Raw genomic sequence first — 144179 nt, forward strand, 5'->3', positions numbered from 1 at the left:
GTGGGATAAAAGTTAATTTGGAGTCTAAAATGAGGCCTAGAAATTGATGTTCATGACTAACAGATAGCCGTTCTCTATTAAGATCAATAATGGGCTCCGGTATTACCCCTCTCTTACTGGAGAAAAGAATGCATGTACTTTTTTCAGGGTTTAGTTTAAACCCATTCTCGTCTGCCCACTTAGACAATTTATTCAGGCCAAGCTGCACTTGTCGCTCGCAGATACTAAGATTACATGACTTGTAACCTATTTGGATATCATCCACGTATACAGAATAAAACATTGCACGAGGTATGATAGTATGGAGCGAATTCATTTTTACAAGGAATAAAGTACAGCTCAGCACTCCACCTTGTGGCACACCTGTTCCCTGAGTAAATAGACGAGATAGGACATTACCAACACGAACATGAAATGTGCGCTTGCACAGATAATTTTGAATCACCTTTAGCAAGTTGCCTCGGATGGCCATTCCAGCTAGATCACGAAGAATTCCGAAACGCCACGTAGTATCGTATGCTTTCTCCATGTCTAAAAATACTGATAAGAAAAACTGTTTGTGCACAAAGGCATCCCGGATATTTGTCTCGATACGGACAAGTTGATCTGTTGTGGATCTATGTTCCCTGAAGCCACACTGCAAGGGATCTAGTATCTTGTTACTTTCAAGAAAATGCACCAAGCGACGGTTAGTAATTTTCTCAAAAAACTTACATAGGCAGCTTGTTAGGGCTATAGGCCTATAGCTGCTTGCCAAAGACGGGTCCTTGCCCTCTTTCAGAATAGGGATTATGACTGCTTGCTTCCAGGCTGACGGGATGTAGCTGGCAGAGAATATGACGTTAAAAAGGGAGAGGAGTGTTTTGTGTGCTTCGGGATGCAGGTGTTGAATCATCTCGTAAATTATTCGATCGGTTCCAGGAGCTGATTTATTACAACTATGTAGTGCAGCCTGAAATTCAGCCATATTGAAAGGGCGGTTGTAAAATTCATTTCTCTTTCCTTTTAGGTCCAGAGGCAGTCTCTCAGCATGTTTCTGGTATCTAAGGAATGCATCGGAGTAATGCAATGGGCTAGAAATGTTTTCAAAATGTGCCCCTAGAGAGTCAGCTTGGTCCTGAAGAGTGTTTCCTTGTGTGTTTACTAATGGTAGAGGATGAGTTTGCCGACCTTTGATTTTATTCACTCTGTTCCAGGCTTTTCGTTCGTCAGTATATGAGTTAATGCTAGAAATATATTTCTGCCAGCTTTCCCTTTGGGCACGGCGCCGCGTTCCTCTACCCTCAGACTTTATTTTCTTGAAAATGATCAAATTCTCCGTAGTTGGAGAGTCTCGAAGGTTGTTCCAAGTTTTATTTTGATTTCTATGCACTTTCTTGCAGTCCTCGTTCCACCATGGAACACGTCGTTTACCGGATGATCCATTTGTTACGGGGATACATACTGACGCCGCATCAACTATGAACGCCGTGAGATATGCCACCGCATCTTCGATAGAAAGATTGCTGATATCATTCCAAGTCAAATGTGTCATCTCCCTGTATCGTGTCCAGTCGGCACCATCGACTTACCACCGGGGGACATGTGGAGAGCACTCATCACCTTCTGTTAGTTTTATGACAGTGGGGAAATGATCGCTCCCGTAGCGATTCTTAATTACGTTCCACTCCAGATGCGGCAAGAGTAAACTCGATGCGATGCTTAAATCGATAGATGAGAATGTTTTGTTTGCGACACTGTAAAATGTAGGGTCTTTCCCATTAAGCAAGCAAGCATCTGTAGTGAGGAGGAAGTTTTCAACTAAGCGCCCTCTGGCGTCACAACGACGGCTTCCCCAAAGGGTGTTGTGTGCATTAAAATCTCCAACGACAATGTACGGTTTGGGCAGTTCATAAATAAAGGTGTGAAATTCTGTTTTTGAAAGTTGGTAGTTCGGGGGGATGTATACAGAGGTAATTGTGATCAGTTTATTAAATAGTACCGCACGGACTGCAACTGCCTCTAGAGTTGTTTTAAGCTGTAGTTGCCGGCAAGCAACACCCTTATCTACTATTATTGCCACGCCGCCAGACGAGGTGAGCGCGTCGTTGCGGTCTTTTCGATAAACGGTATACTGCCGGAGAAAGTTCGTGCGTGAAGAATTAAGATGTGTTTCTTGGACACACAGCACCTTTGGACTGTACTTGTGTAAGAGTTCCTTAATGTCGTCTAGGTTGTGGAGTAATCCCCTGACGTTCCATTGTATAATCTGTGTATCCATAATGTATGTGTATTGTGCTGTGTGTCTAAGAAATATGGATTAGATTATCTCACGAGACCTTTCCAGGCCCCGTGAAACGAGATCTCTCTATCTTCCGGGCGCGCTCAAGGGAGCTGCGCCGTTCCTTCGGCGTCTGAGACGCCGGATTTGTATTTGTATCCATCACCTCGTCTGAGGCGGTGGATAGTGCCTGTGCAGCGGGCACGTTCGCAGGGGTGACGGGCCTATCTGCACGCGCAGTGGCCTTGGGTCCAACAGGCCCGAGGGTCTGCTGGTCCTCCTTTGTGGGGGCCGGTACAGTGCTGGCTGTTCCAGCCGGGGGGGCTGATGGCGTGACCGCCGTCACACTCCGTGTGACTGGGGCGGCCGCCGAAGGATGTAGCGCTGCCCCCCGGCGCGCCACGTCGGTGTAGTATGGACTAGATTGATTGATCGAGAAGCGTTTGCGCGCCTCTTGGAAGGATAGGTTCATTTTTACTTTGATTTCGATTATTCGTTTTTCTTTTTTCCAGGATGGACAAGAGCGAGAGTATGCGGGGTGATCTCCTTCACAGTTAGCGCAACGGATGGTGGATTTGCAAGTGTCGGACGAGTGCTCATTTGATGCACATTTTGCACAAGTAGTGCGACCTCGGCAGCTTTGCGAACCGTGCCCGAACCGCTGACACCTGAAGCATCGGCGTGGGTTAGGAATGAATGGCCTTACACGGAGTTTGCAGTATCCTGTTTCTATTGAGTCTGGTAAGTTGCTAGTTCCAAAAGTGATGATTATGTGCCTTGTTGATATTTCTTTGTCATCTCGCCTTATTTTTATCCTTTGTACCTTGACAACGTTCTGCTCTTGCCATCCTTCCAGTAATTCGCTTTCGGTAAGTTCGATAAGGTCATCTTCCGAGATGACCCCGCGCACTGTATTCATCGTCCTGTGTGGTCCCACAGAAACGGGAATGTCCCCAAACGCTACAAGTTTTGAAAGTTTGTCATACTGTGGCTTCTCGCGAACTTCCAGTAGAAGATCGCCACTTCCCATCTTCGTTACTTTGTAACCCGGGCCTATTGCTTCAGTCATAGATTTGGCAACTAGAAATGGTGATATCATTCGGACTGTTTTCGTTTCGTGCTCACTGTGGACAACGTGGTATTTCGGAAAGGACACTTTCGGTTGCATGAAAAAGTTGAATTGTTCATCGGTGCGCCCCCTCTTCAGGGAGCGATCAGGTAATGGGGGAAAAGCTTCTGCCATAACAAATTGGAAAATTCGGCGGCGATGGTGGCCACCCATAACGGAGCCCAACTAGGGGACGCTACAAGATTGGAAGCTTGAGGACGCCAGCTATGCATCGCCACTATAACCTACTATAAAATACCCAAGGTTGGATAATTACACCAGGTTAAGCCTTGCCGCCAGGAACTACGGAAGTAAAAGAAGTGAGGAGAAGACAGGAAAGATGCGAAAGTGGGAGAGAAAGACGAAGATTGGAGAGGAGGACAGGAAAAGGCGACTGCCGATTTCCTCCAAGTGGGTCAGCCTGGAGGTGCCGTCTATGCGAAGCAGAGGCCGAAGAGGTGTGTTGCCTCCGCCGGGGGGCCTTAAAGGTCCAAACACGCAGCATCGGCTCAACCTCCAGGATCCCCCTTTCCCCAGACACAGCTAAGCCGCGCACGGCTACACGCGGGAGGGTCCAACCCTCGTGTGCTCGGGTACGTGGTGTCGCAACACACCAAACGCCTGCTGACGCAGACGCCCCTGCGGGGTGCCTTGTTTTAGAACAGGGATCACAATGGCTTCTTTACATGCGGTCGGAAGGTACCCTGCGTCCCAGATAGTGTTGAAAAGTGTAAGTAGTGTCACTTGCTTGTCATTGTGTAAGTTTTTCAGCATTTCGTACATGATTCTATCAGATCCTGGTGCGGAGCTCTTGCATGCACTCAAGGCAGCTCTCAATTCGGCAATACTGAAAGGACGGTTGTAAGGCTCATTCTCTCGGCTTTTTCTTGTTAAAGGCTTACGTTCTTCTATTTCTTTATATATGAGAAAAGATTGCGAATAATTGTTTGAACTTGACACGCTCTGAAAGTGCTCCGCAAGTGAGTCTGCCTGATCTTGCAGTGTATCGCCTTGTGTATTTACCAGGGGGAGTGAATATGTTTCTCGCCCTCTAATTCTATTTACCCTGTTCCAGACTTTGGCCTCGTCTGTAAACGAGTTAATGCTCGATAAATACTTCTGCCAGCTTTCTCTTCTGGCCAGTCGGCGGGTTCTCCTGCCTTGGAATTTTACTTGCTTAGTGTTGACTAGATTCTCTGCAGTGGGAGAAGCGCGCAGCAACCCCCACGCTTTGTTTTGTTTCTTACGAGCGATCCTGCAGTCTTCGTTCCACCACGGGACTCGCCGTTTACATGCCAAGCCATGTGCTTCTGATATGCATTTAGATGCCATGTCTATAATGAAGCCTGTGAGATACTGGACAGCAGCATGAATTCCTGAACAAGACATGTCATTCCATGAGATATTAGTTAAGTTTCGGAACTTCTCCCAGTCGGCTGTATCGATCCTCCACCTAGGAGCCTGTCGTAGACATTCTTTTTCTTTATGTGTTTTTAGCAGTATGGGGAAGTGGTCGCTTCCGTAAGGATTCTTGGTGACCTCCCATTCGAGTTCAGACAGCATACAAGGGGAAACTACGCTGAGATCAATTGAAGAAAATGTTCTGTTTGCGAGTGAATAATATGTGGGTGTCTTCTTATTCAGCAGACACGCACCGGACGAAAAAAGGAACTGTTCAATGAGGCGACCTCGCGCATCGATACGAGAGTCTGCCCACAGGCTGCTGTGCGCATTGAAATCCCCAAGCACAACGTAAGGTTCTGGCAATTCGTCTATGAAGGACTGAAATTCATGTTTAGTTAATTTGTAATGGTGGGGTATGTAGAGCGAGCAGACAGTGATAAGTTTGTTGAGGAGAACAGCACGAACCGCCACTGCCTCAAGGGGCGTTTGTAGCTGCAAACGTTGACACGCTATGCCTTTCTGAATAACAATGGCGACACCGCCCGATGATGCGAGAGCATCATCGCGATCTCTGCGAAACGTAACATACTATAGCAGGAAATTTGTTTGTTTAGATTTTAAGTGTGTTTCCTGTAAACACAGCACTTTGATTGATTTGATTTGTAGAGTTTATTGGCGCAAGGGCCAGATATGGCCGAGGAGCGCCATGTCGATGATCAGTGCTTGTCAATGATATGTGAGTGTTAATAGTGGGGGGTATATGATACACGGCTGTATAGTGGCCTAAAAATATTCACTAAAATGTGCAAAATATACATATGGTGCAATGTGGCTGTAAGAGGGCCTAAAATTTATTCGCTCTTAAGTGCGTAAAATACAAGTATAAAAAATGGGAGTGATTGATCGTTTCTGTGATGACAATAGATGTTTCTCGGGATGAGGGATGATCAGTAAAATATGTAGTGTTTCTAGCACTAGTGCCTCAGCAAGGCCTTGAAGGCAAGGGCTGGGAGGCACGTGCTCTAATAAGTGTTTTCATTGCAGCTACGACCTCCAAGTGGAATGAATGAATGAATGTGTGGGTTTTATTGGCGCAAGGGCCAGGTATGGCCAAAGAGCGCCATGGAAGTGTTAGTGATTTCGCAGTGGAGTTGTGAATTCTGTGAAGTTGATGTGACGTGGCTGTAAAGGGGCCTAAAACATAGTCGCTGTGAAGTGCGTAAAATGTACGTTTAATAAAATTATGGCGGTGACAAATGACGTGTACTATGAGCATTAAGGTGCATTGTAAAATAATGATACGATATAAAATAATGCATAGGTTTCTAAAGTTAACTAGAGCACCATGGCCTCGTTAGAGCCCTTGAGACACAAGGGCCTGGAGGCACGTGCTAATAAAACAACTATCACAGCGGCATCCTCTGGAGAGAGGATGCGCTACGAATTTATTGGGCTCATAACATGTAGGACAACCTCATTTAAAAAATTGAGGACTGCTTTGGTGTTGAAAAATGGTTCTTTACCAAAAAACATAGCTGGGTGAAGAGGTATGCAATAACGATATGCAAGAGGAAAATGCTTCTTTCTTTCAGGTTCGGCTTTGCGACACTCCAAGAGGACGTGGAGGACTGTCAGCCTCTCACCACATCGACCACAGGACCACAGGTAAGCAGAAAATTGTGTGTACCAAATGTGTGCCCTATTCTGAGGCGGCAGAATAAGACATCTGTTCGCCGTGATTTTGTTGGGGAGGGCCAAAAACCTAGCTGTGGCTTTATAACGTGAAGTTTATTGTTTATTTCTGCGTTCCACATGCGTTGCCAGTATTGTCGCAGTTTCTTACGCAAGAAAGGCTTCAAATCTGTCACCGGGACAGCAGCTGCAGAAAAAGTGTTTAGTGATGTGAGTGATGTGGCCATTTTATCAGCCAGTACATTACCCTCGATACCTCTATGGCCAGGTACCCAGCATATTACTACATGTATATGCGATATATAAATACTGCATAAGAGGGAGTAAAGTTCAATGAATACAGGATTTTTAAGCTTTTGTAATGAAATTAACGCTTTTACGAGACTTAGCGAGTCTGTGTATACAATTGCTCTGTCGAGTTTTAGTTTCTGTATATGTCTTACTGCAGACAGTACTGCATAAGCTTCTGCAGTGAAGATACTTGTTTGCGGGTTCAGTAAGTCAGATATAGAAAGAGAGGGACCAACCGCAGCATAAGATACACCAGCATGCGATTTAGACGCGTCTGTGTAGAATTCGGAGCACCTGTACTTCGATTGAAGTTCGCGGAAATGCATAGCGATTTCGATGTCGGGTGCGTGTTTTGTGACCTCTACAAAGGATACGTCACAGTCTATCACCTGCCACCCCCAGGGCGGTAATAGCTTAGTTGGAGGCATTAGTCGATGTTCAAGAACAGGGACATCCATTTCCGTGCTAAGTTCTCTTGCACGCAGTGAGAAAGGAAGTCTCATGGAGGGTTTATTATTAAAAAGGGTTTGACACGTTAAGTCATTAACAGTCTTGAAACACGGATGTTCTTTATTGGAGCGCACATTGAGAAAATAAATTAAGCTGATGTACGTTCTCTGAAAATGTAGTGACCATTCGTCTGACTCTGCATATAGACTTTCCACCGGGCTTGTTCTAAATGCGCCAGTGGCCAGGCGGATACCCAGATGATGAACGGGGTCTAACATTTTTAGCGCACTCGGTGCAGCAGAGTGATATACTACGGCACCATAATCTAATCGTGATCTAACTAGGCTCCTGTAAAGATTTAGGAGGCACCTCCTGTCGCTACCCCATGTAGTGTGGGATAGAACTTTAAGTAAGTTCATGGTTTTTAGACATTTTTCTTTAAGATATTTTATGTGTGAAATGAAAGTGAGCCTGGAGTCGAGAATAACACCTAGAAATTTGTGCTCTTTCTTGAAGGGAATTTGTTGTCCACCCAGTTCTACACAGGGATCAGGTACCAGGCCTCTCTTTCTTGTGAAGAGAACACAAGAGCTTTTGTGCGGGTTGATTTTAAATCCATTTTGGTCTGCCCACTTGGACACCTTGCTTAGGCCCTGCTGTACCTGTCTTTCACACACAGTAAGGTTGCAAGATTTGAAACCTATCTGTATATCATCTACGTAGACGGAATAAAAAATGGCCGCTGGCAGTGAACGACGAAGTGTGTTCATTTTAACGATAAAGAGAGTGCAACTGAGTACTCCTCCCTGGGGTACACCTGTTTCCTGTATAAAACGTCGCGACAATACGTTGCCGATTTTCACGCGGAAGCTACGATCCGACAAATAACTTTCAATTATGTTCAGCATATTTCCACGGATGCCCATCTCCGACAGGTCTCGCAAGACCCCGTAACGCCATGCCGTGTCATACGCTTTTTCCATGTCAACGAATACCGATAGGAAATACTGCCCATGTACAAATGCATCGCGGATATTTCCTTCAATGCGCACCAGATGATCGGTTGTCGACCGCCCTTCTCTGAATCCACACTGAAAAGGATCGAGCATAATGTTGACCTCAAGGAAATGTATCAGTCTGCGATTTATCATTTTTTCAAAAAGCTTACACAGACAATTAGTTAGAGCTATTGGACGATAACTTGATGCCAAGGAAGGGTCTTTTCCCTGCTTTAGAACAGGAACTACAATCGCTTCTTTCCATGTGGATGGGAGGTATCCTGAAGCCCAAATAGTATTGAAGAGTGTAAGAAGTGTAACTTGTGCGTCAGTATGTATGTTTCTGATCATGTCATACATGACTCTGTCAGGTCGCGGTGCAGTGCTTTTACATGTGTTCAAGGCAGCTCTCAACTCGGCAATACCGAAAGGCCGGTTATACGGTTCATTCTGCCTGGACTTTCGTATGATTGGCTTACGCTCTACTATTTCTTTATGTTTAAGAAAGGATTGGGAATAGTGCGTTGGGCTCGATACTTGCTCAAAGTGCTCCCCAAGTGAGTCTGCCTGATCTTGCAGTGTATCGCCCTGTGTATTTACCAGAGGGAGTGAATATGTTTGTCGCCCTCTAATTCTATTTACCTTGTTCCATACTTTGGCCTCATCTGTATAAGAGTTTATACTCGATAAAAACTTCTCCCAACTTTCTCTTCTAGCCTGTCGCCGGGTTCTCCTGCCTTGGGACTTTATTTTCTTAAAGTTGACAAGGTTTTCTGCAGTGGGGAAAGCGCGTAGCAACCCCCCCGCTTTGTTCTGATTCTTACGTGCGATTCTGCATTCATCGTTCCACCACGGGACATGTCGTTTGCATGCCGAACCACTTACTTCACGTATGCATTTAGATGCGGCATCTATTATGAAGGCTGTGAAGTACTCTACAGCAGCATCGATTTCTAAAGAAGACATGTCATCCCATGATATACTAGTTAAGTTTCGGAATTTCTCCCAGTCTGCTGTGTCGATCTTCCACCTAGGAGCCTGTGGTGGATATTCATTTTCTTTAAGGGTTCTTAATAGTATGGGGAAGTGATCGCTTCCGTAGGGATTGTTCGTAACTTCCCATTCGAGTTCAGGCAGTATGGACGGGGAAACTATGCTCAAATCGATTGAAGAAAAGGTATTGTTTGCAAGACAGTAATAAGTGGGTTCTTTCTTATTTAAAATGCACGCACCAGAAGAGAAAAGGAATTGTTCGACAAGTCGTCCTCGCGCATCTATACGAGAGTCGCCCCACAGGGAGCTGTGCGCATTGAAATCGCCAAGAACAGCATAAGGTTCTGGCAATTGATCTATAAACGATTGGAATTCATGTCTCGATGATGTGTGTGGTTTAGTGGCGCAAGGGCCAGATATGGCCAAAGAGCGCCATGTCCGTGTTAATTTGTTTGCAGTGAAATCATGAGTACTATGAAGTTGGTGTGCCGTGGCTGTAGAGGGGCCTTAAAAATGGTAGCGCTAAAGTGCGTAAAATCTGTATAATAAGATTATGCCGATGACTTATGAAGTGTACTATGAACAATAAGACAATTAAAAAGAATGATATGATGTCTAAAGATATATCAGGTTATATAAGATATGCTAGAGCACTAATGCCTCCTTAGAGCCCTTGAAACACAAGGGCCTGGAGGCATGTGCTATTTAAAACAATTATCGCAGCGGCATCCTCTGGAACGAGGATGCTCTACGAGTTTAATGGGCTTATGACGTGTAGAACTACATCTTTTAAGAAGTCGAGGACTGCCTTGGTGTTAAAAAGTGGTTCATGACCAAGAAACATAGCCGGGTGCAGAGGGATGTAATAACGGTATGCTAGCGGAAAATGTTTCTTTCTATCAGGTTCGGCTTTCCGACACTCCAAGAGGACATGGAGGACGGTCAGCCTCTCACCGCATCTACCACAGGTTGGAGGATCGTTTCCCGTGAGTAAAAAGTTGTGGGTCCCAAATGTGTGTCCTATTCTGAGGCGACAGAATAGGACTTCTGTTCGCCGAGATTTTGTTGGGGAGGGCCAAAAACCTAACCTGGGCTTTATACCGTGCAGTTTGTTATTTGTTTGCGCGTCCCACGTGCACTGCCAGTGACTTCGCAGTTTATTTCGTACGAAAGGCCTCAGGTCTGTGACAGGCACATCAGCGGTAGGGTTAACAGCTTGCGATGTGATTGAAGTGGCCATCTCGTCCGCGAGAACGTTACCTTCGATTCCCCTATGACCAGGGACCCAGCATATTATGATATTCTGGTTAGATGAGTACGCTTTACATAATGCCGAATACAGTTCATTGAATACGGGATTTTTATGTTTGTAGAGTGACTTTAAGGCCTTCACGACGCTTAGAGAGTCTGTATAGATCGCTGCTTTTGAAAGTTTTGATCTTCTTATATGCTTCACGGCAGAGAGTAATGCGTAGGCCTCGGCCGTAAAGGTGCTTGTTTCCGGATGCAGTACATCGGATTCCGAAAAGGATGGGCCGACTGCTGCATAGGATACCCCGGCATTTGACTTTGAAGCGTCTGTGCAGAAATCTGCGCAGGAGTGTTTGTACTGAAGTTCTAGGAAATGCATTCTGATTTCGGCCTCAGGAGCGTGCTTTGTAACTTTTATAAAGGATATGTCACATTGTATCACCTGCCACTCCCAGGGAGGTAAGAGCTTGATTGTGTGCATTAAGCGATGCTCGAGGAGTGGGACATGCATTTCATTGCTAAGCTCCTTCACACGCAGCGAAAAAGGCTGTCTTATGGAGGGACGGTTGCTGAAAAGTGTAGCGCACGTCATATCGGTAACTGTATCAAAACATGGATGTTCAGGATTGGAGCGTACTTTAAGGAAATATGTAAAGCTGATGTATGATCTCTGTAGGCGGAGAGACCATTCATTGGATTCGGCATATAAGCTTTCAATTGGGCTTGTTCTGAAAGCGCCCGTAGCTAAGCGGATACCTAGATGGTGAACAGCGTCTAGCATCTTTAGCGCGCTCGGGGCGGCAGAGTTATATACCACGGCACCATAATCTAATCGTGACCGGATGAGGCTCTTATACAGATTCATTAGGCACTTCCTGTCACTACCCCACGTAGTCTGGGATAGAAGTTTCATTAAGTTCATTGTTTTCAGACACTTTTCTTTGAGTTGTTTAATGTGTGGGACGAAAGAGAGTCTATTGTCAAGTATAACACCTAGAAATTTGTGCTCTTTGTTTACAGGTATCTGTTGTCCACACACTTCTAAGCAGGGATCTGGAACCAGGCCTCTCTTCCTTGTAAACAAAACACAAGAACTCTTATGAGGATTGATTTTGAATCCATTTTTCTCTGCCCACCCTGACACCTTGTTCAAACCATGCTGTACCTGTCTCTCGCAGACTGCGAGGTTACAGGATTTGAAACCTATTTGAATGTCGTCCACATAGACGGAATACAAAATGGCCGGTGGTAAGGAAGCACGAAGTGTTGTCATCTTAACAATAAAGAGTGTGCAACTGAGCACGCCACCCTGGGGTACACCGGTTTCTTGTGCAAAAGGACGTGACAGCACATTGCCTACTTTCACCCGGAAGGTACGATTGGACAAGTAGCTTTTTATTACGTTTAGCATATTACCATGAATGCCCATTTCTGACAAATCTCTCAAGATTCCGAAGCGCCAGGTCGTATCGTACGCCTTCTCCATATCGAGGAATATCGATAAGAAGAACTGTTTGTGTACAAACGCGTCACGAATATGTCCTTCAATACGTACAAGATGGTCGGTTGTGCAGCGCCCTTCTCGGAAGCCACACTGCAAAGGATCAAGCATTTTGTTTTGTTCAAGGAAATGGATGAGTCGCCGATTTATCATTTTTTCAAATACCTTACACATGCAGCTTGTAAGGGCTATCGGTCGGTAACTTGCCACTGAAGAAGGGTCTTTCCCTTGTTTCAAAACAGGGACCACAATGGCTTCTTTCCATGCCGTTGGAAGGTACCCTGCGTCCCAGGTTGTGTTGAAAAGTGTAAGTAGTGTTACTTGCGTGTCATTGTGTAAGTTTTTGAGCATTTCATACATGATTCTATCGGATCCCGGTGCAGAGCTTTTGCATGCGCTCAAGGCAGCTTTCAACTCGGCAGCCCTAAAAGGGCAATTGTACGGTTCATTCTGTCGGCATTTATTGATGAGTGGCTTGCATTCTTCTATTTGTTTATATTTTAGGAAGCATTGCGAATAATGATTTGAGCTTGATACACTCTCAAAGTGCTCCCCAAGTGAGTCGGCCTGGTCTTTCAGTGTATCGCCCTGTGTATTTACTAGAGGGAGTGAATATGTTTGTCGCCCTCTAATCCTATTAATCCTGTTCCAGGCTTTGGCCTCATCTCTAAACGAGTTAATACTGGATAAAAACATGTGCCAGCTTTCTCTTCTGGCCTGCCGGCGGGTTCTCCTACCTTGGGATTTTATTTTTTTAAAGTTGACAAGATTCTCAGCGGTGGGAGAAGCTCGCAGCAACCCCCACGCCCTGTTCTGATTCTTACGGGCGGTCCGACATTCGCTGTTCCACCACGGTACGCGTGGTTTGCATGCCAAACCACTTACTTCGGATATGCATTTTGATGCGGCATCTATTATGAATGCTGTAAGATAATCTACAGCAGCATCAATTTCTAAAGAAGACAGGTCGGCCCATGAGATGCTAGAGAGAGTTCGAAATTTCTGCCAGTCGGCTGTGTCTATCTTCCACCTAGGAGCTTGTGGAGGATATTCGTTTTCTTTAGATGTTTTTATCAGTATGGGGAAGTGGTCGCTCCCGTAAGGATTGTTCATAGCTTCCCATTCGAGTTCAGGCAGTATACACGGGGAAACTAGGCTGAGGTCAATTGATGAAAATGTTCTATTGGCGAGAGAATAATATGTGGGTGCCTTCTTATTCAGTAGGCATGCACCAGAAGAGAAGAGGAACTGTTCAACAAGACGACCTCGCGCATCTATACGAGAGTCGCCCCACAGGCTGTTGTGCGCATTGAAATCCCCAAGTACAACGTAAGGTTCTGGCAATTCATCTATGAAGGACTGAAATTCATGTTTGCTTAGTTTGTAGTGTGGGGGTATATAAATCGAGCAAATAGTGATAAGTTTGTTTAGCAAAACAATTCGAACCGCCACTGCTTCAAGGGCTGTTCGTAGCTGTAAATGTTGACAGGCTATACTTTTATGAGTGAGAATCGCAACACCACCGGATGATGCGACGGCATCATCGCGATCTTTGCGAAGCGTATCATACGTACGGAGAAAGTTTGTGTGTTTGGATTTTAAATGTGTTTCCTGTAAACACAGCACTTTTGGATTATGTTTGTGGATGAGTTCCTGCAAATCATCAAGGTTTCTCAGAAGACCTCTGACATTCCATTGTATGATTTGTGTATCCATATTTAAAGTGAATTTGTGCTGTGTTTACGGAAACGGAAGTGATGTCTTAGATTACAGAGCTCTTGCGAGGCCCTGTAACCGGGGTTCTGCCTTTTTTGGAGCGTTCGAGGGAGCCTCGCCGCTCCTTAGGCGCTTGGAGCGCCGTGGGGATAGGTGTTGTGTCCATTGCCTCATGCGAGGCGCCGGACACGCGCTCTTGAGAGCGAGAAGTTTTTCGAGAGAGTCTCACCTCGGAAGGCGAGACCCCTGCGCCCACCAGCCCGGAGGTCGATGGGGCTCCCTGAGGAATTTGGCTGCGCCGGCTGTTGCCAGCGCTGGAAGGGGCCTGGGAGGTTGGGGCAGCCTCGGCTGCGCCCACCTTCGGGGTGGATGGCCCCGTCTGCTGTGTTGGCGTAGCAGCGTCAGCTGCAGCCGCCGGGGGGGCGGATGGCGTCACTGCCGCCTCACTGGGTGTGGGTCGGACAGCCGCCGGAGACCGTTGTGGCGCTGCCCTCTGACGCGCCACATCGGCAAAGGTGTGCTTTGGCAGGAAGGATACCCGCCTGCGTGCTTCTTTGAAACTGATATTTTCTTTTACTTTGATCGTTACAATCTCTTTCTCTTTTTTCCAAGATGGGCACGACCGCGAGTACGCGGCGTGCTCCCCATCACAGTTCAAACAGTGGAAGAGTGTTTTCACACGATTCAGCGGAGTGCTCATGAGCACTGCATTTTGCACAGGTTTGGCGGCCGCGGCAGTTCGATGAGCTGTGGCCAAATCGCTGGCATTTAAAACATCTCAGAGGGTTTGGGACATATGGTCTGACCCGAAGCTTTACATATCCTGTCTCAATACTCTCAGGGAGCACACTTGTTCCAAAGGTGAGAATTAGATGTTTTGTTTTGATTTCTTTTCCATCGCGCCTTAGCAGAATTCTCTTAACATTGATTACGTTTTGATCACTCCAGCCTTCTAATAGTTCAGCGTCCGTAAGTTCCATCAGGTCATCATCCGAAACTACACCACGGGTGGTGTTCATCGTGCGGTGCGGGGTAACTGTGACTGGGACATCTCCAAATGATAGAAGGTTAGGCAGTTTCTCGTGTTGTTTTTTGTCGCGGGGCTCCAAAAGGAGATCACCGCTAGCCATCTTTGATGCTTTATATCCTGGTCCAAATGCCTGAGTTAGAGTTTTTGAAACAACAAAAGGTGAGATTGTTCGTGCTTGTTTTCCTTGTTTTTCAGAATGGATTACATGGAATCGCGGTAAAGTGTCTTTTTGGCGTCCAAAAAATTCAAAGATATCTTCGGTGCGCCCCCTTTTCAGGGAGCGATCAGATAGTGGAGGGAAAGAACTAGCCATAAGTGGGAGTGTATTTTTCGGCAGTAGCGCCAGCCACCCACCATGGAGCCCAACAAGGGGACGCTGCAGGGCCTGTAAAACAGGGCCTACAAGCGCCAGCTGTACGCTACCGCTATAACCAAATATGATATAACCAAGGTTGGCTACTCACACAAGGTTAACCCTTGCTGCCAGGAAGGTCGGAAGTAATAAAGAAATGAGAAGGAGACAGGAAAGGTGGAAAGCAAGAGAAAGACGAAGGCTGGAGGGAGAGAGAGACAGGAAAAGGCAACTACCGATTTCCCCCGGGTGGGTCAGTCCGGGGGTGCCGTCTATGTGAAGCAGAGGCCAAAGAGTGTGTTGCCTCCGCCGGGGGGCCTTAAAGGTCCGAACACCCAGCATCGGCTCAACCCCCAGGATCCCCTTTTCCCCGGACACGGCTGAGCCGCGCACGGCTACACGCGGGAGGGTCCAACCCTCGTGTGCTCGGGTACGTGGTGTCGCAACACACCAAACGCCTGCTGACGCAGACGCCCCTGCGGGGGGAATTCATGTCTCGTTAATTTTTAGTGTGGGGGTATGTAAAGCGAGCAAATGGTGACGAGTTTATTGAGAAGAACAGCTCGAACCGCCACTGCTTCAAGGGGTGTTTGCAGCTGTAAACGCTGACAGGAAATACTTTTATGAATAAGCATGGCAACACCTCCTGATGATACGACAGCATCATCGCGATCTTTGCGGAACTTGACATACGGTCGGAGAAAGTTTGTGTGTTGTGGTGTTAAGTGTGTTTCCTGTAGACACAGCACTTTTGGATTGTGTTTTTGGATAAGCTCTTGTACGTCATCAAGGTTCCTAAGATAACCTCTGACATTCCATTGAATTATTTGTGTAGCCATATTGGAAGTAAATAAGTGCTGTGTCTATGGAAAGGGAGGTGATGCCTTAGGTTACAGAGCTCTTTCGAGGCCCTGTAACAGGGGTTCTGCCCTTTCTGGAGCGTTCGAGGGAGCCTCGACGCTTAGGCGTTTGGTGCGCCTTGAGGACGGGTGTAGTGTCCATTGCCTCTTGTGAGGCGCCGGACACGTGCTCTTGCGAGCGAGAAGTTACAAGGGAGAGTCCTGCCTTGGGGGCAAGACCCCTGCGCCCACCAGCCCGGAGGTCGATGGGGAATTCTGCGGGATTTGGCTGCGCCTGCTGTTGCCAGCGCTGGAAGGGGCCGGGGTGGTTGGGGCACCCTCGGCTGCGCCCACCTTCGAGGTTGATGGTCCCTCTTGCAGTGTTGACGGAGCAGCGCTAGCTGTAACCGCCGCAGGGGCAGATGGCGTAACAGCCGACTCACTGCTTGTGGGTCGGACAGCCGCCGGAGGCCGTTGTGACGCTGCCCCCGTACGCGCCACATCGGCAAAGCTGCTCTTAGACAGGTATGACACCCGCCTACGTGCCTCTTTGAAAGATATGTTTTCTTTGACTTTGATTGTCACAATCTCTTTTTCTCTTTTCCAGGACGGGCAGGCGCGCGAGTATGCGGCATGCTCGCCATCACAGTTGATACAATGTGGAGTGTTTTGGCACATTTCGGAGGAATGTTCGTTGTCACTACACTTGGCAAAAGTCAGCCGGCCTCGACAGTTCTGTGAACTGTGGCCGAAACGTTGGCACTTAAAGCATCTGAGAGGATTGGGAACGTATGGCCGAACACGAAGTTTGATATAACCAGCCTCGATGGACTCGGGAAGGACACTTGAGCCGAAAGTGAGTATCAGGTGTTTCGTCTTGATCTCTTTTCCATCTCTCCTCATTTTAATTCGTTTAACATTGATAACATTCTGTTCACTGAAGCCCTCCAAGAGTTCACGGGTGGTGTTCATCGTGCGGTGCGGGGTTATAATTATTTGGGTTTCCCCAAATGACACTAGTGTTGACAATTTTTCATATTGTTTTTGATCGCGGAGCTCCAAGAGGAGATCACCGCTTGACATCCTCGATGCCTTATATCCAGGACCAAAGGCTTCAGTCAGCGACTTCGAAACAAGAAAGGGTGAGATAGTTCTTACTGGTTTATCTGGTTTTACAGAGTGGATGACATGGAAACGCGGGAAGGATTCTTTTTGGCGGCCAAAAAATTGGAAGACTTCATCGGTGCGCCCTCTTTTCTGAGGGCGATCAGGTAGTGGAGGGAAAGAGGTAGCCATGAGTGGACGTGCAGTTTTCGGCAGCAACGCCAGCCACCCACCATGGAGTCCAACAAGGGGACGCTGCAGGGCCTGAAAAACAGGGCCTGCAAACGCCAGCTGTACGTTGCCACTATAACCCAGTATGACATAACCAAGGTTGGCTACTCACACAAGGTTAACCCTTGCCGCCAAGAAGAAGGAAGTAAATAGAAGAGAGAAGGAGATAGGAAAGGTGGAAAGTAAGGGAAAGACGAAGGTTGTACGAAGAGGTTGGGGCAGCCTCGACTGTGCCCACCTTCGGGGTCGATGGCCCTGTCTGCTGTGTTGGCGTAGCAGCGTCAGCTGCTACCGCCGGGGGGGCGGATGGCGTCACGGCCGCCTCACTGGGTGTGGGTCGGACAGCCGCCGGAGACCGCTGTGGCGCGGCCCCCTGACGCGCCACATCGGCAAAGCTATTCTTCGGTAAGAAGGATACGCGCCTGCGTGCCTCCTTAAACGAAATGTTCTCTTTGGTTTTGAGTTTTCCTTTTCTTTTTTCCAATGTGGGCAGGACCGCGAGTACGCGGGGTGCTCCCCTTCACAATTTACACAGTGTGGAGTGTTCTGGCATGACTCGGACGGATGTTCATTTTCGCTACATTTGGCGCAGGTTAGTCGGCCACGGCAGTTCTGGGAACTGTGGCCAAACCTTTGACACTTAAAACATCGGAGGGGATTTGGGATGTACGGCCTCACCCTGATCTTCACATAGCCTGCGTCGATTGTTTCGGGCAGGACACTTGAACCAAATGTAAGGATAAGATGCTTTGTCTGAATTTCTTTACCATCGCGCCTCATTTTGATTCGTTTTACAATGATCACATTCTGGTCACTCCAGCCTTCAAGTACTTCAGCCTCTGTCAGGTCAATCAGGTCACTATCTGATACAACACCACGGCTTGTGTTCATGGTGCGATGCTGTGTCACATTCACTGGAATGTCCCCAAAAGAGACAAGATTCGGCAGCTTTTCAAACTGATTTTTATCTCGGAGTTCCAAAAGGAGATCTCCACTTGCAAGTTTGGTTACCTTAAAGCCTTGGCCAAGAATATCGGTTATTGATTTAGACACTAGAAAAGGAGAGATCATTCTCGCTGACTTTGCGGTTTTCTCCGAGTGGATGACATGATATTTGGGGAAGTTTTCATTATGACGACCATAGAACTTAAATACTTCTTCGGTGCGCCCTCGTTTATGAGGGCGATCAGGAAGGGGTGGAAAAGAACTTGCCATAGATATATGCGGAAATTCGACAGCACCGCCAGCCACCTACCATGGAGCCCAACAAGGGGACGCTGCAGGACCGTGAAAAGACACGGCCTGCACACGCCAGCTGTACGACACTACTATAACCAAATCTGTTATAACCAAGGTTGGCTATACCACACAAGGTTAACCCTTGCTGCCTGGGAAAAGTGGAAATAAAAAGGAAGCTAGGAGGAGACAGGAAAGACCGAAAGCAAGAGAAAGACGAAGATTAGAGAGGAGGATAGGAAAAGGCAACTACCGATTTCCCCCGAGTGGGTCAGTCCAGGGTTGCCGTCTACGTGAAGCCGAGGCCAAAGGGGTGTGTTGCCGCTGCCTAGGGGCCGTAAAGGTCCAAACACCCGGCATTGGCTCAACCCCCAGGATCCCCTTTTCCCCGGACACGGCTAAGCCGCGCACGGCTACACGCGGGAGGGTCCAACCCTCGTGTGCTCGGGTACGTGGTGTCGCAACACACCAAACGCCTGCTGACGCAGACGCCCCTGCGGGGTTAGAGTACCGAAGGTGGAAAAAAATGGTCCAAGTGCTGCATACGCAACATCAGTGCATGATTTGGAAGCATCTGTATAAAACTCGGCACAGCAGTACTTCGCTTGGATTTCGAGGAAGTGTGATCGTATGTGTGCCTCAGGTGCATGTTTCGTTATTGCGACAAAAGAGATATCGCACTCCATGGTCTGCCATTCCCAAGGCGGTGGAAGGCGAGTGGGAGGCATTAGTATACTTTCTGGGATATAAATATCTGTTTCTTCTGCCATTGCTTCCAAGCGCAGGCTCAAAGGAGTTCTAATAAATGGGCGGTTACGGTAAAGTGTGGCAGCGGACAGGTCGCTAACGATGGAATGGCATGGATGTTCGGTGTCAGATTTTGCCTTAGTGTAGTATGAGAAACTTAAGAATATTCTTCGTAGATGTAAGGAACATTCGTTGGACTCAACATAGAGACTTTCAACAGGGCTCGTTCTAAAGGCGCCTGTTGCCAGTCGTATACCAAGGTTGTGAACAGGATCTAGAATCTTTAGCGCACTCTCAGTTGCGGAGTGGTACACCACGGCTCCGTAGTCGAGGCGTGATTGTACGAGACTCTTATATAAGCTAAGCAGACACTTCCTGTCACTGCCCCAAGTTGTTCGAGAAAGCAGCTTGAGGAGGCTCATCGTCTTTAGGCACTTTTCTTTAAGATATTTTAAGTGGGGAATGAAGTTGAGTTTTGTGTCCAGGATAACACCTAAGAATTTGTGTTCACGGCTGACGGTTAGTCTTTCTCCCTTAAGGTTAATATCTGGTTCTGGTAGTACACCTCTCTTGTTTGAGAACAGGACACATGTGCTTTTTTGGGGGTTCAGTTTAAAACCATTCTCATCCGCCCACTTTGAGAATCTATTCAAGCCAAGCTGTAGCTGCCTCTCGCCAATGCTAAGGTTACACGACCTGAACCCTATCTGTACATCGTCCACATAGACAGAGTAGAAGAGTGTGCGAGGCAATACGGTATGGAGGGAATTCATTTTAACAATAAATAAAGTACAGCTCAGTACTCCACCCTGCGGTACACCTGTCTCCTGTATAAATGGCCGAGACTGTACGTTGCCAACTCTGACACGAAATGTCCTGTCAGAGAGATAACTTTCAATTATTCTCAGCAGGTTGCCGCGAATGCCCATTGCAGAAAGATCCCGAAGGATCCCGAAGGATCCCGAAGCGCCACGTAGTATCATACGCCTTCTCCATGTCAAGAAACACAGATAACACAAGCTGTTTGTGGACAAATGCTTCCCTGATGTACATTTCCATGCGTACAAGCTGATCTGTCGTCGATCTGCCTTCTCTGAAACCACACTGATATGGGTCTAATTTCTTGTTTATTTCTAGATAGTGGACCAAGCGACTGTTAACCATTTTCTCAAAAACTTTGCATAAGCAGCTCGTCAATGCTATAGGCCTATAACTATTTGCCAAAAAAGGGTCCTTACCCTGTTTCAAAATAGGAATTATGATGGCCTCTTTCCAAGCAGAGGGAATGTGGCCGGACGACCATATAGAATTGTAAAGACAAAGAAGGGTTTTTGTGTTTCAGGCGGCAGGTGTTTTAGCATTTCATAGAAGATGCGGTCAGAACCGGGGGCAGATTTGTTGCAGCTGTTTAGGGCTGCCTGAAGCTCTGCCATGCAAAAAGGTCTATTGTATGCCTCGCATTTTGTGCTTTTCCGGTCTAGTGGTTTTCCTTCTATTTGCCTTTTGTACCTTTGGAATGTTTCAGAGTAGTGCGACGAGCTGGATATCTGTTCGAAATGTGCGCCAAGAAAGTTCGCCTGATCTTCTATGCTGTCGCCTTGAGTATTCACTAAAGGCAGAGAGTAAGACTGTCGACCCTTTATTCTATTAACTCTATTCCAAACCTTTGTTTCGTCAGTGTAAGAGTTAATGCCTGATATATACTTTCTCCAACTCTCTCTTCTAGCTTGTCGCCGCGTTCTCCGACCCTGGGATTTGACCTGCTTGAAATTGACTAGATTTTCTGCTGTCGGAGAATCCCGAAGTAAACCCCGTGCCTTGTTTTGCTTCTTTCGCGCTATTCGACACTCATCGTTCCCCCACGGAAGGCGGCGTTTTGTGGACAATGCACTTGTTACAGGGATACATTTGGAGGAGGTGTCAAGGAGAAAAACAGTAAAATATTCAACCGCAGCGTCTATGCTTAAAGCACACATGTCGTCCCAGGATAAAGAAGCAAGACTTTCGAACTTTTCCCAGTCAGCGGAGTCAGTTCTCCAGCGAGGTAATTGTGGAAGGCATTCATTAGACATTGGTGTGCTTAGAACTACAGGGAAATGGTCGCTCCCGTAAGGGTTTTTAATAACTTTCCATTTAAAGTAAGGTAGAAGAGTAGCAGATGCAAGGCTAAGATCTATTGAGGAGTATGTTTTGTTTGCCAGATTGTAATACGTGGGCTCCTTCTCATTCAAAAGACATGCACCTGAAGAAAAAAGGAACTGTTCAATCAAGCGACCTCTCGCGTCACAGCGCGAGTCGCCCCATAGGTTGCTGTGCGCATTTAAATCTCCAAGCACAAGATATGGCTCAGGCAACTGATCTATTAATGTTTGGAATTCTTCTTTGTGAAGATGAAAATGCGGCGGTATATACAGGGAACAGATGGTTATCAGTTTACTTAGAAGTACAGCTCGAATGGCCACTGCCTCAAGGGGCGTTTGTAGCTGTTAGTGTTGACAGGCTATAGATTTGTCAGCTATGATGGCTACACCACCTGATGATGCGAGAGCATCATCGCGATCCTTCCGAAAAATAACATAGTGACGAAGGAAGTGTTTATGTTTAGAATTCAAGTGAGTCTCTTGGACACACAGCACTTTTGGAGTTAGTTCATTAAGGATTTCTTGGATATCATCGAGGTTGCAAAGCAGGCCTCTGATATTCCACTGAATAATTAGTGTATTCATATTAAAATAAATATTGTGCTATGTGTCGAAGAGAATGTACATCGTTTAGGTTACAGTGCCCTTTTGGGGTCCTGTAATTGGAATTTTGTCTTTCCTGGAGCGGTCGAGAAAATCGCGCCGCTCCTTTGGCGTCAACTGCGCCTTCTGACTGGGTGTTGTGTCCATGGCCTCTTGAGAGGCACTGGACACGTGCTCTTGCGAGCGGTGTGTTTTCCGTGGAGGCCTTGTGTCGGAAGACAAGGCCTTGGAGCCCACCGTGCTGGTGGTTGATGGGCTTGTGCTGACCTCTGAGCTGTGCTGACTAGTGCCAGCACTAGCAGGGGCCTCCGCTGGGGTCAAATTTGGGAGACGTAGGGCAGGCTTCGCTGCTCCCACCGTGGGGACGGGTGGCGTTGCCACACGCTCGCTATGCGTGGCGCTGGCGTCCACCAAGTGCCGTTGTGGTACTGCCCCCCTACGTACCACTTCGGCGAAAGATGTGCTCTGTGCAAATGTTGGTGAGATGCGTTGTCGCGCTTCTCTGAAAGTTATGTTTTCTTTTACCTTTATCGTAATTATTTCTTTTTCTTTTTTCCAGACCGCGCATGATCGAGAATATGCAGGGTGGCCACCGTTGCAATTGCTACAACGGGGCTCAGCCTTGCAGTCATCTGCAGAGTGATCACTGATGCCGCATTTTGCACATGTTAGCCGCCCTCGGCAGCTCTGGGAAGCGTGACCAAACCTCTGGCATTTAAAACAGCGTCGCGGGTTGGGGATGTACGGTCGTACTCTGATTTTGATATATCCAGTTTCTATTGTCTCTGGTAACGTGCTAGAGCCAAAGGTAACTATCAGGTGCTTAGTTGGCAGCTCCTTATTGTCCCGTCTGATCTTTATTCTTTGTACGTTTATTACATTTTCATCCTTCCATCCTTCCAGGAGTTCTTGTTCGGTCAAATCCATCAAGTCAATGTCAGAAATTACGCTTTTGGCCGTATTCATGGTTCGATGTGCTGTTAGGCTGACGGGGATGTCTCCAAGTTGTACAAGGTTCGTTAGCTTGTCGTGTTGTGCTTTGTCTTTCAATTCGAGTAACAAGTCGCCACTGGCCAGCTTGGTGATTTTATAGCCGCCTCCAATGGTCTCTGTGAGATACTTCGCCACAATGAATGGCGAAATCATTCTTGCCTTCTTGTCAGGTTTTTCACTGTGTACAACGTGAAATTTCGGGAAAGTCTGAGAGGGTTTGAGAGAAAACTGAAATGTAGCGTCGGTGCGCCCCCTTTTAGAGGGACGATCGGTTGAAAAAGGGTTGGAAGTTCGCATGAGATATGTTGAGTATTCAGCGACGACGCCAGTCACCCACCACCGAGCCCAACAAGGGGACAAGGCAAGGTATGTGGTGAAACAAGCCCTGCCATGCCAACTGTACGTCGTCGCTATAACCACATATGTTATAACCAAGGTAGGTCATACCACACCAGGTTAACCCTCGCCGCCAGGAATGTTGGAAGTTATCAGAAGAAAAAGAAGACAGGAAAGACTAAAAGGGAGAGGGAAAGACGAAGATGTGCGAAGAGAGAGACAGGAAAAGGCGACTGCCGATTTCCTCCAGGTGGGTCAGTCTGGAGGTGCCGTCTATGTGAAGCCGAGGCCGAAGAGGTGTGTTGCCTCTGCCGGGGGGCCTTAAAGGTCCAGACACCCAGCATCGGCTCAACCCCCAGGATCCCCTTTTCCCCAGACACGGCTAAGCCGCGCACGGCTACACGCGGGAGGGTCCAGCCCTCGTGTGCTCGGGTACGTGGTGTCGCAACACACCAAACGCCTGCTGACGCGGACGCCCCTGCGGGGAAACACAGCACTTTCGGATTGTGTTTGTGGATGAGTTCTTGCACATCATCAAGGTTTCTAAGGAGACCTCTGACGTTCCATTGAGTTATCTGTCTAGCCATGTTGGTAGTAAATAGGTGCTGTGTGTACAGAAACAGTAGTGATTACGGAAATTACAGAGATTAAATTACAGAGCCCTTTCGAGGCCCTGTAACGGGGGTTCGGCCCTTTCTGGAGCGTTCGAGGGAGCCTCGCCGCTCCTTAGGAGCTTGGTGCGCCTTGAGAATAGGTGTAGTGTCCATTGCCTCTTGTGAGGCGCCGGACACATGCTCTTGCGAGCGAGAAGTTTTTGAGGGTCCTGCCTCGGAAGGCAACACCCCTGTGCCCACCAGCCCGGAGGTCGATGGGGCTCCCTGAGGGATCTGGCTGCGCCGGCTGTTGCCAGCGCTGGATGGGGCCGGGGAGGTTGGGGCAGCCTCGGCTGCGCCCACCTTCGGGGTCGATGGCCCCGTCTGCTGTGTTGGCGTAGCAGCGTTAGCTGCAGCCGCCGAGGGGGCGGATGGCGTCACTGCCGCCTCACTGGGTGTGGGTCGGACAGCCGCCGGAGGCCGTTGTGGCGCTGCCCCCTGACGCGCCACATCGGCAAAGCTGTGCTTTGGCAGGAAGGATACCCGCCTGCGTGCCTCTTTGAAACATGTTTTCTTTTACTTTAATTGTAACTATTTCCTTTTCTTTCTTCCACGATGGGCACGACCGCGAGTATGCAGCGTGCTCCCCTTCACAGTTTACACAATGGAGAGAGTTTTCACAAGTTTCAGAGGTGTGCTCATGAGCACTGCATTTCGCGCAGGTTCGGCGGCCTCGACAGCTCTGAACTGTGACCGAAATGCCGGCATTTGAAGCAACGCAGGGGATTTGGAACATATGGGCGAACACGGAGCTTGATATAGCCGGCCTCGATGGACTCGGGATGAACACTTGTGCCAAAAGTAAGTATCAGGTGTTTGGTCTGAATTTCCTTATCACGCCTCATCTTAATTCGCTTAACGTTGATGACGTTCTGCTCGCTGAAGCCCTCCAATAGCTCAGCCTCAGTCAGCTCCAAGAGATCATCATCGGAGACTACGCCACGGCTGGTATTCATAGTACGATGCGGTGTTACTGTTACTTTGGCGTCGCCAAATGACACTAGATTGGGTAGCTTTTCATATTGCTTCAGGTTGCGGAGCTCCAAGAGGAGATCACCGCTTGCCATTCTGGATGCTTTGTAGCCGGTACCAAAAACTTGGGTCAGAGAATTAAACACGAGGAATGGTGAGATTGTTCGAACGGGTTTGTTTGGCGTTTCAGAGTGGACTACATGAAATCGAGGGAAAGTTTCTTTTTGACGGGCAAAAAATTCTAAGACATCATCGGTGCGCCCCCTCTTCAGGGAGCGATCAGGTAGTGGGGGAAAGGAAGTAGCCATATGAGATTGTAATTTCGGCAGTAACGCCAGCCACCCAACGTGGAGTCCTACAAGGGGACGCTGCAGGGCCTGTGAAACACGGCCTGCAAACGCCAGCTGTACATTACTACTATAACCAAATATGAAATAACCTAGGTTGGTTATTCACACAAGGTTAACCCTTGCTGCCTGGAAAAATTGGAAGTAAAGAGAAGCGAGGAGAAGACAGGAAAGATGGAAAGTAAGAGAAAGACGAAGGTTGGAGGGAGAACGAGAGACAGGAAAAGGCAACTACCGATTTCCCCCGAATGGGTCAGTGCGGGGGTGCCGTCTACGTGAAGCAGAGGCCAAAGAGGTGTGTTGCCTCCGCCGGGGGGCCTTAAAGGTCCGAACACCCGGCATCGGCTCAACCCCCAGGATCCCCCTTTCCCCGGACACGGCTAAGCCGCGCACGGTTAGACGCGGGAGGGTCCAACCCTCGTGTGCTCTGGTACGTGGTGTCGCAACACACCAAACGCCTGCTGACGCAGACGCCCCTGCGCGGTTTCTCATATTGTTTCTGATCGCGGAGTTCCAAGAGATCACCGCTTGCCATCCTCGACGCCTTATAACGTGGACGAAAGACTTCAGTCAATGTCTTAGAAACAAGGAATGGTGAGATAGTTCGCACTGGTTTAGCTGGTTTTTCAGAGTGGATCACGTGAAAACGAGGGAAGGATTCTTTTTGCCGACCAAAAAACTGGAATACATCATCGGCGCGCCCTCTTTTCTGAGGGCGATCAGGAAGCGGAGGGAAAGAGGTTGCCATAAAGGGATTGAATTTTCGGCAATAACGCCAGCCACCCACCGGGGAGTCCTACAAGGGGACGCTACAGGGACTGTAAGAACAGGTCCTGCAAACGCCAGCTGTACGTTATCACTATAACCAAATATGAGATAACCTAGGTTGGTTATTCACACAAGGTTAACCCTTGCTGCCTGGAAAATTGGAAGTGAGAGGAAGATAGGAGAAGACAGGAAAGATGGAAAGTAAGAAAAAGACGAAGGTTGGAGGGAGAGCGAGAGACAGCAAAAGGCCACTACCGATTTCCCCCGGGTGGGTCAGTCCGGGGGTGCCGTCTATGTGAAGCAGAGGCCAAAGAGGTGTGTTGCCTCCGCCGGGGGGCCTTAAAGGTCCGAACACCCGGCATCGGCTCAACCTCCAGGATCCCCCTTTCCCCGGACACGGCTAAGCCGCGCCCGGCTACACGCGGGAGGGTCCAACCCTCGTACGCTCGGGTACGTGGTGTCGCAACAAACCAAACGCCTGCTGACGCAGACGCCCCTGCGGGGCTGCTGTATTTGTCTTTCGCACACTGCAAGGTTACAGGATTTAAAACCTATTTGTATGTCATCTACGTAAACAGAATAGAAAATGGCTGGCGGTAATGCAGCGCGGAGCGTGTTCATCTTAATGAGAAAGAGAGTGCAACTGAGTACGCCTCCCTGAGGTACACCAGTTTCCTGTGTGAATGTACGCGACAGTGCATTACCTATTTTCACCCGAAATGTACGGTTTTGTAGGTAGCTTTCGATAATGTTTAACATATTGCCGCGGATGCCCAGCGCCGACAGCTCGCGCAATATTCCGTACCACCAAGTTGTATCGAACGCCTTCTCCATGTCAAGAAATACGGATAGGAAGGATTGTTTATGTACGAAAGCATCGCGAATGTTTGATTCAATGCGCATGAGATGGTCGGTTGTAGATCGCCCTTCCCTGAAGCCACATTGAAGTGGGTCAAGCATATTGGTAGACTCTAGAAAATGTACGAGGCGGCGATTGATCATTTTTTCATGATGATGTGTAGTGTTTTATGGTGCATGGGCCAGGGATGGCCAAAGAGCACCATGACAAAGGTAATGTTAACCGTGCATTGTGAATGATGCAGGCAATGAATTAGACAATGAATTTCTCATGGTGTATGTGACATGGCTGTAAAAAGGCCTAAAATCGGTCGCTGTGGATGGCGTAAAATATATAGTCGCTAAAATAATGACTCTAAGTAAAGCTGTGGGCTATGGTAATGGGGTTTCGTTAAAAGCATGATGCAATAAAACATAGCACTGACACTTAAGATTCAAGAAAGCCTTTGAATACAAGGCTGGTATACGTGAGCTAAAGATGTCCTGGCCAAATGATTTCGAGACTGTCTGTTTCAGCTAAAAACGCTAAAACTAGATTCGGATTAAAAAGCGGTTCATTGCAGAGAAAAAATTTCGGGTGAAGAGGAATATTTTCGCGATATGCAGAAATGAAATACTTTTTCCTCTGTGTTTCTATTGCAGGGCATTGAATAAGAACGTGCAGGACTGTGAGGTTTTAGCCGCACTTACTGCAAGTGGGAGGATCCCCCCCCAGTCAAGAGGTAAGAGTGAGTGCCGTAAGTGTGTCCTATTCTTAATCGGCAAAGGAGGACTTCGTTATATCGTGACATTCTCTCCGATACCCAATATCCTAATTTAGGCTTTATCAAGTGCAGTTTATTTGATATCTCGGCATTCCACTGTTGCTGCCAACAGATTTTGAGCTTGTAACGCAAGTATGCTTTAAGATCTGGGGCTGGGATGGGTATGTTTATGTCCGTGTCACTAAAAGCTACTAAAATAGCTTTCTCGTCAGCAGCTTCGTTGCCTTTTATGCCACAGTGGCCAGTTACCCAGCATAGGATGATCATTTGTTTAGCACTATAAGCTGAGCATAGCAATGTATACAGTTCATTAAAGACAGTGTTTTTATGTTTACGTACATTCATTAAAGCTCGCACTACACTCAGTGAGTCTGTGAACACTATAGCCTTAGGCAGATTGGTTTGCTTGATGTGCTTCACTGCAGAGAGGATTGCATATGCTTCCGCTGTGAAGATACATGTATGTGGGTTCAATGTACCGGATATTAAAAATGCTGGTCCTAGTGCTGCGTAAGCAACACCAGACGAAGACTTAGAGGCATCTGTGTAAAATTCAGCACAAGAATATTTCTCCTGAAGCTCAACAAAATGTGACCGTATGTGTGCTTCAGGTGCTCGTTTTGATATTTCTGCAAACGAGATGTCACATTCGATAGTCTGCAACTCCCACGGCGGTGGAAGCCGCGTAGTTGCCATTATGACATTCTCTAATATCGGCACACCCGTTTCTTCGGACAATGCTTCCAACCGAAGGGACAGAGGAGGTCTAGTGCCTGGGCGGTTACGGAAAAGCCTAGCCGTAGACAGGTCGTAAATAACTGAATGGCATGGATGATGGAAATCTGATTTAACTTTGAGGGCGTATGAGAGACTTAAATATATGCTTTGAAGATGTAGGGACCATTCGTTAGATTCAGCATACAGGCTTTGTACGGGGCTAGTCCTAAAGGCACCTGTAGCAAGGCGGATGCCTAAGTGATGAATAGGATCTAGCATTTTCAAAGCGCTAGGTGCAGCAGAATTATAAACTATTGCTCCATAGTCAAGCCGTGTTAATATTAGACTTTTGTAAAGCTTTAAAAGGCACCGCCTGTCGCTTCCCCAAGATGTGCGCGACAAGAGCTTCAGCAGATTCATAGTCTTGAGGCACTTTGATTTCAGATACTTCAGATGTGGTACAAAAGTCAGCTTGCTGTCTAAACGGATTCCTAGAAATTTGTGTTCACGGCTCACAGATAGCCGTTCTCCATTCAGTTCTACTGCGGGGTCCGGGAGTATGCCTCTCTTGTTAGAAAACAGGACGCATGTACTTTTTTGTGGGTTTAGCTTGAAACCGTTTTGGTCCGCCCACTTAGATAATTTATTTATGCAAAGCTGTACATGTCGCTCGCAGATACTTAGGTTACATGATTTGAAACCTATCTGGATGTCGTCCACATATACAGAATAAAACATAGTATGTGGGATGGCAGACTGGATCGAGTTCATTTTTACAATAAGAAGAGTGCAGCTTAGCACACCACCTTGTGGAACACCAGTCTCTTGCGTAAGTGGACGAGACAGAACGTTACCAACTCTAACCCGGAACGTGCGATTGGAGAGGTAACTCTGAATCACGTTCAGCAAGCTGCCTCCAACTCCCATTTCAAACAGATCACGGAGAATTCTAAAGCGCCAGGTTGTGTCGTATGCCTTTTCCATATCAAAAAATACTGATAGGAAGAACTGTTTGTGGACAAAGGTATCACGGATATTTGTCTCGATGCGGACAAGGTGATCTGTTGTGGATCTACCCTCCCTAAAACCGCACTGAAATGGATCGAGTATCTTGTTGCTTTCAAGAAAATGGATGAGGCGACGGTTAATCATTTTCTCAAATAATTTGCATAGCCAACTAGTCAGAGCTATGGGCCTGTAACTGTTGGGTGACGAAGGGTCCTTGCCCTCTTTGAGAATAGGGATCACGATTGCTTCTTTCCAGACAGAAGGAATGTAGCCGGCAGAGAACATGGAATTGAAGAGTGACAGTAATGTTTTTTTGGGTTTCAGGGTGTAAGTGTCTTATCATCTCATACATTATTCTGTCACTTCCTGGAGCGGACTTGTTGCAACAGTTCAGTGAGGCTTGGAACTCAGCCATACCAAATGGACGATTGTATCCTTCATTGGATGAGCTCTTCCGACCCAAATTCATCTGTTCTGATGATGTGTGGTGTTTTATGGCGCAAGGGCCAGGTTTGGCCAAAGAGCGCCATGACAAATGGTAATGATGACGATGTATTACGGATGGCGCGCACAATGAATTCCTCATGGTATATGTGACATGGCTGTAGAAGGGCCTAAAATCTGTAGCTGTAAATGGCGTAGAATATATAGTTGCTAAAATAATGACGGTGACTAGGCAGTGATGTGGGCTATGGCAATGGGCTTTCGTTAAAACATTATGAAATAAAACATAACACTGACACCAGAGTTTAGAGCAAGCCCTTGAATGCAGGGCTGTTAGTCACGTGCTAAAAATTGCCTGGCCAAATGATTTTCAGGATGTCAGTTTCATCTAAAAACCTAAGACTGCAGTTTGAAAAACGGTTCGTCACTAAGAAAAAATGCAGGGTGGAGAGGTATATTTTCGCGATATGCAGAAGGGAAATACTTTTTCCTCTCTGTTTCTATTGCAGGGCACTGGATAAGAACATGGAGGACAGTCAGGCTATCGCCGCACCTGATGATGATGATATATGGCGTTTTATGGCGCAAGGGCCAGTTATGGCCAAAGAGCGCCATGACAAATGTAATGTTTACAGTGCATTGTGAATGGTGTAGACAATGAATTCCTCATGATATATCTGAGATGGCTGTAAAGAGGCCTAAAATCTGTTGCTGTGGATGGCGTAAAATGTGTTGTTGCTAAAATAATGACACGTAGTAGTGCTGTGGGCTATGGCAATGATTAAAGGCATGATGCGATAAAACATAACATTGACACTTTAGCTTCAAGAATTTCTTTGAGTACAGGGGCTGTTATAGTGCGCAAAAAATTCCCTGGCCAAATTATTTCAAGAGTGTCTGTTTCAGCTAAAAACTCTAAAACTAGTTTCGGATTAAAAAGCGGTTCATTGTTGAGAAAAAATTTCGGGTGAAGAGGAATATTTTCGCGATATGCGGAAATGAAATACTTTTTCCTCTGTGCTTCTATTGCAGGGCATTGAATAAGAACGTGCAGGACTGTGAGATTTTGGCCGCACTTACTACAAGTGGGAGGATACCCCCCAGTCAAGAGGTAAGAGTGAGTGCCGTAAGTGTGTCCTATTCTTAATCGGCAAAGGAGCACTTCGTTATATCGTGATGTTCTCTCTGATACCCAATATCCTAATTTGGGTTTTATCAAGTGCAGTTTATTTGATATCTCAGCATTCCACTGTTGCTGCCAATGGATTTTGAGCTTATGACGCAGGTATGCTTTAAGATCTGTGGCTGGGATGGGTATGTTTATATCCGTGTCAGTAAAAGCTACTGAAGTAGCTTTCTCGTCAGCAGCTTCGTTGCCCTTTATGCCACAGTGGCCAGGTACCCAGAATAGGATGATCGTTTGTTTAGCACTATAAGCTGAGCATAGCAATGTATACAGTTCGTTAAAGACAGTGTTTTTAAGTTTACCTACGTTCATAAGGGCTCGCACTACACTCAATGAGTCTGTGAATACTATAGCCCTAGTAAGATTCGTTTGCCTGATGTGCTTCACTGCAGAGAGTATTCCATATGCTTCCGCTGTAAAGATACATGTATGTGGGATCAATGTACCGGATATTAAGAATGCTGGTCCTAGTGCTGCGTAAGCAACCCCAGAAGAAGACTTAGAGGCATCTGTGTAGAATTCAGCACAAGAATATTTCTCCTGAAGCTCGAGAAAATGTGACCGTATGTGTGCCTCAGGTGCTCGTTTTGATATTTCTGCAAACGACACGTCACACTCGATAGTCTTCCACTCCCAAGGCGGTGGAAGCCGCGTAGTTGCCATTATGACATTCTCTAAAATCCGTGCACCTGTTTCTTCGGACAATGCTTCCAACCGAAGGGACAGAGGAGGTCTAGTGCCTGGGCGGTTACGGAAAAGCCTAGCCGTAGACAGGTCGTAAATAACTGAATGGCATGGATGATGGAAATCTGATTTCACTTTGAGGGCGTATGAGAGACTTAAATATGTTCTTTGAAGATGTAGGGACCATTCGTTAGATTCAGCATACAGGCTTTCTACGGGGCTAGTCCTGAACGCACCAGTAGCGAGACGGATACCCAAGTGGTGAACGGAATCGAGCATCTTCAAAGCACTAGGCGTCGCAGAGTTATACACAATGGCTCCGTAGTCAAGGCGTGACCGTATAAGGCTTTTGTACAAGCTCAAGAGGCATCTTCTGTCACTTCCCCAAGATGTGCGGGACAAGAGCTTCAGTAGATTCATTGTCCTCAAGCATTTCATTTTCAGATATCTTAAGTGTGGGATAAAAGTTAGTTTGGAGCCTAAAATGAGGTCTGGAAAGTTATGTTCATGACTAACAGATAGCCGTTCTCCATTAAGATCAATAACGGGCTCCGGTATTACCCCTCTCTTATTGGAGAAAAGAATGCATGTACTTTTTTCAGGGTTTAGTTTAAAGCCATTCTCGTCTGCCCACTTAGACAACTTATTCACGCCAAGCTGCACTTGTCGCTCGCAGATACTAAGATTACATGACTTGTAACCTATTTGGATATCATCCACGTATACGGAATAAAACATTGTACGTGGTATGATAGTATGGAGCGAATTCATTTTTACAAGGAATAAAGTACAGCTCAGCACTCCACCTTGTGGCACACCTGTTTCTTGAATAAATAGACGAGACAGGACATTACCAACACGAACATGAAATGTGCGGTTGCACAGATAACTTTGAATCACCTTTAGCAAGTTGCCACGGACGCCCATTCCAGCTAGATCACGAAGAATTCCGAAACGCCAAGTTGTATCGTATGCTTCCTCCATGTCTAGAAATACCGATAGGAAAAACTGTTTGTGCACAAAGGCATCCCGGATATTTGTCTCGATACGGACAAGTTGATCTGTTGTGGATCTATGTTCCCTGAAGCCGCACTGCAAGGGATCTAGTATCTTGTTACTTTCAAGAAAATGCACCAAGCGACGGTTAGTAATTTTCTCAAAAAACTTACATAGGCAGCTTGTTAGGGCTATAGGCCTATAGCTGCTGGTCAAAGACGGGTTCTTGCCTTCTTTCAGAATCGGGATTATGAGTGCTTGCTTCCAGGCTGACGGGATGTAGCTGGCAGAGAATATGGCGTTAAAAAGGGAGAGGAGCGTTTTGTGTGCTTCGGGATGCAGATGTTGGATCATCTCGTAAATTATTCGATCGGTGCCAGGAGCTGATTTATTAAAACTATGTAGTGCAGCCTGAAATTCAGCCATATTGAAAGGACGGTTGTACGATTCATTGTTCTTTCCTTTTAGGTCCAGAGGCCGTCTCTCAGCTTGTTTCTGGTATCTAAGGAATGCATCGGAGTAATGGATTGGGCTAGAAATGTTTTCAAAATGTGCCCCAAGAGAGTCAGCTTGGTCCTGAAGGGTATTTCCTTGCGTGTTTACTAATGGTAGAGGATGAGTTTGCCGACCTTTGATTTTATTCACCCTGTTCCACGCTTTTCGTTCGTCAGTATAAGAGTTGATGCTAGAAATATATCTTTGCCAGCTCTCCCTTTTGGCACGGCGCCGCGTTCTTCTACCTTCAGACTCCATTTTCTTGAATATGATCAAATTCTCCGTAGTTGGAGTGTCTCGAAGGTTGTTCCAAGCTTTATTTTGGTTTCTACGCGTTTTCTTGCAGTCATCGTTCCACCATGGAACACGTCGCTTACAGGACAATCCATTTGTTACGGGGATACATACTGACCCTGCATCAACTATGAACGCCGTGAAATATGTCACTGCATCTTCAATAGATAGATTACAGATGTCGTTCCAAGTCAAATGTGTCAGCTCCCTGTATCGTGTCCAATCGGCACAATCGACTTTCCACCGGGAGACATGTGGGGAGCACTCGTCACCTTTTGTTAGTTTTATGACAATGGGGAAATGATCGCTCCCGTAAGGATTCTTAATTACGTTCCACTCCAGATGCGGTAAGAGTAAACTCGATGCGATGCTTAAATCGATAGATGAGAATGTTTTGTTTGCGACACTGTAAAATGTAGGTTCTTTCCCATTAAGCAAGCAAGCATCTGTAGTGAGGAGGAAGTTTTCAACTAAGCGTCCTCTGGCATCACAACGACGGCTTCCCCAAAGGGTGTTGTGTGCATTAAAATCTCCAACGACAATGTAGGGTTCGGGCAGTTCATAGATAAAGGTGTGAAATTCTGTTTTTGAAAGTTGGTAGTTCGGGGGGATGTATACAGAGCTAATTGTGATAAGTTTATTAAACAGTACCGCACGGAGTGCAACTGCCTCTAAAGTTGTCTTAAGCTGTAGTTGCCGGCAAGCAACACCCTTATCTACTATTATTGCCACGCCGCCAGACGAGGTGAGGGCGTCATTGCGGTCTTTTCGATAAATGGTACACTGCCGGAGAAAGTTCGTGCGTGAAGGATTAAGATGTGTTTCTTGGACACACAGTACCTTTGGACTGTACTTATGTAAAAGTTCCTTCATGTCGTCTAGGTTGTGGAGTAAACCCCTGACGTTCCATTGTATTATCTGTGTATCCATAATGTATGCGTTTTGTGCTGTGTGTCTAAGAAATATGGACTAGATTATCTCACGAGATCTTTCCAGGCCCCGTGAAACGAGATCTGTCTATCTTCCGGGCGCGCTCAAGGGAGGTGCGCCGTTCCTTCGGCGGCTGAGACGCCGGATTTGTATTTGAATCCATCACCTCCTCGGAGGCGGTGGATAGTGCCTGCGCAGCGGGCACGTTCACGGGGGTGGTGGGCCTATCTGCACGCGCAGTGGCCTTGGGTCCAACAGGCCCGGGGGTCTGCTGGTCTTCCTTTGTGGGGGCCGGTACAGCGCTGGCTGTTCCAGCCGGGGGGGCTGATGGCGTGATCGCCGTCACACTCCGTGTGACTTGGGCGGCCGCCGAAGGATGTAGCGCTGCCCCCCGGCGCGCCACATCGGTGTAGGATGGACTAGATTGATTGATGGAGAAGCGTTCGCGCGCCTCTTGGAAAGAAAGGTTCATTTTTACTTTGATTTCGATGATTTGTTTTTCTTTTTTCAGGATGGACAAGAACGAGAGTATGCGGGGTGATCCCCTTCACAGTTAGCGCAATGGATGGTGGAATTGCAAGTGTCAGACGAGTGCTCATTTGATGCACATTTTGCACAAGTAGTGCGCCCTCGGCAGCTTTGCGAACCGTGCCCGAACCGCTGACACTTGAAGCATCGGCGTGGGTTAGGAATGTATGGCCTTACACGGAGTTTGCAGTATCCTGTTTCTATTGAGTCTGGTAAGTTGCTAGTTCCAAAAGTGATGATTATATGCCTGGTTGGTATTTCTTTGTTATCGCGCCTTATTTTTATCCTTTGTACCTTGACGACGTTCTGTTCTTGCCATCCTTCCAGCAATTCTTCTTCGGTAAGTTCGATAAGGTCATCTTCCGAGATGACACCACGCACTGTGTTCATTGACCTGTGTGGGCCCACAGAAACGGGAATGTCTCCAAATGCAACAAGTTTCGAGAGTTTGTCGTATTGTGGCTTGTCGCGAACTTCGAGTAGAAGATCACCACTTCCCATCTTCGTTACTTTATAACCTGGGCCTATTGCGTCAGTGATAGATTTGGCTACAAGAAATGGTGATATCATTCTGACTGTCTTTGTTTCGTGCTGACTGTGGACAACGTGGTATTTGGGAAAGGACACTTTCGGTTGCATGAAAAAATTGAACTGTTCATCGGTGCGCCCCCTCTTCAGGGAGCAATCAGGTAATGGGGGAAAAGCTTCTGCCATAAAAAATTGGAAAATTCGGCGGCGATGGTGGCCACCCACCACGGAGCCCAACAAGGGGACGCTACAGGATTGGAAGCCTGAAGACGCCAGCCATGCATCGCCACTATAACCTACTATAAAGTACCCAAGGTTGGATAATTACACCAGGTTAACCCTTGCCGCCAGGAAATACGGAAGTAAAAGAAGTGAAGAGAAGACAGGAAAGATGTAAATGTGGGAGAGAAAGTCGAAGATTGGAGAGGAGGACAGGAAGAGGCGACTACCGATTTCCCCCGGGTGGGTCAGTCCGGGGGTGCCGTCTACGTGAAGCAGAGGCCAAAGAGGTGTGTTGCCTCCGCCGAGGGGCCTTAAAGGTCCGAACACCCGGCATCGGCTCAACCTCCAGGATCCCCCTTTCCCCGAACACGGCTAAGCCGCGCACGGCTACACGCGGGAGGGTCCAACCCTCGTGTGCTCGGGTACGTGGTGTCGCAACACACCAAACGCCTGCTTACGCAGACGCCCCTGCGGGGCTATCGCCGCACCTACTACAGGTAGGAGGATCCCCGCCAGTCAAGAGGTAGGAGTGAGTACTGTAAGTGTGTCCTATTCTTAATCGGCATAGAAAAACTTCCTTGTACCGTGCTGTTCTGTCACTTATCCAATTCCGCAATTTTGGTTTTATAATGTGTAACTTATTCAATGTTTGTGTATCCCACTCTTCTTGCCAATGATTCCTCAATTTACGGCGCAGAAAGGGCTTTAGTTCTGTGGCAGGAATGGGGATATTTCCATCTGTGGTGCTAAAACTCACTGACGTAGCTTTTTCGTCAGCATCTACGTTGCCTTTTATGCCTTTATGGCCAGGTACCCAGCATAGTATAATCGCTTGGCTGCACATATATGCGGAGCATAACAAGCTATACAGCTCATTAAAAACAGAGTTCTTATGCTTTCGTAAGCTAATTAGGGCTCTCACTACACTTAATGAGTCTGTGAAGACAATAGCCTTGGCGATATTTGTGAGCCGTATGTGTTGAATAGCCTTAAGAATGGCGTATGCTTCCGCTGTAAAGATACTGGTGTGTGGGTTTAGTGGTCCTGATGTTGAAAGTGAGGGTCCCAGAGCTGCATAAGCAACACCAGCTGGAGACTTCGAAGCATCTGTATAAAATTCATCACATGAGTACTTCTCCTTGAGTTCCAGAAAATGCGAATATATGTGCGCCTCCGGGGCTCGTTTCGATATTTCTAAGAAAGAGATGTCGTATTGGATAGTCTGCCACTCCCAAGGCGGTGGAAGCCGTGTAGGAGCCATTAGGACATTGTGTAAAAGAGGGACCCGTTTTTTCTGAGAGTGCTTCCAACCGGAGGGACAGAGGAGGCCTAGTGGCTGGGCGGTTACGAAACAGCCTAGCAGTGGACAAGTCGCATATAGTGGAATGACAAGGATGTTCAACATCTGAGTTAACTTTTAGGGCGTAGGAGAAAGTTAAATATGTCCTTTGGTAGTGCAATGACCATTCGTTTGATTCGACGTAGAGGCTTTGCACAGGGCTAGTCCTAAAGGCGCCTGTAGCAAGGCGGATGCCTAAGTGGTGGACAGGATCTAGCATTTTTAGAGTACTAGGTCCTGCAGAATTATAGACTATGGCGCCATAGTCAAGGCGTGTTAATATTAGACTTTTGTACAGCTTTATTAGGCACCTCCTGTCGCTTCCCCAAGCTGTACGTGACAACAGCTTCAGAAGATTCATAGTCTTGAGGCACTTTGCCTTAAGATACTTAAGGTGTGGCACAAAAGTTAGCTTACTGTCTAGAAGGATCCCTAAGAATTTGTGTTCATGGCTCACAGATAACCGTTCTCCATTGAGACTGATTACGGGTTCCGCCAGTATCCCTCTTTTATTAGAGAACAGGACACAAGTACTTTTTCTCGGATTTAGCCTAAAACCATTTTTGTCCGCCCACTTAGACAATTTATTTATGCAAAGCTGTACATGTCGCTCACAGATACTTAGATTACATGATTTAAAACCTATCTGGATATCATCTACATATACAGAATAAAACATACTACGTGGTATGGCAGTCTGGATGGAGTTCATTTTGACAATAAAGAGAGTGCAGCTCAGCACACCTCCTTGTGGAACACCAGCCTCCTGTGTAAATGGACGAGAAAGAACGTTACCGACTCTAACACGGAACGTGCGATTGGAGAGGTAACTCTGAATGATGTGTAGCAAGTTGCCTCGAACTCCCATTTCAGACAGATCGCGGAGGATTCCAAAGCGCCAGGTTGTGTCGTATGCCTTCTCCATATCTAAAAATACGGACAGGAAAAACTGTTTGTGGACGAAGGCATCGTGGATATTTGTTTCGATGCGGACAAGGTGATCTGTCGTGGATCTACCTTCTCTAAAACCGCACTGTAAGGGATCGAGTATCTTGCTGCTTTCAAGAAAATGGATGAGGCGACGGTTAATCATTTTCTCAAATAATTTGCATATACCACTTGTCAGAGCTATGGGCCTATAATTGTTGGGTGAGGAAGGGTCCTTGCCCTCTTTGAGAATAGGGATTACGATTGCTTCTTTCCAAACAGAAGGAATGTAGCCTGCGGAGAACAAGGAATTAAAGAGTGACAGTAGTGTTTTTTGGGTTTCGGGGTGTAAGTGTCTGATCATCTCATACATTATCCTGTCACTTCCTGGAGCGGACTTGTTGCAACAGTTCAGTGAGGCCTGGAACTCAGCCATTCCAAATGGACCATTGTATACTTCGTTGGATGTGCTTTTCCGATCCAAATTCATCTGTTCTGCTAGTCGCTGGTATTTTACGAATGTATCTGTGTAGTGAGATGTACTGGAAATGTGCTCGAAATGTGCTCCTAGACAATCTGCCTGATCCTCCACGGTGTCTCCTTGTGTATTTAAAAAAGGTAAGGGATGAGTTTCGCGGCCTTTTATTTTGTTAACCCTGTTCCAGGCTTTTTGTTCGTCTGTATATGAATTGATGCTGCTTATGTAGTTTTTCCAACTTTCCCGTTTAGCGCGGCGGCGTGTAATTCTCCCTTGCGACTTGATCGCCTTGAAATTGATTAGATTCTCTGTGGTTGGTGAGTTACGGAGGAGATTCCAAGCCTTGTTTTGTTTTTTCCTGGCTTCCCTACACTCCTCATTCCACCATGGAATACGGCGTTTCGTAAGCGCATGTTGTGGCGCTTACGCCTGCTGTATTGTTTTTTCTTGCCCGGCTGCTTCGCGCCGGGACGAGGAGGCTCCACGGGTGGCGGCTGCTTCGCGCCGGGGCGAGGAGGCTCCGCGGGTGGAGGCGGGGCTTCGCTTCGCGTGTCCGTGACGTCATTTGGCGGCGCAAGCGCTGTGGGGCAGCTCTCGGGAGCGTCGCTCGTGGCCGCGTTTGCGCTGGCCTCGGCGAGCGCGACCGCGGGTACCGTGGGCTCATGCGGTGCTCGAGTAAGCACGGCCAACACGGCTTCAGTGCCTCGCTCGGTATCAGCGGGGATGCCGACGCTTTCTCCTTGCGTGCTGGGCGATGGGGAACGGCTTCTAATAGAATCCGTAGCCAGGGTCATCTGGCTTTCTTCGCTGTTGCTCGACGAGTACGAGCAGGAAGGCGGGCAGCTGCTAGAGCGGCGCGAGCTGGCAGTCTCGTCGTCGCTCTCGCTGCCGGTGGTGTCTCCGCCGTCGTCAACGTTGTCCGGGGCAGCACGGCCGCGTCGTCGTAGCTGTGTTGCCGCTGGTGCAATATCCCTGCAGGTTCCGGAACGTAGGAACCTCGGGGATGGGGCAGCACCCTCGGCTGGTAGTGCCTCGTTCGCCGTAGCGGCGCAAAAGGGCTACGCTCGAGAGCGCGGTCGTGGGTGCAGAACACGGGCGGCATGGAGGTTCGTTGAGTTCGATAGACGTTCGAAGGTGTCCGAGGCGCACAAGGAACTCCGTGACCGGTCGCGCGCGCCGCGTTTTTATGGCGGCAGGGTGGTGTTCACGCGACCTCGGAAAGCCGCGCTCGCCATTGGTCCGCGCGGCTTCTCTCCCTTTCCCTCGCGCTTTCCTTTGGGACCGGCGGCGGCGAGAGCGGCGAAGGCGCTACGAGCACGGCTCAAATCGCTCACAGATCGCCACTGTGCAAGTCGTTGCTACTCAGTCTATGCATCAACAGCACCAGCATGTCCGGACGCGGCAAAGGCGGCAAGGCGAAGGGCAAGAGCAAGACGCGTTCCAGCTGTGCGGGTCTCCAGTTCCCCGTGGGCCGTATCCACCGTCTCCTGCGCAAGGGAAACTACGCCGAGCGCGTCGGAGCGGGCGCTCCCGTCTACCTCGCGGCCGTCCTCGAGTACCTGGCTGCCGAAGTGCTCGAGCTCGCTGGCAACGCGGCTCGTGACAACAAGAAGACCAGGATCATCCCCCGCCAACTGCAGCTCGCCATCCGCAACGACGAGGAGCTGAACAAGCTGCTCTCCGGCGTGACGATCGCGCAGGGCGGCGTCTTGCCCAACATCCAAGCTGTGCTTCTCCCAAAGAAGACCGAGAAGGCGTAAGCGAGCTCCCAGCCGCCGGACTACAGTCGCGCTCGTCGCACAACCCAACGGTCATCGTCAGGACCACCGAAATGCGTGTGACGGCAGGGTTTTGCTTGGCAATCCCGTTCTCTGCGCCCGTTTCCCTCTGTTTGAATTAGCGCAACCGTGCCTCTTGAACTGACGCTGCTGCTAGCTAGCTGGCATTTCAGTGCACGAATGTAGATGGAAAGCGAGCTTCCGGGTGTCCGGGGGCGCACAGGGACGAGCCTCACTGCAATTAGCGTACGATTCGCGTAGTGGAATGTGATAGGCGATTGGGCCCTTAAGAACAAACAAACAAAAAATGGGCCATATCCGCAACCAGCATGCACTTATGAGCCAGGCAGGTATGCATGAGGAACGTGAACAAACGCATGCATGGCATACCAATACACAAAAGCTTGCACGCAACATCGGCCGCATTAATTTCGTTTTCGGGCGCGGCTTCTTCGCATGAATGCGCGCACCGTTTTGCAACGAACACGCATTTTGTTTATTTTTTTCCCCTCTCTCTTCTTGAGGGCATACACCACGTCCATGGTTGTCACGGTCTTGCGCTTGGCGTGCTCAGTGTAGGTGACGGCGTCCCGGATCACGTTCTCGAGGAACACCTTGAGCACACCGCGTGTCTCCTCATAGATCGGGCCAGAGATACGCTTGACACCACCACGGCGAGCGAGGCGACGGATGGCTGGCTTGGTGATGCCTTGGATGTTGTCACGCAACACCTTACGATGACGCTTCGCGCCACCCTTGCCGAGCCCCTTGCCGCCCTTGCCACGTCCAGACATCTCGGCTGTTGCTGCTGCTTCGAAGCGAGTCAGGAAAGCGAATGCCGCGTCCTTGCGCCGCGACTGAGCGCGGAAGCCGCGCCGAAGGGCGAGGAGGTGAAACGCGCGCCGATTTGGCTCACGGGCAGCGCGGCCACTCTTCGCGAGTGAGTCGCGCGTGGCAGCACTGAGCCCTGCTTAGGCCACGCACTGAGTTCACGACATGTGGCTGCGCAACACAATCGCGGAGTTTACTTTTTTTTATGATGTTTCTTTTTGGCATTTCTGACTGCAACGTAGGCTGATGTTCAACCCGCCTCCCTCCTTTTGCTCAACTCGCCAAGAGAAAAAACAAACGTGTCAACAATGTTATTGTGCTATGTTGCACGCACCCACTGCTCGTTTCGCGCCCCAGGAACAAGTTTATTGTCTTCTCATAATTATGATTACTCGTTCTATTCACCGGTAGCTCGGCTGCGCTTTCAAGTGCACCCTGGTCATTGCCGCAAAGCACACCGTGCGCACAACTTCAAATTCCGCCACGCCAACATCGTTCACTTGATCACTAGTCGCGAAACAGGGCGCGTTCATGCTCTGTTCGCCTCAGGCGTTTCAAATTTCGCACGCCGGCACCGCTGACTGGTGCCTACACGACCGTCAAATTTCGTCGCGATAGCTTACGTAGCCTCGTAGATAACGTCAGCGAAATCAGCCTAAGACGCGCGCGCGAGCCCAATTCAGCATTCTAGGGGACGGAAGAGAGCGAGGGAACTGTTTGCGCCGCTCCTCACTCCTCCCTCTCCCATCGCCCGTGCGAAGGCAGCTACGCAGGGCGCGCGCGGAACCGCTAGCTATGCAGTATGCGGAGAGCGCGCGCATCTCTTCTTTTCCCACTTCAAAGTCACTTACTACTGCTACATTTGTAATAACAGTGTAAAATTTCCTTAGGCAGTGCTGCTTCGTGAACGTGCGCACCCATTTCCACTCGCCAGCCACCGCTACAGCAATGCGGCTCTGAATTTCAGTCCGGAGCACTGCTGCATACGTGCGGGCGGCCGCCGAGAGGGCATTCTAGCAGACGCAGCAACCAATGGCATTAGTTCTAGCAGCCATAGAGGCACACCTCAGGGCCCGCAAAAGCGCGTCGAACGACAAGAAGAAACAAAACGGTAAAAAGAAAAAAAGGAGGGATGAGGGCTGCCTGCTTTTAAAAGTTGCGCTACATCAGAATTAAGTAAATGTGCAGCAACGACCGCCTCATCATCCTCGGTGTGTGAAACACGCGCCGTGGTAATTAGTGCATGCAGGCGAACGTGGCCTCTCGCGCAGAGTCGCCTCACGCGCCCCATACTTGCTTAGTGTGTGTTGTTGTGCTGAGCCCCGTGGCATTCCGTGCGGTTCTGCTACAAAAGTTATAGCACACGCGCTGTCCGACCGCGCACGCCGCGTGTTTGAAAACAAGAAGTAGTAGTAAGTGCCGTTGAGATGGTAAAAGAAGAGAAGAGTGCAGTACCGTAGCTGTCTCTCGCTTAGGAGGTCACCTCAACAGTACTACACGGGGGAGGGTAAGGAGAATAAAGGAGCCAAGAGAAACAAAGATTAAAGAGGACGAGCGGAAGGCCGTGAAGAAAAAAAAAGAGAGAGAGAAGCGTGAAACGGGGCCTATGGCAGCGTGGTAAGGTTCGACGACTCAAAGAACTCAATGAGCTGGGAAGGCTCTTTTGAGTAAAACCGCAAAACCCCTAGGAAACGAGAAAGTCCTCAGGACGGGCTATGGGGAGTCCAAGGCGTCGATTAGGATTTCACGAGCTGAGAGATATATGCAGTGCATATATCTATAATAAAAGTGCATATATCATATAAAAGGGACTCTCACGGGCCTATCGGCCCGTGAGAGTCCCTTTTTGTGTGTGTTGTTGTGCTGCGCGCATGCCGTTGTGTGCGTTTCTGATGCAAAACTTTCAGCACACGCGCTGTCGCAATGAGAATACGACAGCGCGCGCCGGGTGCGTGTAAACGAGGAAGCGTCGAACAGACGGAACGGACGGAATTGTCGAGATTCTCACTACATCCCAATGCCAATGCAGACACTTTGGGTGGCTCTGAGAAGAGCCGTTGGGTGTTGGCTGCGCGGACGAGCGCTCGGTCGCCTACTTGGAGCTGGTGTACTTGGTGACGGCTTTGGTGCCCTCGGACACGACGTGTTTGGCCAGCTCTCCGGGCAACAGCAGATGCACGGCAGTCTGAATCTCCCGGCTCGCGATGGTCGAGCGCTTGTTGTAGTGAGCCGGACGGGACGACTGCGCGGCGATACGCTCGAAGATGTCGTTCACGAAGCTGTTCATGATAGACATGGCCTTGCTGGAGACTCCAGTGTCCGGGTGCACCTGCTTCAGCACCTTGTAGATATACATGGAGAAGCTCTCCTTCCTGCGGCGCTTCTTCTTCTTGTCGGTGGCGCGCACGTTCTTCTGCGCCTTGCCGGCCTTCTTCACGGCCTTACCGCTGGTCCGGGGAGGAATGTCAGTAGCCGAGCAAACGAGATCGGAATACGCGCGACCGGTCGCGCGCGCCGCGTTTTTATCGCGGGAGGGTGTGTTCACGCGACCTCGCAAAGCCGCGCTCGCCATTGGTCCGCGCGGCTTCTCTCCCTTTTCCTCGCGCTTTCCTTTGGGACCGGCGGCGGCGAGAGCGGCGACGGCGCTACGAGCACGGCTCAAATCGCTCACAGATCGCCACTGTGCAAGTCGTTGTTACTCAGTCTGACAGCAACACTGCGATGCCTCCCCAGGTGCTGTGGATAGGTGCTGTGGTGGCGTGATTTGTGCGTTCGAGCTTCGGTGCTATGGATCCCCTCCACGTGGGCCCCTCTCGGATGGTTGGATAGGATTACGGTGCGGATTCTTCTAGACTCCAACCCGCTGTCTTCGATTCGGTGAGGTGTTCCGGTGGCTCTTTTTTGTCCTTGGTTTTTTCCAGTGTTTAGCTGAGGGTTTCTAGCTTCCTACCTTGTGTAGTGTTAGCTTAAACTTCGGCTAGGCGCGGGCGCCACGTGGTTTTTACCGCGATGGTGGCCCCTTCGCGGCTTCGGCCGCTTACGTTTTTCGGGCGAGTTCCGAAAGGCGCGTCCAATGTAGATGTTTGCAAGGCGCTCGTAAAGCGCTTTTCCTTGAACGACCTTAAGGCAGTGCAGGACTTTGGTGTAGGACGGTTTGAGATAACGTTTAAGAATAAGGCCGCAGTTGATCGCTTCTCACCTGATCCCGCTTTGAAGGTTCGGGATGTGGAAGTTCGTTTTGAGTATAGAGGTGTGCGTATGAAGTTGGTTAGGGTGTTTGGTTACCCCGCGGATCTTCCGGACCAGGCTCTCGTCTCCGAGCTAGAGGTCTTCGGAAAGGTTCACGGGATCTCCGAAGAATGCGTGCCCGGTTTCCCTGCCGTTGGCACCGGAAACCGGCGCATTCGGATAGAGATGGCGCGGCCCGTTCCTAACCTTCTTCGTGTAGGTGAGCGTGTCGTTCAGTGTGAGTACGAGGGTGTAGTTAGATTGTGCCGTAGGTGTAACATGGCAGGACACCACGCCGCCGCGTGCGACACGCCTCAGTGCGCGCGCTGCGGGCAGTTTGGCCACGCGTCCTGCGACGCGGCGTGCGTACGTTGCGGCGGCGACCATGCGGTTTCGGCGTGTAGTGTCCGCACCTACTCGTCAGTGACCGCGAGGCCAGAACAGCAGAAACCTGCCGTCGTGGAAGCGGTTACTTCGCCGGTAGCTGATACGGTTGCTGCCTTAGAGGAAGGAGAGAGCCAGGGCTCCTTGAGCGTGGTCGATGCCGCCGAGCGCGGCGGCGATTCCGTGGACGCTACCGAGGTCGTTCCCCCTTCAGTCACGGCAACGTGCGAGGGGGCAGCGAGGAGGCTGAAGCGGCGGTCGCTGTCGCATCCGTGGCGGGTACGCCTCTCGCTACGCCGGTCGCTATCTCTGGCGCGTCCGAACCACTGACTGGCGCGACTGACACTGCTCGTCAGTCGAACCATAAGCGTAAGAGCCGGCGCGCACACCGCGCTGGCTCCGCTGCCAGGGCGGCGGCCGCGGGGCGTGAGTCGAGCTCGGACGAAGGTGGCTCCCAGGGCTCGGAGACTGGATCTCCAGAATTTAAGTGCAGTGCTGTTGAAACGTCCGATTCTGATACTGAGGCCCCATCTGACGCGGAGGGTTCTCCTCCTTGTCCCAATTGCGGATGGGGACGTTGCGAATGCTCGTTGCTCTCAGACAGAACCAATGAGTCTACTGATGAGGGGTCCCCAACTTTGGAGACCCTCTCATAAGTAGTCTTTGCTTATTTGTCACTAGCGGCTAGTATTACCTAATACTAGCCTGCTCTTTCTTTATTTTCCTAGCTCTTTTTGTCTTCCTTTGTTTCTACCAGCTCTTAGCTAATCTCTTTCTCCCTTAAAATGGCTTCTTCTCTCACCATAGCTACCTTTAACTGTCGTGGTTTGTCGCGTGCTTCTAAGCAGTTAGAGGTTATTAATTTGGCTAAATCCAAAAAGGTAGATATTCTTGTGCTTCAGGAAACTTATATTCATAGGCTAGGCCAGATCAGCCACTTCGACCGGATTTTTCGCACTCGGTCTTTCTGGAGTTATGGCGCGACGGGCAGTCGAGGTACGGCCATCGTTTTGATGCCGAATTTCGACTGCCTTGTTATTCGCCATGCCACGGATTCCGAGGGCCGCGTCTTGTCGGTGGACCTTGATTGTGGCATTCGAATTGTTAATATTTATGCTCCAACCCGGTCTAAAGATCAGAGAGAGTTTTTCGCTACATTAGAACCCTACTTGGTAGGTCCTTCTCGGCTAATCCTTGTAGGCGACTTCAACTGTGTGTTAGAACAGGTTGATCGCATCCCGCATAGAGGGACTCCAAACCAAAAAGATAGGCGTGCAAATGTTGTGCTACGAGAGCTCGTCGACGGGCTGGGACTTGTCGATGCTTGGCGTGTGCTTCGCCCTGGTCAGTCAGGAATGACTTGGATAGGAAGAGGCATGCAGAGCCGCATCGATCGTTTTTACATCTCGTCGTCACTGGCTCCTAGTATGCATTCTTCTTGGTTAACTCCTTCTGCTCTTAGCGACCACAGCTTCCTAATTCTGCGGTTCGGCGATTCTAGCATAGTCCCGCAAGGGAAGAGACTGTGGCGTCTGAATCCACGTCTTCTAAAAGACAGGCAGGCAACCGCAGAGGTATCATCCATTCTTTTTCGATCGCTGCACAATAGAGCGAATCTAAGTGGTACAGAATGGGATGACGTGAAGGTCAGAGTGCGTGAGTACTTCAGGTCTTGGGGCAAGCGTCGAGCGCGCGAGGAGCGTGAGGAGATTAAAATCGTCTCCGACGCGATCCTCCTGCTCTCGAGGCCACTGTCCGGCGGTCCTGGAGTTGCTTCGGCGCTGGCCTCACTCCGAAAGGAACTTCGGATTCTCCTGCAGCGACGCTGGGATGGCTTGAGGGCCACAACCCGAGCAGAGCTGTGGGAAATGGAAGCGTGGTGCAGCAGAAACGTCCTACGTAAACATCTCTCAAGGAAGAGCACAACTCTCTCTTCCCTAATAGATCCAAGCGATGGTAGCATAGTCGATTCACCAGATGGAGTTCTTGCACTGGCGAGGCAGTTTTACATGACCTTGTATGCCGAACCAGCTGCCACTCCAACTGCATTTCCTTTTGCTTCGCCATGCTGAGCCGCCGCAAGTGTGCGACTCAGCCATAGATGAGGACGAGCTTTTTTCGGCATTGAAGTCTATGAAGCGTAATCGCAGTCCGGGATCCGATGGTCTGACAGTCGAATTTTATGTTAAATTTTGGACACTGTTAGGGAAGTCATTCACATCACTGGTGAACCGGCTACTCAGTGAAGGGACTTTGTCAGCGTCTCAACGAGAGGGGTTAATCACTCTCCTTTGTAACGACGAGTCGAGGAGCTCCGATCTGAGAGCATGGCGTCCAATCACACTTCTGAACTGCGATTATAAGCTCATAGCAAAGTGCCTGTGTATGCGACTCACACCAGTGCTCAGCACTGTTTTGGGTCCATACCAGGCATGTTGTGTCCAGGGGCGCTCTACTCAGCTTCACGGTATAGCACTAAGGGACCTTCTCCTGTGGGCAAATACCAGGAAACTTCCAGGTATCCTTTGCTCCTTCGATCAGGAGAAGGCTTTCGATATCATTAGCCATAGGTACCTTTTCCGTGTTTTGGAAGAGGCTGGTTTTAGTGTGGGTTTTAGACAGATGATCCAAGCTTTGTATTCTCGACCGACTTCTGCTGTTCTCATACGAGACCGCCTCTCGGAGGCGTTCATTGTGGGACGTGGTGTGCGACAGGGGGACCCGCTCTCACCTGCCCTTTACGTACTCGCTTTTGAACCGCTTCTGCAGAGGTTGTCTTGTGACAGCAGAATTGGCAGGTTCCTACTTCCACCAGGTTCCCCCCGGTTGCACTCTTTGCCTATGCAGATGACTTGTCCATTGTCGTCCCGGACGAAGCATCAGCTTGCGACGTCCTGGAGGTCATGGACAGTTACTGCGGGGCGAGCGGTGCAAGGTTGAATAGGTCGAAAAGTGCAGCAATGTACTTGAACTCCACTCCTTCCAGTCCGCAGCCCGTTCATGGTCTCCCCGTGAAAACGCGGCTGCGGATTCTAGGCTTCCAGTTCGAACCAGATGGTCTCTCTGCCGAAAACTGGCAACAGGCTAAGGAGAAGCTTGAAGCCAGGGTTCAGGAATTCAGCGCGTTGTCATGCCCTTTGACTGCTCGAGCGACAATCCTTTGCTCACTTCTCTTTTCCTTTCTGACGTATGTGGCGTGTGTGTCTCCTATTCCAACCCGAACCAAGCTTATCTTGGAGAGGGTCTTGCTTCGCTTGCTCTGGAAGGGTACAACTGGTTGTGTAGCTAGGTGGGTGCTCAAGTTGCCCAGGGACAAGGGAGGACTCGGAATTCCCGACCTGGGCATCGTGGCTACTGCACAACACGTCAGTTGGACCCAGGTCGCTCTTAACTCGGATATGCTCCTAACTCGAAGCTTAACTTCCTTCTTTCTTAGCACCCGACTCCGCTTGTTCTCGAAGAGCACATTTTCCCACTGTGTTCCTCGTTCAGGTACCCCGTCCACCATTTATGCGGCGGCTGCCAACTCTTTGGTAAGCCTCCGCAAGGTTCACCCAGGCATCGACGTAGTTTCAGCTCCACTCCAAGAGTTAGTGGATATCCTCACCCCAGGACTCCCCCCACATTGCCAAAGGTACGACCTGTCGATTCACAGGCCAAACTGGAAGCTCATTACGGCCGGTTTCCTCGACGCCAGGCGAGCCACCTTTATGTACCGCCTGGCGCGAAGGTGCCTGCCGTTGAGCTACAGGCCCTTCACAGCCATCCCGGCTCGTGGAGTGTGTCCTTTCTGTGGCGCTCGTGAGGACTCAGTTCATATTTTTACGCAGTGTTTGCTTCCTGCAGCTCTTCTCCAAAGAGTTGCTTGTCTATTTAGGCTCCCAGGCGTTCCTTATGAGACAGTCCGATTTTTGCACCCTTTGCCCAATCAGGCGATCAACCAGTTCGTGCTTCTCCTCGCCGAGTGCTCATACCAAGTTTGGCTGGCACGCTGCGATGCAATTTTCGGGGGTCGGGCAACGGGCCTTCACGAAGTGCTTGCGAAAGCACGGAAGGAGGTCTGGTTCCACCTCACCCGGGAGCGGCACCGCTTGGGCGAGAAGAAGTTTCTCGAAGTGTGGGCTCGTCCTGCCGTGATTTTTGACGAGTCAGGTGGAAAGCTATCCATTAAGTTATGATGCATGCTCCAAAGGTCGCACGACTCGGCCGTGTGCGCCAGTCGATCTACGGGGTTTTGTTTGGCTCAGTGGAACCCAGAGCTGGAACCGGTGGTGGTGCACCCTCAAGTGGTCGCGCTGCTCCGCGGACGGCTTTGGTGGTCTCCATGGTTGTATGCCTTGACCTCTTTTGCGTCAGGGCAGTCGAGGGTCAGTCAGGCTTGTGCCCTGCAAGACCGACATGGCTGTTTGTGTGTTGAGTGCAGTCCCTCAGTTGGGCTGCACCACAACAGCCCCCTTGTCCGGGAAGGACCGTTGGCCCGAACCAAGTCCCCCCACCCAGTCAGCCCGGGTTGTGGGGGAGTACCGGGGTCAATGTATCGAATGATGCTGGGTTGATGAGTACATGAAAGCTCTGGCACGCGGCGCCCCTGGTTGCCAAGTCCTCTTCCCATCTGACAACGGTACTCAGTCTACGCATCAACAGCACCAGCATGTCCGGATGCGGCAAAGGCGGCAAGGCAAAGGGCAAGAGCAAGACGCGTTCCAGCCGCGCGGGTCTCCAGTTCCCCATGGGCCGTATCCACCGTCTCCTGCGCAAGGGAAACTACGCCGAGCGCGTCGGAGCGGGCGCTCCCGTCTACCTCGCGGCCGTCCTCGAGTACCTGGCTGCCGAAGTACTCGAGCTCGCTGGCAACGCGGCTCGTGACAACAAGAAGACCAGGATCATCCCCCGACACCTGCAGCTCGCCATCCGCAACGACGAGGAGCTGAACAAGCTGCTCTCCGGCGTGACGATCGCGCAGGGCGGCGTCTTGCCCAACATCCAAGCTGTGCTTCTCCCAAAGAAGACCGAGAAGAAGGCGTAAGCGAGCTCCCAGCTGCCTGACTACAGTCGCGCTCGTCGCACAACCCAACGGTCCTTGTCAGGACCACCGAAATGCGTGTGACGGCAGGGTTTTGCTTGGCAATCCCATTCTCTGCGCCCGTTTCCCTCTGTTTGAATTAGCGCAACCGTGCCTCTTGAACTGACGCTGCTGCTAGCTAGCTGGCATTTCAGTGCACGAATGTAAATGGAAAGCGAGCTTCCGGGTGTCCGGGCGCGCACAGGGACGAGCCTCAATGCAATTAGCGTACGATTCGCGTAGTCGAATGTGATAGGCGATTGGGCCCTTAAAAACAAACAAACAAAAAATGGGCCATATCCGCAACCAGCATGCACTTATGAGCCAGGCAGGTATGCATCAGGAACGTGAACAAACACATGCATGGTATACCAATACACAAAAGCTTGCACGCAACATCGGCCGCATTAATTTCGTTTTCGGGCGCGGCTTCTTCGCATGAATGCGTGCACCGTTTTGCAACGAACACGCATTTTGTTTATTTTTTTCTCCTCTCTCTTGTTCGTGCTCGAACGCGCGCAATACTTACCATATGCATACCAAACGAGGCACCACCTCGCACCGGCAGCCCACCACAGGCACACACAAAAAAATATTAATAATAAAAAATAAAAACAAAACAGACAGACCAGAGGGTACGGTTGGAGTATGTGGTCTCGCGTGCTCCCGTGGCCGAAGCAAACATGTAGGTGGTCCTGAGAAGGACCGTTTTGTGTTGCTTGCCTGACCGAGGCTGCGGCACTGACAGCGGCCGAACTTAGGCGCGCTCGCCACGGATGCGCCGGGGCCAGCTGGATGTCCATCGGCATGATAGTAACGCGCTTGGCATGGATGGCGCACAGGTTAGTGTCCTCGAAGAGACCGACCAGGTATGCCTCGCTGGCCTCCTGAAGGGCCATCACAGCCGAACTCTGGAATCGGAGGTCGGTCTTGAAATCCTGAGCGATTTCCCTCACCAAGTGCTGGAACAGCAGCTTGCAGATGAGAAGTTCGGTCGACTTCTGGTAGCGGCGAATTTCACGAAGGGCCACGGTTCCAGGCCTGTACCGATGCGGTTTCTTAACCCCTCCTGTGGCAGGTACACTCTTGCGAGCAGCCTTGGTGGCAAGCTGCTTACGCGGAGCCTTCCCACAGGTGCTCTTACGGGCGGTTTGCTTGGTCCTGGCCATGGCGAACGGAGCGAGCGTCCGAAGTCGTCGACTGCCAGAGTGAAAATGACCCCTGCGCCGCGCGCGTCGTGCTTCGCCGCACTACTCTTCTCCTCTCCAACTCACCCGCCGACTGGCCAGCGCCGGCACAGCCGTCTCGGGCGGTGCGCGCGCCGCCAACGTTCGCCAGGATGCTGGAGAAGGCACGTTTTCGCGCGGGCGCCTTGTTCGCGGCTAAGGAAAGCACATTCGCAGGCGGTTTAATTGAGTTTAAACACGACAGCATGCCGCGCTTTTCTCTTTCGTTTCAGCCAACACCACAATCTCGTTTATACCGCCGTGCGTCGCCAATTGCCAGTGCCGAGTGTGAGACCACACCACTAATCTCGACAGTGGTTAGCGCTCCACGCCCGACGCCATCGGAGCTGTTATCGCGATCTCCGCGCGATGGAGATGGGTGGCATGTTTAGGCTACATTATTGCTTGTCCACTGCCTTGTTTTGATCATGCTGGTGCTCGTTTCACGAACTACAAGTGCGCGCCACGTTGCCTTCTCGAGGGGCAACTGCATCGTGTTTTGGCCGCACTCGGCAGCAAACCGTCTCGCATGTGCACACATGCCAGTACCGCACTTTCCCGTCCACGCAAAGAAGAACGCGAGGCCCGCATGCGCCTCGCAAGATTAACGACAAACTGACTACCAGCACCACTTCAGAGTTACAGAGAAAACGATGCACTTCCGCTCTAAGAGCGAATTAGGAATACAATATTGACAGGTGTTGAACGCGCGTTAGGAGACCTGGACAACTAATTGGGGCCTCAAAACTGTGGATAGGCAAGCGGTACTTCCATATGTATGAAGGTTCCTTAAACAATATGTCAGGGTAGCATCAACCAATGCTTCGCAGGCGCGATCCCAAGCGCGGCTTCCCCGTGCCACGTACTCGGTACGCAGTTTTCGCGCTTGCAAGGGACACCATGTTTTGACAAAAAATCATCAAACGCAACACTTTGCTCCATACAGTGCGTACATTTCGTCAGCTAGCTTTTTCGATTGCATTCCCGCACGCAACTTCGCCACAGGATCGACGGCATCGATGTCATGTCATAGCGAAGCTCCAGCTCGGCAGCCGCAGGGAGAAATCTATTTCCTCACCAACTAATGCACCGAATTTGGTGCGCATAATTGCGTGTAAAAGAAAATGTTCAAATGCCGCGCCTGCAACAGCGCGATTTTCAACTGATGCCGAGCGCTGCCTCTTTTTTCTTTACTATTTTTTTCTCAGTGATTGTGGCAAACTGTGAAATGGAAGAGAGAAAAAAACAGTTCAACTGTGCGCTTTAAAGCTCCATCACACAGCAATGGAACCGGATTTGGAAATTCTGTTAATTGCACAAGGCGATATGTATAAAGGGAACACAATTTATACGCCTCGATAAGATATACCAGTCATGTGTGAGTATGACTTTTACAATACCTTCACAGACATCACAGGCGTTTTCGATGGGATAAAATTTTTTAGACAGAACTTCCGTGAGTAGTTGCGTGCAATTCACACGATCGCGGTACCGCTTTGTATTGTTGAGATATATGAAACTTTGTACTTCTTAACCTGCCAGTACTCGTGCATTATGGAAGGGAAAAAAAGAGAGAAAGAGAGACGTCACCGCACCACCACACATTTTTCTCAGATGGAACAAGCAGCTTGTTTACATGGCTGCAGTAGTTCTCTCGTGACAACCCGTTGTTTTCGCTTGGGTGTGTTCCGATGCCTTACTTAGAGTTCACCTCCGAGCTACACGCACGACCGGTATGACCTCATTGCGCACTGTGTACGCCTTGCTTCGTCCTCGTCTATTCCCTTTGCACGCGCATGCCAGTGACTTCGCAGCAGTAATCATTACATAGACAATAGAAAAGAAATAACCAAAAGTGCCGCGTTTCATCAAAGCAAGAGGCCCGTACATTTTCTCTGACTGTTCCTTCCCCATTTGTTTACCTGTTTAGCTATCACCTCACTTTGCTATATACATCATGGCCATAGGCGATGTTCCCGGTGGCTTCGTGGGACGAATGTAAAATAGTAGGCGCGAGCTTGGCTTTTGTTAAACGCAACACGAATGCGAAATCCGTGCAATGACGACGGCCGGCGGGTGTCAGCTTCCCTTACCTTGGCGTGCCAATATATGTGCCATGAGTGAGGGAGCCGGTTCGAATTCGGAATTTTTCTCTACAGCAGCTTGCACATTCACGATATTCCAGGGATGCAGCGGCAGGAGGTAGTCTTGTGCACTTTGGCGCGTCCATGCCGTGGCATTACGCAACCGCCTCACAGCGCGTAATACGCCGGACATGAGCTGCCACAAGGAGAAATATTCACATGTAGGACAGGTGGCTCCCTCTGGCGGCGAAGAGTTCGACAAATACGTGATGCACCGCTCCCATCGGGTGGCCGCTCGTCCCTCTCTCTCTTTTTCCCCCGTTCTCGCGGCGTGTGGCATGCACAAATACGTTGCTCGAAAAAGTTTGTTTTCTTTAAATGCAGCGCATGTCCAGCGCCCGCTTCCTTACCGATCTAAGTATATGGCGCGAACAAGGGTCGCCCAGCATCGCCTACACGCACGCATGACGAAAGGGCCAGTCGTACAGAAATAACGAGAGAAAGTGAGTCTGCACTGTGCAAGCATATTTCTGTCTCAGTAAGCACACTTCACCGCTCTGCTCCTTTATTTTATTTTCCTCTTGTTTTGGGCAACTCAGCACTGCATTTTCTTGCAAGAAGAGCCACGTTGGCCTCGAACCAACTGCTTATCACCTATAACGCGCTGACAAGAAATGCCACTGTGACCCTGTACACAAGTATGAAAACAGCACGCGCCTCGGTGTCTACGGCGCGCACCCTCGTCCATTTGAATACAACGCAGTGAGCCCGATTCTAGCGACAGCTACCTAGCTAATCTCACCTTTGCATTTATTTGCGTCGCTCAAAAGAGTTACACAATTGTGAATCGCACGGTGGTAGTTTATGGCCGCCCAGCTCGTAGAGCAAGAGGGCTGGCTCGTTATTGTTTCTCCGACGCACGCAAACCAACGAAGCCATGCGAATGCCGCTCAGACACAGCGTCGCGCGTAGGCTCAATCATTTAACGCTTGCACTGGAAAGAACAAATAACCGCCGTCTGTAGAAAACTCACTTTCAGCTGTTACACACTGGCCCGTGCCCGGCAATATTTTCCTCGCGCTTTGCTTCGCTGCGTACCCACATGAGCTATTGTTGTGAAATATGGGGCTTAACATATAAAACTTACTTAACTTAAATGCGCCCGCTGACCGTGACGCTCGGCGTATGTATGTAACCGAGTGCTACTGCCCGGCTCATACTCTTCTCTAAGGGAGTAGAAGAAGCGAGCCATTTCAAAGCGACAAAAATGCGCATCGACGAGCTTACGATTACCTCTTTCTTTTAATCATCAGTCCACTCTGGTTGCCTCAATCAGGGTCCAACCAAAGGCGACAACTGAGCTGCACGAACGACCGCCACGTCGCAACTCGGACAGACTGAGGGCGGGTGAAATGGGAGCAACACAACACACAGTGGCGAGCGCAAACGCAATCGAGCAAAACTCGCCTTGCGAGGGCGAAAAACAATGCTACCACGCCTTATGAATACATGCGGTTGCGCTCGCTCACCTGACCAAAGTTTACCGCGCGTGTCTCGTACGGCCGAACGCGAGATAATGGCATGCAAAAGAGGGTCAACGGAGCAGGAGATCGCAAATCCTGCGCATCACTGCCGAAGCACCAAGTCGGTAGCCCTGAAGAGGGCTGTTGGGTTCTTCAGAGGAGCTGATATGCTGCTTGCAGACGACGCCGCGCACGCGTGCTGCTTAGCCTCCGAAACCGTAGAGGGTGCGGCCCTGACGCTTGAGGGCATACACCACGTCCATGGCTTAAGTGTTTCCCCCAGAGCAAAAAAAACAGAAAAAGAAAAAGGGGGAGGCCCGCACCACCTTGCAGTATAACGGGCTTAACGCCAATTATAAGATAAAAAATGAGGGATCATCACGAGAGATGATCCATAGGAAATTTGGATACAAAAGCCAATATTTAAAAAAAACAAATTCGGAGCTGAAGCCAATGAAATCAGTGAGGAAGTAGTAGAAGACGAAGTAAGTCGCCAGGATTAGCAGCACATAGCGACCCGGTGCAGGCTCCTTTAGGGTGTTGTGAGCCGAAGCCTCCGGCAGTGATGCGCGATCATTGCGAGGCTGCAGCTTTATTGCAAGTCAGTGCGAATAGAGTTCAGTCGGCTCCGGTGGTAGTGTCTCCCGCCGGTTGTGCCAAGGGACGGTCTTGCACTTGGCGTGCTCAGTGTAGGTGACGGCGTCCCGGATCACGTTCTCGAGGAACACCTTGAGCACACCGCGTGTCTCCTCGTAGATCAGGCCAGAGATACGCTTGACACCACCACGGCGAGCGAGGCGACGGATGGCTGGCTTGGTGATGCCTTGGATGTTGTCACGCAACACCTTACGATGACGCTTCGCGCCGCCCTTGCCACGTCCAGAAATCTCGGCTGTTGCTGCTGCTTCGAAGCGAGTCAGGAAAGCGAATGCCGCGTCCTTGCGCCGCGACTGAGCGAGGAAGCCGCGCCGAAGGGCGAGGAGGTGAAACGCGCACCGATTGGCTCACGGGCAGCGCGGCCTCTCTTCGCGAGTGAGTCGCGGGTGGCAGCACTGAGCCCTGCTTAGGCCACGCACTGAGTTCACGCCATGTGGCTGCGCAACACAATCGCGGAGTTTACTTTTTTTTTCTTATGTTGTTTCTTTTTGGCATTTCTGACTGCAACGTAGGCTGATGTTCAACCCGCCTCCCTCCTTCTTTTGCTCAACTCGCCAAGAGAAAAACAAACGTGTCAACAATGGTATTGTGCTATGTTGCACGCACCCACTGCTCGTTTCGCGCCCCAGGAACAAGTTTATTGTCTTCTCATAATTATGATTACTCGTTCTATTCACCGGTAGCTCGGCTACGCTTTCAAGTGCACCCTGGTCATTGCCGCAAAGCACACCTTGCGCACAGCTTCAAACTCCGCCACGCCAACATCGTTCACTTGATCACTAGTCGCGAAACAGGGCGCGTTCATGCTCTGTTCGTCTCAGGCGTTTCAAATTTCGCACGCCGGCACCGCTGACTGGTGCCTACACGACCGTCAAATTTCGTCGCGATAGCTTACGTAGCCTCGTAGATAACGTCAGCGAAATCAGCCTAAGACGCGCGCGCGAGCCCAATTCAGCATTCTAGGGGACGGAAGAGAGCGAGGGAACTGTTTGCGCCGCTCCTCACTCCTCCCTCTCCCATCGCCCGTACGAAGGCAGCCACGCAGGGCGCGCACGGAACCGCTAGCTATGCAGTATGCGGAGAGCGCGCGCATCTCTTCTTTTCCCACTTCAAAGTCACTTACTACATTTGTAATAACAGTGTAAAATTTCCCCTTAGGCAGTGCTGCTTCGCGAACGTGCGCACCAATTACCGCTCGCCAGCCACCGCTACAGCAATGCGGCTCTGAATTTCAGTCCGGAGCACTGCTGCATACGTGCGGGCGGCCGCCGAGAGGGCATTCTAGCAGACGCAGCGACCAATGGCATTAGTTCTAGCAGCCATAGAGGCACACCTCAGGGCCCTCAAAAGCGCGTCGAACGACAAGAAGAAACAAAACGGTAAAAAGAAAAAAGGAGGGATGAGGGCTGCCTGCTTTTAAAAGTTGCGCTACATCAGAATTAAGTAAATGTGCAGCAACGACAGCCTCATCATCTTCGGTGTGTGAAACACTCGCCGTGGTAATTAGTGCATGCAGGCGAACGTGGCCGCTCGCGCAGAGTCGCCTCACGCGCCCCATACTTGCTTAGTGTGTGTTGTTGTGCTGAGCCCCATGGCGCTCCGTGCGGTTCTGCTACAAAGTTGTAGCACACGCGCTGTCCGACCGCGCACGCCACGTGTTTGAAAACAAGAAGTAGTAGTATGTGCCGTTGAGATGGTAAAAGAAGAGAAGTGTGCAGTACCGTAGCTGTCTCTCGCTTAGGGGGTCACCTCAACATTACTACACGGGGGAGGGTAAGGAGAATAAAGGAGCCAAGAGAAACAAAGATTAAAGAGGACGAGCGGAAGGCCGTGAAGAAAAAAAAGAGAGAGAGAAGCGTGAAACGGGGCCTATGGCAGCGTGGTAAGGTTCGACGACTCAATGAGCTGGGAAGGCTCTTTTGAGTAAAACCGCAAAACCCCTAGGAAACGAGAAAGTCCTCAGGGCGGGATATGGGGAGTCCAAGGCGTCGATTAGGATTTCACGAGCTGAGAGATATATGCAGTGCATATATCTATAATAAAAGAGCATAAATCATATAAAAGGGACTCTCACGGGCCGATAGCCCCGTGAGAGTCCCTTTTTGTGTGTGTTGTTGTGCTGCGCGCATGGCGTTGTGCGCGTTTCTGATACAAAACTTTCAGCACACGCGCTGTCGCAATGAGAATACGACAGCGCGCGCCGGGTGTGTGTAAACGAGGAAGCGTCGAACAGAGGGAACGGACGGAATTGTCGAGATTCTCACTACATCCCAATGCCAATGCAGACACTTTGGGTGGCTCTGAGAAGAGCCGTTGGGTGTTGGCTGCGCGGACGAGCGCTCGGTCGCCTACTTGGAGCTGGTGCACTTGGTGACGGCTTTGGTGCCCTCGGACACGGCGTGTTTGGCCAGCTCTCCGGGCAACAGCAGACGCACGGCAGTCTGGATCTCCCGGCTCGTGATGGTCGAGCGCTTGTTGTAGTGAGCCAGACGGGACGACTCCGCGGCGATACGCTCGAAGATGTCGTTCACGAAGCTGTTCATGATAGACATGGCCTTGCTGGAGACTCCAGTGTCCGGGTGCACCTGCTTCAGCATCTTGTAGATATAGATGGAGAAGCCCTCCTTCCTGCGGCGCTTCTTCTTCTTGTCGGTGGCACGCACGTTCTTCTGCGCCTTGCCGGCCTTCTTCACGGCCTTACCGCTGGGCTGGGGAGGCATGTCAGTAGCCGAGCAAACGAGATCGGAATACGCGCGACCGGTCGCGTGTGAGTGGTTTTAAAGGGGAAAAGGAAGAGATAAGTACAGCGCTGTTACTGCCTCTCGTGCGAGGGCACCTCCACGGCGCTGTACGGGTGAGGAGAGAGGGATGAAAAGGGTGGCGAAGAAAACAGAGTATAGAAGTGAGAGATAGCCCAGCGGTAAGGCACGTCAGGAAGGCGCGGCGGGTACAGCCACTCATACAGTTCGGCGCCGTCCAAGAAATCGAGCAGCGCCGCGAAGGCGCGCCCGGTCGCTGATGAATGCGCCGCCGGGAACAGAAGCGCATCGGTACTGTCGCACGGCAGCCCAAGGCGGCGGTAGGCGCTCGTGAGCGTGTCACGCTGTACCGAGTACGCTGGGCACCGTAAAAGTACGTGCTCTAAGTCCTCCACATCGGCGCACTTGAGGCAAAAGGGGCTCCCCGTACCTTGGAAGCGGTGAGTCCTTGCTGAGGTGCGGCAGCAGCCGATGCGGAGGCGGAGCAGCAGCACCCGGTCTCGTCGATAAAGACCCGTTCGCAGCAGGAGTCTCGGCGGGTTGCCACTGGCGACGCGGGCGTCCGGGTGTCTCGCTCGCAACGTGCCAGCCACGGTGTGACGGGCGACATCGAAGGGAGTCACAACGAGCGATCGAGGCACCGACGCCGCGTGGGCGGCCTTCGCGAGCCGGTCCGCTTCCTCGTTCCCGTGTATGCAAATGTGGGCAGGCACCCACTGCAGAACGAGGTGGCATCCCTGCTCGCACACGCCGTGCATCTTGCGTAGGAGGCGCTGAATTAGCGGGGATCCCTGGTCGGCCCCGGGCAGCATGTGCAGTGCCGCACGGGAGTCCGTCAGGATGGCCGCCGCAGGGATGCGCCGCCGGAAGATCAGCTCGGCCACCAAGTCGATGGCCGCCAGCTCCGCGTGCGTTGAAGAGACCGCGCTCAAAACGCGGCACTGACTGTGCGCCGGGATTGAAGGGGCGACGCACGCGGCAGCGGCAGCACCGTCCCGCAAGACAGAGGCGCCGGTGAACACGAGCACCCGGCCAGCCAGCTGCTCGTTGATGGCTGCAGGCGTCTCTTGTTGCAAGGCGCAGAGCGGTGTGTTGCGCTTCCCTCGAACGCCAGGGACGGTCGTGCGGATGAGCAGACGACGCTCTCGATGCGGGGGCGGAGCAAGCCACGCACACGTGGCGCCGCCCCGTACCAGGTTGGCGAACTCGGCGACGCGGCGACCCATGCCGGAGCTCGGGAGAGAGTGCAGCCGGCTGATCAGCTGCTGGCCTTGCCGCTAGCGATGCAAGCGCTCCACGTGGTTGAGCGCCCGCCCCTCGGCACGGAGAGAGATGGGCGTCTCCCCCGCCTCGGCGAGAGTGGCGCCGCTCTGTGAAGACCGCGGGAGGCACAGGAACTGGCGTACGACGGCTCGGTGATCCGCGTCCATCACCTTCCATTGCGTCGGCTGCAGGTCCGCCAGGGGCAGCGCGTACAGGATCCGCGCCGAGGCCACGGAATTGTAGAGGCGCAGCGCGAGGGTGGGCGAGCAGCCTTGGCCACGAACGAGTAGGGAGCGCGCGGCGCCCGCCACCTGCGCGGCACCTTTCCGCAAGTCAGCTACTGCAGAACACCAGTTCAGCCGTCGGCCGATCACAAGGCCAAGGTAACGTACACGCTTCTCCCACGGAAGCAGCACTCCATGGAGGGTGAAGCCCGGCGTGTTGTACTGCCCCTTGTACTTTGGGTGAACGATGAGCGCCTTGGTCTTGGATGCCGAGAGGGTGAGACCGATGCCACTGATGTAAGCATCGACCCCATCAAGCACGCACTGTACACACGCATGCACCGCATAGCCGACGCTGGTGGGGCCGCTCGCAAACAACGCGATATCGTCCGCGTACACTGCGACGCGAACCTCATGCGCGGGGAGCTGGGGAATGTAGTCGGGGATGCGTGCCAGCGCGAGGTTGAACAGGAATGGGCTGAGCACACTGCCCTGCGGCACTCCTGTCACAACCGCACGCGGTCGACTACACTCCACCCACACGCACCCGCATCGTCCGCCGCCGAGAAACGCCGCAACGTAACTCCGCATTCGTCCGCACACTCCCAGGGCATCGAGTGCGTCCATGATGGTGGCGTGTGCCGGTCGAAGGCACTCTCGACGTCAAGGAGAATGAGGTAGCCTGCCTCGCCCCGGCGCTTCGCTGTCTCCAGTGTCGCGATGACGTCGGCCAGGCAGTCCGCAGTGGCCTGGAGTCGCCGGAAGCCGCTCTGCTCCGCTGCAAAGGTGTCGAGCGCCGCCGCAATCCACTCGAGCCGCCGCGGCGCCATGGCCTCGAGCACCTTGCCAGCGGCGGAGGTGAGCGAAATGGGCCGGTACGAAGCAGGGTTGCTGGCTGCCTTGCCAGCCTTGAGCAGCGGGACGACCACCGCCTCGTTCCACTCGTCCGGGATGCTGCCGGTCCGCCATACCCCGTTGAAGGCGTCGAGCAGCAGCAGGAGCTGTTCGCCGTCCAGGTTCCGAAGCATCTGATACGTGACGCCATCGGAACCCGGAGCTGAACGGCGCTTCCGCGACGCGAGCACTGTGCGAAGTTCACTGAGAGTGAAGTCAGTCTCGCACAGTGCCCTGATGTCCTCGAGGATCCCGGCCGTTGGGAAATACCGCTCCGGCGCAAGCAGCTCGCGCCTTGGATGCGGTTGCGGCTGCAGCACGTACGGCGCTGGTGCACGGATGGTGGGAGGTGGGCAGAAAGTCTCTGCGAGCAGCTCGGCCAGCTGCCCGTTGGTGATGCCGCGCGCCACAGCGATGGAGAGGGCGGGGCAGCGCGGCACGCGGGGCCGCAGGATCGCTCCCAGGATTCGCCACGGGCTTGATCGCACACTCGCCCGTTCCAGTGACGAGCAGAGGCTGGACCAGCTGGCGTTGCGGCGCTGCTTCGCGTGGCGACGGCATACCGCGTCGAGCCGGTTGTATAGCGTCCAATGATCGCGTTTACCCGAGCGCAGCACTATCCTCTCGGCTCTGCGACGCGCAGCGCGGATGTTCAACTGTTTCATGTCGGGAACGGGCCTCCCGGCCGGCACAACACAGCGAGTCGACGCGGCTCGCGCGCACCGCGCGATGTGTTCGAAAAAGAGGCTACCCTCCGAGACTGGCACTGTAGCACACAGTTCCCGGAATCGCGGCCAATTCACAACACTGTATGCGTGCGTCGGTAGGTGGGCGGCGTGGCGGGGCTCGAGGTGGATTGGGTAGTGGTCGGACCCTCGCATGTCGGGGCTGCGGCGCCAGGTGTAATGGCAGCGCTCCGACACTAGCGAGAGGTCCAACACACTTCCCTCGGAACCACGACGGGTGAAAGTAACGCAGCCCGTGTTGACTACGAGCAGAGCCGCCCGCTGGATGGCGTCAAGCAGGTCGCGGCCGCTACTGTCCGTGTGGCTTGAGCCCCAAGTGCTGTTGTGGGAGTTAAAATCCCCGCACACATCGAGATCACCGCGCACCCGTTGCGACAGCCGGACGATCAGCTCCTTGTCCCAGCTGCCGCCGCAGCACGCGTAAACACTCGCGACGCACGTGTCGGTTCTTCCGATTCGCACGGTCACCGCCACGCACTCGACGCCCGTGCACGGCAAATCGTCCACACTCACCACGGCCTGGGGGAGCCCAGCGCGTACGTAAAGTGACGCGCGAGATCGCCCAGCCGGATGAGCGGAATCGGTACACGGAATGGCCGTGCATGACGCCTGCTCGCAGCTAGCAGCACTGTGGTAGCTGACGAAGTCTGGCAGGTTGAGCTCTCCCGGGCGAACGTGGGTTTCTTGCAAAGCAAGCACGTCGCATTCGTCCGACAGAGCCCCATCCGCCAGCTCTGGATGACGGCGGCGCATCGAACGAACGTTTCATTGAACGATGCGCGGCCGTTGCTCCACTGGTGTGCTAGCCATGCTGGATCAGGGTGTCATGCATTCCCAGAGCTGCCACACACATGTGACGCGCTGGCGAGTCGGCAGGTACCGATTCCAAGAGTGCACGCAATGCCGACGCGAGCGTCGTTATAACGAGGTCACGTGCGACGGGTGTTGTCGCACTGCGGGGCTGTGCAGGGCTGCTCTCGGCGACAGGCTGCGGCACTGTGTTGCCGGCTAGCACGTCGCGAAAGGAGCGTCCCGGCTGAACCGTCGGCGATGGTCGTCGCTCGGGGGTGCGCTGTCCTGTAGTGGTGGCCGGCTGCCGGTTCAGCGCTGCAGGGGCACTGCTCCTCGCGAGAACCAAGGCTTGTCGGCGCGTGATGCGCGGGACGGTTCTCGCGAGTATGCTCGCCACCCGCCGCTCGAGCTGCCAGTTGGGGCAGTGTGGCTCTGCTGACTCGTGCGGGCCCCGGCAAATTAATGCAGCGGGTCCGCTTTGAAGTGCAGGCGCTCGTCGCGTGCGACCCCGCGCACTGCAGACAGCGTGGGTCGCGGGAGCAAGTCGCTGTGGCGTGGCCGAACAGACCACATCGACCGCACTGCAACGGCCGCGGCAGCTGCGGGCGCACGACACGGCGTTGTCTGAAGAGGTGGACCTCTTCCGGCACGTCTCTGCCAGCGAAGCTGAGGGTTGCCACATCGCCGCTCCTGGTGACGGCGAGAACGGGCACCCGGGACTCGAGCCCCTCAAGTATGGAAGGCCCATCGATCGCCGGGTCCACGTTGAAGAGCGTGCCCGTGCAGGAGTCGGCGATGAGTGCCTTCGCCTCGACAGGCACGCCGCATATCACCCGGACGGCGAGTAGTGGGGAGAGGTCCGTGCCGGGCAGCGCGTCGACGGCTACGACGTTCCGCCGAAGGTTCGGCCGCACTCGATGGGTGCCTGGAACACCGGCAAGAAAAGCGGCAATCGCGTCGCGCGATGCCGCAAGAAAGTGGGCCTTTCTTGCCAGTGGTCTGTAGAGGACAGTTTCCCGTCCCTCAGCGGCCGGTCCGGTGTCCTCTGCTGCCGGCGGTGTCTCCGCCGTCGTCAACGTTGTCCGGGGCAGCACGGCCGCGTCGTCGTAGCTGTGTTGCCGCTGGTGCAATATCCCTGCAGGTTCCGGAACGTAGGAACCTCGGGGATGGGGCAGCAGCCTCGGCTGGTAGTGCCTCGTTCGCCGTAGTGGCGCAAAACTGGCGTCTCGCTTCCGCAAGAAGCAGTTTGAGCGCCGGCGAGTGCGCTGAGGTGGGGCCACGTGGCCCCTGCACTGGGTTGTCAGAGACTGACATCCTCAGTGCAGTGGAAAAAGCGGTGGACGCTAGGACCTCCGACTGCATCTGCACCCTTGGGAGCCCTAAAAAGGGCTACGCTCGAGAGCGCGGTCGTGGGTGCAGAACACGGGCGGCATGGAGGTTCGTTGAGTTCGATACACGTTCGAAGGTGTCCGAGGCGCACAAGGAACTCCGTGACCGGTCGCGCGCACCGCGTTTTTATCGCGGCAGGGTGGTGTTCACGCGACCTCGGAAAGCCGCGCTCGCCATTGGTCCGCGCGGCTTCTCTCCCTTTCCCTCGCGCTTTCCTTTGGGACCGGCGGCGGCGAGAGCGGCGAAGGCGCTACGAGCACGGCTCAAATCGCTCACAGATCGCCACTGTGCAAGTCGTTGCTACTCAGTCTACGCATCAACAGCACCAGCATGTCCGGACGCGGCAAAGGCGGCAAGGCGAAGGGCAAGAGCAAGACGCGTTCCAGCCGCGCGGGTCTCCAGTTCCCCGTGGGCCGTATCCACCGTCTCCTGCGCAAGGGAAACTACGCCGAGCGCGTCGGAGCGGGCGCTCCCGTCTACCTCGCGGCCGTCCTCGAGTACCTGGCTGCCGAAGTGCTCGAGCTCGCTGGCAACGCGGCTCGTGACAACAAGAAGACCAGGATCATCCCCCGCCACCTGCAGCTCGCCATCCGCAACGACGAGGAGCTGAACAAGCTGCTCTCAGGCGTGACGATCGCGCAGGGCGGCGTCTTGCCCAACATCCAAGCTGTGCTTCTCCCAAAGAAGACCGAGAAGAAGGCGTAAGCGAGCTCCCAGCCGCCGGACTACAGTCGCGCTCGTCGCACAACCCAACGGTCATCGTCAGGACCACCGAAATGCGTGTGACGGCAGGGTTTTGCTTGGCAATCCCGTTCTCTGCGCCCGTTTCCCTCTGTTTGAATTAGCGCAACCATGCCTCTTGAAATGACGCTGCTGCTAGCTAGCTGGCATTTCAGTGCACGAATGTAGATGGAAAGCGAGCTTCCGGGTGTCCGGGGGCGCACAGGGACGAGCCTCACTGCAATTAGCGTACGATTCGCGTAGTGGAATGTGATAGGCGATTGGGCCCTTAAGAACAAACAAACAAAAAATGGGCCATATCCGCAACCAGCATGCACTTATGAGCCAGGCAGGTATGCATGAGGAACGTGAACAAACGCATGCATGGCATACCAATACATAAAAGCTTGCACGCAACATCGGCCGCATTAATTTCCTTTTCGTGTGTGGCTTCTTCGCATGAATGCGCGCACCGTTTTGCAACGAACACGCATTTTGTTTATTTTTTTTCCCCTCTCTCTTCCTGTTCGTGCTCGAACGCGCGCAATACTTACCATACGCATACCAAACGAGGCACCACCTTGCACCGGCAGCCCACCACAGGCACACACAAAAAAATATTAATAATAAAAAATAACAACAAAACAGACAGACCAAGAGGGTACGGTTGGAGTACGTGGTCTCGCGTGCTCCCGTGGCCAAAGCAAACATGTAGGTGGTCCTGAGAAGGACCGTTTTGTGTTGCTTGCCTGACCGAGGCTGCGGCGCAGACAGCGGCCGAACTTAGGCGCGCTCGCCACGGATGCGCCGGGCCAGCTGGATGTCCTTTGGCATGATGGTAACTCGCTTGGCGTGGATGGCGCACAGGTTGGTGTCTTGAAGAGACCGACCAGGTATGCCTCGCTGGCCTCCTGAAGGGCCATCACAGCCGAACTCTGGAATCGGAGGTCGGTCTTGAAATCCTGAGCAATTTCCCTCACCAAGCGCTGGAACGGCAGCTTGCGGATGAGTTCGGTCGACTTCTGATAGCGGCGAATTTCACGAAGGGCCACGGTTCCAGGCCTGTAGCGATGCGGTTTCTTAACCCCTCCTGTGGCAGGTGCACTCTTGCGAGCAGCCTTGGTAGCAAGCTGCTTACGCGGAGCCTTCCCACCGGTGCTCTTACGGGCGGTTTGCTTGGTCCTGGCCATAGCGAACGGAGCGAGCGTCCGAAGTCGTCGACTGCCGGAGTGAAAATGACCCCTGCGCCGCGCGCGTCGTGCTTCGCCGCACTACTCTTCTCCTCTCCAACTCACCCGCCGATTGGCCAGCGCCGGCACAGCCGTCTCGGGTGGTGCGCGCGCCGCCAACGTTCGCCAGGATGCTGGAGAAGGCACGTTTTCGCGCGGGCGCCTTGTTCGCGGCTAAGGAAAGCACATTCGCAGGCGGTTTAATTGAGTTTAAACACGACAGCATGCCGCGCTGTTCTCTTTCGTTTCAGCCAACACCACAATCTCGTTTATACCGCCGCGCGTCGCCAATTGCCAGTGCCGAGTGTGAGACCACACCACTAATCTCGACAGTGGTTAGCGCTCCACGCCCAACGCCATCGGAGCTGTTATCGCGATCTGCGCGCGACGCAGATGGGTGGCATGTTAAGGCTACATTATTGCTTGTCCACTGCCTTGCTTTGATCATGCTGATGCTCGTTTCACGAACTACAAGTGCGCGCCACGGTGCCTTCTCGAGGGGCAACTACATCGTGTTTTGGCCGCACTCGGCAGCAAACCGTCTCGCATGTGCACACATGCCAGTACCGCACTTTCCCGTCCACGCACAGAAGAACGCGAGGCCCGCATGCGCCTCACAAGATTAACGACAAACTCACGTATGGACTACCAGCACCACTTCAGAGTTACAGAGAAAACGATGCACTTCCGCTCTAAGAGCGAATTTGGAATACAATATTGACAGGTGTTGAACGCGCGTTAGGAGACCTGAACAACTAATTGGGGCCTCAAAACTGTGGATAGGCAAGCGGTACTTCCATATTTATGAAGGGTCCTTAAACAATATGTCAAGGTAGCATCAACCAATGCTTCGCAGGCGCGATCCCAAGCGCGGCTTCCCCGTGCCACGTATTCGGTGCGCAGTTTTCGCACTTGCAAGGGACACCATGTTTTCACAAACAATCATCAAACGCAACACTTTGCTCCATACAGTGCGTACATTTCGTCAGCTAGCTTTTTCGATTGCATTCCCGCACGCAACTTCGCCACAGGATCGACGGCATCGATGTCATGTTATAGCAAAGCTCCAGCTCGGCAGCCGCCGGGAGAAATCTATTTCCTCGCCAACTAATTCACCGAATTTGGTGCGCCTAATTGCGAGTAAAAGAAAATGTTCAAATGCCGCGCCTCCAACAGCGCGATTTTCAACTGATGCCGAGCGCTGCCTCTTTTTTCTTTACTATTTTTTTTCTCAGTGATTGTGGCAAACTGTGAAATGGAAGAGAGAACAAACAGTTCAACTGTGCGCTTTAAAGCTCCGTCACACAGCAATGGCACCGGATTTGGAAATTCTGTTAATTGCACAAGGCGATATGTATAAAGGGAACACAATTTATACGCCTCGATAAGATATACCAGTCATGTGTGAGTATGACTTTTACAATACCTTCACAGACATCACAGGCGTTTTCGATGGGATAAAATTTTTTAGACAGAACTTCCGTGAGTAGTTGCGTGCAATTCACACGATCGCGGTACCGCTTTGTATTGTTGAGATATGAAACTTTGTACTTCTTAACCTGCCAGTACTCGTGCATTATGGAAGGGAAAAAAAGAGAGAAAGAGAGACGTCACCGCACCACCACACATTTTTCTCAGATGGAACAAGAATCTTGTTTACATGGCTGCAGTAGTTCTCTCGTGACAACCCGTTGTTTTCTCTTGGGTGTGTTCCGATGCCTTACTTAGAGTTCACCTCCGAGCTACACGCACGACCGGTATGACCTCATTGCGCACTGTGTACGCCTTGCTTCGTTCTCGGCTATTCCCTTTGCACGCGCATGCCAGTGACTTCGTAGCAGTAATCATTACATAGACAAGAGAAAAGAAATAACCAAAAGTTCCGCGTTTCTTCAAAGCAAGAGGCCCGTACATTTTCTCTGACTGTTCATTCCCCATTTGTTTACCTGTTTAGCCATCACCTCACTTTGCCATATACATCAAGGCCATAGGCGCAGTTCCCGGTGGCTTCGTGGGACGAATGTAAAACAATAGGCGCGAGCTTGGCTTTCATTAAACGCAACACGAATGCGAAATCCGTGCAATGACGACGGCCGGCGTGTGTCAGCTTCCCTTACCTTGGCGTGCCAATATATGTGCCATGAGTGAGGGAGCCGGTTCGATTTCGGAATTTTTCTCTACAGCAGCTTGCACATTCACGATGTTCCAGGGATGCAGCGGCAGGAGGTAGTCTTGTGCACTTTGGCGCGTCCTAGCCATCGCATTACGCAACCGCCTCACAGCGCGTAAGACGCCGGACATAAGCTGCCACAAGGAGAAATGTTCACATGTAGGACAGGTGGCTCCCTCTGGCGGCGAAGAGTTCGACAAATACGTGATGTACCGCTCAAATCGCCCATCGGGCGGCCGCTCGTCCCTCTCTCTCTCTTTTTCCCCCGTTCTCGCGGCGTGTGGCATACACAAATACGTTGCTCGAAAAAGTTTGTTTTCTTTAAATACAGCGCGTGTCCAGCGCCCGCTTCCTTACCGATCTAAGTATATGGCGCGAACAAGGGTCGCCCAGCATCGCCTACACGCACGCATGACGAAAGGGCCAGTCGTACAGAAATAACGAGAGAAAGTGAGTCTGCACTGTGCAAGCATATTTCTGTCTCAGTAAGCACACTTCACCGCTCTGCTCCTTTATTTTATTTTCCTCTTGTTTTGGGCAACTCAGCGGTGCATTGTCTTGCAAGAACAGCCACGTTGGCCTCGAACCAACTGCTTATCACCTATAGCGCGCTGACAAGAAATGCCACTGTAACCCTGTACACAAGTATGAAAACAGCACGCGCCTCGGTGTCTACCGCGCGCACCCTCGTCCATTTGAATACAACGCAGTGAGCCCGGTTCTAGCGACAGTTACCTAGCTAATCGCACCTTTGCATTCATTTGCTTCACTCAAAAGAGTTACACAATTGTGAATCGCACGGTGGTAGTTTACGGCCGCCCAGCTCGTAGGGCAAGAGGGCTGGCTCGTTATTGTTTCTCCGACGCACGCAAACCAACGAAGCCATGCGAATGCCGCTCTGACACAGCGTCGCGCGTAGGCTCAATCATGTAACGCTTGCACTGGAAAGAACAAATAACCGCCGTCTGTAGAAAACTCACTTTCAGCTGTTACACACTGGCCCGTGTCCGGCAATATTTTCCTCGCGCTTTGCTTCGCTGCGTACCCACAGGAGCTATTGTTGTGAAATATGGGGCTTAATATATAAAACTTACTTAACTTAAATGCGCCCGCTGACCGTCACGCTCGGCGTATGTATGTAACCGAGTGCTACTGCCCGGCTCATACTCTTCTCTAAGGGAGTAGAAGAAGCGAGCCATTTCAAAGCGACAAAAATGCGCATCGACGAGCTTACGATTACCTCTGTCTTTTAATCATCAGTCCACTCTGGTTGCCTCAATCAGGGTCCAAGCAAAGGCGACAACTGAGCTGCACGAACGACCGCCACGTCGCAACTCGGACAGACTGAGGGCGGGTGAAATTGGAGCAACACAACACACAGTGGCGAGCGCAAATGCAACCGAGCAAAGCTCGCCTTGCGAGGGCGAAAAACAATGCTACCACACCTTATGAATACATGCGGTTGCGCTCGCTCACCTGACCAAAGTTTACCGCGCGTGTCTCGTACGGCCGAACGCGAGATAATGGCATGCAAAAGAGGGTCAACGGAGCAGGAGATCGCAAATCCTGCGCATCACTGCCGAAGCACCAAGTGGGTAGCCCTGAAGAGGGCTGTTGGGTTCTTCAGAGGAGCTGATGCGCTGCTTGCAGACGACGCCGCGCACGCGTGCTGCTTAGCCTCCGAAACCGTCGAGGGTGCGGCCCTGACGCTTGAGGGCATACACCACGTCCATGGCTTTATGTGGCCCCTTGGTCAAAAAGGAAAGGAAAAGAAAAGGAGGGGCAAACCCGCACCACCGTTAAGGTATAACGGGTATAAAACCGAATAGAAAATAAATGAAAAGGGGCCGCCGAGGCAGCCCAAATCAGGTTTGGAGAAAAAGCCAATTGATAAAAGAAAAGAGACGGAGGCAAGCCAACAAGGAGGCCAAAATGAGGAATAAACAAATAGACTGGAAGAGAAGGAGGGAGCAGTAAAGTAAAACTGCCTCCAGGGTCTGCAAGCAGTGCATGCTCCCAAACGCACCCCGTCCGCAGGGCAACCCAACAATGTCCACGCAGTGACGCGCAGTTGGTTTATTGTAAAAAGAACCGAAGCATGTGGCTGTCTTCGTGGGCGCGCTCGTGCCGTGTGGTCGTGTCACGCCGAGGCGACTGGGAGAGTCCGGAGAAAGGTCATCGCAGTGGAGACGCCCACGGTCGGCTGGCTGGACAGCTGCACAAAGGGTAGGAGACTATACAATTGGGGAAAAGATGAAAAGGAAAGAAATGTGAATGTAGCATGCAGTTAGGACCATCCAACACGGGGAAGCCCCGCCATAGTTGGCATATGCAGTGTGGATGGCCACGAACAGTCATGCGAAAATAATATGAAAAGGTGAACCGAGAGGCATCAGTAGAACGCAAATTAGTAGGCGTCGGGAAGAAGAGGAGGCACAGGAACAGGATGGGGAGGAACGGAAAGGGTGATAAGCCGGATGAGTTGCAGAAGCAGGGCGCGGGATCGAGGGGTTTTAATGAGTGCGGGGTACAGGTCGGGAGAAAGGGCATGGACATGATGAAGTCGGCACAACCGCGAAGCAACAAATGCTGTGCGTGGGCAGGAGGTCAAGTAATGAAGGTCATCGACAGGAGAGGCACCACACGCGCACCGATCGGAGGCAATAAGTCGAAACCGATGGAGGTAGTAGGGAAAATGACCGTGGCCGGTGAAAAAATGCGTAAACAGACGAGGCGGGGGGAACCGAGAGGGGATTGCATAGACACTTCCGACCCATCGATAAAGACTGGTACCGTGGCCCTCACGCTGCCAGTGCAAGTGCCACTGCTGTAATGAAGCCACAAAGAGAGTCTTTCGGACCGACCGGACTGAGGTCGGGCAGGAACGAAGTATACCACGGCGGAGCGCCGATGACGCAGCCTCGTCGGCCAGTTCGTTACCCACTACGCCCTGGTGGCCAGGGACATGGAAGAGGCGCACGGTGCGACCCACGAGGTGGAGCTGGCGCAGCACTTGCTGAAAGTTCCAGACGCGTGCATCTGTATGATGAAGGCTGGAAAGCGCCCGCAAAAGTGACAGGCAGTCAGTGTAGAGGTGGGTTATGCAAGGCCCACGCCTGTTCATTAGAAACAGGAGGGCCTCTTCAAAAGCAATAGCCTCAGCATCATATGCGCTAGTGGCATTGTGTATCCTGTATTTGCGCACTGCAAGAAGGCGACCGCGCGGGCCAAACACCACGTACGCCGCGCCTGCCCCGACTGACTTGAAGGCGCCGTCCGTGTATACATGGTATACCGGCAAGGAAGAATGGAGGGCAGCCTGGGAAGGTGTCAGACGGGTGAAGGAAAAGCGACAGGCCATGCACGGGTGATGCGACCAGGCGTCGAATGGACGCGCGATGGAGGCCGGGTGGAACGTGACCTGGCCATAATGGGTGAATTGGCGGAGAGTCAGGATGGAGAACTCCGCCCCCAACCTGTCTAACTCCACATTCAAAGGTGGACAGTTGGCCAGGATGTGCAGTGCCGTGGTGCGCGTTGTATGATATGCACCGGTCAGGGCCACGAGAAGGGAGCGTTGAACCGACAAGACGCGTGTGGTGAGGAAGGAGGATGGAAAAGCCGGCCACCACACCGGAGACGCGTAAACAATCGCAGGAAGCAGGACCTGTCTATATAGACGCCGTATAAGCACGGGACGCAGCGAAAAATGCATGCGTAAAAATTTAAGAGATCGCGCAACCAATACCTCGGCTTTGGTTTTAAGAAAATCAACATGGGCGTGGAAATTAAGTTTGTTATCAAAGACCACGCCGAGAATTTTAATATGGTCTTTGGTTTTTAGATAAGCGCCGTCCAACCTAATGGAGAGACGCCGCTTAGATGTGCCAATGTGCCCATTGTTGAAAAAGACGAAATAGGACTTTTCGGAACTAATTTTGACCTTGTTTTGCCGTGCCCGATTGCAAACCAAGGTGAGTACAGATTCTGCAAGAGCCTGCAACTGCAAGCGCGACGAACCGGAAACGAGTATAATGGTATCGTCGGCATAAGCCTGGATGTGTACCCCCTGTGGTAATGGAAGGTCTAATAACGAGAAGATGACTAAATTCCACAGTAATGGGCTAATAGGAGAGCCCTGAGGACTTCCAATGGACGGACGCGCCGACGCGTCGCCCGCGTTTGCCCGGAAGACTACTTGGCGGTCCGTTAGGAAGGATTTAAGAAGGAAGTAAAGATCGGCGGGGCAGCGGTGTTGGCGCAGAAAAAACAACACCGAATCATGCCACACGCTGTCAAACGCACCGGTAAAGTCTAAGGAGATCAAAACCGCCGGGATTTTATCAGCCTTCAGCGCACTGAGGCGACGTTGGAGGACATGCAGAGCCAGAGGGGCGCTCCGCGCATGAGTAAAACCAAATTGTTGAGCGTGAAGGAGGTTGTGGGCGTGGAGAAAATAATAGAGGCGGGAATTTAGCAACCGTTCCAAGATCTTGCCGAATATAGAGTTCCTGACGATTGGCCGATACGCGGAAGGAAGAGAAGGGGGCCAACCGGGTTTAGGAATAAAAATAACCCGGCCGACCTTCCACACGGAGGGGAAGTGTCCCAAACGGAGAGAGGCATTAAAGACATCAAAAAAGAAACGCGGATGTAGCCGGTACAGGTGGCGGATGAACATGGCAGTAAGCCCGTCTAGTCCCGGCGCCGACTGCGGATTGCCCCGGTAAACCGCTCGTTCGATCTCGGCCGCGGTAAAGGGACAGTCATTCCGCACCTCAGGATACGGGCTCTGTACCACCGTCCGGATGCGACTATGATAGTCGCTGTCAGCGGTGGGGTCATCGAAAGCGACATGCGTCCGTAACAGGAGGGTCGCCGAGTCTAAGACGGACGTGGTTAGAGTACCGTCCGAACCCTGTAGCGGAGGAAGAGAGATGAGAGGGGGAATTTTGTCAAAAGCGGTCCGAAAAGGGATAACAAAGAGGGACCGTGCCGTAAGGTCGTGGCATGCCGCCCGATCAGCCGCAGCCTTCGATTGCCGCAGATTGCGCTTATAGATAGCGTAGGCGGCAGCATATTGAGCTCGAAAGTGCGCACGCATGGCAGGGTCGCGCGCGCGCTGAAAACGCCGGCGCATCGCGCGCACCCTGGCCCGCTCCTCCTGCAAGAGAGGCGACCACCAAGACTTTGCCCCGTCGCGTCGTGGACGGACCGTGCGAATGTAGCGTCTACAGAGGGTGTTGTAAGTGGTATAGAACCCCTGTAACACGACGTCAAGCATAGTGTACGTGGAATATTGACAACGGGAGACGCTGCGGAACCACTTGTGTTGCCGGAGACATTCTAATATCTGGCCGCGTGCGAAGTTGGTAAGACGACGGACCGGTGTGCTCGTGGCCGCGAAAAGAGTGAATGCAATATAGCGGTGGTCGGACAGCGTCTCCTCCTCGCATACCGACCAGCTATAGCCCTGCTCAGTCAAGGAGAATGATGCTAATGAGACATCGATCCATGACCGAGCATAGGGAGTCTCAAAGGTGGGGAGGGAGGCACAATTGTTTAAAATGAGCAAATCGTTCGCGCACGCGAACTGCACAAGTTGAGCGCCGCGCACATCGCTCCTCTCGGGAACCCACAACGCATGTTTCGCATTAAAATCACCGCCCAAGATAAAGCTGTGGGTGAGATGTTGAGAAACGACCAGGCTCAATTCATCTAGAATGGGGTCCAACGGGCGATGAGGTGGCGCATAGACCGCGACGACAATGAAAGCCTTCCCAGCACGTTCGCAGCGGAGTGCAATGACGAACTGGGAACAGTGGACAGGAAAGATGTCAAAGTCAGGTGCCCGCACCAGCAAGACAACACGCGGGCATTCGGGAGCGTGATAGGAAACGATGGACCGGGGCAGATTCTGCATGCAGTTGTCGCGCATGTGCGGGTCGGACACCAGCGCAAAACTGAAGTCCCCCGCGATCATGCGCTCCACAAGCAGCTTGGTGGCATCGCGCGTACTGGCAAGATTAGCCTGGAGGAATTTGAGAGGAGTGGCGCTAGCCATTGCGGGTGAGCACAGGTGTGTCATCAAAATGAATACGCGCACTCAGCAAGAGCCAGGAAAAGCGCCAGCGAAAGCACCAAAACCGTGTGCACGAAGCCAAGGCCGTCAAGAGGCGCGACCCACCGAACAAGGGCATGACCCACAGCCAAGAGGGAGCAGCCCAAAACCTAAGAAGAGGACAAAGCTGCCCTGATCCTGCAACCGGCCGGCAGAGAATGCTATCGAAAAAAAGGTGGTGTGAGAGAAAGAAGGGGACAGAACAACGGAGACAGGAACATGGACGAAATGGGGTCGCGAAAACGGGTAGGAAGACGCAGGGTACAGGTTCGAGTTGAGAGACGAAAGGAAGGCGATGTAACGAGGAGCCAAAATCAAAGGAGTGACGAAGGCACGGCGGCCCCGCCCCCGCCGGCGAGGTGCGCAGTCTCCCGCGCACGCAAAAGCCACCGACTGCCGCGGACAAGGCGGAGCCGCCGCGCTGCAACAGAGGGGCCATCAGATGGAAGCTAGCCATAATCGGTTCGCAACCGCAGGCGGGCTATGCGAGCCATCAAAAGAGGGCACCCCCTATCGCCCGTCGGGTGCGAGCTCGGCCGCCCCGCCCGACAGCACTCGCTGCAGCACACCGTCGCATCTCCGATACGCACGGTGCACTGCTCGCCGAGATGTTGGCCGGTGCAGCGGGTGCAAACCGCTCGCTCCGGTTGATCGCGCAGAGGACAGGCACGCCGGGGATGGCCGTACGAGGCGCAGAACGTGCACGTGGGGACGTGCAGGTCCTCCACCACGGTGGCAGATGTCCATCCCACCGTGACGCGGCCGCGGCTCGTGAGCGCCCGGAACGCCGCGGGGGTCACCGCAAGTACATGAGTGAAGTTGCCTGACCGTTCCCGAAATGACACGCGCACGTCAGACGTCGAAGGGTCGAGGTTGACATCGGGATTGCGCGAGTTGATCTGCGCGACGAGGGTGCTTGCCGGGACATTGGGATCAACGCCTGTGATCTTTACCTGAGGTTTACGCCGGTCAACGAGTCGCACCGACATAGTCGTTTTAGTGATGATATTTTGTTCGATCGCCTCTTTAAGTCGGAGGACAGATGGTAAATTGTTGGTGAGGACAGTGAGGCCGCGGGACGTCTTTCGAATAGTAATGTCACTGATGTTTTCCTTAGCCGGGTCGATGTTAGTTTTTAGGACGTGGGAGAGATCTTTCGCGGGAGAGGTGGTAGGGGTGAGTGGCGACAGGAACATGACGTGGGCGTGTTCTCGCCGGGGCAAGTCGTCCTCCACGGTGACGTCGACAGCCGAAGGCGCCGGGCCGAAGGCGACGGGAGCCGGCATGCCAAGCGCGCCCGCATGTGGTGCCCAACCGCCATCTCGGGCCACCACGGTGTAGGAACGAGCCGGGGTCGCGGAAGGAACAGCAGCCGCACACAGCACCGGACCAGCAGCTCCAGCCCGCGCCAGTTGGTGCCGCAACTCGTCAGCCCGTCCGCATTGCCGGGCCGCGACCGCACGCAGATCAGCACACTCCTGTATCAGACCCCTCGCAAAAGGCCCAAGATTTGTGACCGGTAGTTATTAGTGATTTTGCAGTTGTTCTCAAACATGATATCCGTGATTTGTTTGGGGTAATCAATGGCACGTTGAAAGGAGGCCGAAAGCGCGGCATCGACGGCCCCGCGCTCGGAACATGAGTCTGCATGCCCTCGGCCGTCCGGCCGGCGATCGGCATCCGCCCGCCCAGGAGGCGCGGGTATAGCAGGCGCGGAAGGGCCGAGGTGAACATCCGCTAGGAGCCGATCGCCATCAGTAGAGAGCACTGACGCGTCCGAGCGCGACGAGCCGCCCGGCGAGGCAGAGCCGCTCGCAGGCGGAAGGTCAGTAGCGGGATTGACGCTCTCCGCCATGCCCCACTAGCGGGTATGAGCCATTGGCCCGTAAGCCGGCAGCCGGCCGCGACGAAAGGTCGAAAATTAATGAAAAGTAGCCCCTTTTAGCCCAAACCCGCTCGTCGAATGCAAACCCCAAATGCTCAAAAATAACCCCTGATAGAAATTAGAAGCCAGGAATCAGAAAGAACTGACCTTTCGCCGACAAACGGGAGCCCGATTCCACCGGCCAGCCAAGCCAAGGCCGGCGTGCTCAGTGTAGGTGACAGCGTCCCGGATCACGTTCTCAAGGAACACCTTGAGCACACCGCGTGTCTCCTCATAGACCAGGCCTCAGATACGCTTGACACCACCACGGCGAGCGAGGCGACGGATGGCTGGCTTGGTGATGCCTTGGATGTTGTCACGCAACACCTTACGATGACGCTTCGCGCCACCCTTGCCGAGCCCCTTGCCGCCCTTGCCACGTCCAGACATCTCGGCTGTTGCTGCTGCTTCGAAGCGAGTCAGGAAAGCGAATGCCGCATCCTTGCGCCGCGACTGAGCGAGGAAGCCGCGCCGAAGGGCGAGGAGGTGAAACGCGCGCCGATTGGCTCACGGGCAGCGCGGCCTCTCTTCGCGAGTGAGTCGCGGGTGGCAGCACTGAGCCCTGCTTAGGCCACGCACTGAGTTCACGACGTGTGGCTTCGCAACACAATCGCGGAGTTTACTTTTTTTCTTATGTTGTTTCTTTTTGGCATTTCTGACTGCAACGTAGGCTGATGTTCAACCCGCCTCCCTCCTTCTTTTGCTCAACTCGCCAAGAGAAAAACAAACGTGTCAACAATGTTATTGTGCTATGTTGCACGCACCCACTGCTCGTTTCGCGCCCCAGGAACAAGTTTATTGTCTTCTCATAATTATGATTACTCGTTCTATTCACCGGTAGCTCGGCTACGCTTTCAAGTGCACCCTGGTCATTGCCGCAAAGCACACCGTGCGCACAGCTTCAAATTCCGCCACGCCAACATCGTTCACTTGATCACTAGTCACGAAACAGGGCGCGTTCATGCTCTGTTCGCCTCAGGCGTTTCAAATTTCGCACGCCGGCACCGCTGACTGGTGCCTACACGACCGTCAAATTTCGTCGCGATAGCTCACGTAGCCTCGTAGATAACGTCAGCGAAATCAGCCTAAGACGCGCGCGCGAGCCCAATTCAGCATTCTAGGGGACGGAAGAGAGCGAGGGAACTGTTTGCGCCGCTCCTCACTCCTCCCTCTCCCATCGCCCGTACGAAGGCAGCTACGCAGGGCGCGCGCGGAACCGCTAGCTATGCAGTATGCGGAGAGCGCGCGCATCTCTTCTTTTCCCACTTCAAAGTCACTTACTACTGCTACATTTGTAATAACAGTGTAAAATTTCCCCTTAGGCAGTGCTGCTTCGTGAACGTGCGCACCCATTTCCGCTCGCCAGCCACCGCTACAGCAATGCGGCTCTGAATTTCAGTCCGGAGCACTGCTGCATACGTGCGGGCGGCCGCCGAGAGGGCATTCTAGCAGACGCAGCGACCGATGGCATTAGTTCTAGCAGCCATAGAGGCACACCTCAGGGCCCGCAAAAGCGCGTCGAACGACAAGAAGAAACAAAACGGTAAAAAGAAAAAAAGGAGGGATGAGGGCTGCCTGCTTTTAAAAGTTGCGCTACATCAGAATTAAGTAAATGTGCAGCAACGACCGCCTCATCATCCTCGGTGTCTGAAACACGCGCCTTGGTAATTAGTGCATGCAGGCGAACGTGGCCGCTCGCGCAGAGTCGCCTCACGCGCCCCATACTTGCTTAGTGTGTGTTGTTGTGCTGAGCCCCGTGGCGTTCCGTGCGGTTCTGCTACAAAAGTTATAGCACACGCGCTGTCCGACCGCGCACGCCGCGTGTTTGAAAACAAGAAGTAGTAGTAAGTGCCGTTGAGATGGTAAAAGAAGAGAAGAGTGCAGTACCGTAGCTGTCTCTCGCTTAGGAGGTCACCTCAACAGTACAACACGGGGGAGGGTAAGGAGAATAAAGGAGCCAAGGGAAACAAAGATTAAAGAGGACGAGCGGAAGGCCGTCAAGAAAAAAAAAGAGAGAGAGAGAAGCGTGAAACGGGGCCTATGGCAGCGTGGTAAGGTTCGACGACTCAAAGAACTCAATGAGCTGGGAAGGCTCCTTTGAGTAAAACCGCAAAACTCCTAGGAAACGAGAAAGTCCTCAGGACGGGCTATGGGGAGTCCAAGGCGTCGATTAGGATTTCACGAGCTGAGAGATATATGCAGTGCATATATCTATAATAAAAGTGCATATATCATATAAAAGGGACTCTCACGGGCCTATCGGCCCGTGAGAGTCCCTTTTTGTGTGTGTTGTTGTGCTGCGCGCATGCCGTTGTGTGCGTTTCTGATACAAAACTTTCAGCACACGCGCTGTCGCAATGAGAATACGACAGCGCGCACCGGGTGCGTGTAAACGAGGAAGCGTCGAACAGAGGGAACGGACGGAATTGTCGAGATTCTCACTACATCCCAATGCCAATGCAGACACTTTGGGTGGCTCTGAGAAGAGCCGTTGGGTGTTGGCTGCGCGGACGAGCGCTCGGTCGCCTACTTGGAGCTGGTGTACTTGGTGACGGCTTTGGTGCCCTCGGACACGGCGTGTTTGGCCAGCTCTCCGGGCAACAGCAGATGCACGGCAGTCTGGATCTCCCGGCTCGCGATGGTCGAGCGCTTGTTGTACTGAGCCAGACGGGACGACTGCGCGGCGATACGCTTGAAGATGTCATTCACAAAGCTGTTCATGATAGACATGGCCTTGCTGGAGACTCCAGTGTCCGGGTGCACTTGCTTCAGCACCTTGTAGATATACATGGAGAAGCTCTCCTTCCTGCGGCGCTTCTTCTTCTTGTCGGTGGCGCACACGTTCTTCTGCGCCTTGCCGGCCTTCTTCACGGCCTTACCGCTGGGCTGGGGAGGCATGTCAGTAGCCGAGCAAACGAGATCGGAATACGCGCGACCGGTCGCTCGCGCCGCGTTTTTATTGCGGGAGGGTGGTGTTCACGCGACCTCGCAAAGCCGCGCTCGCCATTGGTCCGCGCGGCTTCTCTCCCTTTTCCTCGCGCTTTCCTTTGGGACCGGCGGCGGCGAGAGCGGCGACGGCGCTACGAGCACGGCTCAAATCGCTCACAGATCGCCAGTGTGCAAGTCGTTGTTACTCAGTCTGACAGCAACACTGCGATGCCTCCCCAGGTGCTGTGGATAGGTGCTGTGGTGGCGTGATTTGTGCGTTCGAGCTTCGGTGCTATGGACCCCCTCCACGTGGGCCCCTCTCGGATGGTTGGATAGGATTACGGTGCGGATTCTTCTAGACTCGAACCCGCTGTCTTCGATTCGGTGAGGTGTTCCGGTGGCTCTTTTTTGTCCTTGGTTTTTTCCAGTGTTTAGCTGAGGGTTTCTAGCTTCCTACCTTGTGTAGTGTTAGCTTAAACTTCGGCTAGGCGCGGGCGCCACGCGGTTTTTACCGCGATGGCGGCCCCTTCGCGGCTTCGGCCGCTTGCGTTTTTCGGGCGAGTTCCGAAAGGCGCGTCCAATGTAGATGTTTGCAAGGCGCTCGTAAAGCGCTTTTCCTTGAACGACTTTAAGGCAGTGCAGGACTTTGGTGTAGGACGGTTTGAGATAACGTTTAAGAATAAGGCCGCGGTTGATCGCTTCTCAGCTGATCCCGCTTTGAAGGTTCGGGATGTGGAAGTTCGTTTTGAGTATAGAGGTGTGCGTGTGAAGTTGGTTAGGGTGTTTGGCTACCACGCGGATCTTCCGGACCAGGCTCTCGTCTCCGAGCTAGAGGTCTTCGGAAAGGTTCACGGGATCTCCGAAGAATGCGTGCCCGGTTTCCCTGCCGTTGGCACCGGAAACCGGCGCATTCGGATAGAGATGGCGCGGCCCGTTCCTAACCTTCTTCGTGTAGGTGAGCGTGTCGTTCAGTGTGAGTACGAGGGTGTAGTTAGATTGTGCCGTAGGTGTAACATGGCAGGACACCACACCGCCGCGTGCGACATGCCTCAGTGCGCGCGCTGCGGGCAGTTTGGCCACGCGTCCTGCGACGCGGCGTGCGTACGTTGCGGCGGCGACCATGCGGTGTCGGCGTGTACTGTCCGCACCTACTCGTCAGTGACCGCGAGGCCAGAACAGCAGAAACCTGCCGTCGTGGAAGCGGTTACTTCGCCGGTAGCTGATACGGTTGCTGCATTAGAGGAAGGAGAGAGCCAGGGCTCCTTGAGCGTGGTCGATGCCGCCGAGCGCGGCGGCGATTCCGTGGACGCTACCGAGGTCGTTCCCCCTTCCGTCACGGCAACGTGCGAGGGGGCAGCGAGCGAGGAGGCTGAAGCGGCGGTCGCTATCGCCTCCGTGGCGGGTACGCCTCTCGCTACGCCGGTCGCTATCTCTGGCGCGTCCGAACCGCTGACTGGCGCGACTGACACTGCTCGTCGGTCGAACCATAAGCGTAAGAGCCGGCGCGCACACCGCGCTGGCTCCGCTGCCAGGGCGGCGGCCGCGGGGCGTGAGTCGAGCTCGGACGAAGGTGACTCCCAGGGCTCGGAGACTGGCCCTCCAGAATTTAAGCGCAGTGCTGTTGAAACGTCCGATTCTGATACTGAGGTCCCATCGGACGCGGAGGGTTCTCCTCCTTGTCCCAATTGCGGATGGGGACGTTGCGAATGCTCGTTGCTCTCAGACAGAACCTATGAGTCTACTGATGAGGGGTCCCCAACTTTGGAGACGCTCTCATAAGTAGACTTTGCTTATTTGTCACTAGCGGCTAGTATTACCTAATACTTGCCCGCTCTTTATTTATTTTCCTAGCTCTTTTTGTCTTCCTTTGTTTCTACTAGCTCTTAGCTAATCTCTTTCTCCCTTAAAATGGCTTCTTCTCTCACCATAGCTACCTTTAACTGTCGTGGTTTGGCGCGTGCTTCTAAGCAGTTAGAGGTTATTATTTTGGCTAAATCCAAAAAGTTAGATATTCTTGTGCTTCAGGAAACTTATATTCATAGGCTAGGCCAGATCAGCCACTTCGACCGGATTTTTCGCACTCGGTCTTTCTGGAGTTATGGCGCGACGGGCAGTCGAGGTACGGCGATCGTTTTGATGCCGAATTTCGACTGCCTTGTTATTCGCCATGCCAGGGATTCCGAGGGCCGCGTCTTGTCGGTGGACCTTGATTGTGGCATTCGAATTGTTAATGTTTATGCTCCAACCCAGTCTCAAGATCAGAGAGTTTTTCGCTACATTAGAACCCTACTTGGTAGGTCCCTCTCGGCTAATCCTTGTAGGCGACTTCAACTGTGTGTTAGAACAGGTTGATCGCATCCCGCATAGAGGGACTCCAAACCAGAAAGATAGGCGTGCAAATGTTGTAATACGAGAGCTCGTCGACAGGCTAGGACTTGTCGATGCTTGGCGTGTGCTTCGCCCTGGTCAGTCAGGAATGACTTGGACAGGAAGAGGCATGCAGAGCCGCATCGATCGTTTTTACATCTCGTCGTCACTGGCTCCTAGTATGCATTCTTCTTGGTTAACTCCTTCTGCTCTGAGCGACCACAGCTTCCAAATTCTGCCGTTCGCCGATTCTAGCATAGTCCCGCAAGGGAAGAGACCGTGGCGTCTGAATCCAGGTCTTCTAAAAGACAGGCAGGCAACCGCAGAGGTATCATCCATTCTTTTTCGATCGCTGCACAGTAGAGCGAATCTAAGTGGTACAGAATGGTATGACGTGAAGGTCAGAGTGCGTGAGTGCTTCAGGTCTTGCGGCAAGCGTTGAGCGCGCGAGGAGCGTGAGGAGATTAAAATCGTCTCCGACGCGATCCTCCTGCTCTCGAGGCCACTGTCCGGCGGTCCTGGAGTCGCTTCGGCGCTGGCCTCACTCCGAAAGGAACTTCGAATTCTCCTGCAGCGACGCTGGCATGGCTTGAGGGCCACAACCCGAGCAGAGCTGTGGGAAATGTAAGCGTGGTGCAGCAGAAACGTCCTACGTAAACATCTCTCAAGGAAGAGCACAACTCTCTCCTCCCTAATAGATCCAAGCGATGGTAGCATAGTCGATACACCAGATGGAGTTCTTGCACTGGCGAGGCAGTTTTACATGATCTTGTATGCCGAACCAGCTGCCACTCCAACTGCGTTTCCTTTTCCTTCGCCAGCTGAGCCGCCGCAAGTGTGCGACTCAGCCATAGATGAGGACGAGCTTCTTTCGGCATTGAAGTCTATGAAGCGTAATCGCAGTCCGGGATCCGATGGTCTGACAGTCGAATTTTATGTTAAATTTTGGACACTGTTAGGGAAGCCATTCACATCACTGGTGAACCGGCTACTCAGTGAAGGGACTTTGTCAGCGTCTCAACGAGAGGGGTTAATCCCTCTCCTTTGTAAGGACGAGTCGAGGAGCTCCGATCTGAGAGCATGGCGTCCAATCACACTTCTGAACTGCGATTATAAGCTCATAGCAAAGTGCCTGTGTATGCGACTCACGCCAGTGCTCAGCACTGTTTTGGGTCCATACCAGGCATGTTGTGTCCAGGGGCGCTCTACTCAGCTTCACGGTATAGCACTAAGGGACCCTCTTCTGAGGGCAAATACCAGGAAACTTCCAGGTATTTGCTCCTTCGATCAGGAGAAGGCTTTCGATATCATTAGCCATAGGTACCTTTTCCGTGTTTTGGAAGAGGCTGGTTTTAGTGTGGGTTTTAGACAGATGATCCAAGCTTTGTATTCTCGACCGACTTCTGCTGTCCTCATACGAGACCGCCTCTCGGAAGCGTTCATTGTGGGACGTGGTGTGCGACAGGGGGACCCGCTCTCACCTGCCCTCTACGTACTCGCTTTTGAACCGCTTCTGCAGAGGTTGTCTTGTGACAGCAGAATTGGCAGGTTCCTACTTCCACCAGGTTCCCCCCCGGTTGCACTCTTTGCCTATGCAGACGACTTGTCCATTATCGTCCCGGACGAAGCATCAGCTTGCGACGTACTGGAGGTCATGGACAGTTACTGCGGCGCGAGCGGTGCAAGGTTGAATAGGTCGAAAAGTGCAGCAATGTACTTGAACTCCACTCCTTCCAGTCCGCAGCCCGTTCATGGTCTCCCCGTGAAAACGCGGCTGCGGCTTCTAGGCTTCCAGTTCGAACCAGATGGTCTCTCTCCCGAAAACTGGCAACAGGCTAAGGAGAAGCTTGAAGCCAGGGTTCAGGAATACAGCGCGTTGTCATGCCCTTTGACTGCTCGAGCGACAATCCTTCGCTCACTTCTGTTTTCCTTTCTGACGTATGTGGCGTGTGTGTCTCCTATTCCAACCCGAACCAAGCTTATCTTGGAGAGGGTCTTGTTTCGCTTCCTCTGGAAGGGTACAACTGGTTGTGTAGCTAGGTGGGTGCTCAAGTTGCCCAGGGACAAGGGAGGACTCGGAATTCCCGACCTGGACGTCGTGGCTACTGCACTACACGTCAGTTGGACCCAGGTCGCTCTTAACTCGGATATGCTCCTAACTCGAAGCTTAACTTCCTTCTTTCTTAGCACCCGACTCCGCTTGTTCTCGCAGAGCACATTTTCCCACTGTGTTCCTCGTTCAGGTACCCCGTCCACCATTTATGCGGCGGCTGCCAACTCTTTGGTAAGCCTCTGCAAGGTTCACCTAGGCATCGACGTAGTTTCAGCTCCACTCCAAGAGTTAGTGGATATCCTCACCCCAGGACTCCCCCCACATTACCAAAGGTACGACCTGTCGATTCACAGGCCAAACTGGAAGCTCATTACAGCCGGTTTCCTCGACGCCAGGCGAGCCACCTTTGTGTACCGCCTGGCGCGAGGGTGCCTGCCGTTGAGCTACAGGCCCTTCACAGCCATCCCGGCTCGTGGAGTGTGTCCTTTCTGTGGCGCTCGTGAGGACTCAGTTCATATCTTTACGCAGTGTTTGCTTCCAGCAGCTCTTCTCTAAAGAGTTGCTAGTCTATTTAGGCTACCAGGCGTTCCTTATGAGACAGTCCGATTTTTGCACCCTTTGCCCAATCACACAATCAACCAGTTCGTGCTTCTCCTCGCCGAGTGCTCATACCAAGTTTGGCTGGCACGCTGCGATGCAATTTTCGGGGGGTCGGGCACCGGCCCTTCACGAAGTGCTAGCGAAAGCACGGAAGGAGGTCTGGTTCCACCTCGCCCGGGAGCGGCACCGCTTGGGCGAGAAGTTTCTCGAAGTGTGGGCTCGTCCTGCCGTGATTTTTGACGAGTCAGGTGGAAAGCTATCCATTAAGTTATGATGCATGCTCCAAAGGTCGCACGACTCGGCCGTGTGCGCCAGTCGATCTACGGGGTTTTGTTTGGCTCAGTGGAACCCAGAGCTGGAACCGGTGGTGGTGCACCCTCAAGTGGTCGCGCTGCTCCGCGGACGGCTTTGGTGGTCTCCATTGTTGTATGCCTTGACCTCTTTTGCATCAGGGCAGTCTGAGGGTCAGTCAGGCTTGTGCCCTGCAAGACCGACATGGCTGTTTGTTTGTTGAGTGCAGTCCCTCAGTTGGGCTGCACCACAACAGCCCCCTTGTCCGGGAAGGACCGTTGGCCCGAACCAAGTCCCCCCACCCAGTCAGCCCGGGTTGTGGGGGAGTACCGGGGTCAATGTATCGAATGATGCTGGGTTGATGAGTACATGAAAGCTCTGGGACGCGGCGCCCCTGGTTGCCAAGTCCTCTTCCCATCTGACAACGGTACTCAGTCTACGCATCAACAGCACCAGCATGTCCGGACGTGGTAAAGGCGGCAAGGCGAAGGGCAAGAGCAAGACGCGTTCCAGCCGCGCGGGTCTCCAGTTCCCCGTGGGCCGTATCCACCGTCTCTTGCGCAAGGGAAACTATGCCGAGCGCGTCGGAGCGGGCGCTCCCGTCTACCTCGCGGCCGTCCTCGAGTACCTGGCTGCCGAAGTGCTCGAGCTCGCTGGCAACGCAGCTCGTGACAACAAGAAGACCAGGATCATCCCCCGCCACCTGCAGCTCGCCATCCGCAACGACGAGGAGCTGAACAAGCTGCTCTCTGGCGTGAGGATCGCGCAGGGCGGCGTCTTGCCCAACATCCAAGCTGTGCTTCTCCCAAAGAAGACCGAGAAGAAGGCGTAAGCGAGCTCCCAGCCGCCGGACTACAGTCGCGCTCGTCGCACAACCCAACGGTCCTCGTCAGGACCACCGAAATGCATGTGACGGCAGGGTTTTGCTTGGCAATCCCGTTCTCTGCGCCCGTTACCCTCTGTTTGAATTAGCGCAACCGTGCCTCTTGAACTGACGCTGCTGCTAGCTAGCTGGCATTTCAGTGCACGAATGTAAATGGAAAGCGAGCTTCCGGGTGTCCGGGGGCGCACAGGGACGAGCCTCACTGCAATTAGCGTACGATTCGCGTAGTGGAATGTGATAGGCGATTGGGCCCTTGTAAACAAACAAACAAAAAATGGGCCATATCCGCAACCAGCATGCACTTATGAGCCAGGCAGGTATGCATGAGGAACGTGAACAAACGCATGCATGGCATCCCAATACACAAAAGCTTGCACGCAACATTGGCCGCATTAATTTCGTTTTCGGGCGCGGCTTCTTCGCATGAATGCGCGCACCGTTTTGCAACGAACACGCATTTTGTTTATTTTTTTTCCCCTCTCTCTTCTTGTTCGTGCTCGAACGCGCGCAATACTTACCATATGCATACCAAACGAGGCACCACCTCGCACCGGCAGCCCACCACAGGCACACACAAAAAAATATTAATAATAAAAAATAATAACAAAACAGACAGACCGAGAGGGTACTGTTGGAGTACGTGGTCTCGCGTGCTCCCGTGGCCGAAGCAAACATGTAGGTGGTCCTGAGAAGGACCGTTTTGTGTTGCTTGCCTGACCAAGGCTGCGGCACAGACAGCGGCCGAACTTAGGCGCTCTCGCCACGGATGCGCCGGGCAAGCTGGATGTCCTTTGGCATGATGGTAACACGCTTGGTGTGGATGGCGCACAGGTTGGTGTCTTCGAAGAGACCGACCAGGTATGCCTCGCTGGCCTCCTGAAGGGCCATCACAGCCGAACTCTGGAATCGGAGGTCGGTCTTGAAATCCTGAGCGATTTCCCTCACCAAGCGCTGGAACGGCAGCTTGCGGATGAGAAGTTCGGTCGACTTCTGGTAGCGGCGAATTTCACGAAGGGCCACGGTTCCAGGCCTGTAGCGATGCAGTTTCTTAACCCCTCCTGTGGCAGGTGCACTCTTGCGAGCAGCCTTGGTAGCAAGCTGCTTACGCGGAGCCTTCCCACCGGTGCTCTTACGGGCGGTTTGCTTGGTCCTGGCCATAGCGAACGGAGCGAGCGTCCGAAGTCGTCGACTGCCGGAGTGAAAATGACCCCTACGCCGCGCGCGTCGTGCTTCGCCGCACTACTCTTCTCCTCTCCAACTCACCCGCCGATTGGCCAGCGCCGGCACAGCCGTCTCGGGCGGTGCGCGCGCCGCCACCGTTCGCCAGGATGCTGGAGGAGGCACGTTTTCGCGCGGGCGCCTTGTTCGCGGCTAAGGAAAGCACATTCGCAGGCGGTTTATTTGAGTTTAAACACGACAGCATGCCGCGCTGTTCTCTTTCGTTTCAGCCAACACCACAATCTCGTTTATACCGCCGCGCGTCGCCAATTGCCAGTGCCGAGTGTGAGACCACACCACTAATCTCGACAGTGGTTAGCGCTCCACGCCCAACGCCATCGGAGCTGTTATCGCGATCTCCGCGCGACGCAGATGGGTGGCATGTTAAGGCTACATTATTGCTTGTCCACTGCCTTGCTTTGATCATGCTGATGCTCGTTTCACGAACTACAAGTGCGCGCCACGGTGCCTTCTCGAGGGGCAACTACATCGTGTTTTGGCCGCACTCGGCAGCAAACCGTCTCGCATGTGCACACATGCCAGTACCGCACTTTCCCGTCCACGCACAGAAGAACGCGAGGCCCGCATGCGCCTCACAAGATTAACGACAAACTCACGTATGGACTACCAGCACCACTTCAGAGTCACAGAGAAAACGATGCACTTCCGCTCTAAGAGCGAATTTGGAATACAATATTGACAGGTGTTGAACGCGCGTTAGGAGACCTGGACAACTAATTGGGGCCTCAAAACTGTGGATAGGCAAGCGGTACTTCCATATGTATGAAGGGTCCTTAAACAATATGTCAAGATAGCATCAACCAATGCTTCGCAGGCGCGATCCCAAGCGCGGCTTCCCCGTGCCCCGTATTCGGTGCGCAGTTTTCGCACTTGCAAGGGACACCATGTTTTGACAAACAATCATCAAACGCAACACTTTGCTCCATACAGTGCGTACATTTCGTCAGCTAGCTTTTTCGATTGCATTCCCGCACGCAACTTCGCCACAGGATCGACGGCATCGATGTCATGTTATAGCGAAGCTCCAGCTCGGCAGCCGCCGGGAGAAATCTATTTCCTCGCCAACTAATTCACCGAATTTGGTGCGCCTAATTACGAGTAAAAGAAAATGTTCAAATGCCGCGCCTGCAACAGCGCGATTTTCAATTGATGCCGAGCGCTGCCTCTTTTTTCTTTACTATTTTTTTTCTCAGTGATTGTGGCAAACTGTGAAATGGAAGAGAGAACAAACAGTTCAACTGTGCGCTTTAAAGCTCTGTCACACAGCAATGGCACCGGATTTGGAAATTCTGTTAATTGCACAAGGCGATATGTATAAAGGGAACACAATTTATACGCCTCGATAAGATGTACCAGTCATGTGTGAGTATGACCTTTACAATACCTTCACAGACATCACAGGTGTTTTCGATGGGATAAAATTTTTTAGACAGAACTTCCGTGAGTAGTTGCGTGCAATTCACACGATCGCGGTACCGCTTTGTATTGTTGAGATATGAAACTTTGTACTTCTTAACCTGCCAGTACTCGTGCATTATGGAAGGGAAAAAAAGAGAGACGTCACCGCACCACCACACATTTTTCTCAGATGGAACAAGAAGCTTGTTTACATGGCTGCAGTAGTTCTCTCGTGACAACCCGTTGTTTTCTCTTGGGTGTGTTCCGATGCCTTACTTAGAGTTCACCTCCGAGCTACACGCACGACCGGTATGACCTCATTGCGCACTGTTTACGCCTTGCTTCGTCCTCGGCTATCCCCTTTGCACGCGCATGCCAGTGACTTCGTAGCAGTAATCATTACATAGACAAGAGAAAAGAAATAACCAAAAGTTCCGCGTTTCTTCAAAGCAAGAGGCCCGTACATTTTCTCTGACTGTTCCTTCCCCATTTGTTTACCTGTTTAGCCATCACCTCACTTTGCTATATACATCAAGGCCATAGGCGCAGTTCCCGGTGGCTTCGTGGGACGAATGTAAAACAATAGGCGCGAGCTTGGCTTTCATTAAACGCAACACGAATGCGAAATCCGTGCAATGACGACGGCCGGCGTGTGTCAGCTTCCCTTACCTTGGCGTGCCAATATATGTGCCATGAGTGAGGGAGCCGGTTCGAATTCGGAGTTTTTCTCTACAGCAGCTTGCACATTCACGATGTTAGGGATGCAGCGGCAGGAGGTAGTCTTGTGCACATGGCGCGTCCATGCCATGGCATTATGCAACCGCCTCACAGCGCGTAATACGCCGGACATAAGCTGCCACAAGGAGAAATGTTCACATGTAGGACAGGTGGCTCCCTCTGGCGGCGAAGAGTTCGACAAATACGTGATGCACCGCTCAAATCGCCCATCGGGCGGCCGCTCGTCCCTCTCTCTCTTTTTCCCCCGTTCTCGCGGCGTGTGGCATACACAAATACGTTGCTCGAAAAAGTTTGTTTTCTTTAAATACAGCGCGTGTCCAGCGCCCGCTTCCTTACCGATCTAAGTATATGGCGCGAACAAGGGTCGCCCAGCATCGCCTACACGCACGCATGACGAAAGGGCCAGTCGTACAGAAATAACGAGAGAAAGTGAGTCTGCACTGTGCAAGCATATTTCTGTCTCAGTAAGCACACTTCACCGCTCTGCTCCTTTATTTTATTTTCCTCTTGTTTTGGGCAACTCAGCGGTGCATTGTCTTGCAAGAAGAGCCACGTTGGCCTCGAACCAACTGCTTATCACCTATAGCGCGCTGACAAGAAATGCCACTGTAACCCTGTACACAAGTATGAAAACAGCACGCGCCTCGGTGTCTACCGCGCGCACCCTCGTCTATTTGAATACAACGCAGTGAGCCCGGTTCTAGCGACAGCTACCTAGCTAATCTCACCTTTGCATTCATTTGCGTCGCTCAAAAGAGTTACACAATTTTGAATCGCACGGTGGTAGTTTACGGCCGCCCAGCTCGTAAGGCAGGAGGGCTGGCTCGTTATTGTTTCTCCGACGCACTCAAACCAACGAAGCCATGCGAATGCCGCTCAGACACAGCGTCGCGCGTAGGCTCAATCATTTAACGCTTGCACTGGAAAGAACAAATAACCGCCGTCTGTAGAAAACTCACTTTCAGCTGTTACACACTGGCCCGTGCCCGGCAATATTTTCCTCGCGCTTTGCTTCGCTGCGTACCCACAGGAGCTATTGTTGTGAAATATGGGGCTTAACATATAAAACTTACTTAACTTAAATGCGCCCGCTGACCGTCACGCTCGGCGTATGTATGTAACCGAGTGCTACTGCCCGGCTCATACTCTTCTCTAAGGGAGTAGAAGAAGCGAGCCATTTCAAAGCGACAAAAATGCGCATCGACGAGCTTACGATTACCTCTGTCTTTTAATCATCAGTCCACTCTGGTTGCCTCAATCAGGGTCCAACCAAAGGCGACAACTGAGCTGCACGAACGACCGCCACGTCTTAACTCGGACAGACTGAGGGCGGGTGAAATGGGAGCAACACAACACACAGTGGCGAGCGCAAATGCAATCGAGCAAAGCTCGCCTTGCGAGGGCGAAAAACAATGCTACCACACCTTATGAATACATGCGGTTGTGCTCGCTCACCTGACCAAAGTTTACCGCGCGTGTCTCGTACGGCCGAACGCGAGATAATGGCATGCAAAAGAGGGTCAACGGAGCAGGAGATCGCAAATCCTGCGCATCACTGCCGAAGCACCAAGTGGGTAGCCCTGAAGAGGGCTGTTGGGTTCTTCAGAGGAGCTGATGCGCTGCTTGCAGACGACGCGGCGCACGCGTGCTGCTTAGCCTCCGAAACCGTCGAGGGTGCGGCCCTGACGCTTGAGGGCATACACCACGTCCATGGCTGTCACGGTCTTGCGCTTGGCGTGCTCAGTGTAGGTGACGGCGTCCCGGATCACGTTCTCGAGGAACACCTTGAGCACACCGCGTGTCTCCTCATAGATCAGGCCAGAGATACGCTTGACACCACCACGGCGAGCAAGGCGACGGATGGCTGGCTTGGTGATGCCTTGGATGTTGTCACGCAACACCTTACGATGACGCTTCGCGCCACCCTTGCCGAGCCCCTTGCCGCCCTTGCCACGTGCAGACATCTCGGCTGTTGCTGCTGCTTCGAAGCGAGTCAGGAAAGCGAATGCCGCGTCCTTGCGCCGCGACTGAGCGAGGAAGCCGCGCCGAAGGGCGAGGAGGTGAAACGCGCGCCGATTGGCTCACGGGCAGCGCGGCCTCTCTTCGCGAGTGAGTCGCGGGTGGCAGCACTGAGCCCTGCTTAGGCCACGCACTGAGTTCACGACGTGTGGCTTCGCAACACAATCGCGGAGTTTACTTTTTTTTCTTATGTTGTTTCTTTTTGGCATTTCTGACTGCAACGTAGGCTGATGTTCAACCCGCCTCCCTCCTTGTTTTGCTCAACTCGCCAAGAGAAAAACACACGTGTCAACAATGTTATTGTGCTATGTTGCACGCACCCACTGCTCGTTTCGCGCCCCAGGAACAAGTTTATTGTCTTCTCATAATTATGATTACTCGTTCTATTCACCGGTAGCTCGGCTACGCTTTCAAGTGCACCCTGGTCATTGCCGCAAAGCACACCGTGCGCACAGCTTCAAATTCCGCCACGCCAACATCGTTCACTTGATCACTAGTCGCGAAACAGGGCGCGTTCATGCTCTGTTAGCCTCAGGCGTTTCAAATTTCGCACGCCGGCACCGCTGACTGGTGCCTACACGACCGTCAAATTTCGTCGCGATAGCTTACGTAGCCTCGTAGATAACGTCAGCGAAATCAGCCTAAGACGCGCGCGCGAGCCCAATTCAGCATTCTAGGGGACGGAAGAGAGCGAGGGAACTGTTTGCGCCGCTCCTCACTCTCCCATCGCCCGTACGAAGGCAGCTACGCAGGGCGCGCGCGCGGAACCGCTAGCTATGCAGTATGCAGAGAGCGCGCGCATCTCTTCTTTTCCCACTTCAAAGTCACTTACTACTGCTACATTTGTAATAACAGTGTAAAATTTCCCCTTAGGCAGTGCTGCTTCGTGAACGTGCGCACCCATTTCCGCTCGCCAGCCACCGCTACAGCAATGCGGCTCTGAATTTCAGTCCGGAGCACTGCTGCATACGTGCGGGCGGCCGCCGAGAGGGCATTCTAGCAGACGCAGCGACCGATGGCATTAGTTCTAGCAGCCATAGAGGCACACCTCAGGGCCCGCAAAAGCGCGTCGAACGACAAGAAGAAACAAAACGGTAAAAAGAAAAAAAGGAGGGATGAGGGCTGCCTGCTTTTAAAAGTTGCGCTACATCAGAATTAAGTAAATGTGCAGCAACGACCGCCTCATCATCCTCGGTGTGTGAAACACGCGCCGTGGTAATTAGTGCATGCAGGCGAACGTGGCCGCTCGCGCAGAGTCGCCTCACGCGCCCCATACTTGCTTAGTGTGTGTTGTTGTGCTGAGCCCCGTGGCGTTCCGTGCGGTTCTGCTACAAAAGTTATAGCACACGCGCTGTCCGACCGCGCACGCCGCGTGTTTGAAAACAAGAAGTAGTAGTAAGTGCCGTTGAGATGGTAAAAGAAGAGAAGAGTGCAGTACCGTAGCTGTCTCTCGCTTAGGAGGTCACCTCAGCAGTACTACACGGGGGAGGGTAAGGAGAATAAAGGAGCCAAGAGAAACAAAGATTAAAGAGGACGAGCGGAAGGCCGTGAAGAAAAAAAAAGAGAGAGAGAAGCGTGAAACGGGGCCTATGGCAGCGTGGTAAGGTTCGACGACTCAAAGAACTCAATGAGCTGGGAAGGCTCCTTTGAGTAAAACCGCAAAACCCCTAGGAAACGAGAAAGTCCTCAGGACGGGCTATGGGGAGTCCAAGGCGTCGATTAGGATTTCACGAGCTGAGAGATATATGCAGTGCATATATCTATAATAAGAGTGCATATATCATATAAAAGGGACTCTCACGGGCCTATCGGCCCGTGAGAGTCCCTTTTTGTTTGTGTTGTTGTGCTGCGCGCATGCCGTTGTGTGCGTTTCTGATACAAAACTTTCAGCACACGCGCTGTCGCAATGAGAATACGACAGCGCGCGCCGGGTGCGTGTAAACGAGGAAGCGTCGAACAGAGGGAACGGACGGAATTGTCGAGATTCTCACTACATCCCAATGCCAATGCAGACACTTTGGGTGGCTCTGAGAAGAGCCGTTGGGTGTTGGCTGCGCGGACGAGCGCTCGGTCGCCTACTTGGAGCTGGCGTACTTGGTGACGGCTTTGGTGCCCTCGGACACGGCGTGTTTGGCCAGCTCTCCGGGCAACAGCAGATGCACGGCAGTCTGGATCTCCCGGCTCGCGATGGTCGAGCGCTTGTTGTAGTGAGCCAGACGGGACGACTGCGCGGCGATACGCTCGAAGATGTCGTTCACGAAGCTGTTCATGATAGACATGGACTTGCTGGAGACTCCAGTGTCCGGGTGCACCTGCTTCAGCACCTTGTAGATATACATGGAGAAGCTCTCCTTCCTGCGGCGCTTCTTCTTCTTCTTGTCGGTGGCGCGCACGTTCTTCTGCGCCTTGCCGGCCTTCTTCACGGCCTTACCGCTGGGCTGGGGAGGCATGTCAGTAGCCGAGCAAACGAGATCGGAATACGCGCGACCGGTCGCGCGCGCCGCGTTTTTATCGCGGGAGGGTGGTGTTCACGCGACCTCGCAAAGCCGCGCTCGCCATTGGTCCGTGCGGCTTCTCTCCCTTTAACTCGCGCTTTCCTTTGGGACCGGCGGCGGCGAGAGCGGCGACGGCGCTACGAGCACGGCTCAAATCGCTCACAGATCGCCACTGTGCAAGTCGTTGTTACTCAGTCTGACAGCAAAATTGCGATGCCTCCCCAGGTGCTGTGGATAGGTGCTGTGGTGGCGTGATTTGTGCGTTCGAACTTCGGTGCTATTGTTACCCTCCAGATGTGGGCCCCTCTCGGATGGTTGGATAGGATTACGGTGCGGATTCTTCTAGACTCCAACCCGCTGTCTTCGATTCGGTGAGGTGTTCCGGTGGCTCTTTTTTGTCCTTGGTTTTTTCCAGTGTTTAGCTGAGGGTTTCTAGCTTCCTACCTTGTGTAGTGTTAGCTTAAACTTCGGCTAGGCGCGGGCGCCACGTGGTTTTTACCGCGATGGTGGCCCCTTCGCGGCATCGGCCGCTTACGTTTTTCGGGCGAGTTCCGAAAGGCGCGTCCAATGTAGATGTTTGCAAGGCGCTCGTAAAGCGCTTTTCCTTGAACGACCTTAAGGCAGTGCAGGACTTTGGTGTAGGACGGTTTGAGATAACGTTTAAGAATAAGGCCGCGGTAGATCGCTTCTCAGCTGATCCCGCTTTGAAGGTTCGGGATGTGGAAGTTCGTTTTGAGTATAGAGGTGTGCGTGTGAAGTTGGTTAGGGTGTTTGGCTACCCCGCGGATCTTCCGGACCAGGCTCTCGTCTCCGAGCTAGAGGTCTTCGGAAAGGTTCACGGGATCTCCGAAGAATGCGTGCCCGGTTTCCCTGCCGTTGGCACCGGAAACCGGCGCATTCGGATAGAGATGGCGCGGCCCGTTCCTAACCTTCTTCGTGTAGGTGAGCGTGTCGTTCAGTGTGAGTACGAGCGTGTAGTTAGATTGTGCCGTAGGTGTAACATGGCAGGACACCACGCCGCCGCGTGCGACACGCCTCAGTGTGCGAACTGCGGGCAGTTTGGCCGCGCGTCCTGCGACGCGGCGTGCGTACGTTGCGGCGGCGACCATGCGGTTTCGGCGTGTAGTGTCCGCACCTACTCGTCAGTGACCGCGAGGCCAGAACAGCAGAAACCTGCCGTCGTAGAAGCGGTTACTTCGCCGGTAGCTGATACGGTTGCTGCCTTAGAGGAAGGAGAGAGCCAGGGCTCCTTGAGCGTGGTCGATGCCGCCGAGCGCGGCGGCGATTCCGTGGACGCTACCGAGGTCGTTCCCCCTTCCGTCACGGCAACGTGCGAGGGGGCAGCGAGCGAGGAGGCTGAAGCGGTGGTCGCTGTCGCCTCCGTGGCGGGTACGCCTCTTGCTACGCCGGTCGCTATCTCTGGCGCGTCCGAACCACTGACTGGCGCGACTGACACTGCTCGTCGGTCGAACCATAAGCGTAAGAGCCGGCGCGCACACAGCGCTGGCTCCTCCAGACTGGCCCTCCAGAATTTATGCGCAGTGCTGTTGAAACGTCCGATTCTGATAATGAGGTCCCATCGGACGGGGAGGGTTCTCCTCCTTGTCCCAATTGCGGATGGGGACGTTGCGAATGCTCGTTGCTCTCAGACAGAACCTATGAGTCTACTGATGAGGGGTCCCCCACTTTGGAGACCCTCTCATAAGTAGTCTTTGCTTATTTGTCACTAGCGGCTAGTATTACCTAATACTAGCCTGCTCTTTATTTATTTTCCTAGCTCTTTTTGTCTTCCTTTGTTTCTACTAGCTCTTAGCTAATCTCTTTCTCCCTTAAAATGGCTTCTTCTCTCACCATAGCTACCTTTAACTGTCGTGGTTTGTCGCGTGCTTCTAAGCAGTTAGAGGTTATTAATTTGGCTAAATACAAAAAGGTAGATATTCTTGTGCTTCAGGAAACTTATATTCATAGGCTAGGCCAGATCAGCCACTTCGACCGGATTTTTCGCACTCGGTCTTTCTGGAGTTATGGCGCGACGGGCAGTCGAGGTACGGCCATCGTTTTGATGCCGAATTTCGACTGCCTTGTTATTCGCCATGCCAGGGTTTCCGAGGGCCGCGTCTTGTCGGTGGACCTTGATTGTGGCATTCGAATTGTTAATGTTTATGCTCCAACCCAGTCTCAAGATCAGAGAGAGTTTTTCGCTACATTAGAACCCTACTTGGTAGGTCCCTCTCGGCTAATCCTTGTAGGCGACTTCAACTGTGTGTTAGAACAGGTTGATCGCATCCCGCATAGAGGGACTTCAAAGCAGAAAGATAGGCGTGCAAATGTTGTACTACGAGAGCTCGTCGACGGGCTGGGACTTGTCGATGCTTGGCGTGTGCTTCGCCCTGGTCAGTCAGGAATGACTTGGACAGGAAGAGGCATGCAGAGCCGCATCGATCGTTTTTACATCTCGTCGTCACTGGCTCCTAGTATGCATTCTTCTTGGTTAACTCCTTCTGCTCTTAGCGACCACAGCTTCCAAATTCTGCGGTTCGCCCATTCTAGCATAGTCCCGCAAGGGAAGAGAGCGTGTCGTCTGAATCCACGTCTTCTAAAAGACAGGCAGGCAACCGCAGAGGTATCATCCATTCTTTTTCGATCGCTTCACAATAGAGCGAATCTAAGTGGTACAGAATGGGATGACCTGAAGGTCAGTTTGCGTGAGTGCTTCAGGTCTTGGGGCAAGCGTCGAGCGCGCGAGGAGCGTGAGGAGATTAAAATCGTCTCCGACGCGATCCTCCTGCTCTCGAGGCCACTGTCCGGCGGTCCTGGAGTTGCTTCGGCGCTGGCCTCACTCCGAAAGGAACTTCGGATTCTCCTGCAGCGACGCTGGGATGGCTTGAGGGCCACAACCCGAGCAGAGCTGTGGGAAATGGAAGCGTGGTGCAGCAGAAACGTCCTACGTAAACATCTCTCAAGGAAGAGCACAACTCTCTCCTCCCTAATAGATCCAAGCGATGGTAGCATAGTCGATTCACCAGATGGAGTTCTTGCACTGGCGAGGCAGTTTTACATGATCTTGTATGCCGAACCAGCTGCCACTCCAACTGCGTTTCCTTTTGCTTCGCCAGCTGAGCCGCCGCAAGTGTGCGACTCAGCCATAGATGAGGACGAGCTTTTTTCGGCATTGAAGTCTATGAAGTGTAATCGCAGTCCGGGATCCGATGGTCTGACAGTCGAATTTTATGTTAAATTTTGGACACTGTTAGGGAAGCCATTCACATCACTGGAACCGCCTACTCAGTGAAGGGACTTTGTCAGCGTCTCAACAAGAGGGGTTAATCACTCTCCTTTGTAAAGACGAGTCGAGGAGCTCCGATCTGAGAGCATGGCGTCCAATCACATTTCCGAACTGCGATTATAAGCTCATAGCAAAGTGCCTGTGTATGCGACTCACGCCAGTGCTCAGCACCGTTTTGGGTCCATACCAGGCATGTTGTGTCCAGGGGCGCTCTACTCAGCTTCACGGTATAGCACTAAGGGACCTTCTCCTGTGGGCAAATACCAGGAAACTTCCAGGCATTCTTTGCTCCTTCGATCAGGAGAAGGCTTTCGATATCATTAGCCATAGGTACCTTTTCCGTGTTTTGTAAGAGGCTGGTTTTAGTGTGGGTTTTAGACAGATGATCCAAGCTTTGTATTCTCGACCGACTTCTGCTGTCCTCATACGAGACCGCCTCTCGGAGGCGTTCATTGTGGGACGTGGTGTGCGACAGGGGGACCAACTCTCACCTGCCCTCTACGTACTCGCTTTTGAACCGCTTCTGCAGAGGTTGTCTTGTGACAGCAGAATTGGCAGGTTCCTACTTGCACCAGGTTCCCCCCCGGTTGCACTCTTTGCCTATGCAGACGACTTGTCCATTGTCGTCCCGGACGAAGCATCAGCTTGCGACGTCCTGGAGGTCATGGACAGTTACTGCGGGGCGAGCGGTGCAAGGTTGAATAGGTCGAAAAGTGCAGCAAAGTACTTGAACTCCACTCCTTCCAGTCCGCAGCCCATTCATGGTCTCCCCGTGAAAACGCGGCTGCGGATTCTAGGCTTCCAGTTCGAACCAGATTGTCTCTCTCCCGAAAACTGGCAACAGGCTAAGGAGAAGCTTGAACCCAGGGTTCAGGAATACAGCGCGTTCTCATGCCCTTTGACTGCTCGAGCGACAATCCTTCGCTCACTTCTGTTTTCCTTTCTGACGTATGTGGCGTGTGTGTCTCCTATTCCAACCCGAACCAAGCTTATCTTGGAGAGGGTCTTGTTTCGCTTCCTCTGGAAGGGTACAACTGGTTGTGTAGCTAGCCGGGTGCTCAAGTTGCCCAGGGACAAGGGAGGACTCGGAATTCCCGACCTGGACGTCGTGGCTACTGCACTACACGTCAGTTGGACCCAGGTCGCTCTTAACTCGGATATGCTCCTAACTCGAAGCTTAACTTCCTTCTTTCTTAGCACCCGACTCCGCTTGTTCTCGCAGAGCACATTTTCCCACTCTGTTCCTCGTTCAGGTACCCCGTCCACCATTTATGCGGCGGCTGCCAACTCTTTGGTAAGCCTCTGCAAGGTTCACCCAGGCATCGACGTAGTTTCAGCTCCACTCCAAGAGTTAGTGGATATCCTCACCCCAGGACTCCCCCCACATTACCAAAGGTACGACCTGTCGAATCACAGGCCAAACTGGAAGCTCATTACAGCCGGTTTCCTCGACGCCAGGCGAGCCACCTTTGTGTACCGCCTGGCGCGAGGGTGCCTGCTGTTGAGCTACAGGCCCTTCACAGCCATCCCAGCTCGTGGAGTGTGTCCTTTCTGTGGCGCTCGTGAGGACTCAGTTCGTATCTTTACGCAGTCTTTGCTTCCTGCAGCTCTTCTCCAAAGAGTTGCTAGTCTATTTAGGCTCCCAGGCGTTCCTTATGAGACAGTCCGATTTTTGCACCCTTTGCCCAATCAGGCGATCAACTACTTCGTGCTTCTCCTCGCCGAGTGCTCATACCAAGTTAGGCTGGCACGCTGCGATGCAATTTTCGGGGGGTCGGGCACCGGCCCTTCACGAAGTGCTTGCGAAAGCACGGAAGGAGGTCTGGTTCTACCTCACCCGGGAGCGGCACCGCTTGGGCGAGAAGTTTCTCGAAGTGTGGGCTCGTCCTGCCGTGATTTTTGACGAGTCAGGTGGAAAGCTATCCATTAAGTTATGATGCATGCTCCAAAGGTCGCACGACTCGGCCGTGTGCGCCAGTCGATCTACGGGGTTTTGTTTGGCTCAGTGGAACCCAGAGCTGGAACCGGTGGTGGTGCACCCTCAAGTGGTCGCGCTGCTCCGCGGACGGCTTTGGTGGTCTCCATTGTTGTATGCCTTGACCTCTTTTGCATCAGGGCAGTCCGAGGGTCAGTCAGGCTTGTGCCCTGCAAGACCGACATGGCTGTTTGTGTGTTGAGTGCAGTCCCTCAGTTGGGCTGCACCACAACAGCCCCCTTGTCCGGGAAGGACCGTTGGCCCGAACCAAGTCCCCCCACCCAGTCAGCCCGGGTTGTGGGGGAGTACCGGGGTCAATGTATCGAATGATGCTGGGTTGATGAGTACATGAAAGCTCTGGGACGCGGCGCCCCTGGTTGCCAAGTCCTCTTCCCATCTGACAACGGTACTCTGTCTACGCATCAACAGCACCAGCATGTCCGGACGTGGTAAAGGCGGCAAGGCGAAGGGCAAGAGCAAGACGCGTTCCAGCCGCGCGGGTCTCCAGTTCCCCGTGGGCCGTATCCACCGTCTCTTGCGCAAGGGAAACTACGCCGAGCGCGTCGGAGCGGGCGCTCCCGTCTACCTCGCGGCCGTCCTCGAGTACCTGGCTGCCGAAGTGCTCGAGCTCGCTGGCAACGCAGCTCGTGACAACAAGAAGACCAGGATCATCCCCCGCCACCTGCAGCTCGCCATCCGCAACGACGAGGAGCTGAACAAGCTGCTCTCTGGCGTGAGGATCGCGCAGGGCGGCGTCTTGCCCAACATCCAAGCTGTGCTTCTCCCAAAGAAGACCGAGAAGAAGGCGTAAGCGAGCTCCCAGCCGCCGGACTACAGTCGCGCTCGTCGCACAACCCAACGGTCCTCGTCAGGACCACCGAAATGCATGTGACGGCAGGGTTTTGCTTGGCAATCCCGTTCTCTGCGCCCGTTTCCCTCTGTTTGAATTAGCGCAACCGTGCCTCTTGAACTGACGCTGCTGCTAGCTAGCTGGCATTTCAGTGCACGAATGTAAATGGAAAGCGAGCTTCCGGGTGTCCGGGGGCGCACAGGGACGAGCCTCACTGCAATTAGCGTACGATTCGCGTATTGGAATGTGATAGGCGATTGGGCCCTTAAAAACAAACAAACAAAAAATGGGCCATATCCGCAACCAGCATGCACTTATGAGCCAGGCAGGTATGCATGAGAAACGTGAAAAAACGCATGCATGGCATACCAATACACAAAAGCTTGCACGCAACATTGGCCGCATTAATTTCGTTTTCGGGCGCGGCTTCTTCGCATGAATGCGCGCACCGTTTTGCAACGAACACGCATTTTGTTTATTTTTTCCCCTCTCTCTTCTTGTTCGTGCTCGAACGCGCGCAATACTTACCATATGCATACCAAACGAGGCACCATCTCGCACCGGCAGCCCACCACAGGCACACACAAAAAAATATTAATAATAAAAAATAACAACAAAACAGACAGACCGAGAGGGTACGGTTGGAGTACGTGGTCTCGCGTGCTCCCGTGGCCGAAGCAAACATGTAGGTGGTCCTGAGAAGGACCGTTTTGTGTTGCTTGCCTGACCGAGGCTGCGGCGCAGACAGCGGCCGAACTTAGGCACTCTCGCCACGGATGCGCCGGGCCAGCTGGATGTCCTTTGGCATGATGGTAACACGCTTGGCGTGGATGGCGCACAGGTTGGTGTCTTCGAAGAGACCGACCAGATATGCCTCGCTGGCCTCCTGAAGGGCCATCACAGCCGAACTCTGGAATCGGAGGTCGGTCTTGAAATCCTGAGCGATTTCCCTCACCAAGCGCTGGAACGGCAGCTTGCGGATGAGAAGTTCGGTCGACTTCTGGTAGCGGCGAATTTCACGAAGGGCCACGGTTCCAGGCCTGTAGCGATGCGGTTTCTTAACCCCTCCTCTGGCAGGTGCACTCTTGCGAGCAGCCTTGGTAGCAAGCTGCTTACGCGGAGCCTTCCCACCGGTGCTCTTACGGGCGGTTTGCTTGGTCCTGGCCATAGCGAACGGAGCGAGCGTCCGAAGTCGTCCACTGCCGGAGTGAAAATTACCCCTGCGCCGCGCGCGTCGTGCTTCGCCGCACTACTCTTCTCCTCTCCAACTCACCCGCCAATTGGCCAGCGCCGGCACAGCCGTCTCGGGCGGTGCGCGCGCCGCCACCGTTCGCCAGGATGCTGGAGGAGGCACGTTTTCGCGCGGGCGCCTTGTTCGCGGCTAAGGAAAGCACATTCGCAGGCAGTTTAATTGAGTTTAAACACGACAGCATGCCGCGCTGTTCTCTTTCGTTTCAGCCAACACCACAATCTCGTTTATACCGCCGCGCGTCGCCAATTGCCAGTGCCGAGTGTGAGACCACACCACTAATCTCGACAGTGGTTAGCGCTCCACGCTCAACGCCATCGGAGCTGTTATCGCGATCTCCGCGCGACGCAGATGGGTGGCATGTTAAGGCTACATTATTGCTTGTCCACTGCCTTGCTTTGATCATGCTGATGCTCGTTTCACGAACTACAAGTGCGCGCCACGGTGCCTTCTCGAGGGGCAACTACATCGTGTTTTGGCCGCACTCGGCAGCAAACCGTCTCGCATGTGCACACATGCCAGTACCGCACTTTCCCGTCCACGCACAGAAGAACGCGAGGCCCGCATGCGCCTCACAAGATTAACGACAAACTCACGTATGGACTACCAGCACCACTTCAGAGTTAGAGAAAACGATGCACTTCCGCTCTAAGAGCGAATTTGGAATACAATATTGACAGGTGTCGAACGCGCGTTAGGAGACCTGGACAACTAATTGGGGCCTCAAAACTGTGGATAGGCAATCGGTACTTCCATATGTATGAAGGGTCCTTAAACAATATGTCAAGGTAGCATCAACCAATGCTTCGCAGGCGCGATCCCAAGCGCGGCTTCCCCGTGCTCCGTATTCGGTGCGCAGTTTTCGCACTTGCAAGGGACACCATGTTTTGACAAACAATCATCAAACGCAACACTTTGCTCCATACAGTGCGTACATTTCGTCAGCTAGCTTTTTCGATTGCATTCCCGCACGCAACTTCGCCACAGGATCGACGGCATCGATGTCATGTCATATCGAAGCTCCAGCTCGGCAGCCGCAGGGAGAAATCTATTTCCTCACCAACTAATGCACCGAATTTGGTGCGCATAATTGCGTGTAAAAGAAAATGTTCAAATGCCGCGCCTGCAACAGCGCGATTTTCAACTGATGCCGAGCGCTGCCTCTTTTTTCTTTACTATTTTTTTTCTCAGTGATTGTGGCAAACTGTGAAATGGAAGAGAGAAAAAACAGTTCAACTGTGCGCTTTGAAGCTCTGTCACACAGCAATGGCACCGGATTTGGAAATTCTGTTAATTGCACAAGGCGATATGTATAAAGGGAACACAATTTATACGCCTCGATAAGATATGCCAGTCATGTGTGAGTATGACTTTTACAATACCTTCACAGACATCACAGGCGTTTTCGATGGGATAAAATTTTTTAGACAGAACTTCCGTGAGTAGTTGCGTGCAATTCACACGATCGCGGTACCGCTTTGTATTGTTGAGATATGAAACTTTGTACTTCTTAACCTGCCAGTACTCGTGCATTATGGAAGGGAAAAAAAGATAGAAAGAGTGACGTCACCGCACCACCACACATTTTTCGCAGATGGAACAAGAAGCTTGTTTACATGGCTGCAGTAGTTCTCTCGTGACAACCCGTTGTTTTCTCTTGGGTGTGTTCCGATGCCTTACTTAGAGTTCACCTCCGAGCTACACGCACGACCGGTATGACCTCATTGCGCACTGTGTACGCCTTGCTTCGTCCTCGGCTATTCCCTTTGCACTCGCATGCCAGTGACTTCGTAGCAGTAATCATTACATAGACAAGAGAAAAGAAATAACCAAAAGTTCCGCGTTTCTTCAAAGCAAGAGGCCCGTACATTTTCTCTGACCGTTCCTTCCCCATTTGTTTACCTGTTTAGCCATCACCTCGCTTTGCCATATACATCAAGGCCATAGGCGCAGTTCCCGGTGGCTTCGTGGGACGAATGTAAAACAATAGGCGCGAGCTTGGCTTTCATTAAACGCAACACGAATGCGAAATCCGTGCAATGACGACGGCCGGTGTGTGTCAGCTTCCCTTACCTTGGCGTGCCAATATATGTGCCATGAGTGAGGGAGCCGGTTCGAATTCGGAATTTTTCTCTACAGCAGCTTGCACATTCACGATGTTCCAGGGATGCAGCGGCAGGAGGTAGTCTTGTGCACTTTGGCGCGTCCATGCCATGGCATTACGCAACCGCCTCACAGCGCGTAATACGCCGGACATAAGCTGCCACAAGGAGAAATGTTCACATGTAGGACAGGTGGCTCCCTCTGGCGGCGAAGAGTTCGACAAATACGTGATGCACCGCTCAAATCACCCATCGGGCGGCCGCTCGTCCCTCTCTCTCTTTTTCCCCCGTTCTCGCGGCGTGTGGCATACACAAATACGTTGCCCGAAAAAGTTTGTTTTCTTTAATTACAGCGCGTGTCCAGCGCCCGCTTCCTTACCGATCTAAGTATATGGCGCGAACAAGGGTCGCCCAGCATCGCCTACACGCACGCATGACGAAAGGGCCAGTCGTACAGAAATAACGAGAGAAAGTGAGTCTGCACTGTGCAAGCACATTTCTGTCTCAGTAAGCACACTTCACCGCTCTGCTCCTTTATTTTATTTTCCTCTTGTTTTGGGCAACTCAGCGGTGCATTGTCTTGCAAGAAGAGCCACGTTGGCCTCGAACCAACTGCTTATCACCTATAGCGCGCTGACAAGAAATGCCACTGTAACCCTGTACACAAGTATGAAAACAGCACGCGCCTCGGTGTCTACCGCGCGCACCCTCGTCCATTTGAATACAACGCAGTGAGCCCGGTTCTAGCGACAGCTACCTAGCTAATCTCACCTTTGCATTCATTTGCGTCGCTCAAAAGAGTTACACAATTGTGAATCGCACGGTGGTAGTTTACGGCCGCCCAGCTCGTAGGGCAATAGGGCTGGCTCGTTATTGTTTCTCCGACGCACGCAAACCAACGAAGCCATGCGAATGCCGCTCAGACACAGCGTCACGCGTAGGCTCAATCATTTAACGCTTGCACTGGAAAGAACAAATAACCGCCGTCTGTAAAAAACTCACTTTCAGCTGTTACACACTGGCCCGTGCCCGGCAATATTTTCCTCGCGCTTTGCTTCGCTGCGTACCCACAGGAGCTATTGTTGGGAAATATGGGGCTTAACATATAAAACTTACTTAACTTAAATGCGCCCGCTGACCGTCACGCTCGGCGTATGTATGTAACCGAGTGCTACTGCCCGGCTCATACTCTTCTCTAAGGGAGTAGAAGAAGCGAGCCATTTCAAAGCGACAAAAATGCGCATCGACGAGCTTACGATTACCTCTGTCTTTTAATCATCAGTCCACTCTGGTTGCCTCAATCAGGGTCCAACCAAAGGCGACAACTGAGCTGCACGAACGACCGCCACGTCGCAACTCGGACAGACTGAGGGCGGGTGAAATAGGAGCAACACAACACACAGTGGCGAGCGCAAATGCAATCGAGCAAAGCTCGCCTTGCGAGGGCGAAAAACAATGCTACCACACCTTATGAATACATGCGGTTGCGCTCGCTCACCTGAACAAAGTTTACCGCGCGTGTCTCGTACGGCCGTACGCGAGATAATGGCATGCAAAAGAGGGTCAACGGAGCAGGAGATCGCAAATCCTGCGCATCACTGCCGAAGCACCAAGTGGGTAGCCCTGAAGAGGGCTGTTGGGTTCTTCAGAGGAGCTGATGCGCTGCTTGCAGACGACGCCGCGCACGCGTGCTGCTTAGCCTCCGAAACTGTCGAGGGTGCGGCCCTGACGCTTGAGGGCCTACACCACGTCCATGGCTTAAGTGTTTCCCCCAGAGCAAAAAAAAACAGAAAAAGAAAAAGGGGGAGGCCCGCACCACCTTGCAGTATAACGGGCTTAACGCCAGTTATAATATAAAAAATGAGGGATCATCACGAGAGATGATCCATAGGAAATTTGGATACAAAAGCCAATATTTAAAAAAAAAATGCGGAGCTGAAGCCAATGAAATGAGTGAGGAAGTAGTAGAAGACGAAGTAAGTCGCCAGGATTAGCAGCACATAGCGACCCGGTGCAGGCTCCTTTAGGGTGTAATGAGCCGAAGGCTCCGGCAGTGATGCGCGATCATGGCGAGGCTGCAGCTTTATTGCAAGTCAGTGCGAATAAAGTTCAGTCGGCTCCGGTGGTAGTGTCTCCCGCCGGGTGTGCCAAGGGACGGAATGCGGAGCCCGGTACATTGCCGCTCGCCGAGACAGAGGCAGGGTCCGGAGTTGGCTCAGAGCAGCAAGAACTGGTGGTGACCTGGAGGAACTGGTGGTGACCTGGAAGCGTGCTGGTATGTTGAGAAGAGAGAATAGTACGCGGCAGGAGAAGGATAGGAAAGAAAGGAAGGAGGTAATGGAGATGAAGCATGTAGTTAGTACCATTGGCAACGGGGTAAAGACCCCACCACGGTAGGCATGTACAGAGCCAAGGGCACAAACAGACATGCAAAAGTAACATGAAGGCGTGCCAGAGCGAGGGAGGAAGGGAAGTTATGAGGCATCCGGAAAAGGTATTGTGGCAGGGTGTGCCGGCACAGAGCGCACGATGGCAAGAGTAAACTGTAATAATAATGCACGGTGTCGTTTAGTATGAAGCAACTCCGGGTAGACTGCTGGCGTCACCTGGTCGAACCGCGAGTGAGCGCACAGTTGTGCCACGATCGACGCAGTACGCGGGCACGCGGAAAAATAATGGGCCACTCCCGCACACTCCGCTCCACAGGTACAGAGATTAGTGGCACTGAGGTGAAAGCGATGTAGGTAATAGGGAAAGTGCCCATGTCCCGTGAAAAGGTGAACAAGGAGGCGGTGAGGAGGGAACCAACGAGGAATCGAGTGGACACTGGGCACCCAAGCATAGAGGCTGGTGCCCAGTCCTTCCCGTTGCCAGTAGTCGTGCCACTGGTTCGCTGCGATTTGAAAGAAGCGCTTTCTGATCGAGCGTATAGAGAGGGCGCTCGTACGCACTGCACCTGTAGAGCACGCAGACGATGCGGCAGTGTCTGCAAGTTCATTCCCCAGTACGCGCCGTTGTCCTGGGACGTGAAATAACCGGACACCAGGTCCGGTGTGAGCCAGGAGACGCAGCACAGCTCTAACGCGTCGTAACTGCTCCCCCTCACAGCGCCATCGTGACAAGGCCACTAAAAGTGTGAGACAGTCAGAATACAAGTACGCGGTGTGGTGCAAGGTTGCGACATAACGCAGTGCCTCTTCAAACGCACAAAGCTCCGTGCCGAAGGCAATAGAAGCGCCAACGACCCGGTACTTGCCCACACGGACGACTTGACCACTCCGATTGAAAGCTACAAACGCGGCGCCCGCCGCCGTAGTGGTGAAGGCACCGTCCGTGTAAACATGGTAGACCGGGGCCTGTGAAAGCTTAAGCGCCTGCTCGGGAGTGAGGCGCGTGAAAGGGAACCGAATGCGCTCACTAGGGTGTTCCCGCCACGGGTCGCAGGGGAAGTCAAGTAAGCAGGGATGAAAGGATTCGACCCCATAATAAGTCACCTGTCGAAGCGTAAACAGGGAAAACTCCGCCGCCAATCGATCGAGCTCCACAGTAAGGGGGGGACAGTTAGCGAGAACATGAAGGGCCGACGTGCGCGTCGTATGGTACGCGCCCGTCATGGCCACCAGAAGGGACCGCTGGGCAGACAGCACCCGCGTAGTAAGGTGGGTGGAGGGAAAGGGAGGCCACCAAACTGGGGACGCGTATGCAACTGCAGGCAGCAGGACCTGTCGGTAGAGCCGACAAATAAGTGCCGGAGGAAGCGCGCGATGTAAGCGGATAAAATTGAGTAATCGGAAAGCCAGGACCTCTGATTTAGATTTAATATAGTCAACGTGGGCAAAGAAATTAAGTTTGTCGTCAAAGACCACACCAAGGAGCTTGGGGTGCTCAGTGTAGGTGACGGCGTCCCGGATCACGTTCTCGAGGAACACCTTGAGCACACCGCGTGTCTCCTCATAGATCAGGCCAGAGATACGCTTGACACCACCACGGCGAGCGAGGCGACGGATGGCTGGCTTGGTGATGCCTTGGATGTTGTCACGCAACACCTTACGATGACGCTTCGCGCCACCCTTGCCGAGCCCCTTGCCGCCCTTGCCACGTCCAGACATCTCAGCTGTTGCTGCTGCTTCGAAGCGAGTCAGGAAAGCGAATGCCGCGTCCTTGCGCCGCGACTGAGCGAGGAAGCCGCGCCGAAGGGCGAGGAGGTGAAACGCGCGCCGATTGGCTCACGGGCAGCGCGGCCTCTCTTCGCGAGTGAGTCGCGGGTGGCAGCACTGAGCCCTGCTTAGGCCACGCTCTGAGTTCACGACGTGTGGCTTCGCAACACAATCGCGGAGTTTACTTTTTTTTCTTATGTTGTTTCTTTTTGGCATTTCTGACTGCAACGTAGGCTGATGTTCAACCCGCCTCCCTCCTTGTGTTGCTCAACTCGCCAAGAGAAAAACAAACGTGTCAACAATATTATTGTGCTATGTTGCACGCACCCACTGCTCGTTTCGCGCCCCAGGAACAAGTTTATTGTCTTCTCATAATTATGATTACTCGTTCTATTCACCGGTAGCTCGGCTACGCTTTCAAGTGCACCCTGGTCATTGCGGCAAAGCACACCGTGCGCACAGCTTCAAATTCCGCCACGCCAACATCGTTCACTTGATCACTAGTCGCGAAACAGGGCGCGTTCATGCTCTGTTCGCCTCAGGCGTTTCAAATTTCGCACGCCGGCACCGCTGACTGGTGCCTACACGACCGTCAAATTTCGTCGCGATAGCTTACGTAGCCTCGTAGATAACGTCAGCGAAATCAGCCTAAGACGCGCGCGCGAGCCCAATTCAGCATTCTAGGGGACGGAAGAGAGCGAGGGAACTGTTTGCGCCGCTCCTCACTCTCCCATCGCCCGTACGAAGGCAGCTACGCAGGGCGCGCGCGCGGAACCGCTAGCTATGCAGTATGCGGAGAGCGCGCGCATCTCTTCTTTTCCCACTTCAAAGTCACTTACTACTGCTACATTTGTAATAACAGTGTAAAATTTCCGCTTAGGCAGTGCTGCTTCGTGAACGTGGGTACCCATTTCCGCTCGCCAGCCACCGCTACAGCAATGCGGCTCTGAATTTCAGTCCGGAGCACTGCTGCATACGTGCGGGCGGCCGCCGAGAGGGCATTCTAGCAGACGCAGCGACCGATGGCATTAGTTCTAGCAGCCATAGAGGCACACCTCAGGGCCCGCAAAAGTGCGTCGAACGACAAGAAGAAACAAAACGGTAAAAAGAAAAAAAGGAGGGATGAGGGCTGCCTGCTTTTAAAAGTTGCGCTACATCAGAATTAAGTAAATGTGCAGCAACGACCGCCTCATCATCCTCCGTGTGTGAAACACGCGCCGTGGTAATTAGTGCATGCAGGCGAACGTGGCCGCTCGCGCAGAGTCGCCTCACGCGCCCCATACTTGCTTAGTGTGTGTTGTTGTGCTGAGCCCCGTGGCGTTCCGTGCGGTTCTGCTACAAAAGTTATAGCACACGCGCTGTCCGAACGCGCACGCCGCGTGTTTCAAAACAACAAGTAGTAGTAAGTGCCGTTGAGATGGTAAAAGAAGAGAAGAGTGCAGTACCGTAGCTGTCTCTCGCTTAGGAGGTCACCTCAACAGTACTACACGGGGGAGGGTAAGGAGAATAAAGGAGCCAAGAGAAACAAAGATTAAAGAGGACGAGCGGAAGGCCGTGAAGAAAAAAAAAGAGAGAGAGAAGCGTGAAACGGGGCGTATGGCAGCGTGGTAAGGTTCGACGACTCAAAGAACTCAATGAGCTGGGAAGGCTCCTTTGAGTAAAACCGCAAAACCCCTAGGAAACGAGAAAGTCCTCAGGACGGGCTATGGGGAGTCCAAGGCGTCGATTAGGATTTCACGAGCTGACAGATATATGCAGTGCATATATCTATAATAAAAGTGCATATATCATATAAAAGGGACGCTCACGGGCCGACAGGCCCGTGACAGTCCCTTTTTGTGTGTGTTGTTGTGCTGCGCGCATGCCGTTGTGTGCGTTTCTGATACAAAACTTTCAGCACACGCGCTGTCGCAATGAGAATACGACAGCGCGCGCCGGGTGCGTGTAAACGAGGAAGCGTCGAACAGAGGGAACGGACGGAATTGTCGAGATTCTCACTACATCCCAATGCCAATGCAGACACTTTGGGTGGCTCTGAGAAGAGCCGTTGGGTGTTGGCTGCGCGGACGAGCGCTCGGTCGCCTACTTGGAGCTGGTGTACTTGGTGACGGCTTTGGTGCCCTCGGACACGGCGTGTTTGGCCAGCTCTCCGGGCAACAGCAGATGCACGGCAGTCTGGATCTCCCGGCTCGCGATGGTCGAGCGCTTGTTGTAGTGAGCCAGGCGGGACGACTGCGCGGCGATACGCTCGAAGATGTCGTTCACGAAGCTGTTCATGATAGACATGGACTTGCTGGAGACTCCAGTGTCCGGGTGCATCCGTTTCGGCACCTTGTAGATATACATGGAGAAGCTCTCCTTCCTGCGGCGCTTCTTCTTCTTCTTGTCGGGGGCGCGCACGTTCTTCTGCGCCTTGCCGGCCTTCTTCACGGCCTTACCGCTGGGCTGGGGAGGCATGTCAGTAGCCGAGAAAACGAGATCGGAATACGCGCGACCGGTCGCGCGCGCCGCGTTTTTATCGCGGGAGGGTGGTGTTCACGCGACCTCGCAAAGCCGCGCTCGCCATTGGTCCGTGCGGCTTCTCTCCCTTTTCCTCGCGCTTTCCTGTGGGACCGGCGGCGGCGAGAGCGGCGACGGCGCTACGAGCACGGCTCAAATCGCTCACAGATCGCCACTGTGCAAGTCGTTGTTACTCAGTCTGACAGCAACACTGCGATGCCTCCCCAGGTGCTGTGGATAGGTGCTGTGGTGGCGTGATTTGTGCGTTCGAGCTTCGGTGCTATGGATCCCCTCCACGTGGGCCCCTCTCGGATGGTTGGATAGGATTACGGTGCGGATTCTTCTAGACTCCATCCCGCTGTCTTCGATTCGGTGAGGTGTTCCGGTGGCTCTTTTTTGTCCTTGGTTTTTTCCAGTGTTTAGCTGAGGGTTTCTAGCTTCCTACCTTGTGTAGTGTTAGCTTAAACTTCGGCTAGGCGCGGGCGCCACGTGGTTTTTACCGCGATGGTGGCCCCTTCGCGGCTTCGGCCGCTTACGTTTTTCGGGCGAGTTCCGAAAGGCGCGTCCAATGTAGATGTTTGCAAGGCGCTCGTAAAGCGCTTTTCCTTGAACGACCTTAAGGCAGTGCAGGACTTTGGTGTAGGACTGTTTGAGATAACGTTTAAGAATAAGGCCGCGGTTGATCGCTTCTCAGCTGATCCCGCTTTGAAGGTTCGGGATGTGGAAGTTCGTTTTGAGTATAGAGGTGTGCGTGTGAAGTTGGTTAGGGTGTTTGGCTACCCCGCGGATCTTCCGGACCAGGCTCTCGTCTCCGAGCTAGAGGTCTTCGGAAAGGTTCACGGGATCTCCGAAGAATGCGTGCCCGGTTTCCCTGCCGTTGGCACCGGAAACCGGCGCATTCGGATAGAGATGGCGCGGCCCGTTCCTAACCTTCTTCGTGTAGGTGAGCGCGTCGTTCAGTGTGAGTACGAGGGTGTAGTTAGATTGTGCCGTAGGTGTAACATGGCAGGACACCACGCCGCCGCGTGCGACACGCCTCAGTGCGCGCGCTGCGGGCAGTTTGGCCACGCGTCCTGCGACGCGGCGTGCGTACGTTGCGGCGGCGACCATGCGGTTTCGGCGTGTAGTGTCCGCACCTACTCGTCAGTGACCGCGAGGCCAGAACAGCAGAAACCTGCCGTCGTGGAAGCGGTTACTTCGCCGGTAGCTGATACAGTTGCTGCCTTAGAGGAAGGAGAGAGCCAGGGCTCCTTGAGCGTGGTCGATGCCGCCGAGCGCGGCGGCGATTCCGTGGACGCTACCGAGGTCGTTCCCCCTTCCGTCACGGCAACGTGCGAGGAGGCTGAAGCAGCGGTCGCTGTCGCCTCCGTGGCGGGTACGCCTCTCGCTACGCCGGTCGCTATCTCTGGCGCGTCCGAACCGCTGACTGGCGCGACTGACACTGCTCGTCGGTCGAACCATAAGCGTAAGAGCCGGCACGCACACCGCGCTGGCTCCTCCAGACTGGCCCTCCAGAATTTAAGCGCAGTGCTGTTGAAACGTCCGATTCTGATACTGAGGTCCCATCGGACGCGGAGGGTTCTCCTCCTTGTCCCAATTGCGGATGGGGACGTTGCGAATGCTCGTTGCTCTCAGACAGAACCTATGAGTCTACTGATGAGGGGCCCCCCACTTTGGAGACCCTCTCATAAGTAGTCTTTGCTTATTTGTCACTAGCGGCTAGTATTACCTAATACTAGCCTTCTCTTTATTTATTTTCCTAGCTCTATTTGTCTTCCTTTGTTTCTACTAGCTCTTAGCTAATCTCTTTCTCCCTTAAAATGGCTTCTCCTCTCACCATAGCTACCTTTAACTGTCGTGGTTTGTCGCGTGCTTCTAAGCAGTTAGAGGTTATTAATTTGGCTAAATCCAAAAAGGTAGATATTCTTGTGCTTCAGGAAACTTATTTTCATAGGCTAGGCCAGATCAGCCACTGCGACCGGATTTTTCGCACTCGGTCTTTCTGGAGTTATGGCGCGACGGGCAGTCGAGGTACGGCCATCGTTTTGATGCCGAATTTCGACTGCCTTGTTATTCGCCATGCCAGGGATTCCGAGGGCCGCGTCTTGTCGGTGGACCTTGATTGTGGCATTCGAATTGTTAATGTTTATGCTCCAACCCGGTCTAAAGATCAGAGAGAGTTTTTCGCTACATTAGAACCCTACTTGGTAGGTCCCTCTCGGCTAATCCTTGTAGGCGACTTCAACTGTGTGTTAGAACAGGTTGATCGCATCCCGCATAGAGGGACTCCAAACCAGAAAGATAGGCGTGCAAATGTTGTACTACGAGAGCTCGTCGACGGGCTGGGACTTGTCGATGCTTGGCGTGTGCTTCGCCCTGGTCAGTCAGGAATGACTTGGACAGGAAGAGGCATTCTTCTTATGCATTATGCAGTATGCATTCTTCTTGGTTAACTCCTTCTGCTCTTAGCGACCACAGCTTCCAAATTCTGCGGTTCGCCCATTCTAGCATAGTCCCGCAAGGGAAGAGACCGTGGCGTCTGAATCCACGTCTTCTAAAAGACAGGCAGGCAACCGCAGAGGTATCATCCATTCTTTTTCGATCGCTGCACAATAGAGCGAATCTAAGTGGTACAGAATGGGATGACGTGAAGGTCAGAGTGCGTGAGTGCTTCAGGTCTTGGGGCAAGCGTCGAGCGCGCGAGGAGCGTGAGGAGATTAAAATCGTCTCCGACGCGATCCTCCTGCTCTCGAGGCCACTGTCCGGCGGTCCTGGAGTTGCTTCGGCGCTGGCCTCACTCCGAAAGGAACTTCGGATTCTCCTGCAGCGACGCTGGGATGGCTTGAGGGCCACAACCCGAGCAGAGCTGTGGGAAATGGAAGCGTGGTGCAGCAGAAACGTCCTACGTAAACATCTCTCTAGGAAGAGCACAACTCTCTCCTCCCTAATAGATCCAAGCGATGGTAGCATAGTCGATTCACCAGATGGAGTTCTTGCACTGGCGAGGCAGTTTTACATGATCTTGTATGCCGAACCAGCTGCCACTCCAACTGCGTTTCCTTTTGCTTCGCCAGCTGAGCCGCCGCAAGTGTGCGACTCAGCCATAGATGAGGACGAGCTTTTTTCGGCATTGAAGTCTATGAAGCGTAATCGCAGTCCGGGATCCGATGGTCTGACAGTCGAATTTTATGTTAAATTTTGGACACTGTTAGGGAAGCCATTCACATCACTGGTGAACCGGCTACTCAGTGAAGGGACTTTGTCAGCGTCTCAACGAGAGGGGTTAATCACTCTCCTTTGTAAAGACGAGTCGAGGAGCTCCGATCTGAGAGCATGGCGTCCAATCACACTTCCGAACTGCGATTATAAGCTCATAGCAAAGTGCCTGTGTATGCGACTCATGCCAGTGCTCAGCACTGTTTTGGGTCCATACCAGGCATGTTGTGTCCAGGGGCACTCTACTCAGCTTCACGGTATAGCACTAAGGGACCTTCTCCTGTAGGCAAATACCAGGAAACTTCCAGGTATTCTTTGCTCCTTCGATCAGGAGAAGGCTTTCGATATTATTAGCCATAGGTACCTTTTCCGTGTTTTGTAAGAGGCTGGTTTTAGTGTGGGTTTTAGACAGATGATCCAAGCTTTGTATTCTCGACCGACTTCTGCTGTTCTCATACGAGACCGCCTCTCGGAGGCGTTCATTGTGGGACGTGGTGTGCGACAGGGGGACCCGCTCTCACCTGCCCTCTACGTACTCGCTTTTGAAGCGCTTCTGCAGAGGTTGTCTTGTGACAGCAGAATTGGCAGGTTCCTACTTCCACCAGGTTCCCCCCGGTTGCACTCTTTGCCTATGCAGACGACTTGTCCATTGTCGTCCCGGACGAAGCATCAGCTTGCGACGTCCTGGGGGTCATGGACAGTTACTGCGGGGCGAGCGGTGCAAGGTTGAATAGGTCGAAAAGTGCAGCAATGTACATGAACTCCACTCCTTCCAGTCCGCAGCCCGTTCATGGTCTCCCCGTGAAAACGCGGCTGCGGATTCTAGGCTTCCAGTTCGAACCAGATGGTCTCTCTCCCGAAAACTGGCAACAGGCTAAGGAGAAGCTTGAAGCCAGGCTTCAGGAATACAGCGCGTTGTCATGCCCTTTGACTGCTCGAGCGACAATCCTTCGCTCACTTCTGTTTTCTTTCTGACGTATGTGGCGTGTGTGTCTCCTATTCCAACCCGAACCAAGCTTATCTTGGAGAGGGTCTTGTTTCGCTTCCTCTGGAAGGGTACAACTGGTTGTGTAGCTAGCCGGGTGCTCAAGTTGCCCAGGGACAAGGGAGGACTCGGCATTCCCGACGTGGGCGTCGTGGCTACTGCACTACACGTCAGTTGGACCCAGGTCGCTCTTAACTCGGATATGCTCCTAACTCGAAGCTTAACTTCCTTCTTTCTTAGCACCCGACTCCGCTTGTTCTCGCAGAGCACATTTTCCCACTGTGTTCCTCGTTCAGGTACCCCGTCCACCATTTATGCGGCGGCTGCCAACTCTTTAGTAAGCCTCTGCAAGGTTCACCCAGGCATCGACGTAGTTTCAGCTCCACTCCAAGAGTTAGTGGATATCCTCACCCCAGGACTCCCCCCACATTGCCAAATGTACGACCTGTCGATTCACAGGCCAAACTGGAAGCTCATTACAGCCGGTTTCCTCGACGCCAGGCGAGCCACCTTTGTGTACCGCCTGGCGCGAGGGTGCCTGCTGTTGAGCTACAGGCCCTTCACAGCCATCCCAGCTCGTGGAGTGTGTCCTTTCTGTGGCGCTCGTGAGGACTGAGTACGTATCTTTACGCAGTCTTTGCTTCCTGCAGCTCTTCTCCAAAGAGTTGCTAGTCTATTTAGGCTCCCAGGGGTTCCTTATGAGACTGTCCGATTTTTGCACCCTTTGCCCAATCAGGCGATCAACCACTTCGTGCTTCTCCTCGCCGAGTGCTCATACCAAGTTTGGCTGGCACGCTGCGATGCAATTTTCGGGGGGTCGGGCACCGGCCCTTCACGAAGTGCTTGCGAAATCACGGAAGGAGGTCTGGTTCCACCTCGCCCGGGAGCGGCACCGCTTGGGCGAGAAGTTTCTCGAAGTGTGGGCTCGTTCTGCCGTGATTTTTGACGAGTCAGGTGGAAAGCTATCCATTAAGTTATGATGCATGCTCCAAAGGTCGCACGACTCGGCCGTGTGCGCCAGTCGATCTACGGGGTTTTGTTTGGCTCAGTGGAACCCAGAGCTGGAACCGGTGGTGGTGCACCCTCAAGTGGTCGCGCTGCTGCGGACGGCTTTGCTGGTCTCCATGGTTGTATGCCTTGACCTCTTTTACATCAGGGCAGTCCGAGGGTAAGTCAGGCTTGTGCCCTGCAAGATCGACATGGCTGTTTGTGTGTTGAGTGCAGTCCCTCAGTTGGGCTGCACCACAACAGCCCCCTTGTCCGGGAAGGACCGTTGGCCCGAACCAAGTCCCCCCACACAGCCAGCCCGGGTTGTGGGGGAGTACCGGGGTCAATGTATCGAATGATACTGGGTTGATGAGTACATGAAAGCTCTGGGACGCGGCCTCCCTGGTTGCCAAGTCCTCTTCCCATCTGACAACGGTACTCAGTCTACGTGTCAACAGCACCAGCATGTCCGGACGTGGCAAAGGCGGCAATGCGAAGGGCAAGAGCAAGACGCGTTCCAGCCGCGCGGGTCTCCAGTTCCCCGTGGGCCGTATCCACCGTCCCCTGCGCAAGGGAAACTACGCCGAGCGCGTCAGAGCGGGCGCTCGCGTCTACCTCGCGGCCGTCCTCGAGTACCTGGCTGCCGAAGTGCTCGAGCTCGCTGGCAACGCGGCTCGTGACAACAAGAAGACCAGGATCATCCCCCGCCACCTGCAGCTTGCCATCCGCAACGACGAGGAGCTGAACAAGCTGCTCTCCGGCGTGACGATCGCGCAGGGCGGCGTCTTGCCCAACATCCAAGCTGTGCTTCTCCCAAAGAAGACCGAGAAGAAGGCTTAAGCGAGCTCCCAGCCGCCGGACTACAGTCGCGCTCGTCGCACAACCCAACGGTCCTCGTCAGGACCACCGAAATGCGTGTGACGGCAGGGTTTTGCTTGGCAATCCCGTTCTCTGCGCCCGTTTCCCTCTGTTTGAATTAGCGCAACCGTGCCTCTTGAACTGACGCTGCTGCTAGCTAGCTGGCATTTCAGTGCACGAATGTAGATGGAAAGCGAGCTTCCGGGTGTCCGGGGGCGCACAGGGACGAGCCTCACTGCAATTAGCGTACGATTCGCGTAGTGGAATGTGATAGGCGATTGGGCCCTTAAAAACAAACAAACAAAAAATGGGCGATATCCGCAACCGGCATGCACTTATGAGCCAGGCAGGTATGCATGAGGCACGTGAACAAACGCATGCATGGCATACCAATACATAAAAGCTTGCACGCAACATCGGCCGCATTAATGTCGTTTTCGGGCGCGGTTTCTTCGCATGAATGCGCGCACCGTTTTGCAACGAACACGCATATTGCTTATTTTTTTCCCCTCTCTCTTCTTGTTCGTGCTCGAACGCGCGCAATACTTACCATATGCATACCAAACGAGGCACCACCTTGTACCGGCAGCCCACCACAGGCACACACAAAAAAATATTAATAATAAAAAATAACAAAACAGACAGACCGAGAGGGTACGGTTGGAGTACGTGGTCTCGCGTGCTCCCGTGGCCGAAGCAAACATGTAGGTGGTCCTGAGAAGGACCGTTTTGTGTTGCTTGCCTGACCGAGGCTGCAGCGCAGACAGCTGCCGAACTTAGGCGCGCTCGCCACGGATGCGCCGGGCCAGCTGGATGTCCTTTGGCATGATGGTAACACGCTTGGCGTGGATGGCGCACAGGTTGGTGTCTTCGAAGAGACCGACCAGGTATGCCTCGCTGGCCTCCTGAAGGGCCATCACAGCCGAACTCTGGAATCGGAGGTCGGTCTTGAAATCCTGAGCGATTTCCCTTACCAAGCGCTGGAACGGCAGCTTGCGGATGAGAAGTTCGGTCGACTTCTGGTAGCGGCGAATTTCACGAAGGGCCACGGTTCCAGGCCTGTAGCGATGCGGTTTCTTAACCCCTCCTGTGGCAGGTGCACTCTTGCGAGCAGCCTTGGTAGCAAGCTGCTTACGCGGAGCCTTCCCACCGGTGCTCTTACGGGCGGTTTGCTTGGTCCTGGCCATAGCGAACGGAGCGAGCGTCCGAAGTCGTCGACTGCCGGAGTGAAAATGACCCCTGCGCCGCGCGCGTCGTGCTTCGCCGCACTACTCTTCTCCTCTCCAACTCACCCGCCGATTGGCCAGCGCCGGCACAGCCGTCTCGGGCGGTGCACGCGCCGCCACCGTTCGCCAGGATGCTGGAGGAGGCACGTTTTCGCGCGGGCGCCTTGTTCGCGGCTAAGGAAAGCACATTCGCAGGCGGTTTAATTGAGTTTAAACACGACAGCATGCCGCGCTGTTCTCTTTCGTTTCAGCCAACACCACAATCTCGTTTATACCGCCGCGCGTCGCCAATTGCCAGTGCCGAGTGTGAGACCACACCACTAATCTCGACAGTGGTTAGCGCTCCACGCCCCACGCCATCGGAGCTGTTATCGCGATCTCCGCGCGACGCAGATGGGTGGCATGTTAAGGCTACATTATTGCTTGTCCACTGCCTTGCTTTGATCATGCTGATGCTCGTTTCACGAACTACAAGTGCGCGCCACGGTGCCTTCTCGAGGGGCAACTACATCGTGTTTTGGCCGCACTCGGCAGCAAACCGTCTCGCATGTGCACACATGCCAGTACCGCACTTTCCCGTCCACGCACAGCAGAACGCGAGGCCCGCATGCGCCTCACAAGATTAACGACAAACTCACGTATGGACTACCAGCACCACTTCAGAGTTACAGAGAAAACGATGCACTTCCGCTCTAAGAGCGAATTTGGAATACAATATTGACAGGTGTTCAACGCGCGTTAGGAGACCTGGACAACTAATTGGGGCCTCAAAACTGTGGATAGGCAAGCGGTACTTCCATATGTATGAAGGGTCCTTAAACAATATGTCAAGGTAGCATCAACCAATGCTTCGCAGGTGCGATCCCAAGCGCGGCTTCCCCGTGCCACGTATTCGGTGCGCAGTTTTCGCACTTGCAAGGGACACCATGTTTTGACAAACAATCATCAAACGCAACACTTTGCTCCATACAGTGCGTACATTTCGTCAGCTAGCTTTTTCGATTGCATTCCCGCACGCAACTTCGCCACAGGATCGACGGCATCGATGTCATGTTATAGCGAAGCTCCAGCTCGGCAGCCGCCGGGAGAAATCTATTTCCTCGCCAACTAATTCACCGAATTTGGTGCGCCTAATTGCGAGTAAAAGAAAATGTTCAAATGCCGCGCCTGCAACAGCGCGATTTTCATCTGATGCCGAGCGCTGCCTCTTTTTTCTTTACTATTTTTTCTCTCAGTGATTGTGGCAAACTGTGAAATAGAAGAGAGAACAAACAGTTCAACTGTGCGCTTTAAAGCTCCGTCACACAGCAATGGCACCGGATTTGGAAATTCTGTTAATTGCACAAGGCGATATGTATAAAGGGAACACAATTTATACGCCTCGATAAGATATACCAGTCATGTGTGAGTATGACTTTTACAATACCTTCACAGACATCACAGGCGTTTTCGATGGGATAAAATTTTTTAGACAGAACTTCCGTGAGTAGTTGCGTACAATTCACACGATCGCGGTACCGCTTTGTATTGTTGAGATATGAAACTTTGTACTTCTTAACCTGCCAGTACTCGTGCATTATGGAAGGGAAAAAAAGAGAGAAAGAGAGACGTCACCGCACCACCACACATTTTTCTCAGATGGAACAAGAAGCTTGTTTACATGGCTGCAGTAGTTCTCTCGTGACAACCCGTTGTTTTCTCTTGGGTGTGTTCCGATGCCTTACTTAGAGTTCACCTCCGAGCTACACACACGACCGGTATGACCTCATTGCGCACTGTGTACGCCTTGCTTCGTCCTCGGCTATTCCCTTTGCACGCGCATGCCAGTGACTTCGTAGCAGTAATCATTACATAGACAAGAGAAAAGAAATAACCAAAAGTTCCGCGTTTCTTCAAAGCAAGAGGCCCGTACATTTTCTCTGACTGTTCCTTCCCCATTTGTTTACCTGTTTAGCCATCACCTCACTTTGCTATATACATCAAGGCCATAGGCGCCGTTCCCGGTGGCTTCGTGGGACGAATGTAAAACAATAGGCGCGAGCTTGACTTTCATTAAACGCAACACGAATGCGAAATCCGTGCAATGACGACGGCCGGCGTGTGTCAGCTTCCCTTACCTTGGCGTGCCAATATATGTGTCATGAGTGAGGGAGCCGGTTCGAATTCGGAATTTTTCTCTACAGCAGCTTGCACATTCACGATGTTCCAGGGATGCAACGGCAGGAGGTAGTCTTGTGCACTATGGCGCGTCCATGCCATGGCATTATGCAACCGCCTCACAGCGTGTAATACGCCGGACATAAGCTGCCACAAGGAGAAATGTTCACATGTAGGACAGGTGGCTCCCTCTGGCGGCGAAGAGTTCAACAAATACGTGATGCACCGCTCAAATCGCCCATCGGGCGGCCGCTCGTCCCTCTCTCTCTTTTTCCCCCCTTCTCGCGGCGTGTGGCATACACAAATACGTTGCTCGAAAAAGTTTGTTTTCTTTAAATACAGCGCGTGTCCAGCGCCCGCTTCCTTACCGATCTAAGTATATGGCGCGAACAAGGGTCGCCCAGCATCGCCTACACGCACGCATGACGAAAGGGCCAGTCGTACAGAAATAACGAGAGAAAGTGAGTCTGCACTGTGCAAGCATATTTCTGTCTCAGTAAGCACACTTCACCGCTCTGCTCCTTTATTTTATTTTCCTCTTGTTTTGGGCAACTCAGCGGTGCATTGTCTTGCATAAAGAGCCACGTTGGCCTCGAACCAACTGCTTATCACCTATAGCGTGCTGACAAGAAATGCCACTGTAACCCTGTACACAAGTATGAAAACAGCACGCGCCTCGGTGTCTACCGCGCGCACCCTCGTCCATTTGAATACAACGCAGTGAGCCCGGTTCTAGCGACAGCTACCTAGCTAATCTCACCTTTGCATTCATTTGCGTCGCTCAAAAGAGTTACACAATTGTGAATCGCACGGTGGTAGTTTACGGCCGCCCAGCTCGTAGGGCAAGAGGGCTGGCTCGTTATTGTTTCTCCGACGCACGCAAACCAACGAAACCATGCGAATGCCGCTCAGACACAGCGTCGCGCGTAGGCTCAATCATTTAACGCTTGCACTGGAAAGAACAAATAACCGCCGTCTGTAGAAAACTCACTTTCAGCTGTTACACACTGGCCCGTGCCCGGCAATATTTTCCTCGCGCTTTGTTTCGCTGCGTACCCTCAGGAGCTATTGTTGTGAAATATGGGGCTTAACATATAAAACTTACTTAACTTAAATGCGCCCGCTGACCGTCACGCTCGGCGTATGTATGTAACCGAGTGCTACTGCCCGGCTCATACTCTTCTCTAAGGGAGTAGAAGAAGCGAGCCATTTTAAAGCGACAAAAATGCGCATCGACGAGCTTACGATTACCTCTGTCTTTTAATTATCAGTCCACTTGGTTGCCTCAATCAGGGTCCAACCAAAGGCGACAACTGAGCTGCACGAACGACCGCCACGTCGCAACTCGGACAGACTGATGGCGGGTGAAATGGGAGCAACACAACACACAGTGGCGAGCGCAAATGCAATCGAGCAAAGCTCGCCTTGCGAGGGCGAAAAACAATGCTACCACACCTTTTGAATACATGCGGTTGCGCTCGCTCACCTGACCAAAGTTTACCGCGCGTGTCTCGTACGGCCGAACGCGAGATAATGGCATGCAAAAGAGGGTCAACGGAGCAGGAGATCGCAAATCCTGCGCATCACTGCCGAAGCACCAAGTGGGTAGCCCTGAAGCGGGCTGTTGGGTTCTTCAGAGGAGCTGATGCGCTGCTTGCAGACGACGCCGCGCACGCGTGCTGCTTAGCCTCCGAAACCGTCGAGGGTGCGGCCCTGACGCTTGAGGGCATACACCACGTCCATGGCTGTCACGGTCTTGCACTTGGCGTGCTCAGTGTAGGTGACGGCGTCCCGGATCACGTTCTCTCGGAACACCTTGAGCACACCGCGTGTCTCCTCATAGATCAGGCCAGAGATACGCTTGACACCACCACGGCGAGCGAGGCGACGGATGGCTGGCTTGGTGATGCCTTGGATGTTGTCACGCAACACCTTACGATGACGCTTCGCGCCACCCTTGCCAAGCCCCTTGCCGCCCTTGCCACGTCCAGACATCTCGGCTGTTGCTGCTGCTTCGAAGCGAGTCAGGAAAGCGAATGCCGCGTCCTTGCGCCGCGACTGAGCGAGGAAGCCGCGCCGAAGGGCGAGGAGGTGAAACGCGCGCCGATTGGCTCACGGGCAGCGCGGCCTCTCTTCGCGAGTGAGTCGCGGGTGGCAGCACTGAGCCCTGCTTAGGCCATGCACTGAGTTCACGACATGTGGCTTCGCAACACAATCGCGGAGTTTACCTTTTTTTCTTATGTTGTTTCTTTTTGGCATTTCTGACTGCAACGTAGGCTGATGTTCAACCCGCCTCCCTCCTTCTTTTGCTCAACTCGCCAAGAGAAAAACAAACGTGTCAACAATGTTATTGTGCTATGTTGCACGCACCCACTGCTCGTTTCGCGCCCCAGGAACAAGTTTATTGTCTTCTCATAATTATGATTACTCGTTCTATTCACCGGTAGCTCGTCTACGCTTTCAAGTGCACCCTGGTCATTGCCGCAAAGCACACCGTGCGCACAGCTTCAAGTTCCGCCACTCCAACATCGTTCACTTGAGCACTAGTCGCGAAACAGGGCGCGTTCATGCTCTGTTCGCCTCAGGCGTTTCAAATTTCGCACGCCGACACCGCTGACTGGTGCCTACACGACCGTCAAATTTCCTCGCGATAGCTTACGTAGCCTCGTAGATAACGTCAGCGAAATCAGCCTAAGACGCGCGCGCGAGCCCAATTCAGCATTCTAGGGGACGGAAGAGAGCGAGGGAACTGTTTGCGCCGCTCCTCACTCCTCCCTCTCCCATCGCCCGTACGAAGGCAGCTACGCAGGGCGCGCGCGGAACCGCTAGCTATGCAGTATGCGGAGAGCGCGCGCATCTCTTCTTTTCCCACTTCAAAGTCACTTACTACTGCTACATTTGTAATAACAGTGTAAAATTTCCCCTTAGGCAGTGCTGCTTCGTGAACGTGCGCACCCATTTCCGCTCGCCAGCCACCGCTACAGCAATGCGGCTCTGAATTTCAGTCCGGAGCACTGCTGCATACGTGCGGGCGGCCGCCGAGAGGGCATTCTAGCAGACGCAGCGACCGATGGCATTAGTTCCAGCAGCCATAGAGGCACACCTCAGGGCTCGCAAAAGCGCGTCGAACGACAAGAAGAAACAAAACGGTAAAAAGAAAAAAAGGAGGGATGAGGGCTGCCTGCTTTTAAAAGTTGCGCTACATCAGAATTAAGTAAATGTGCAGCAACGACCGCCTCATCATCCTCGGTGTGTGAAACACGCGCCGTGGTAATTAGTGCATGCAGGCGAACGTGGCCGCTCGCGCAGAGTCGCCTCACGCGCCCCATACTTGCTTTGTGTGTGTTGTTGTGCTGAGCCCCGTGGCGTTCTGTGCGGTTCTGCTACAAAAGTTATAGCACACGCGCTGTCCGACCGCGCACGCCGCGTGTTTGAAAACAAGAAGTAGTAGTAAGTGCCGTTGAGATGGTAAAAGAAGAGAAGAGTGCAGTACCGTAGCTGTCTCTCGCTTAGGAGGTCACCTCAACAGTACTACACGGGGGAGGGTAAGGAGAATAAAGGAGCCAGGAGAAACAAAGATTAAAGAGGACGAGCGGAAGGCCGTGAAGAAAAAAAAGAGAGAGCGAGAAGCGTGAAACGGGGCCTATGGCAGCGTGGTAAGGTTCGACGACTCAAAGAACTCAATGAGCTGGGAAGGCTCCTTTGAGTAAAACCGCAAAACCCCTAGGAAACGAGAAAGTCCTCAGGACGGGCTATGGGGAGTCCAAGGCGTCGATTAGGATTTCACGAGCTGAGAGATATATGCAGTGCATATATCTATAATAAAAGTGCATATATCATATAAATGGGACTCTCACGGGCCGATAGGCCCGTGAGAGTCCCTTTTTGTGTGTGTTGTTGTGCTGCGCGCAAGGCGTTGTGTGCGTTTCTGATACAAAACTTTCAGCACACGCACTGTCGCAATACGACAGCGAGCGCCGGGTGTGTGTAAACGAGGAAGCGTCGAACAGAGGGAACGGACGGAATTGTCGAGATTCTCACTACATCCCAATGCCAATGCAGACACTTTGGGTGGCTCTGAGAAGAGCCGTTGGGTGTTGGCTGCGCGGTCGAGCGCTCGGTCGCCTACTTGGAGCTGGTGTACTTGGTGACGGTTTTGGTGCCCTCGGACACGGCGTGTTTGGCCAGCTCTCCGGGCAACAGCAGATGCACGGCAGTCTGGATCTCCCGGCTCGCGATGGTCGAGCGCTTGTTGTAGTGAGCCAGACGGGACGACTGCGCGGCGATACGCTCGAAGATGTCGTTCACGAAGCTGTTCATGATAGACATGGCCTTGCTGGAGACTCCAGTGTCCGGGTGCACCTGCTTCAGCACCTTGTAGATATACATGGAGAAGCTCTCCTTCCTGCGGCGCTTCTTCTTCTTCTTGTCGGTGGCGCGCACGTTCTTCTGCGCCTTGCCGGCCTTCTTCACGGCCTTACCGCTGGGCTGGGGAGGCATGTCAGTAGCCGAGCAAACGAGATCAGAATACGCGCGACCGGTCGCGCGCGCCGCGTTTTTATCGCGGGAGGGTGGTGTTCACGCGACCTCGCAAAGCCGCGCTCGCCATTGGTCCGCGCGGCTTCTCTCCCTTTTCCTCGCGCTTTCTTTTGGGACCGGCGGCGGCGAGAGCGGCGACGGCGCTACGAGCACGGCTCAAATCGCTCACAGATTGCCACTGTGCAAGTCGTTGTTACTCAGTCTGACAGCAACACTGCGATGCCTCCCCAGGTGCTGTGGATAGGTGCTGTGGTGGCATGATTTGTGCGTTCGAGCTTCGGTGCTATGGATCCCCTCCACGTGGGCCCCTCTCGGATGGTTGGATAGGATTACGGTGCGGATTCTTCTAGACTCCAACCCGCTGTCTTCGATTCGGTGAGGTGTTCCGGTGGCTCTTTTTTGTCCTTGGTTTTTTCCAGTGTTTAGCTGAGGGTTTCTAGCTTCCTACCTTGTGTAGTGTTAGCTTAAACTTCGGCTAGGCGCGGGCGCCACGTGGTTTTTACCGCGATGGTGGCCCCTTCGCGGCATCGGCCGCTTACGTTTTTCGGGCGAGTTCCGAAAGGCGCGTCCAATGTAGATGTTTGCAAGGCGCTCGTAAAGCGCTTTTCCTTGGACGACCTTAAGGCAGTGCAGGACTTTGGTGTAGGACGGTTTGAGATAACGTTTAAGAATAAGGCCGCGGTTGATCGCTTCTCAGCTGATCTTGCTTTGAAGGTTCGGGATGTGGAAGTTCGTTTTGAGTATAGAGGTGTGCGTGTGAAGTTGGTTAGGGTGTTTGGCTACCCCGCGGATCTTCCGGACCAGGCTCTCGTCTCCGAGCTAGAGGTCTTCGGAAAGGTTCACGGGATCTCCGAAGAATGCGTGCCCGGTTTCCCTGCCGTTGGCACCGGAAACCGGCGCATTCGGATAGAGATGGCGCGGCCCGTTCCTAACCTTCTTCGTGTAGGTGAGCGTGTCGTTCAGTGTGAGTACGAGGGTGTAGTTAGGTTGTGCCGTAGGTGTAACATGGCAGGACACCACGCCGCCGCGTGCGACACGCCTCAGTGCGCGCGCTGCGGGCAGTTTGGCCACGCGTCCTGCGGCGCGGCGTGCGTACGTTGCGGCGGCGACCATGCGGTTTCGGCGTGTAGTGTCCGCACCTACTCGTCAGTGACCGCGAGGCCAGAACAGCAGAAACCTGCCGTCGTAGAAGCGGTTACTTCGCCGGTAGCTGATACGGTTGCTGCCTTAGAGGAAGGAGAGAGCCAGGGCTCCTTGAGCGTGGTCGATGCCGCCGAGCGCGGCGGCGATTCCGTGGACGCTACCGAGGTCGTTCCCCCTTCCGTCACGGCAACGTGCGAGGGGGCAGCGAGCGAGGAGGCTGAAGCGGCGGTCGCTGTCGCCTCCGTGGCGGGTACGCCTCTTGCTACGCCGGTCGCTATCTCTGGCGCGTCCGAACCACTGACTGGCGCGACTGACACTGCTCGTCGGTCGAACCATAAGCGTAAGAGCCGGCGCGCACACAGCGCTGGCTCCTCCAGACTGGCCCTCCAGAATTTATGCGCAGTGCTGTTGAAACGTCCGATTCTGATAATGAGGTCCCATCGGACGGGGAGGGTTCTCCTCCTTGTCCCAATTGCGGATGGGGACGTTGCGAATGCTCGTTGCTCTCAGACAGAACCTATGAGTCTACTGATGAGGGGTCCCCCACTTTGGAGACCCTCTCATAAGTAGTCTTTGCTTATTTGTCTCTAGCGGCTAGTATTACCTAATACTAGCCTGCTCTTTATTTATTTTCCTAGCTCTTTTTGTCTTCCTTTGTTTCTACTAGCTCTTAGCTAATCTCTTTCTCCCTTAAAATGGCTTCTTCTCTCACCATAGCTACCTTTAACTGTCGTGGTTTGTCGCGTGCGTCTAAGCAGTTAGAGGTTATTAATTTGGCTAAATCCAAAAAGGTAGATATTCTTGTGCTTCAGGAAACTTATTTTCATAGGCTAGGCCAGATCAGCCACTGCGACCGGATTTTTCGCACTCGGTCTTTCTGGAGTTATGGCGCGACGGGCAGTCGAGGTACGGCCATCGTTTTGATGCCGAATTTCGACTGCCTTGTTATTCGCCATGCCAGGGATTCCGAGGGCCGCGTCTTGTCGGTGGACCTTGATTGTGGCATTCGAATTGTTAATGTTTATGCTCCAACCCGGTCTAAAGATCAGAGAGAGTTTTTCGCTACATTAGAACCCTACTTGGTAGGTCCCTCTCGGCTAATCCTTGTAGGCGACTTCAACTGTGTGTTAGAACAGGTTGATCGCATCCCGCATAGAGGGACTCCAACCCAGAAAGATAGGCGTGCAAATGTTGTACTACGAGAGCTCGTCGACGGGCTGGGACTTGTCGATGCTTGGCGTGTGCTTCGCCCTGGTCAGTCAGGAATGACTTGGACAGGAAGAGGCATTCTTATGCAGTATGCATTCTTCTTGGTTAACTCCTTCTGCTCTTAGCGACCACAGCTTCCAAATTCTGCGGTTCGCCCATTCTAGCATAGTCCCGCAAGGGAAGAGACCGTGGCGTCTGAATCCACGTCTTCTAAAAGACAGACAGGCAACCGCAGAGGTATCATCCATTCTTTTTCGATCGCTGCACAATAGAGCGAATCTAAGTGGTACAGAATGGGATGACGTGAAGGTCAGAGTGCGTGAGTGCTTCAGGTCTTGGGGCAAGCGTCGAGCGCGCGAGGAGCGTGAGGAGATCAAAATCGTCTCCGACGCGATCCTCCTGCTCTCGAGGCCACTGTCCGGCGGTCCTGGAGTTGCTTCGGCGCTGTCCTCACTCCAAAAGGAACTTCGGATTCTCCTGCAGCGACGCTGGGATGGCTTGAGGGCCACAGCCCGAGCAGAGCTGTGGGAAATGGAAGCGTGGTGCAGCAGAAACGTCCTACGTAAACATCTCTCAAGGAAGAGCACAACTCTCTCCTCCCTAATAGATCCAAGCGATGGTAGCATAGTCGATTCACCAGATGGAGTTCTTGCACTGGCGAGGCAGTTTTACATGATCTTGTATGCCGAACCAGCTGCCACTCCAACTGCGTTTCCTTTTGCTTCGCCAGCTGAGCCGCCGCAAGTGTGCGACTCAGCCATAGATGAGGACGAGCTTTTTTCGGCATTGAAGTCTATGAAGCGTAATCGCAGTCCGGGATCCGATGGTCTGACAGTCGAATTTTATGTTAAATTTTGGACACTGTTAGGGAAGCCATTCACATCACTGGTGAACCGGCTACACTGTGAAGGGACTTTGTCAGCGTCTCAACGAGAGGGGTTAATCACTCTCCTTTGTAAAGACGAGTCGAGGAGCTCCGATCTGAGAGCATGGCGTCCAATCACACTTCCGAACTGCGATTATAAGCTCATAGCAAAGTGCCTGTGTATGCGACTCACACCAGTGCTCAGCACTGTTTTGGGTCTATACCAGGCATGTTGTGTCCAGGGGCGCTCTACTCAGCTTCACGGTATAGCACTAAGGGACCTTCTCCTGTGGGCAAATACCAGGAAACTTCCAGGTATTCTTTGCTCCTTCGATCAGGAGAAGGCTTTCGATATCATTAGCCATAGGTACCTTTTCCGTGTTTTGTAAGAGGCTGGTTTTAGTGTGGGTTTTAGACAGATGATCCAAGCTTTGTATTCTCGACCTACTTCTGCTGTTCTCATACGAGACCGCCTCTCGGAGGCGTTCATTGTGGGACGTGGTGTGCGACAGGGGGACCCGCTCTCACCTGCCCTCTACGTACTCGCTTTTGAACCGCTTCTGCAGAGGTTGTCTTGTGACAGCAGAATTGGCAGGTTCCTACTTCCACCAGGTTCCCCCCCGGTTGCACTCTTTGCCTATGCAGACGACTTGTCCATTATCGTCCCAGACGAAGCATCAGCTTGCGACGTCCTGGAGGTCATGGACAGTTACGGCGGGGCGAGCGGTGCAAGGTTGAATGGGTCGAAAAGTGCAGCAATGTACTTGAACTCCACTCCTTCTAGTCCGCAGCCCGTTCATGGTCGCCCCGTGAAAACGCGGCTGCAGATTCTAGGCTTCCAGTTCGAACCAGATTTTCTCTCTCCCGAAAACTGGCAACAGGCTAAGGACAAGCTTGAAGCCAGGGTTCAGGAATACAGCGCGTTGTCATGCCCTTTGACTGCTCGAGGGACAATCCTTCGCTCACTTCTGTTTTCCTTTCTGACGTATGTGGCGTGTGTGTCTCCTATTCCAACCCGAACCAAGCTTATCTTGGACAGGGTCTTGTTTCGCTTCCTCTCGAAGGGTACAACTGGTTGTGTAGCTAGCCGGGTGCTCAAGTTGCCCAGGGACAAGGGAGGACTCGGAATTCCCGACCTGGGCGTCGTGGCTACTGCACTACACGTCATTGGACCCAGGTCGCTCTTAACTCGGATATGCTCCTAACTCGAAGCTTAACTTCCTTCTTTCTTAGCACCCGACTCCGCTTGTTCTCGCAGAGCACATTTTCCCACTGTGTTCCTCGTTCAGGTACCCCGTCCACCATTTATGCGGCGGCTGCCAACTCTTTGGTAAGCCTCTGCAAGGTTCACCCAGGCATCGACGTAGTTTCAGCTCCACTCCAAGAGTTAGTGGATATCCTCACCCCAGGACTCCCCCCACATTGCCAAATGTACGACCTGTCGATTCACAGGCCAAACTGGAAGCTCATCACAGCCGGTTTCCTCGACGCCAGGCGAGCCACCTTTGTGTACCGCCTGGCGCGAGGGTGCCTGCTGTTGAGCTACAGGCCCTTCACAGCCATCCCGGCTCGTGCAGTGTGTCCTTTCTGTGGCGCTCGTGAGGACTCAGTTCGTATATTTACGCAGTGTTTGCTTCCTGCAGCTCTTCTCCAAAGAGTTGCTAGTCTATTTAGGCTCCCAGGCGTTCCTTATGAGACAGTCCGATTTTTGCACCCTTTGCCCAATCAGGCGATCAACCACTTCGTGCTTCTCCTCGCCGAGTGCTCATACCAAGTTTGGCTGGCACGCTGCGATGCAATTTTCGGGGGGTCGGGCACCGGCCCTTCACGAAGTGCTTGTGAAAGCACGGAAGGAGGTCTGGTTCCACCTCACCCGGGAGCGGCACCGCTTGGGCGAGAAGTTTCTCGAAGTGTGGGCTCGTCCTGCCGTGATTTTTGACGAGTCAGGTGGAAAGCTATCCATTAAGTTATCATGCATGCTCCAAAGGTCGCACGACTCGGCCGTGTGCGCCAGTCGATCTACGGGGTTTTGTTTGGCTCAGTGGAACCCAGAGCTGGAACCGGTGGTGGTGCACCCTCAAGTGGTCGCGCTGCTCCGCGGACGGCTTTGGTGGTCTCCATTCTTGTATGCCTTGACCTCTTTTACATCAGGGCAGTCCGAGGGTCAGTCAGGCTTGTCCCCTGCAAGACCGACATGGCTGTTTGTGTGTTGAGTGCAGTCCCTCAGTTGGGCTGCACCACAACAGCCCCCTTGTCCGGGAAGGACCGTTGGCCCGAACCAAGTCCCCCACCCAGTCAGCCCGGGTTGTGGGGGAGTACCGGGGTCAATGTATCGAATGATGCTGGGTTGATGAGTACATGAAAGCTCTGGGACGCAGCGCCCCTGGTTGCCAAGTCCTCTTCCCATCTGACAACGGTACTCAGTCTACGCGTCAACAGCACCAGCATGTCCAGACGTGGCAAAGGCGGCAAGGCGAAGGGCAAGAGCAAGACGCGTTCCAGCCGCGCGGGTCTCCAGTTCCCCGTGGGCCGTATCCACCGTCTCCTGCGCAAGGGAAACTACGCCGAGCGCGTCGGAGCGGGCGCTCCCGTCTACCTCACAGCCGTCCTCGAGTACCTGGCTGCCGAAGTGCTCGAGCTCGCTGGCAACGCAGCTCGTGACAACAAGAAGACCAGGATCATCCCCCGCCACCTGCAGCTCGCCATCCGCAACGACGAGGAGCTGAACAAGCTGCTCTCCGGCGTGACGATCGCGCAGGGCGGCGTCTTGCCCAACATCCAAGCTGTGCTTCTCCCAAAGAAGACCGAGAAGAAGGCGTAAGCGAGCTCCCAGCCGCCGGACTACAGTCGCGCTCGTCGCACAACCCAACGGTCCTCGTCAGGACCACCGAAATGCGTGTGACGGCAGGGTTTTGCTTGGCAATCCCGTTCTCTGCGCCCGTTTCCCTCTGTTTGAATTAGCGCAACCGTGCCTCTTGAACTGACGCTGCTGCTAGCTAGCTGGCATTTCAGTGCACGAATGTAGATGGAAAGCGAGCTTCCGGGTGTCCGGGGGCACACAGGGACGAGCCTCACTGCAATTAGCGTACGATTCGCGTAGTGGAATGTGATAGGCGATTGGGCCCTTAAAAACAAACAAACAAAAAATGGGCCATATCCGCAACCAGCATGCACTTATGAGCCAGGCAGGTATGCATGAGGAACGTGAACAAACGCATGCATGGCATACCAATACATAAAAGCTTGCACGCAACATCGGCCGCATTAATTTCGTTTTCGGGCGCGGCTTCTTCGCATGAATGCGCGCACCGTTTTGCAACGAACACGCATTTTGTTTATTTTTTTCCCCTCTCTCTTCTTGTTCGTGCTCGAACGCGCGCAATACTTACCATATGCATACCAAACAAGGCACCACCTTGCACCGGCAGCCCACCACAGGCACACACAAAAAAAATATTAATAATAAAAAATAACAACAAAACAGACAGACCGAGTGGGTACGGTTGGAGTACGTGGTCTCGCGTGCTCCCGTGGCCGAAGCAAACATGTAGGTGGTCCTGAGAAGGACCGTTTTGTGTTGCTTGCCTGACCGAGGCTGCGGCGCAGACAGCGGCCGAACTTAGGCGCGCTCGCCACGGATGCGCCGGGCCAGCTGGATGTCCTTTGGCATGATGGTAACACGCTTGGCGTGGATGGCGCACAGGTTGGTGTCTTCGAAGAGACCGACCAGGTATGCCTCGCTGGCCTCCTGAATGGCCATCACAGCCGAACTCTGGAATCAGAGGTCGGTCTTGAAATCCTGAGCGATTTCCCTCACCAAGCGCTGGAACGGCAGCTTGCGGATGAGAAGTTCGGTCGACTTCTGGTAGCGGCGAATTTCACGAAGGGCCACGGTTCCAGGCCTGTAGCGATGCGGTTTCTTAACCCCTCCTGTGGCAGGTGCACTCTTGCGAGCAGCCTTGGTAGCAAGCTGCTTACGCGGAGCCTTCCCACCGGTGCTCTTACGGGCGGTTTGCTTGGTCCTGGCCATAGCGAACGGAGCGAGCGTCCGAAGTCGTCGACTGCCGGAGTGAAAATGACCCCTGCGCCGCGCGCGTCGTGCTTCGCCGCACTACTCTTCTCCTCTCCAACTCACCCGCCGATTGGCCAGCGCCGGCACAGCCGTCTCGGGCGGTGCGCGCGCCGCCACCGTTCGCCAGGATGCTGGAGGAGGCACGTTTTCGCGCGGGCACCTTGTTCGCGGCTAAGGAAAGCACATTCACAGGCGGTTTAATTGAGTTTAAACACGACAGCATGCCGCGCTGTTCTCTTTCGTTTCAGCCAACACCACAATCTCGTTTATACCGCCGCGCGTCGCCAATTGCCAGTGCCGAGTGTGAGACCACACCACTAATCTCGACAGTGGTTACCGCTCCACGCCCAACGCCATCGGAGCTATTATCGCGATCTCCGCGCGACGCAGATGGGTGGCATGTTAAGGCTACATTATTGCTTGTCCACTGCCTTGCTTTGATCATGCTGATGCTCGTTTCACGAACTGCAAGTGCGCGCCACGGTGCCTTCTTGAGGGGCAACTACATCGTGTTTTGGCCGCACTCGGCAGCAAACCGTCTCGCATGTGCACACATGCCAGTACCGCACTTTCCCGTCCACGCACAGAAGAACGCGAGGCCCGCATGCGCCTCACAAGATTAACGACAAACTCACGTATGGACTACCAGCACCACTTCAGAGTTACAGAGAAAACGATGCACTTCCGCTCTAAGAGCGAATTTGGAATACAATATTGACAATTGTTGAACGCGCGTTAGGAGACCTGGACAACTAATTGGGGCCTCAAAACTGTGGATAGGCAAGCGGTACTTCCATATGTATGAAGGGTCCTTAAACAATATGTCAAGGTAGCATCAACCAATGCTTCGCAGGCGCGATCCCAAGCGCGGCTTCCCCGTGCCACGTATTCGGTGCGCAGTTTTCGCACTTGCAAGGGACACCATGTTTTGACAAACAATCATCAAACGCAACACTTTGCTCCATACAGTGCGTACATTTCGTCAGCTAGCTTTTTCGATTGCATTCCCGCACGCAACTTCGCCACAGGATCGACGGCATCGATGTCATGTTATAGCGAAGCTCCAGCTCGGCAGCCGCCGGGAGAAATCTATTTCCTCGCCAACTAATTCACCGAATTTGGTGCGCCTAATTGCGAGTAAAAGAAAATGTTCAAATGCCGCGCCTGCAACAGCGCGATTTTCAACTGATGCCGAGCGCTGCCTCTTTTTTCTTTACTATTTTTTTTCTCAGTGATTGTGGCAAACTGTGAAATGGAAGAGAGAACAAACAGTTCAACTGTGCGCTTTAAAGCTCCGTCACACAGCAATGGCACCGGATTTGGAAATTCTGTTAATTGCACAAGGCGATATGTATAAAGGGAACACAATTTATACGCCTCGATAAGATATACCAGTCATGTGTGAGTATGACTTTTACAATACCTTCACAGACATCACAGGCGTTTTCGATGGGATAAAATTTTTTAGACAGAACTTCCGTGAGTAGTTGCGCGCAATTCACACGATCGCGGTACCGCTTTGTATTGTTGAGATATGAAACTTTGTACTTCTTAACCTGCCAGTACTCGTGCATTATGGAACGGGAAAAAAGAGAGAGAGAGAGACGTCACCGCACCACCACACATTTTTCTCAGATGGAACAAGAAGCTTGTTTACATGGCTGCAGTAGTTCTCTCGTGACAACCCGTTGTTTTCTCTTGGGTGTGTTCCGATGCCTTACTTAGAGTTCACCTCCGAGCTACACGCACGACCGGTATGACCTCATTGCGCACTGTGTACGCCTTGCTTCGTCCTCGGCTATTCCCTTTGCACGCGCATGCCAGTGACTTCGCAGCAGTAATCATTACATAGACAAGAGAAAAGAAATAACCAAAAGTTCCGCGTTTCTTCAAAGCAAGAGGCCCGTACATTTTCTCTGACTGTTCCTTCCCCATTTGTTTACCTGTTTAGCCATCACCTCACTTTGCTATATACATCAAGGCCATAGCCGCAGTTCCCGGTGGCTTCGTGGGACGAATGTAAAACAATAGGCGCGAGCTTGGCTTTCATTAAACGCAACACGAATGCGAAATCCGTGCAATGACGACGGCCGGCGTGTGTCAGCTTCCCTTACCTTGGCGTGCAAATATATGTGCCATGAGTGAGGGAGCCGGTTCGAATTCGGTATTTTTCTCTAGAGCAGCTTGCACATTCACGATGTTCCAGGGATGCAGCGGCAGGAGGTAGTCTTGTGCACTTTGGCGCGTCCATGCCATGGCATTACGCAACCGCCTCACAGCGCGTAATACGCCGGACATGAGCTGCCACAAGGAGAAATGTTCACATGTAGGACAGGTGGCTCCCTCTGGCGGCGAAGAGTTCGACAAATACGTGATGCACCGCTCAAATCGCCCATCGGGCAGCCGCTCGTCCCTCTCTCTCTTTTTCCCCCGTTCTCGTGGCATGTGGCTTACACAAATACGTTGCTCGAAAAATTTTGTTTTCTTTAAGTACAGCGCGTGTCTAGCGCCCGCTTCCTTACCGATCTAAGTATATGGCGCGAACAAGGGTCGCCCAGCATCGCCTACACGCACGCCTACAATTTCGCACGTCACGATAGCATTAACACAGTCTTACAAATACCTAGGCGTAACGTTGTCTAACGATCTAACCTGGAACGCGCATGTCACTAGAGTGATATCATCTGCTAACAGAAGCCTTGGTTTCCTAAACCGTCATCTACGTCTAGCGCCACCAAACCTAAGATTGCTTGCATACAAGTCACTCGTACGCTCTAAGCTGGAATATGCCTCTGCCATCTGGAGCCCTAACCAAAAATATCTAACAAACTGTCTAGAATCAGTGCAGAATCGTGCCACAAGATTCATCCATTCATGCTATTCATATAATGTCAGTATATCATCGTTAAAAGCAGAATCCGGCTTAACAAGCCTGACTTGTCGGCGTCGTATCGCTACTATGTACTTATTTCATAGGTTTTTTTACAGCTCACTTCATCATCCACCCTACATCAGCCCTCCTGCACGCATTTCTCTCCGCATTGGTCATCCCTCTCAAGTCGCCCGTCCACGTACGCACACTACCACGTTTGCCACATCATTCTTCCCACGTTCAGCCTCGGACTGGAACGGCCTTCCACACGACATCGCCGCAATCACCTGCCCATCGACGTTTTTGAACTGTATAATTAACATATTTACCAGCGAGCAAACTTGTACCTAAACATCTTTCCCTTGTGTATATAATTTATTTTAATAGCTACCCACCCCTTATGTAATACCCCCAATCCTGGGGGCCTTTAAGGTAATAAAGTGAAGTGAAGTGAAGTGAAATGACGAAAGGGCCAGTCGTACAGAAATAACGAAAGTGAGTCTGCACTGTGCAAGCATATTTCTGTCTCAGTAAGCACACTTCACCGCTCTGCTCCTTTATTTTATTTTCCTCTTGTTTTGGGCAACTCAGCGGTGCATTGTCTTGCAAGAAGAGCCACGTTGGCCTCGAACCAACTGCTTATCACCTAGAGCGCGCTGACAAGAAATGCCACTGTAACCCTGTACACCAGTATGAAAACAGCACGCGCCTCGGTGTCTACCGCGCGCACCCTCGTCCATTTGAATACAACGCAGTGAGCCCGGTTCTAGCGACAGCTACCTAGCTAATCTCACCTTTGCATTCATTTGCGTCGCTCAAAAGAGTTACACAATTGTGAATCGCACGGTGGTAGTTTACGGCCGCCCAGCTCGTAGGGCAAGAGGGCTGGCTCGTTATTGTTTCTCCGACGCACGCAAACCAACGAAGCCATGCGAATGCCGCTCAGACACAGCGTCGCGCGTTGGCTCAATCATTTAACGCTTGCACTGGAAAGAACAAATAACCGCCGTCTGTAGAAAACTCACTTTCAGCTGTTACACACTGGCCCGTGACCGGCAATATTTTCCTCGCGCTTTGCTTCGCTGCGTACCCACATGAGCTATTGTTGTGAAATATGGGGCTTAACATATAAAACTTACTTAACTTAAATGCGCCCGCTGACCGTCACGCTCGGCGTATGTATGTAACCGAGTGCTACTGCCCGGCTCATACTCTTCTCTAAGGGAGTAGAAGAAGCGAGCCACTTCAAAGCGACAAAAATGCGCATCGACGAGCTTACGATTACCTCTTTCTTTTAGTCATCAGTCCACTCTGGTTGCCTCAATCAGGGTCCAACCAAAGGCGACAACTGAGCTGCACGAACGACCGCCACGTCGCAACTCGGACAGACTGAGGGCGGGTGAAATGGGAGCAACACAACACACAGTGGCGAGCGCAAATGCAATCGAGCAAAGCTCGCCTTGCGAGGGCGAAAAACAATGCTACCACGCCTTATGAATACATGCGGTTGCGCTCGCTCACCTGACCAAAGTTTACCGCGCGTGTCTCGTACGGCCGAACGCGCAATAATGGCATGCAAAAGAGGGTCAACGGAGCAGGAGATCGCAAATCCTGCGCATCACTGCCGAAGCACCAAGTGGGTAGCCCTGAAGAGGGCTGTTGGGTTCTTCAGAGGAGCTCATATGCTGCTTGCAGACGACGCCGCGCACGCGTGCTGCTTAGCCTCCGAAACCGTAGAGGGTGCGGCCCTGATGCTTGAGGGCATACACCACGTCCATGGCTTAAGTGTTTCCCCCAGAGCAAAAAGAACAGGAAAAGAAAAAGGGGGAGGCCCGCACCACCTTGCAGTATAACGGGCTTAACGCCAATTAAAAGATAAAAAATGAGGGATCATCACGAGAGATGATCCATAGGAAATTTGGATACAAAAGCCAATATTAAAAAAAACAAATTCGGAGCTGAAGCCAATGAAATCATTTTGGAAGTAGTAGAAGACGAAGTATGTCGCCAGGATTAGCAGCACATAGCGACCCGGGGCAGGCTCCTTTAGGGTGTAATGAGCCGAAGGCTCCGGCAGTGATGCGCGATCATTGCGAGGCTGCATCTTTATTGCAAGTCAGTGCGAATAGAGTTCAGTCGGCTCCGGTGGTAGTGTCTCCCGCCGGTTGTGCCAAGGGACGGAATGCGGAGCCCGGTACATTGCCGCTCGCCGTGACAGAGGCTGGGTCCGGAGTAGGCTCAGAGCAGCAAGAACTGGTGGTGACCTGGAGGAACTGGTGGTGACCTGGAGGCGTGCTGGTATGTTGAGAAGATAGAATAGTACGCGGCAGGAGAAGGATAGGAAAGAAAGGAAGGAGGTAATGGAGATGAAGCATGTAGTTAGTACCATTGGCAACGGTCCATGGCTGTCACGGTCTTGCGCTTGGCGTGCTCAGTCTAGGTGACGGCGTCCCGGATCACGTTCTCGAGGAACACCTTGAGCACACCGCGTGTCTCCTCGTAGATCAGGCCAGAGATACGCTTGACACCACCACGGCGAGCGAGGCGACGGATGGCTGGCTTGGTGATGCCTTGGATGTTGTCACGCAACACCTTACGATGACGCTTCGCGCCACCCTTGCCGAGCCCCTTGCCGCCCTTGCTTTGTCAGATGGAAGAGAGGGCAGCTGCATAAAGTGCTGTCCCCTAATGAGAGTTCAGATCTCAGCCAACCATCATCATCCATACAACCGCCTCAAGCTAGGTCCCCAACACGGCAGGGGTGAAGGAGATTTGGGGTTCGAGGCGGAGGTCATGTTCAGAACAGGATCAAGCCACTGTACTCTATCGGGAGCGGCTCTCGGCGCCATAGCACCGTATTGGAGCGCGCTGCCGGCGCCTTCGTAAGTGGCGATCGAGTTCTTCAGAACTCCACAACTATCTTTCCTTGTCGTTGGGAAAAAATTATCATAGGTCGGCACCATGTTCGGGAGAATTGGAGTGTACCCAATCGACGTCTCTCCCTCTCCAGGTGGAACCATAGTGCCTTCCTGATTTTGGCCAGTACTTCGTGTAGTCCCGGTTGCTTGTCCGTGAACGTTGCTTTGCATCTCGCCAGCCACACCTGATAGCTACACTCAATCATCAACAGAGTAAACTGGTTTATCCCTTCTTTAGGGAGTGGGTTCATGTACCGGACAGTCAGGTATGGCACTCCCGGCAGCTTGAAAATATCTTTCACTCTTTCAATCAGCACTCGTAGATGTGCTCGGGCGTCTCTCTGGCATTACAAAATGGGCAGTTTTTGTTGAGACCGCCCGTGGCGGATACAAAGGCTCTTTTCCTTATGGGCAGACATCCACGTGCAAAGCGCCACATGAATGATGCTCTGCGAGCATCGAGGAAGTCTGCTAAAATCAAGTGCCAGTTCGGCTTTTCGGCCGGTTTGTTAAAAGGCACCAGTTGTCGTGGTAACTGCGGTGACAGGTGCTCTATGAGCACTTTGAGCGCCGTACTCGTCAAATCAAAGTTTGGTATGCTCTTCAATGTGCATAGCGCATTTGCGGCTTCTTTATAAAAGGGTAGGGGGAATTCGGAGCGGGGAGAAGAATGCGACAGTGGGGGACCAGTGAACACAACAATTTTCGTACTGAGAAAAAACGAAGTTAGCATCTTAGTTAAGCGAATGTCCGAGTCTAGGGCGATTTGGGTCCACTTGGTATGTAAGGCTAGTGCCATTACAATAAAGTCCGGAACGCCTAGGCCACCTTGGAATCGTGGCAGTTTTACTATTATTCGTTTTACTTGATCAGGGCCTCCTTGCCAGAGGAAGCGAAAAATTATCTTTTCTAGCTTCGTTTTTACTCCGTTAGGAACATCAAGCACACTCGCGGTATACATCAGGAAAGATATCAACAAACTTCTTATTATATTTGCTTGTGCCGTAATAGGGCATTTTAATGCACTATAATTATTAACTTTCTCTCGGAGTTTTTCTTCTGCATTAAACCAGTTAGATTGGGAGGGTCCCTTCCTATCGAATATGTAGCCGAGCATCTTAATTTCGTTTTTCAGAGGCAAGCCGTGCAAAAGTCCTGATAGTCCAGGCTCAGTGTGCAGGCTCATAATTGTGCTTTTAGTGCGGTTGAGGTTTGCTCCGCTTGCTAGACAGTACCGATCAACTACTTTTAGTAAACTAGCGACAGAGTTGCTGTCTGGTACGACTACTGTGACATCATCTGCGTATGCGAAAATCGGGGTGCAGTTAGGACCAACAGGAAGGGGGAATTTGCTGATGCTGTCATCAGCGGCGATTTGTTGTAGTAGCGGTTCTATGGCGAGTATATACAGTAGTGGGCTGAGTGGGCAGCCTTGCCGCACACCTCTTTCTATATGAAAATTTTCTGACATGCTTCCCTGTGTTATAACCGCTGACGTAAGGCCGCTGTGCAAACACTGGATTTGTTTACAAAATTCTTTCCTAATGCCTGCTTGTTGCAATACCTGAAAGAGAAATTCGTGGCTTATTTTATCGAACGCTTTTTCTTGGTCTAGTGAGCATATGTAACCGGGCAGATTTCTAGATGTAGCCCACGCTAATAGGTCCCTTAATCCTAAGCCGTGTAATTCAGCTGATCTACCCGGAATACAGCATGCTTGGTAGGTCCCGACTATGTTTGTTAGGGCGGGCGTCAAAGGGAGCGAAAGGCTTTTCGCGATAATCTTATAGTCACTGTTGAGGAGTGTAATAGGGCGCCACGCTCGGAGGTCTGATGATTTTCCTACGTCGTTACATAAAAGCGTAATTAAACCCTGACTTTGCGAAACTGGTAGCGACCCTTCTTCTAAGGAGGCATTTACAAGGGCTGTAAAATATTTTGCCAGGAGGGGCCAAAATTTTGTATAAAAAGCGGGCGGGAGGCCGTCTGTTCCCGGACTTTTGTTTTGTTTCATTGCCTCTAGGGCTTCAAAAAGCTCTTCTGATTGAAATGGCGTATTTATAACTATGGGGCTGATTTCTGGGCTTTTCAAAGAGAAAGACGTGGGAGTGCAATTAGTTTTCTTATACAGATGCTCATAGAATGACCTAGCAGCCTCTGTTACCTCTTCTGGCTTTGTTGTTGTGACGCCCGTGACTGGGTCTGTCACTTCGCACAGTATGCTACTTCTTGTAGCTAGGCGGCGGCGTAGGAGATGCCTAGAGCACCATGTTTCTCTTTTCCACCTTTCCGCACGCGCTGTAGCTCGAAGTCGGTCCCATCTTTTGTTGAGCAAGCTGTGGAGCTCTTTTCTGAGTTCTACAAGAGCGCCTGCTATGCTTGGCCCTTGCGATAGTGGTGCGCTGAGAATTAAAATGGCATCTGAAACTTTCCTCATTTCCTCACGTTCTTCTCTAGCTAATTTAGTGCCCCATGTTTGGAAACATTCCTTAACGTTTACTTTAAAGCATTCCCATGCTGCGGCGGTCGGCGGAGATTTAAGGGAGCTCTTTATCAAGTTGATAATGTCCTCAACTACGCGTGCATCTTCGAGAAGTTTTATGTTACGGCGCCAGCATCCTTTGGCTCGCGGAGCTAAATCATAATCGGTGAAGCGAAAGATTAAAAATTTGTGGTCACTCAATGCGGTGGGAAGGACCCACGCAGATTGTAGCGAAGGCGCCAATGCGTTGGAAGTATACAAGCGGTCGATGCGGCTTTCGTAGCCGCGACCCGTCCATGTCATTCCTGAGCGGCCAAGCTGTAAGATTTTCCACGTGTCTATGAGCCCTATTTCATCTACCAAGGAGCGCAGTGTTTGCGCGCTATTGTAGTCGCGCCCAGTACGCGTAGGTGCGCCGCGGTGAGAGCGCCTATCGCTTGCTTCTAAGACACAGTTGAAATCACCTAAAAGAATCACTTTAGTCGGTCCAACTAAATAATGTTCTAATGACTGAAAATATTCTCTTTGACCGTGTGTACAGGGGGCATAAACATTAATTATTCTAATACCATTACCTAAGTCAATGCTCAGCGTGCGACCCGCGTTATCCCTTTCATAACGAAGTACTTTTAAATTTAATTCTCTAAGAAAAACAATTGCGACACCAACCGAGCCCTTCCTTCCAAAATTCCAGTACGATTTTGTGTCGAATTTTAAGTCGAATTGCCTCATCTGATCGATGTGGTGGATGTACGTTTCTTGAAGTGCCAGTATATCGATTTTCAACTGGCGTGCCAATTGTATTACTTCCGCTTGTTTAGCTGCCCTCGTCAAACCACGGCAGTTGAGAGAAGCTATCTTGAGCGAAAGAGCCATCTTGGAAGGACGGGGGAAGGTGCGCCTAAATTAAAGCTTAGAAGGCAGTCTACCCCTAAGGGGAGGCAACGGCCGAGGGCAAGCCCTCGGCGTTGTCAGACATTATAGAACAATCACAGCTGCTGAGGTGGCAGAATTCGCATAGGGATTTTGCTTTTGGCATCTCTACAACGCTTTCTCTGCCGCATTCTGAGTTGCATTCGTCACTGCTACTTGCGAGGATTTGCCGTTTGTAGTGCGGCTTATCGCTCGAACTTTTGGAGCTCGGGCTTTCATTTCCCCACCCTGCTCCTTCCTTGGTAGGGGTGGCAGTTGGGGTATTCTTTTTGCTCTTTCGCTTTCTTTTGCTTGCTGTCTTTTTTGGCTCCCCCGCGACCTTTGCCACTTCTAACATGGGTGTCGCATTGTCTGGGGGCGAACTAGCCGGTTCGTCAACATGGTCCTTGACCTCCTCCCCTTTGTTGCAGGTGAGGCCCTTAGGCTCCCTTGGGGCAGGTGGGGTGTTGTTCGGCTGGGTTTCTTTGTCAGCAGCTTGAGGGGCCGAGAGGGGGGACAACACAAGTGCAGTTGGTTCCCAGTAGTCGGCCACGACTGCATTTTCTTTGTCTGCTTCAAGCCCCTGGCTCGTCACGGCAGCAAAGGTGCGTTTGGTGCATTCGCTGACCGCATGGTCTTCTCCGCATTTGGGACAGGGGTAATTGCAGTCCACGTGGCCCTACATTCCGCACCTCTCGCATTGCGGAGTGTCACAGGCGGCGCCACAATGGCCTTCGCCGCCACAGCGCCTGCACACTCGCACGACCCCTTCAAATTCACATTGAACAGTCGTGTCGATAACCTCCAGGAAGTTTGGTACTGGGGTCGTCATTTCAATCTTGACGCGGCGTATGCCGGTCGTAACTGATGGAAAGCCTGGTACACTCTCGCGAGTGACACTCAGGACCTTCCCGTACTTCTCAAACGCCTTCGACAGTTCCACATCTTGATGCTCGGCAGAGTAACCAAAGACTCGCACAAGCTTTGCTCTCGTTCCTCTGTACTCAAACTGGACTGCTGTGTCCCGAATCACGACGACAGGATTGGTTAAAAACCTCTCGACCGCCGCGCGTGTCTCCAGGAAAATTTCATACTTTCCTGCTAGGAGACAGAAACTCCTCAGGACGGGCTATGGGGAGTCCAAGGCGTCGATTAGGATTTCACGAGCTGAGAGATATATGCTGTGCATATATCTAAACAAGGGATATATAAAAGTGCACATATCATATAAAAGGGACTCTCACGGGCCTAACGACCCGTGAGAGTCCCTTTTTGTGTGTGTTGTTGTGCTGCGCGCACGGCGTTCTGATACAAAACTTTCAGCACACGCGCTGTCACAATGAGAATGCGACAGCGCGCGCCGGGTGTGTGTAAACAAGGAAGTGTGGAACAGAGGGAACGGACGGAATTGTCGAGATTCTCACTACATCCCAATGCCAATGCAGACACTTTGGGTGGCTCTGAGAAGAGCCGTTGGGTGTTGGCTGCGCGGACGAGTGCTCGGTCGCCTACTTGGAGCTGGTGTACTTGGTGACGGCTTTGGTGCCCTCGGACACGGCGTATTTTTGAGCCCCTCGTAAAACAAATATAACCTAAATAAAAATGAGGGAAAGCCGCACCACCAAGGTATAGCAGCTTTAAGCCAATCAAAATTAAATGAAGAGGAGTAGAAACCCAAAAGGTAATTTGAAGTAAAGCCAAGTATTAAGAAAAAAAACCGAGGTAAACCAACAGAGAATGTTGATGCATACCAGGAGGGGATAGGACGGCGGAGGACTTGTCTGCATCGGCGTGGGACGGGTGAGGTCTCGGTGCGTCTAATTTTTTATTTAGAAGGAGGCCAGCAGGTCCATCAGGGTTCCGAAAAGCGGTGCAGAGTTTCCGGTAGACCAGACTGCACCGGCCTGGAGGAGGATTGGCAAAACCGGATGGTTCCGGTAGGGGTGACTTGACATCAGGCAGCAGTGGGGTTGCAGAATCCACTGGACTACAGGTCAACGGAAGATCTGCAAGAAAGCTGAAAATGATGTCAGGCAGGTTGAGAAGGTGTATCGAGGGCACAGAGAAGGATGGGAAGAGAAGCTAAACTGCCAAAAGAAGAAAGCAGCCATTCCGTCTATAGTGTCCCCAGAGACAAGCTCCACCTTTGTTGGCATAACCAAGGACACTAGAAGACGAAAGGCGAAGGGCAACGTGGGAGGGATATAAAGTGGAGACAGGGAAAGAGGAGAGGGAAAGGAAACCGATTAAGGAAAAGGTATGATTGTAGAAAGAATTAGGAGGAGTCCGGGAAAGTGTACGATGAAAAAAATGCGATATGGACGAATAAGAAGTGCGCGCTTTCTTTGATCTGTAAGAAAGGAGAGGTAACGATCAGGTGTAATGGTAGAGGGGAGATTCTCTTTAAGGGGATTAGCAATGTGAGATGTAAGGGGACAGTCATTGAAGTAGTGAAGCAAGTCTGTGCAAGGATTACCACAGGCACAGTTACTGTGGGATAAAAGGTGAAAGCGGAAATAATAGAAAGAGAAGCGGCCATGAGCGGAGGTGAGGTGGACAATGGGTCGTTTCGGAGGAAAGAAAGAGGGAATGCGATTGACGTTTTTCATCCATTGAAAGAGTGCAGTGTCGCTATTCTCTCGCGCCCAGTGAGCATTCCACTGGGCGAAGGAATAGGCACGCATCCTTGATTTGATAGAGGAGGGAGCGACAAGGAGGGTACGAGAAACACCATGGGAGGCGGCGGAGTTGGCGAGAAAGTCCGCCATCTCGTTTCCCTCTATGCCCTGGTGTGCCGGTACATGGAAAAGAGATACCCGTCGCCGGTTAGAGATGAACTGAAGGAGCTGCTTGATTTGCCTGACAGAGGGATTTGTTGTCGTGAAAGTATTCAATGTAGTGAGCATGGACAAGCAATCGGTGTAGATGTGTAGAGGGATGAAATGGGGCAAAGTCTGTATATAGGCTAATGCCTCCAGTAAAGCAGCTGTTTCGGTAGCATAAGATGAAGTGGCACGAAAAAGTTTAAATTTTCCAACTTTGGTGATGTGGCCTGTTGGACTATAAAGTACGAAAGCGGCTCCTGCAGACTGGGAAGTGTAGGAGCCGTCTGTATACAGATGATAGGCCGGCATAGTGGTTACAGAGGGTACATCTTGAAGTCGAAGGCGGTAATGGGTAAAACGAGATTTCATGCTTGGATGAAAGTCCCAAGGGTTCATAGGGTAGTTAACAAGCGCCGGATGGTAGGAGTCAGGGCCATAAAATGTGAGCGCTTTGGGTGCAAATAAAGAGAAGTAGGCGTTTAGACGGTCTAATTCAATATGGAGCGGTGGTGTGTTAGCCAGGACCTGAAGCGACGAGGTACGCGTCGTGCGGAAGGCACCGGTGATTGGGAGCAGAAGGGTACGTTGGATAGAGGATATTTTGATTGTAGACTGTGAAGTAGGAAACGTTGGCCACCAGACGGGAGAAGCATAAGTGATGGACGGAAGTAAAACCTGATTATAGAGGAGACGGAGAGTGGAAGGGGCCATCGAAAAATGCATGCGAACGAACAGGAGAAGACGGGAAGAGAGAAGGTCTGCTTTTGTACGGAGATTCGTTAAATTAGCGTTAAAGTTTAGGTGGGTGTCAAAGATGACCCCAAGAATTTTAATGTTCGACTGAAATTTGAGGGGAAAGCCATTAAAACGAACTATGGGAAGACGGGTGCGGGAAGACGAAGCAGAGTGGCTATTGGGGAAGTATAAACAGGAAGATTTGTCGGCACTAATGGTGAGTTTCGTACGCTGTGCCCAGGTCGAGATAAGATTAAGAGTAAGAGCTACCTTGGGTTCTAAAACGCGACGATTGTCTGCAGAGAGCACTATGACAGTGTCATCTGCATAGGCGTGCGCAACCACGTCCGGTGGAAAGGGGAGGTCAAGCAATCCGTAGATGACAATGTTCCACAGCAGTGGACTGAGTGGTGACCCTTGAGGGCTGCCCAAAGTAGGCGTAGCAGACACCTGACCAGTCTGCGAACGGAAAATGATCTGTCGGTTTTCTAAGAAAGATTGTAGAAGGTGGTACGGATTGGAAGGGCAGTTGTGCGAGCGTAAAAAATGAAGGACGACAGGGTGCCAAACGCTATCGAAAGCGCCTTTAAAGTCTAAGCAGATGAGAAGTGCGTGTTGTTGCCGGTCTTTGTAGGTGTTTAGAGTTTGTCTGAGACGGTACAAAGCGGTGGTCGCACTCTTCCCATGTGTAAAACCGAATTGACGCGGATGAAGTAAATGATTGGAGTGGAGAAAAAAGTAGAGCCGGGAATTTAGGAGACGTTCGAGAATTTTACTAAACAAAGAATGTATAACAATAGGGCGGTAGGATGAAGGAGAGTCGAGTGGGCGGTTGGGTTTAGCAATAAAGATAACACGTCCTTTGCGCCAATGAGTGGGGAAGTAGGAGAGATTGAGACAATGATTAAAAATGAAGAGGAAAAAGGACGGGTGATAGTAAAAAATCGTCTTGAGCATGGGAAGAGTCAGTCCGTCTGGACCTGGGGCGGCGTTGGTGTTGCCTGAATTGATAGCATGTTGAATTTCTGGAATAGTGAAAGGGAGATCACTAGTTTTGGATGAATAAGGCATGGCAGTTATTTGACGCAGGCGCACGTGGTCGTCATTATCTGTGGAGGGAGAGTCGTGGGTCACATGAGCATTAAGGAGAAAGCGAGCCGACTCAAGCACGCTGCATGTGGGACGACCATCGGGTAAAAGAAGGGAGGGGAGTTGGTTGGTACGGGAAAGTTTGTCGAAGCAGATGCGGAAAGGAAGGCCGAAGAGATTGCGTTTGGAAAGGTCGGAACAGATAGATTTGGAGGCTGCAGATTTGGCTTGGTCGATGTGCATTTTGTATTCGGCATGGGCATCATTGTACTGAGCCTTAAACGCCTGTCGAAGGAGCGGGTCAGTGGTGCGCTGGAAGCGCCGACAGAAGGCACGGATCCGTTTGCGTTCAATAGTGAGGTCGGGAGTCCACCATGAATTAGTAGGAGAGGGTCGCGGCGTTATCCAGCGAGAATGGAGATGACGAAGCTTGTCGAAGAGAATGTAAAACTTCGTCAAAACCAAATCGACTGCGTTCGGAGATAGTAAAGTTGTCTGTTGGACCAACGAAAACCAAGAAGAGGTGACGAGTGACTGTAAAA

The sequence above is a fragment of the Dermacentor variabilis genome, chromosome 7 (genome assembly GCF_050947875.1).
Source record: "Dermacentor variabilis isolate Ectoservices chromosome 7, ASM5094787v1, whole genome shotgun sequence".
NCBI classification, from domain to species: Eukaryota; Metazoa; Arthropoda; class Arachnida; order Ixodida; family Ixodidae; genus Dermacentor; species Dermacentor variabilis.